Raw genomic sequence first — 144,179 nt, 5'->3', positions numbered from 1 at the left:
TATTCCTCTTGGCATGATGAATTCTAGGCTCTTCAAACATGATGCACACTAGAATTTCATTTCTCTTTCCTTGATTGTGTGAAACCTCATTTTTCTTTGATGATCTCTTGTCTTTAGCCTAATGAATTCTCCACTTGTCTTTCATGTCTTCTAGGAGAGATTTACCAATTAGCTTCAAAGCTACAAAGTTGACTCCTCCTCAACATGAGATTAAAGCATGTATACTTTGGTTTTTCCCCACCCTAGGTTTAGATTTTAGTGGGTTCATGCGAAAAAGAGGCTAAGTGTTTAAAGGCTCAAATGGGCTAGTAATGGATAATGATCGTTCTAGGTATTAGGGAATAATCTTGTTTAACCAAAGATGACCTCCTATCCCTAGTATTGCTTGCTTTTAAGCACAATGACTTAAGTTCTTTTAATAAATTCATCTTAAAAGAAAAAGAATGAATGCTCTAATGTTCTGAAACAAAAGATCCTTGAAAATTGGATCGAGTGCATGGCTTCTTGAGATTTTCTGATGGATGGATTTTTTTTTTTTTTTTTTGATTGCCTTTTAAGACCATTTCTTCTTATATTATAAGTCGAGTAGCAAAAGTCTTTACATGGATCAAATGAAATTAATGATTCCTTGGTACAAGTTGATTGCTCAAGCCTTTAAACATCAAGATTTTTAAAAAATGTTTTGTCCAAGGGATCCTCATGTACGATTTTGAAAAGGAGACTTCTTCTTCTTCTTCTTCTTCTTCTTCTTTTTTAATCTTGAAAGAAAAAAATTGGGTCTTTTTGAAAAAGTCACTAGGAAGTTCAATGGCCCTAGTTCAAAGATTGTTTTTTTTTTATTTAAATGACTCAAAGGCCCAATGCCCCTAGTCCAAACACTTTCTTATTTGAATTTTTTTTTTGAATTTAAAAATATATATATATACATGAAAAAAGTACATCAAATGCTACATGAATTTTTAGAATTCAAAGAAACATAGAAACATGGAATAAAAAATAGACTTTAAGCTTAACCATGATGTTGCAAACCAAATGTGGAGTGAGGCAAAGTTGGGCCGCTTGCTTCTTCTTGGTCCATTTAGGATGCTTGAGACTTGGTATGCTTGAACCTTGATTATGATCTTTTGGTATTTGCTTGAAATGCATTGGGCTTACACTTGGAAGGCATGCATCTTGTGAGCTTTTGGCCTTTGATATTGATCATGTGTATACACCTTTGATGGGTTCAAGTGTTGGGCTTTGACCCGTTCAAGAAACAAATTTGGGCTTTCATACCAAGTAGAGTTCAATCATAGGCTTTTGGGCTTGATTTCATTCACATCATATAAGGTTCAAACAATTATAATGGGTTCAAGCGTTGGACTTGGGCTCATCATGGTTTAAACAACGTCCAAACACATGCATAATGCAATGCAATTTACATGGACTAACCTAAAGGTAGGTTCTATGGGTCGTTACAAAATGAGTAGAAGGTAGGTTAAAGGTTCCCACAAGCTAGGACGTCGTACTTCCCAACTTGTGACTCTAGGAGCGCCGCGTTGGTCCGAACGGTACAGTTTGTCCCTAAGAACCACCGCATAACCATGATGTGCGGTGGGTGATAGGTTCACTGCTAGGTATGTGAGTCTCAGGAAGACCACAATCGACGGCTAATACTATCGGGCTAGCACACAAATAAAATAATTTCATTCAAGCAAATGATGCATGACAATTTAATGAGATATTAGACATATTATATACAAAAAGCAATAAACAAACAATGACATGGTTGGCCACCATAACCCAATTGAAGCTTACCCCTCAATATCCCGAATGGAGTCGCCACTGTGAGAGACCGCGCCCCCGGTCCATTTTTTATAGAGTGTTGGGCCAGACCCACGTGAATGGATGGAGTCGTGTTATTGCCTCTCAAAATGAAGATTCGACTAGTTATAATTTCCCCTTTAGATTAAGGGTTTTACAATGGAGTCGCCACTTATTTAATTATTAGAAAAATAAGAAAACCAAAATTGAAAAATTCCTCATTTTATTAATTTTCAATTAAATTTACATTGATCATAGGAAAATTACATAGCTTTGGTCCCAGATACAATCTAAGATAAAGTACATGGCTCTGTTTCCTAGTTATAATCTAAAAATTGAAAATTACATAGATAACCATTTGATCTACTAACCCTTGATCTAAGTTCGGAGGCTGTGTTACAAGGTGGGAAGGTGTTAGGCACCTATCTTGCTCGGTAAAACCGGTCTTTTAGATTATGGTGGCCAACATTCATATCACATCATCCAATATGTTATCAATCAATTTGCATGTTGAATTTAAAGTGTGTGCATGTGATAAACCCTAATTCAATTTATTAAGCATTTCATTTAGATTGAAAAATAAATTCTAGTGAATGTGTGTGGATGGTGATATCCTAAATTCAAGAATTTAAAAGAATTATTAAACAAACATATTTTCCATGTTTTTTATGTGGATTTAAGATTGAAACTAGTGCTATACATGAACATGTGATAAACAATCAAGAACATGTGAAGAACATATAAGAACAATTAAGAACATTCAAACATATTCAAAGGAATTTAAATGATTATTATTATGTTTTAATCTTAAACTCTCATCATGACAACACAAAAAAAAAAAAAAAACAATTAGGGAAAGAAATTATACCTTCATGCAAGATCCATATGGTGGATGAGGAAACTCTTAAGGGAGGTCCTAAAGGTAGAGGAAAAGAATAGTTAGAAGAGGAAGAGTGAGTCTTACTCAATACCTTGAGTCTCAAGAAGACCAAGATATGACAAGACTACTCAATTTTCTAGAACTCAAGAGAGGAGAAGAGAGAGGTTTTTTTGTTGTGTCCTTAAATGAAAGAGAGGGGGAGTTTATATACTAGTGGTGGAGGAAATAGAATGGAAGACCATTAATGAGGATTGACAAATAATCATGAACCTAGACCTCATTTTAGCCTTGGGAAAAATCTGGAGTATTAAATGTAAAGATTGGTGGGAGTGAGGAGCAAGTTAAAATTCGGTTTTCCCATAGCAGCTGTAACAGCCTGTAGAACCAACTTCAAAAAATCATATCTGACTCAATTCTGATAGGAATTATCTCGTTCTTGTGCTCAAATTAAAGCCCAGAATGTCTAGTTTCTGGAACAATTAGCATCATTCATAGTTTCAAAATAGTATGAGAGATATAGATGAAATAGTGAGCAGAGGGCATTTGATAGAAAATGGTTTCCACACAATTAACATTAATAGGTCCCAAATTAGCTCCCAATTAACATTAAATGGCTCCAATCACTCCCATTTAAAACTTAATTGATTCCAAATTTACCCTAATTAAAATATAATTGCACAAATTACTCATCGAATAATTAATATTTAAATATCTAATTAATTAGGTGTGTGCAACCTTACCATAAAATGTAGTCCTAACTAATCAAATTATGACACATCATTAATCTCAAATTGATTATAATTATAACCAATTGGAATCAATTGTTTATAATCACATATAGTTGGACTTAATTTGTGATAGTGCACCTCGGCCATTAAAACTTGATTTGATGATAACTTTCAAATCTGATGGTTGGATTAGGGCTTATGACCAGTCGATTTGATTGTTACAACATCAAGATCATTTTGGTGAAATGAGATTAAGGATCTAGTGACTAGAATCAAGATGCATATTTCCAAAGCAAAATTACCCTTTTACCCTCCATGTGAGGTCAAATACTGGTTGCAAAATGAAGTGTTAACAGCAGCAAAGGCCATAACGTGACTACATTTATCTACATACTCATCAGAAGAATCATTCTCAATGTCACTTCATGTAGCAACCAACCTTTTATCTTCTGATTTCTTGGCCTTTTCCCTCATAAGGTAGTCTGGGCACTCTATTCTCATATGACCAAAACCTTTGCACTCATGGCATTGGATGAGGGGCTTCTTAGATTTTCTAGGAGGTTTGCCCTTATCCTTTTTCCTAAATTGAAGAAGCTTGATAATCTCATCAGTTATGAAGGTTAGATCCTCATCCTCATCCTCATCATCATCTTCATCTTCCTCTTCAAAGTCCTAAATTTCTTCCTCTATACCTTTAAGAGCCAAATTTTTTCTCTTTCCACCTTTTCCCATTAAGCCTAATCCCATCTCATAGGTTTGAAGGTTCCCTACAAGCTCAGTCAAAGGTATTTGATCAATGTCCTTTGCTTCTTCAATGACAGTGATTTTAGCATGGAATCTTTCAAGTAAAGACCTAAGGATTTTCCTAACAATTTTGGATTCTGCTATAGACTCTCCAAGGTTGAAAGCAGAATTCACAATATCCTTGAGTTTAGCATAGAACTCATCAAAGGTCTCATCCTCTTCCATCCTTTTTTCTTCAAAGCTACTAGTGAGTCTTTGAAATTTCACAGTCTTCATTGCCTTGTTACCTTCATAGGTGGTCTCAAGAATGGTCCATGCTTCCTTGGCAACTTCCGTAGATGATATTTTCTTGAATTCTTCATTGGTCGACCCACAAAACAGAGCATTTAAGGCTTTACTGTTGAAATTTTCCACTGTGATTGTTGCATCATCCCAAACCACTGGCGCTTTCTTTGGCTTAATCCAGCCAACTTCAACAGCTTGCCATACCGATTCACCTAGAGCCTGCAAAAAAAACTATCATACGAACTTTCTAGTACACATAGTTAGTTCCATCAAATAAAGGAGGAATCAAAAGAGATTGTTCACGATCCATGACAACGGGGGTCAAGGATCACACTCAGGAAATTAATCCGATCAGAGTGTACCCACTCTGATACCACTTGTTGGAAAATTTAGACCCTGGTTGATAAAATTAACAAGTTTTAAACCCAAGTTGTTAATTAGATTTATTATGAATAAACTTGTTAAAACAAACAAACATCAATATCATGTCACAAATAATATGCAGAGAAAAATAAATAAGACAAGATATGATGACCCAGGAAAACCAATGAAACTAACCAGTTTCATAGTAAAAAACCTGGGGAGAAACCTTCCCGAAAAATAATTCACTATAACAAAGATAATTTTTAGATCTAGTACAAAACCTTTGTCCCTAGACTCTACAATCCCCGTAGATGAACTCACAGCAGAAACCTTCACCACTTCAGAACCTCTAAATTCTTCAATATATGAATACCACCCTTTGATGCACGGATCCCAGTACGTGACTAACTTCTTTGCACGAATCTCAGTACTTGACTCACTCACCAACTTAAGAAAGAAGAATGTTGGCTGCAAAGTTCTTCACTTCATCAACAATGAAGATCAAAAAGCACTTGGTTACAAAATCCTAAGGCGCAAGGACGCAGTAGCTTCTTTTTGAGAGAATAAGGCTTCAGTAACCTTTTGCATATGTTCTTCTCGTATTCTCTCATGTGACGGCCTCTAAAATAAGCCTTATATATGTCTAGGGTTGTGAGAAAAGAAACCCTACACAAATACAAAAGCCTGGCCCAAAAATTAGATCTGAAAATATGAATTCCCGTAACCTCGATAGATACCTCGATCGATCGAGAAGCTGTCGAGCTTCATTAAACCTCGATAGATAGAGGTGTCGAGTAGGTGTTCGCAGGTGTCCAACAGGTGTCCAGCTTTAGTGAACACTTTTTCTTCACTTGTTTCTTGGTCCAATCTTCATGGCTTTAATACTAGACTTGAACAACATGTTCTTTAAAGTATTAAGCATATCCTAGATTTACCCAAATACAAGTAAAGTGCATTTTGTCAAAAGATTAGCCAATTATATAAAAGAATGACATATGTTCTAAACAAGTGAAACACATATGTCCTAACAAGGCCGCATTCACTGCTGTGTACACCATTAATTGTATTCCTTCACCAACTACACACAACAAATCACCATTCAAGTTTTTCTATGGTCATACTCCTAACTACTCATCTCTTCCGGTTTTTGGTCGTGCTTGCTTTGTCTCTCTTCCTCCTCATGAACAAACAAAGCTCTAGCCTCGTGCTCGTCTCTGTTGTTTCCTTGGTTTTGGTATATCTCAAAAGGGGTTTCGCTGTTATGACCCTATTTCTCATCGCCTTCGTGTCTCCCGTCATGTTGAGTTTTAGGAACATCGTCCTTTCACGAGTCTTCAACAGTTTCCTACGTCCTCTTCCTCAGAATCTCCCATTTTTATTGATCTATTCCTTCCTCTCTATCCTGAACCTGTGGAGGATTCTTCAACATCGGCTACCTCTCCAGATGACTCATCTCCAGTTCTGTCCCTGGCATATGACCTGCCTGTCTTGGATCCTGTGACACCACCCTCTCCTAAGTCTCCTGTTGGTCTTGAACTTCTTCGTTCCACTCGGATAAGCATTCCTCCCCTTTATCTCACTAATTTTAACTGCTCTTTTGCTCTTGCCACCCTTTTTGAACCTCACACCTATCGTGAGGCCCATACTGACCCTCTTTGGTAGCAAGCTATGAACGAAGAACTAGATACCCTTCATAAGAATCACACTTGGGACATGGTTTATTTGCCTTCAGGTCAGTCTGCAGTGGGTTGTAGGTCGGTTCACAAGATTAAGACCAAGGTTGATGGGTCTGTTGAACGGTACAAGGCTCGCCTCGTTGCCAAGGGCTTTACTTAGGAGTATGGCATTGACTATGAGGAAATATTTGCTCCTGTTGCTCGCCTTACATTTGTCCGATGTCTCATTGGTGTGGCTGTTGTTCACCGCTGGCCTCTTTATCAAATGGATGTGAAGAATGTTTTCCTCAATGTAGACCTCCAAGAAGAAGTGTACATGCAGCCACCCCCTAGCTATCCATACCCAAGTCGTCAAGTTTGCCGCCTTCACCATGCTTTTTATGGCCTTAAGCAGGCTCCTCGAGCTTGGTTTGAAAAGTTTAGCTCAGTTGTTGCTCAGCAGGGTTTCACTTCGAGTCCTAATGACACTGCTCTCTTTGTTCGAAGATCCTCTGCTGGTATCACTCTTATTCTTCTTTATGTTGATGATATGATTATTACTAGAGATGATTCTACAGGTATCCGCTCTCTTTAGCACTTCGTTAGTTAGCATTTTGAGATGAAAGACCTGGGCACTTTCAGTTATTTTCTTGGGCTTGAGGTTACTTCCTCCTCTGATGGATACTATCTTTCCCAAGCTAAATATGTTTCTAATCTTCTCTCCAAAGCCGGTATCATCGACAACAAGACTGTTTCCACTCCCTTGGAATACAATGCAAAGCTCACACCCTTGGATGGTGAACCTATATCAGATGCTACTCGCTATTGTCAGTTAATTGGTAGTCTGATTTATCTCATTGTTACTCATCTAGATATTTCACATGCTGTGGGTATGGTTAGTGAGTTCATGGATGCCCCTCGGTCTGTCCACTATGCTGTCATTCTTCAAATTCTCTGATATGTCAAGGGCACACTTTATCATGGTCTCCATTACTCCTTTCGATCTTCTCTTGAGCTTCATGCTTATTCAGATGCAGACTGGGTAGGTGATTCAACTGATCGATGCTCTATCACAGGTTTTTGTTTCTTGTTGGGTACTTCTCTTGTCTCGTGGCATAGCAATAAGCAGGATGTGGTTTTTCGTTCCCGTATTGAGGCTGAGTGTCATGCCCTTGCCGACACCACTTGCAAGCTTGTCTGGCTTCGTTGGCTCTTGGCTGACATAGATGCTCCACAGCCCACTACCAGTCCTTTTTATTGTGACAATCATAGTGCTATCTACGTTACTCATAAAGTTGTCTTCCATGAACGCACCAAGCACATTGAGATCAACTGCCACATCACTCACCAGCATCTCAAGAAAGGAAATCTCAAGTTGTTCTCCATCTCCTCTGCTGACCAGCCAGCTGGTATCTTTACCAAGACTCACCCTCTGGGTCATCTTCGAGATCTTATATCCAAACTCCAGTTGACTTCTTCCTTGCCACCTCGAGTTTGAGGGGGGATGCTAGTGTATAGCGTAGACTAGTGTATAGCCCATTGGGCTTAGCCCAGTATACTATACTTGTAGTTCACTCATATTACTTGTACTGCACACATACCTAGCCTATATAAGGCTCTTTATTGTACATTGTTATACACACATCTATATACAGACTATTTAGTCTTTCTCTCTCACTTTATATTGTTAACAAAATGAAAAAAAAAAAAAAAAACAAGGAGAAGGTTTATGAAATTAAGCTTGGACAACCAACTTCAAGTTACTACAGAGATGAAGAGTTACTTACACTTTCAAGAATTTGGAGGAGGTCTACTTTGTCTTTGAGGTTTAGAGCTACTTGAAAGTATCCATGCTGGTCAAGGATGGACTCGGAGCAAGTACCATGTTTCTCCCATTCATGTGACCAACTTACTTGCATTCTGCTAATTAGGTCTAAAATCTATATTATGATATACAATGAACTTTATTAGTGATGGAATTTAAGTACTTATGAATTAAATCGATATACGGTAACAGAAGTCTTCAAATGGGCTAAAATGAATATATGTGCATGTGAAACATTGCTTGATTGAAGAAAAGTTAGATCCTCCATTCTTTTTGTTTGGACCTGTATCTCTCTACAATTCATGTTACAAAGCACATGCTAGGTTATTTTGCTTCATTTCTGGATACGTAATTTCTATGTTTGGTCTTAACCTCAAGTGCAATGTGGCTATAAATTCCGAATTGGCCATTTTCTTGTGGTTCTAAAAAGGATTAGGCTCTTGTGGGGAGAAAAGGGAGGGGAAAGATTGTGTAAACTGAAAAATATCACAATAATTTACACTTCCACACCCCAAAATAATAGACTTTGCATCTTTATCGATGAACATATGATCTAGTGGCACTTTAACTCCCTTCTCAAAAACATTAGAACTCCGTCAAATTTAACTTAAAAAAAATATGTATATAACAGTAAGTAGTATTTCGTTAAAATGATGTAGATAAGGAAAGAGGAAGTAATATAATTGATGTGGTTTGGCTTGGTATATAGCCTATATTCATAGCGCAAAGTTCACAACGATGGCTACAGTTTTACTATAAAATACTCTAAAATCATGGTAACTTAAGGTATTAATTATAGATTGCATATTTCTAATAATATCTTAATGGATTCTATTATCCATCTCAAAGTTAAAGTGGAAGCTTGAAGAGTGAAGACGTCTCAAATTTGAAGGATAAGCTCTTGAAAGAAACCATGATCATGATTGACTAGATTGATTGCGATATCAACATCTTCCAATAGTCCCAATTATGTGATCTACATACTACTTTCTATAGAATAACTTTTTTTTTTTTTAAATCTCAAAGTAGAAATGGTCTCCCAAACTTCATTTTTTTAAAAAAAAAATTTTAAAATTTGTTCTTAAAAGTGGGAGCCAAACACAAATAATGTAACAAATATTCCCTAAAAACTTGTTTCACATTCAATTTTTTGAAAATTATTTTTATACTGTTTTGAAAATAAAAACAAAAATCCTCCTACCAAACATGCCCTTATTTATTATATATATGAAACTCATTCATATATTATAAAAAAAAGTAGATTTTAATGATATGTTTAAATTAACATATTGTTTTTAAAATATGGAATATCTAGGGCTTTAGGTATTATCTTCTTCTTTTTTTCTTTTCTTTTTATGGGAACTTTAGGCATTATCTAAGAATTTTCTTTAAATTTTTTAACTTCATGACAAACTCCTTGTAAGGATACTAGTTAACTGAGTATGCAAATTTCTCATCATGTATTATTCCCTTTTGATGAGAAAAAGAAGGTAGAAGTAGCTTATTGAACTACTTCATTAACATTCTTAGTTTTTAGAAATTCTTTAAAAAAATATGTTGGGATAAGATCATAAGATTCCCTCCCATTAAATCTTTCAATTTCCTCCAATTTTTAGTAAAATGCAAGACATTTGACATTTATTTAATTTTTTGTGATCGTTGAAAATTGAATATTTAAATAGGAAGGGATCTTATTCTCGTCTAAATCAAAATTAGAATAAATTAGCTTAATTAATTAGAGGAATCGCATAGAAGATGGGGTTAGGGGTTTTGAACCCAACTCCTCATGGATTTCATGATGTTTTTAGAAGCCAAAACCATTATACCAACTCATTGAGATTTTAATTTTTTAGTTTAGATATGAGCTTGTTAATTTCAGTATAGAATCAACAAATGGAGAAGTATAAATTTGACTATTTGTTGGTAGGTAGATCATGAGAGCTGCTTGAAGTTTAAAAAATACTCAATTAGAATTTTAAAGATTTGCTTGGTTGATAACTATTGATGTAAAACAAAGCCATCACTCATCACAATTGATTTATTATGTAACGATGTAATCGTTGGCATAAAATATATCAATTTATGTTACATTAATAATTTAGTTTTTAGTTGCCACTTCAAGAGCTTTATAGTTTAACGTTTTCCATGAAAAACTTTAGGCATTATCTTAGAATTTGCTTTAAATTTTTTATAATTCATGAAAATCTGCTTGTAAGGATACTAGTTAAATGAGTATGCAAATTGCTCATCATCTATTATTCCCTTTTGATTAGGAAAGAAAGTAGAAGTCGCTTATGGAACTACTCCATTAATATGCTTAGTTTTTACTTCACAATTTAAATTTTGTTATTATCATACAATTGATTTTGGTAATATATATATATATATATATATATATATATATATATATATATATTAAAAAGTTACTAAAAGTGATTCCTTTATAAAAATCCATTGAAAAGTTGCAACAAAATATTGTATTATTATTAAGTTTTTTCAATGAAATTTGTATTTTGAATTAATCAATGATAATAAGTTTAGAAATTCTTTTTAAAAAATTATGTTGGGATAAGATTCTCTCCCAATAAATCCTTCAATTTCCTCAAATTTTTAGTCAAATGCAAGACATTTGATATTTATTTAATTTTGTATGATTGGTAAAAATTGAAAGAAAGTTGAATATTTAAATAAGAGGGGATCTTATTCTTTTCCCAATCTAAATTAGAATAAATTAGCTTAATTAATTGGAGGAATCCCTTAGAAGATGGGGTTAACCCAACACCTCATGGATTTCGTGACATTTTCAGAACCATTATACCAACTTATTGAGGTTTTAATTATTTAGTTTAGATATGAGCTCATTAATTTCAATATGAAATTGAAAAAAAAAAGTATAAATTTGACTATTTGTTGGTAAGTAGATCATAAGAGCTGCTTGAACTTAAAAAAAAAAATTTAGAATTTAAAGATTCACTTGGTTGATAACTATTGATGTAAAACAAACTCATCACTCATTGCAAGTGATTTATTATGTAGCAATGTAATCATTGGCATAAATTATATTGATTTATGTCACATTAATAATTTACCTTTTAGTTTCCACTTCAAGAGCTTTATAGTTTAGTGCTATTTGCTGATATCCTAATGAAAAGAATCGAAATTCAAATTCTCATTTTCCAATTTTGGTAAAAATTCAATCATTTAAGAAAGAAATTACTTTTTCAAAAGGGAAAAAAATAAAATATACTCTCAGGTCCCATGCTATGAACCACAGAAAAAAAGATAGAAAGTAAAAGTATTCCCTTTAAGAATTGTTACTAGTATTGTAAGCGAGACTGCAAGAATTGGCAGTGAAAAACATGGTTGTTTTGGTAATTTTGATATAAGAGATATTTTCTGTCCAACCATAAATATTACAGAAGGTGTGTATGCTGTAAATTAGGGGTGTGCGGCATATGCACCTTTTGTAAGCATCAAATAAATTAGGTTAGAAATAAGTTTTTTGGCTTAGTCATTGGATCATAGTTGGGCTTGGGCTTAGATTGCATTAGGCCACTTTTAGGTTAATCTGCTCATTAGGCTCCACACATAATGCTGATAATTTTGGTAACAATTTGATTTCTTGTCATTGGTACCAGGGGTTTGGGAATAGGTCAGAATGAAATGCGATGTCTACACCTATCGTTAATGATAATTTGGCCCTACGAAAACTCATAGACATGGAGGCATCTATAATAATAAAAAATTAATTGATAGCATCTCCAGCAGTTGTCGAGGGTGAAATTGATGCCTCTGAATAGAATATCAAGAAGCCAAGCCGAAACTCAACTATGGGCTCTTGAGATGGTGCCCAAAGGCTTTCGGTGTAGTGACAAGCCTATCCAAGCAAAACATAAAAGGCTGCACTTGACAAAAAATAACAACAAAAGCCTAATAGAAAACACTTTGCAACACTTAATTAATACGTTAGTGGTCCTGTCCTAATAGTACAAGGAAAATAAATTCTCTAGTGGTAAAGGTGAAATCACACTAGAGAGTCTAGAAAAGTAAGTTCTTCAGCAGTAAAGGTTAAATTACACTTAAAGAGTCCAACAGTCAACGATTAAATAAATTTAGGAAGGTGTTTGCTCCTGGGTCCTTGTGTGCCTCGGTCAGGGGAATTTATTGTACTTTCAGCCATCATTATATCAATGTGAGGGAAAAATTCCATTGTTAAAAGTACATTATATCTTTCAACAATAAAACAGAAAGTAAAAATTAAAGGTTCCATGGGAAGAATAAAAGGATTAATTGGCATGGTGTGAAGGGAGAGAGAGATCCCAACTCAGTGCAACAAGTATTAAACTAAGATTTTGGTGAGTATGTGTGCATAAGGCATGAATGAGGTAATGTGGGTTGTTTTGAGTGAGTGGGATGGAATTAATACTGAGGTTAAGGCTTTAGTGAGTAGTGGGCTGTTTGTGACTAATTGGGAGGCATTTATGGGTTGTGATTATGTAAAAGAGGAAAGGAATGTCTGAGGCTAGGTGAGTGTGGGTTAAAGGGAATGAGTTGTGGGCTTGAGGAGAGCTGAATTACAAGCAAAATGGCAAACAAATTAGAAAGTTTCAGAGGGAGTAGCTGTGTGTTTGTGAGCTAAAGTGCTTATGCTTTTATAATGGAGTTTAGAGAAGCATTAAATCAACAAGAATCTAAAAAATGTAGGTCTCATTCAGGGGAGCAAGACAGCTGAATTAATAACCTGGATTTGGCTTTAAAATGGGAGATTTGCTTTTAGGGCTGTTTTGCTTCTTTGGGAAATGTCACATATGGGTAGTATTTGGGATAATCTTGCATTAAATACTAAACTTGTTGAGATTGTGTTCAGCCAATGGGATTAAGGCAAGTATTAAGAAAGAATTCTAGTGCTACAACTGAGATTTGGACCCTAGGAAGTAGGATTCAGCACCCCAATCCAGGAGTCAAAGTTTAAGTCCACTTCAGAGGGTTCCGCTGGAGATCACTTTATGCCTTCCAAACCACATGTTCCCAAATTTTCCCCTTTAGGATTCATGGGCTTGGTTCATGAACCAATTACATGCATCTTTAGTAATAAAATAAATTATTTGGTTGAGCATTTCATGAGCTTGGAGGTCTTGGTTATGGCTTTTTTGAGTTGTGACCAAAACTTGGGGAAGAAGGGTATTTATTGCCCATTAACCCTTAGGTGTCAACCTCTACTACTGTTCACGTCAAAGTTGGCAGTGGGATAGGTGGCCAGCTCCAAATTTGGTTTGGGAGCTTAATTGCTTCTTGAGGTGACCTCCAGCGGAAGACAGAACTGAATGGAGTTCTCCAACGGGGTCAATTTGCATACATGGACTGTTTTGGCTGAGATTTCATGTTGGACTTGGCCATGGGAGACTGAGTATTTTGGTGGGCCTCTGACTTGGTGGGCCTCTGACTTGGTGGTTCTCTCCACTTTGGCCTATCCTTTTGCTTTCTCATTGTAAGCCCTACAAAATGGACAAAGCTATCATATATTGTCATGGATTTTTATTCCACATAGGCTTTAGTTGTTAGTAGAAATAAAATGAATCCATTAGCTTTAATAAATATTTATGATAGGTTTTGGGTATTAACTTCCATGGGCTTTAAATAACAACTTGTATAGTTTCTCATAATTTTTGCTATGGATTACTTTGTAAATGATATTTTCTTTGGGGCTTTTTAAATAATGACCTCCAATATTTTCTTGAGAATAATATTTACCATGGGTTTTAAATAGAGGCAATATCCACTATAATGGAATAATGTGATATTCTCATGAGTTTTTCTATAGATAATCATAATGGGCATGTAGGATGAATAATTACCATGAGTTTTGAAAATAAATATTATGAATGTTGTGATGTAAAATAGATAGTGAACATGAGTTTATAATATGATATAAAATAAATAAATGTCATGGGTCTAAAATAAATAATTATAACTTTCCATGGGCATTTATAAGATGATTGCCATGAGTTATAAAATAAATAAATGTTATGAATCTAAAATAAATAATCATAACTTTCCATGGGCTTTTATAAGATGATTGCCACGAGTTATAAAATAAATAAATGTCATGGGTCTAAAATAAATAATCATAACTTTCCATGGGCTTTTATAAGATGATTGCCATGAGTTTTGAGAATAAATAATTCATAAATTCCATGAGCTTGTAATATTATAGTAATAGGTTTAAGAATCTAAAGTATTGTTCATTATTGGACTTTTAAGTGAAATAATTATGATATAGTATTTTGTCAAGTATTAATAACCTTGGACTTTTGATAAAATAGTGTCAAGTAGTTAGCTTAGGCTTTTAATAGTGCCAATGTAAATTGGGCTTTTGATATTGCCAATGAAAATTGAGTTTTAAATATTACCAGTGAGAACTGGGTTGTGATATTGCCAATGAGAATTGGGCTTTGATGTTGCCAATGAAAATTGGGTTTTGATGTTGCTAATGAGAATTGGGCTTTGATACTGTTAATGTGAATTGGGTTTTGTATAAATAAATTTCCATGGGTTTAAACCATGAGCTTTAATTATGGATTTGAATTCCATTAATAAAATTGTTTTATCATGGACTTGAATTGTGGGCTTTTCAAATATTGCCAAGCATAAGTATTCTTGAGTTTTAAATAGAATAGGATGTGTATTGGGTTCATATGGCCGGTTTTGGGCTTAGCTAAATAATGATAATAAAATTGGATAAAATATGAGTTTTTGGGCTTTTGTGATAGTTTATATCATGACTCAATTTAGATAATGAGATATGAAACATTTGTGATTAACATAATAATAGAGCAAAAAATATTTGAGAAAACCCAATAACTTATTAGTGGTATTTGAAAATAAATAGGTGATACTCAAATAAAATTAGATGTAAAAAACAAAGTACCCTAACAGCAGTCACTTTAAATTTTTGTACTATTTGGAGAATAAACAATGACTCTTAGCATTTTTATACTTACTTTTTCAAAAAAAAACTTTCTAACAGACTCTATCTTTTTCTTTATCCCATTAATATATTATTTCTTCACTATTTCTTTATTTTTTTTAAATATTTCTTCATTCATTCATAATGGCTATATTTTTCAAATTCTCAAGAACTATATTTTTTAATCTTCCCATGGTAATATTTTAAATATTCCGATGATATATATATTAAATCTCATGGAGTACTCTTTACAATGATACAGTGAGTTGTAGGATCATCTAATCTTAACAAGGAGTGTTATGTTTACAATATTTTTTTGCAATACTTTCACAACAAAATCTTATATGGTAAGTTGTTACTAATTCTAATTTGAACTCACCGCTGATATTATTTTTTTACTTACCAATATCAGCTAATAACAATCTGTCGCTTAAGATTTATTGTGAAAGTATTGTGAAAATATTGTGGTAGCATTTCTCAAATTTTGATTTTTTATTCATTATATTACTTTGCCTTTCTTTCTTTAGTTTTTTTTTTTTCCATCCATACGTTTCTTCTTCTTTTTTTTCTCTTTTGTTTTTTCTCCTCCACACACATACACCCACTCCTATCTCTATGTTCACTTTTGTTTAACTTTCTGTTTTTCTAGTTCTTGATTTTCGGAACATATCTCCAACTCTCCCTCTTTCTCTTTTTCTCTCTCTCTCTCTCACACAAACAAATTCTCTCTCTCATACACACATAGATCACCGGTAGAGAACAAAGGCTAAAGAGGGTTAGGCTTTTAAATCGGCGTTCATGCATGCTGCTTGGTTTGTTCCATCACCATCCTTCCTCCTCCCCACATCTAAGAACATGCAGATTGACTTTCTAAATTTTAGATTTGTTGTTCTAATTAAATTTGCTTTGATTTTAGATTGTGTTAGATAGCAAAGAGAATGTAACATGATTTTAGATTGCATTTTGATTTTAGAATGTAACATGATTTCAACCCACTACCTATAATGCACTGATACGAATTCGAATATCGGTATGGTATTGTACTAGTAGAATATAAGTGCAGCAATCAGTGTGGCCGATATCGTACCGGTACCGGCCGTACCGGCCAGTGCACCGGTACCGGTACACTTCTATATTGTACCGGAAAAAATACCGGCCGTACCGGCCAATTTCGGGCAATACTGGCCGGTACCGGGCATACCGGCCGGTACAGAAAAAAGCTTTTTTTTTAAAAAAAAATTTTTAGTTTTGTAATTTTTGAATTTTTGTAAAGGCATAATGGTAACTTATTTATATTAACTTCTTAGTATTATTTGTTTTCTTAGTATGCAATGAACAACTAAGCTTTCTATTTTTTATATTGTATTTTTTTTTTCTTTTATTTGATACTAAAATCTAAAACTATGAATAATTTGTTCTGAATTGAGGTAATGTTTTATAATAAACTTTTATATTTACTATAATATAAGTGAAATATTATATGTTTATAAACATGGTTCTAGAGATTTTGGTGTGTATGTGTGTCTATATATATATATATATATATATATATATATATATATATATATATATATAAAATAGTGGTAAACCCGAAACGGTACACCGGTATTGACCGGTATCCGAAATATATCGTACTGGTGGCCAAACCGGTACAGCCTCCGGTACGGTATTGACTTTCTTGGCAGGAATACAATATTTTTTTAAAAACCTAAGATATGATATATCGAAGATACAACAATTAATTAATTAATATTTACTGTTAAGTTTAAAATTAAGTAAAAATAACAATAAAATGCTTGAAAACATATCTAAAATTAATTTAAAGGCAATACTAAACAACAAACAGGCTAGTACAATAACATTATAAAATGTTGTCTCAAATACAAACCAAGAGTTCAAATAAACAAACAATCTAATGATGTATCCAATGTTTGAGGTTTATCACAGACCCACATACCCATTCTCAGGGGAAAAAATATATATATATATATATATGTGGGTCCGGTTAATGTGTGCCCTCAGGGAACACATTAAACTATCTATTTATGGTAAAATTTTCTCGAAAATTGAAACAGCTGTTAATATTTTTTCAATTTTTGAATTTTTTTTTCCAAAAATGAATAATTATTGTGTGCCCTTAAAGCACACATTAGCAAAATCCTATATATATATATATATACACACACACACACTCTGAGTCACAGGCCCAGACCACGACAATGAGCCACACGGCCACACCACAACAAAACATACATACCCATTCAGCAAAAATAAAAAATTACTCCTAAAATATTTATTTTATATACTCTAGTGGTCTGAGACCCACAATGAGCCCCGAGCCAACAAAACTTTTTTTTCTTTTTTTGAGAGACGAGCCAACATAACATTGAAAGCAAAACAGAGAGAACTCAGAGAAGGGAAGGCAAAAAGACCAAGAAAAAAAAAATTCCTCTCAAGCGATTCCGATCTAGAACAAAGGCAAGCGAGAGGCAATCTAATTCCTATTTTTTTCTCTAATTCAATTCACTCCTTTCTTAATCTTCCGTTTATAGATCCCATGATGGCTTTCCTGAACAATAAAGGAATTTTCACTCGCCGATGGAACTACGATGTCTTCTTGAGCTTTAGAGGTGAAGATACCCACGAAGGTTTTGCCAGTCATCTATATAAGACTTTGTGTGACAAAGGCTTTTACACTTTCATTGATGATAAACTTCAGAGGGGAGAAGAAATTTCGGAAGAACTTATCCAAGCCATCAAAAATTCATTGATTTTGGTTATTGTCTTCTCTGAAAACTCTGCAGACTCCAAATGGTGCTTGGATGAACTTGCTGAGATTGTTGATTATAGAGAAAATGACTAGGAGGTTCAAATTTGTCCAGTTTTTTACAATGTTGATCCATCAGAAATACGAAATCAAAAGGGAAACTTCGGAATAGCAATGGCTAATCATGAAATGAAGTTCAAGAATAACAAGGATAAGGTGAAGAGATGGAGGGATGCTCTAAGAAAAGCAGCTAATGCATCTGGATGGCATTACAAGAAAGGGTATGTATCTAATTGTTGATATCATAATTCATGAGTTTACTCTGCTAATATGGTTTGTCATAGCCACTGCATGCAAAAGTATTCTATTTTGATCATATCATCTAGTACAAAGTTAGTCAGTCTACAAAAGGTCCAATTACGAGTTTCTCTTGTGTATTTTTATACTTCTAATATGATGTTAATATCAATGATAGTTATCAAAGATATGAATTATATTCCATTTACTTTATTTTAAAATGTGCCAGCTGTGTGTTATTACTCACAACTAGATATCTTGAATTCATAGTTCATCTTCTAGTTTAACTAATTATATGTTTTCTTATGCTATGTGATTGTTAGTTGCTCTACATATAAATCTATATCTCACTTCATTCAAAACATTGTTGAAGAGATATCAAATGCTAAATTAAATTGGACGCAGTTATATGTTGTTGAATACTTAGTTGGAATAAATTCTCGTGCAGAGGCCATAGTGTCACTTTTAGATATTGGATCAGATGAATTTTGCATGGTAGGGATTCATGGCCTTCCCGGCGTAGGAAAGACTACAATCGCAAAAGCTGTTTATAATAAAATTGCTAAACATTTTGATGGAAGCAGCTTTTTAGTGAATGTTAGAGAAAATTTGGGGACAAATGCTGGCATAATCACACTACAAGAGCAACTTCTTGATGACATCTTAGTGGATGAAAATTGTAGAGTGGGCAACATATTTAGAGGAATCAGCTTAATAGAGAAGAGACTTTGCTGTAAAAAGGTTTTTTTAATTCTTGATGATGTTGATGATTCGACAAAAATAGAGAATTTGCTTGGAAAATGTAATTGGTTTGCTCCTAGAAGTAGAGTCATTTTAACATTAAGAGATAGATGCTTGTAAGCTGCCCTTAAAGATAAACTTTGTACAACTTACAAGGTCAAGGAATTCGAGGTCGAGCAATTAAACAAAGATGAAGCTCTTCAACTCTTCGAAGGCCATGCCTTTCGGGGAAACAAACCGCACGACGAAGATTATTCTAATCTTGCAACTAAATTCATAGATTTTGCCAAAGGAATTCCACTAGCTCTAGAAATAATAGCTCATGATTTGTGTGGAAAAGCTAAAGATGAATGGGAAAGTGCGTTAGATATGTATAACAAAATACCCAATAAAGACATTCAAAAAATACTTACAGTAAGTTATGATGGATTGCATGACACTGAGAAAGATATTTTTCTCGATATTGCATGCTTCTTCAAAGGATGGAAAATAGACTATGTTGTAAAGATATTAGATGCTTGTGGATTATGTCCTAGCTTTGGTATTCCGAGACTTGTTAATAAGTGTCTCATAACTGTTGACAGATTTGGTATATTGTCAATGCATGACTTAATACAACAAATGGGCAAGGAAGTTGTTTGATAACAAGCTCCAGACATTCTTAGAAAACGTAGCATGTTATGTTGTTATAAGGATTCACTTAAAGTACTAACTACAGATAAGGTATAAGTTCTTTTTCTTCAATTGTTTTGCTCTTTAATTATTTTTCTTTTTCACTAGCTACAAGTATTGTATTTTTTTTCTCTAATTTTTTTAACATTTTATAAAATATTAATTCATCAGTATTTTTTTTTTTTTTTTGCTTAAAATTTCAAAATCATTATACATTTTGAAAATTCCATCATATTCTATGGTTGACTTGATGCTTCTCCAATTAGGGATCAAAAAACATTCAAGGCATAATGTTGCATTCACCTCAACTAGTAGAGGTGCAACTACACACTGAAGCTTTCAGAAGGATGGAAAATCTCAAATTTCTAAAAGTTGAGAATGTACATATTTGTAAACCACTTGAATGTCTTCCTAACAATTTAATACTTCTTAAGTGGCCCTATTATCCTTTTCACTGGCCATTAGAACATTTTCCTAAACAACTTGTTGCTATTGAGATGCCACATAGTCACATCAGATTGCCAAAGCTAATCAAGCAGGTATGATTATGTGTATTTTTAAATTGGGGTTTTTTTTAAAATTTTATTTCAAATTTTGTTTTAGTTAACTTTTTATTTTTTCTCCCCTACAGGAGTGCCGCTTAGAAAATTTGAAAGACGTCAATTTTGAAGATTGCGAATTTATTAGGATTTTACCTAAATTATGGGTCCCAAATTTAGGGAATTTGAACCTCGCTTATTGTAAAAATTTAGTTAAATTACCTAAATTATGGGCCCCAAAATTAGAGGATTTGAACCTCTCTTATTGTGTAAATTTAGTTGAGATTGATGAATGCTTTGGATATCTCGAAAAGCTTAGAATATGGCATCTCACTGGTTGTGTAAAACTTCAATTTCTTCCAAGCCAAATCAAGTTGAAATCTCTTTATATTTTAGTCTTGATGTCTACTCAAGGCTTGAGAAGCTCCCTGATTTTCATCAAGAAATGGAATGTTTAAAGGTTTTATATTTATATGGGAGTGGTATTAGAGAGGTGCCTTCATCAATCAAGCATCTCACTAAGCTAGAAATTTTATACATTTGTAATTGCAAAAGCCTTCGGGATCTTCTAGATAGCATTTATAAATTGCAACAGCTTCGGGAATTGTGGACTTCTACTACCAAATTGAGACCGACGTGCAATTCTTTTGATAGCTCTTCTGAGGGCTATGAAGCCATAGTTGAATTAGATCTTTTGATGAAGGCTGAATACTTTCCCGCATTAGAACGTATGGATCTATTTGAAGCCAATATTGTTACTATTCCTAAAAGCATTAGTAGATTTCCCAAATTAAGATCCCTTTCTATTATGAATTGCAAGCTTCTTCATGAAATTCAAGGACTTTCCCAATTGATAAAAATCACTGGTGCAGAGAATTGCATGTTGTTGGATTCTCAATCAGCAAGCGGGCTATTGAATCAGGTCTCTCTCTTTCTTTAAGATATATATAAAGAAACAACTTTTCTTACTTTCTCTAAATACTTTACGAGATTTGCTAAATGAAAAATATCTTGAAAATTCTAATTGCATGTAGGTAATAGAAATTATTGGGATTTTACCAAATAGAGTATGTGGTAGTGCAAGAAGCACCAAGTACTTCCCATCTGAATTTGAAGATGGGGACATATCAATGGATCGGCAGTTCTCCAATCATTTCCCATCTGAAACTAAGGGCCTTGAATATGAAGATCGGGACGTTCATCGTATTATTTATTTTTGGGGAACTGAGATGCCAAAATGGTTTAATCATCAAAGTGTTGAAAAACCCATATTTTTTTGGGTTGGTCGCAAATTTCCAAAATTGGCTGTCGGTATTGTTCTTGGACGACTGTGGTTTGATGGCTGTGTTTACATTTCCATCAATAGTTATAAAAAACATAGATATGAGTTTATTAGACAGCGTGGAATAATGTGTGAACTATATATTTTTTCTCCACCTCAACGGTCTCTGCAGGAGCATTTGAATAAATCAAATCCAACTGACTAGAATCATGTTCAGGTTACATATACAAACCATTACAGTGACAATGCAAATTGTATTATAAGGTGGGGGGTCCATGTAGAATGCACCTGTCCTCCTCAAGAATCTGCTATACCTAACTTGCCCCTTCTAACTGGTGGACATGATGATGATGATGATGATGATGATGTTGTTGATTACATGCGTGAGTTGCCATTTTATGTATCTGATGATAAAGAAGAATATCAGTCTCCTCTAGTCCATGATGACACATCTATGTCGTGCGTGAGTTGGTTAGTAGGGCCCACCACCAAGCTTTTAAGCTATTTTGCTTTGGTTGCACTAGAGATTTTTCTTGAAAGGGTTACCGAACTGAGGCCCTTAGACCTTAACCATTAGTGGTGGGTTTTGTTTGTTTTACACTTCAATGGCCCAAGACTTTGTAAACTTCAGTCTCTATTCATCGTCATTTTTGTCTGTTTTCTTCTTGCATTTGATGACAAGGTATGTTGCCCTTTTTGGTAGCACTGTTTCATTTGCATCTTTTACTCAACGGGAATGGATATCATATCAACTTACAAGTATTTATTGTGTTTCTGTAAAAACAATTGGGAACTGAATAAGTTTCTGAACTTAAAAATTATTATTTTATTTCTGTTAATTGATCTTTTTTTGGTTAATGCAGTTGACTGGGATGGTTGCAATTGAAGGCCCCAGATTTCCTTCTGCCTTGGATGTGAGCACAGTCTTGTTTTCTTTGGTATGATTTCATTTTTTATATTTGATTTGTCAAATTAAGATGCATAATTTCTGTTTAGCTTACTATGTGGCCTTATTGTGGTGAGGAAAAATCTTGCAATTGTTTCCTAGTTCTATTAATTTGTTTGGACTTAATTGGTTTCTTAATTTAAAAAAATTATGTATACCAATCGCATAGAGACTTTTGTAGAAAATGTGTATCATTTTGAATTTTAGAAGCTACATCAAATTTGTTTGGTTGTGTACAAGATTGTTTGAGATAAATTGTAAATGATTTGCGTTACAACATCACACTTAAGTGGTCTATAATAATTTGATAGGTTCGTTGATCATTTAAGACATGCTAACCAAAAATTAAAATGGCTGTGCATTTTAATGTCTTTGGTTGGATCTCTGGAAGAATATTAGTTCGTATTTGATTGGTTGAAGAGGTAATTTTCAAATATATAATCTAAAAGCATAGGTCTTTAATATTTTTTGTTCTTTCTTTGTTAATTAGGAATATTTGATATAGTGAGGATTGCAGAGCCATGATTCATTATTGTTGGCATAGCAACTGTAGCAGCTGTTATAACTCTGTTCTTCCTTAAGTTTTTGCGTTTAAAATGATCTTTCTATCCTTTAGGATCTCTGTCCATATTTTATAGCCAATTCTCTAAGGGTCAAACTAAATTTTCAAGGTAGTTCCAAGTCACAATATTGCCATTAGAATATAAGACAAGCATTAACTGGAAAGCTCCAATTTCAAGTCGAGTCTTATGCAAGTAGAAAGGATAATTGGAAAATGAATATTAGCATTTAATAGGTCAAACCACTTCTGAATTCTGCAGAAGGTTATGAGCTATAAGCATCTCAAACTTCATGGCATATTGTGAACTGAGACAAGGGCAGTTTAGCAAATCTCTTGTGAAACTTAAAAAAAAAAAAAAAAATCCTATGATGGGCCCTGTACACTGAGGGAAACTTGAAGCTCCTTCTCTGCACATTGATGAAGTCACTTAGACCCAGACTCGACTTAACCTGCATTACAAATAGCTCTTAAGTGGAGCAATACAAGTTGAGACACTGTGTCTCCTTCAAGCTGGAGGAAATGACAAACCTTTCAAGTACTCAACGAAGTGTCTCTTGGCATGTTTTTCCTTAGGTAAATAATATCCATAGACATTTTAAGAACTTGCCTCAATTCAACTTTCTGCAGAAACAGCATATTTGATGAGAAAAAGATGTACACCTTCTGTAATCCAATGCAAAAGTTCCAATTTACCTATAGCTAGGTTTTTGTAATGAATTTTAGCTATGATTCAGGTTGGCACTATATGTCACTTAACTTCTCAAGCCACAAAATACATGGCCATAAACACTCTTCACAACTTAGAGAAACAAAGATTGATTATAAGAAAACTGATATTACCCATCCCAATACTCTAATTAAGTGGGGGAAAAAAAAAGATTGATTGTCTCAGCAATAAAAATTCTGTTCAAGATTCATAAGATGTGTGATGTTCTAACATAAATACTCCAATGCCAACCTCCCTCCCCAAATCCCATGCTAGAGAAATGGGAAGTTTCACAGTCATGCAGATAAACAATGTGGGTTCAAGATGCTCTTGATATTGTATTCAGATCATGTTTAATCATGATATATTAAAAATTGATTTAGTAGATGAAAAGTAATTGTTGAAAGCTTTTTATTTCTCTTATTGTTTTGTGTGTGTGTGGCGGGGGGGGGGGGTGTTGAGGAGCTGATGGACTAAAGTCTAAGAGTGAGATAGGTCATTTTTATTCAAAGTTTGTATTTAGTTCCTTATATCTTGTCAAGTAAATCATGATAGGGAAGGAGAGCGTGCTATGACTAAATAGTATGATATCTAGCTGTTAGCCATACCAAATAGTTGAATTATTATGATTTGTTTTAACTAATACGATACAAAATTGATTGAAACTCTTGGATGTGGTTACCTATTTATTCTGTATGTAAATTTTCATAAAGAGATATAGTGTTGCAATTATTTTCATATCATGTCATGTTTATCACACTTCTACATGTGCTAAGCTGTCTTCCTTAAACCATTCTATTCTCCGAAGTCTTTAGGGTAGTTCGTTCCTTGATTAGGTTGCTCTAGATGTAGTCAATACTGGAGGGGGGGTTTTACTGGTTTGGGACAAGAGAGTTCTTGAAAAAGTTGATAGTGTTGTTGGTCTGTTTTCTGTTAATGTTTTACTAAAGGGGGTTGTGGATGATTTTGTGTGGGCTGGTTCAGGTGTGTATGGGCCCAATGATGATTATCAGCGGGATGCTCTGTGGGAGGAGCTTACAAGGATGCATTCCAGGTGGAATACGACTTGGTGTGTTTTTGGGGACTTCAATATAATTCGTTATTCGAGTGAGAGACTTGGTTGTGAGACCTTTAGTCCGGCTATATTTGCCTTTTTAGACTTCATTGAGGCTAATTACCTTGTAGACTTACCTCTTGAAGGGGCTTCGTTTACTTGGTTTAGAGATTTGGGGACAAATTGTATGTCAAGAATTGATAGAACCTTAGCATCGGTGGATTGGGTAGATTACTTTGGAAACGTGTCTCAAGGGGTACTCCCTCGTGTAGTTTCAGATCATTGCCCTCTTTTAGTAGTGGCTAGTAGCGTTAGTAAAGGTCGGAGTGTCTTTAAGTTTGAGAATATGTGGTTGAAAGAAGGGGGTTTTGTAGAGAGGGTTCGTCTATGGTGGAATGGGTATTGCTTTTTGGGTTCCCCTAGCTTTATTTTGGCTTGTAAATTAAAAGCTCTTAAAGAAGACTTGAAAAGGTGGAATAAGGAGGAATTTGGGAATCTGGCCTTTAAGAAGAAATTTCTTTTATCTAAATTGTTGGGTTTGGATGCTAGGGACGACTTGTCAAGTCTTTCTTAGGAGGACCAATCTCGTCGTATTCAGATTAAAGGTGAGATTGCACATCTTGCTTCTTTGGAGGAGATTTCTTGGAGACAAAAGTCCCAGATGTTATTTGTGAAGGAGGGGGACAATAATACTCGCTTTTTTCATCGGGTTGCAAACTCCCATAGAAGAACTAATCATATTAGGGGTATAGAGGTGGATGGTGTCCTCTATGAGGATGAGGAAGAGGTACGGTCGAAGGTGGTCCATTTTTATCAGAGTTTGTACACTGAGTCAGATACTTCGCCCTTCTATGGATGGATTAGAGTTTTGCTAATATTGAGGAGGACAAGCGACATGAATTAGAGAGGGATTTTTCTAAGGAGGAAGTGATGAAAGTTCTTCAAGAGATGGAGGGGGATAAAGCTCCAGGTCTTGATGGTTTCACTATGGAATTTTTTCAAAAATGCTGGAGTGTAGTGGAAATAGATGTCATGGCCTTTTTTGATCATTTCCATAGGATCTCATAGTTTGAATGGTCTTTGAATGCTTCTTTCCTATCCCTGATTCCTAAGAAAAATAATGCTTTGAATATCAAAGATTTTAGGCCTATCAGCTTAGTGGGCAGTGTGTATAAGCTTTTGTCTAAGGTTTTGGCTAACAGATTGAGGCAGGTGCTAGAGAAACTAATCTCGGAGTCACAGAATGCTTTCGTTGGTGGCAGACAGATTTTGGATTAAGTGCTTATTGCTAATGAATGTTTAGATAGTACACTAAAGTGTCGTACTCTGAGGGTGGTGTGTAAGTTAGATATTGAGAAAGCGTATGATCATGTGAATTGGGACACTTTGTTTTATTTGTTAGAGAGGATGGGCTTTGGGGATAGATGGAGGAGATGGATAAAGACTTGTGTCTCTACCATTCGCTTCTCAGTTCTATTTAATGGATCTCCTGTTGGTTTCTTTGGTAGCTCTAGAGGTCTCAGACAAGGTGATCCTTTGTCTCCCCTCCTCTTTCTTCTGATCATGGAGGTTTTAAGTCGTATCCTGAAGAAAACTGAGGAAGGTGGTTTCATTCAGGGTTTTTAAGCAAGTCCTATTAACTCTATTGGTATCCGTGTTTCTCACCTTTTATTTGTTGATGATACCATTATTTTTTGTGAGGCCTCTAGAGAGCAGATTCTTACTATTAGGCTGATTTTAACTTGTTTTCAAGCTTTTACTGGTTTGAAGGTGAATGTGGGGAAAAGTGAAATTGTCCCTATTAGGGAGGTCTGTAACATTCAATCTTTGGCCAATATTCTTCAATGTAGGGTGGGCAGTTTGCCTATGACTTACTTGGGTATGCCATTGGGAACTTCATATAAAACAACATCTATTTGGAATCTGATCTTTGAGAGGATGGAAAAGAAGCTCTCAGGCTGGAAGCGGCTTTATTTGTCAAAGGGCAGTAGACTCACTTTGCTGAAAAGTACCCTTTCAAGCCTTCGAACTTATTACCTTCCCCTTTTTACTATCCCTAAAACTATGGTGACTAGATTGGAATGTATTCAGAGGAACTTCTTGTGGGGTTCATCAATTGAGTGTTTCAAATATCCTTTAATGGCTTGGGAAAAGGTTTGCTTACCGCATGAGTTTGGTGGTTTGGGAATTCGGAATTTGACATCTTTTAATCTAGCCCTATTAGGGAAATGGCTTTGGAGGTATGGCCATGAAACCACTCATCTGTGGCGAAGGGTCATTGCCATGAAATATGGGGAGGGAAAAGGGGGCTGGTGCACTAGACGTTGTTGGAGGGCTCATGATTGTGGGTTATGGTAGAGTATTAGTGAAGGGTGGGAAACTTTCGCAAAGCATGTCTCTTTTATGGTGGGGGATGGTTCTCGTATCCTTTTATAGCATGATAAGTGGACTGGAGATGTTCCTCTTAAATTTCTTTATCCTCAGCTTTTTCTATGCTCAACCAATAAGGAGGCCTTTATTTCGAATGTGTTAAGCCCTCCCATGGGTGATAATGGCAGATTGTGGTGTTTAAGATTTTATAGAGAATTCAATGATTGGGAGTTAGCGGCTTCCTACTCCCTTCTTCATTTCATCCAAATGCGAACTTCTAGGGGTGGAGGGTGTGACAAGTTTAGTTGGGATCTTAATGGAAGTGAGAAATTTGATACTCGATCTTTTTATCATAAGATTCGAAATGCAACTCCTTCCACTTTTCCATGGAAGGGCATTTGGAAAGTTAAAGTTCCTAAAAATGTGGCTTTTTCATATGGACAGCAGCTCATGGTCATATTCTAACCTTGGATAACCTTATACTTTGTGGTCATCCTTTGATGAATCGTTGTTGTATGTGCTATTGTAATGCAGAATCTGTCAATCACTTGTTACTTTTTTGTCTAATAGCTCATTCTTTGTGGATGTATATGCTTCGGTTGTTTAGGATCGATTGGGTCATGCCAGGTTCAGTTGTGGACTTATTATTTAGTTGGTATCATTGGCTTGGGAAGCATAGTTCTGATATTTGGAATTTAGTCCCAGGCTGTTTAATGTGGACTATTTGGTCTGAACGGAATCGGCGGTCTTTTGAGGATGAGGGGAAAACTATGGTTCAGTTATTAAAGTCTTGCCAACGGACCCTCTTTGATTGGTCTTGATGTTGGGGTTTCTCGAATTGTTCTACCCTTATGGATTTTCTTTCGTCTATTAAAATAGATTAGGAGCTGCTTATGTCTTTTTGTTTCCTTTTTCCTCTGTTCACTACTGTGAACTCTTTGTATTTTTCTTTCTTTTCTCTTATTAAAGATATTATCTTCTTACTTATCAAAAAAAAAAAAAAAGGCTAGTTTGAAGAACTTACTGTTTTTCCAATCAATATGATATGCAGAAATAAGTCTACTATGGGGAGAAGTGACGTCACGAAGTGGTTAAGAAATTTTCCTGATGACTAATGAGGTATGTTTACATTCTTCTTGGGACAACTAGTAATTTATCATGATCAATCATTGAGTAAATATTTGAATTTAAGTAGTAGTTTGAAAATGTTATGAGACTTATAATTTCTAGCTTTTAATATCTTATTATTATTGGATTCTAGCTAATATGAATAAATCTATAATTATCACTTCTTGTTTTGTTTTGATGCAGGTCATTGGGTTTGCAGTCATGATTCCTCAAACAAGGATCATAACCATCACCTGCCATGTTTCTTACATATTATACATGTCCTGCCCATCTTAACTACATTCAACGCACATTTGTTCTTGTTTTCTTTCTTTTTCTAAAACATTGAAAACTCTACTATGTTCAGAGGATTTGAACTAAGAATACAATACTCTCTTGAGAAAGACTACTGCCCATCTCTCCGTAATTGCAAGCAAAAAAGCATTTTGGTCTTTGATGATGCCGAAAATATCACCAGTGAGTTGCAAGCACCCCTCCGCCTAAAGCTATACCTGCAAAAAGAAAATAATGGACCTAAAGAGAGCACCGGTGTGGTGCCGGCCAAAAACCCTCCGAAGGTCAAGTTAGAATCTTGTGTCTTTTACCCTAGAGTGCCAGAGTAAAGAATATTATGCGTACCTTCATATCTAGGATTTCTGGGGTATTTATATTGAGTGGAATTACCTTTCTTTTAGGATACAACTTCCTTCTTAAGTTCCTTTCCATATAGGAGTCTTCCCAAACGTGTGTCGCAAGAAGTCCAAGTATGCACGTTTGCGTGGGGATAAAGCAAAAGCCTATTTGAAACATATCAAATGACATGTAACCCGGAATTTGCAATTAATTCATACATGACGAATACTCAGCAAAATCTAACCGTCATAGTCGTGTCACCTACGGTATCGATCCGTCTTCATTCTTTCCGTCCCTTCAAGTTTTATGGGAATACTCGTCTCCTATTTTTATCCCCTTCAGTTGCCCCCTTCAGTCCTTGGATCCGTCTTTGAAACCTGACGGATTCATGGAATGACTAAAGCAATGTATTGAGAGGGGACGGTCTTAGTATACCATAACGAATGACACATGGCCTGCATTTCTGACGAAGAACACGTGGTCCTTGTGGATTGGCTATTTCCCCAAATTGAGGCGTCGCTTCGTATCCCGCGCCCTTTGTTCTATAAAAAGCCAGACATTTCTCCCTTCATTTTCTCTTCTTATCAAAAATTTGTGAGCAGAGCGCAACCGTCACAACTATCGTGCCTTCCTGTCGTTCAGCAGATCCGTCCGTCGTTCCTCGTCAGAAACCATCTCGATCCGGTAGGTATTCCAAACCTCCCTCCGTCTTTCTTTTAATTTCATTGTTTCAAATATATGCGCTTTCTTTAGATCCGTCGGTGTCTTAGGTTATACCGTCATAAATGTAGGTAATGTCTAGTGCGTCAAGTAACCAGTTGTTTGTCCGCAAGGGGGCGGGCTACAATGAAAAGTTTCCGTCAGGTCCAAGAGATCCTGACACTTCAAGCGAAGAGAGGAATCCATCCAGTACCTCTTCTTCCCTTGATGGTGGTCTGGAGACGGAGAGTTCTGAGTCGTCCAGTAGCTTGGACGGTGTGGATCCCCCCGTCCAGTCAGTAATCGGCCCAGATGGCCTAAGAGAGTTCGTCATGCTGCCTCTTTGGACGGTAAATGATTTTAGGTCATCCATGACTGAATCTCAACTCAACACACTTAGGACCAAATACCAAATACCAAACAACATCCGTCTACGTCTTCCCGAAAAATCCGAAAAATGCTACTATAAGGGGGTAGACAGTGTTGGAATCTACGAGCAAGCTTTAAAGGCGGGGCTCAGATTTCCATTAAGTTCTCTTCACCGTCAACTTCTTCAATACCTTGGCCTGTCCGTCACCTAAATCTCCCCAAATTCCTGGAGGGTGTTCATCAAGTTGAAGTTTTGTACGGAGCAATGTCTGACGGTGCCCGAAGGTTGACGGTGGAGGAATTTTTCCATTGCTATCGTCCAACAGAGATAGTCAAGTCTAAGGGGATGTATAGTTTTGCGGCTAGAAGCCCATTATTGAGGCTCGTCAGTGATACTCCAGACTCGAACAGAGACTGGAAGAGTCGTGATTTATTTTTTGTAGGGGACGAATGGATGTGTCGTCCAGGAGATATAACTAACATGCCCGTCGACACAACATGGGGCATAATGCCTCCGTCGGGTATGTATCCCATTTGTTTCCATCCAGTCATTCTTCAAAGTTGGTTTATTTTTAAGGTCGAACCGTCTTTTGCTGCAGCTCGGGACCGTCCACAAGTTGACTTGGAGCAGTGGAATTTTCTGGAGAAATTTTTTAACAAAACAAAACTGCAAGAGAGGACCTGGGCTCAACTCGTCACACTCGATACTCTACACTGGTATTGTGACAGACCCGAACCTGCATCCGCTGCCCGTCAATACGATAACAGAATTCGAAAACGTAAGTTCGTTGAAACTATACCCGTCTTTCATCTTTTTTTGTTTTACCTTACCTTTCCTTTCTCATCCGTCTTTGATTTGTAGAGATGGACGCCGCCAAGAGGAGAGCTTTCATTAAACAACAGGCAGCGAAGAAGAAGCAGGAGGGGGGTCAAACAAAGGGGATGGTCCCACCTGTACCGTCAAAACGAACTCAACATGAAAAAATGGACCATCCTCAAAAGAAGCAAAAGACCACCACTGAACCCGTCGTGGCCTTGGAGGCAGAGAAGACGCCCGTCAAGCATGGAAAGGGCAAAGGCTTGATGAAGGGTCCAGTACCCTCCGGGGAGAAACCACCCGTTCTCTTCCGGGAGGATTCAAGCTATGCCCTCGAGAAGATGTCGTCTATGCTAACAGCTGACGACTACACAGACCTTGGCAATCATTCGACGGAGGCGATGGGTGAGACGGGCCTTTTCACCCTTGCACAGGTAATTTTGAATCCGTTTAGTATTGTTGCTAAGTTCCTTCACACCCGTCACCATCATGACATTGTATTTTGCTTCCAGGCCATGGTGATGATGAAGGGGCTTTTTGGCCGTTGTCTCAATCACGAGAGATCCATGGACTGTCTGAAAAAGAAAAACAAGATGATGGAGGAGGAGCTTTACGAGTTGAAAACCTATAAGATTAATATGGACAGGAAGCTCAAATGCTCGGAGCAGGTCAGAGAGGAGGTGGAAAAGGAGAATGGGCATCTGCGCGAGATTTTGAAGGACAAGGAGAAGCAGTTGACGGAGACAATGTCCAAACTTTACAACGCAAAGGAGATAGCCATTCAAGAATATCGCGATTCTGAACTCCTTCTGACGGAGCTTGGGAGCTCCTTTGCTGACGGGTTCGATGACGCCATCCGTCAGGTGAAGTCATCGTACCCTGATCTGGACATATCCCAAATATCCATTGACGCTTAAGGGCAAACACTTGTACAGTCCGTCCATTCAGAAAGTACAGACGAAGTGTTTGCCGTCACTACTCCAGCTGATGAAGGCGAAGCTCTTCCTCCTAGTTAGCAAAACGACGGTCCATTGGTCGGGAACTCTTCTCCAAAGAATGAATAGGATACTTGTTTTTTGTAAAAAATTCTTACCGTTGTAAGAGAACTTTGTTGAACCGTCGTTTGTAATTACTAAATTTAGCTTATCAAATCTTTTATTGCCTGTTGTTTGCTTACTATCTGTCAAATATTGTATGCTTGTTTATTTTATTCAGATAACCTGACTTCAAAGAAAATTTTATGCGTCCGTCCTTTATTCGGACTGGACTTTCAAATGTATTTTTAAGACCCGTCCACTTAGTGAACTAGATTTTCCATCCCTTTGGGGCGATCCGTCCATTTTATGGACCTAACAGGTTTCTATCCCTTTGGGACAATCCGTCCACCTTGTAGACTAGTAAATTTTCAACCCTTGGGTGATCCGTCCACTTTGTGGACTTGTATATTTTTCACCCTTTTGGGTGATCCGTCCACTTTGTGGACTTGTAGGTTTTTCACCCTTTGGGTGATCCGTCCACTTTGTGGACTTGTAGGTTTTTCACCCTTTGGGTGATCCGTCCACTTTGTGGACTTGTAGGTTTTTCACCCTTTAGGTGATCTGTCCATTTTGTGGACTTGTAGGTTTTTCACCCTTTGGGTGATCCGTCCACTTTGTGGACTTGTAGATTTTCATCATTTTGGAATGATCCGTCCACTTTTGGACTTGTAGATTTTCATCATTTTGGAATGATCCGTCCACTTTTGGACTTGTAGATTTTCATCAGCATGCGTTTTGTATTTTCTAAATAAAAATTCCTCTCATAAGTTCAACAAACCAAATTTGTCAATGGAAAAGAAAACTTGAGCTCTAAAAAGTAAAAGCTATGACTGTCTAAAATTAAACTAAAAAATAAGGCAGTAGGTATCGTCTTGTGACTGCTGCACTACTGGTAGTACTTCTTCAGGTGCTCCGTGTTCCAAGGATGGCCCAACTTCTTTCCGTCTAACGTCTCCAAGTAGTACGTTCCTTTCCTGCGTCACGAGATGATTCTGTACGGGCCTTCCCAGTTAGGACCCAGCTTTCCTAGGGATGCATCCTTCGTAGCGCCAAGCACTTTTCGTAACACTATATCTCCAACCTTGAAGTCCCGGTGCCGAACCTTAGAGTTGTAATGTTTTGCCATCATGTCCTGGTACCGCGCCAGTCTCTGGGCTGCTATCGCCCTGACCTCATCTACAAGGTCAAGCTCTAGACGTAATGCTTCAATATTCTTGCTCTCGTCATAGCTTTCCACGAAGTAGCTGGTCAATCCTATTTCTGCCGGTATGAGGGCCTCAGCACCGAATGCCAATTGAAACGGAGTCTCCCCTGTTGGTGTTCTTGCCGTTGTTCTGTACGCCCATAGTACACTTGGTAATTCGTCTGGCCATATCCCTTTTGCCCCCTCGAGCCGGGTATTGATGATCTTTAACAAGGACCGGTTTGTGACTTCAACTTGTCCATTGGCCTGTGGATGAGCGGGCGACGAGTAGTGATTCTTGATTCCCAGCTGAGAACAAAAGTCTCGGAACGCATCGTTGTCGAATTGCTTCCCATTGTCTGAAACGAGCACTCTCGGGATCCCGTATCGGCAAATGATACTTCTCCATACAAAGTTGCGAATGTTTTTCTCCGTGATAGTAGCAAGAGCTTCCGCTTCCACCCACTTGGTGAAGTAGTCGATACCAACTACCAAGAACTTCAGTTGTCTTGCCACTATTGGAAATGGACCCATAATGTCTAACCCCCATTGCGCGAACGGCCACGGGGCCGTCATGGGTGTGAGTTCCTCCGTTGGCTGTCTAATGAGATTGCCGAACCGTTGAAACTTATCGCAGGCTCTAACATACATATGGGCATCCTTCTGCATCGTCGGCCAGTAATATCCTGCTCGGAGTAGCTTATGTACCAGAGACCTTGATCCTGAGTGGTTTCCACAAATTCCTTCATGAACTTCCCTCATTACGTAGTCTGCTTCGTCATGGCCCAGGTATCTTAGATATGGTCGGGAAAATCCTCTTTTGTAGAGGATGCCTTTAATCAGTATGAACCGGGCAGCCCTAACCTTTAATTTCCTTGCGTCTACCTTGCTGTCTGGCACCTTGCCATCCTTGAGGTACGCCACAATTGGAACCATCCAATCGTCCTTAGTGCTTAATTCCTGCATTCGAACGTTATTTAGTAGCGATGAATGTTGGACGAAGGACAATACCTGTTCTGGAACGATCATGGGTTCGCCCGAAGCAGCCTTTGCGAGTCGGTCTGCATCCTGATTCTCTTCTCTTGGGATCTGAACTATCGTGAACTGGAGGTCGCTCGTTAGACCCTTCACTTCTCCGAGGTACCTTCTCATTCGTTCATTCCTGCAATCATAGCTCCCATTAACTTGGCTGGCTACGATTTGAGAATCGGAGTACACCACTGCCTTCCTGGCCCCGGCCGCTATTGCAAGTTCCAATCCTGCCACCAGGGCCTCATACTCTACTTTATTATTTGTCGTGGGGAACTCCAGACGGATCATGCAGTCAACCTTATCTCCTTCCGGGGTGTGGAGTACAACCCTGACTCCTCCTGCCTGCTTATTTGAGGATCCGTCTATGTGGATACTCCATGTGGGCGGCTCTTCTACCCCCTTATCGTCAGGTGTAGTGAATTCTGTAATGAAGTCTGCCAGTATTTGTCCTTTCAAAGCTGTTCGTGGCTTGTATTGGATATCGTACTCATTCAGCTCAATAGCCCACAAAGCCATCCGTCCGGCAGTTTCCGGATTGTTCATTGCTTTCCGTAATGGTTGATCTGTCAGGACTATTATTGTATGCGCTTGAAAATATGGCTTCAGTTTTCGAGCTGCAGTTACGAGTGCGAAGGCGAATTTCTCCATCCGTGGATATCTCTCCTCTACGCCTCATAGCGCCCGGCTTACAAAGTATACGGGCTTCTGTATCTTCCCTTCCTCTCTGATGAGAGCCGCACTCACCGCTGCCGATGAGACAGCAAGGTACAAGGATAACTCCTCCCCAGGCATAGACGGGCTAAGCAATGGCGGGGCAGAAAGATATGCCTTCAACTCTTCAAATACCCTTTGGCATTCGTCTGTCCACTCGAAAGATCTCCTTAGCGTTCTGAAGAAAGGGAGACACTTGTCTGTTGCTCTCGATACGAACCTATTTAAGGCTGCTATCTTCCCTGTCAGGCTTTGCACCTCCTTTACCGTCCTCGGAGGGGACAACTCCATAATTGCTTTCACTTTCTCTGGGTTGACTTCAATGCCCTGCTAGGACACCATGAATCCTAAGAATTTTCCAGCAGTAACTCCGAATGTGCATTTGCTGGGATTCAGCTTCATTCTATACGACCGAAGTGTGCCGAATGTCTCCTGGAGGTCCCTCAGATGATCGGACACCTTCGTGCTTTTCACCAACATATCATCCACATAGACCTGGACATTTCTGCCAATTTGGTGCGCGAACATTTTGTTCATTAACCATTGATACGTTGCTCCTGCATTCTTGAGCCCGAACGGCATCACCTTGTAGCAAAAAAGTTCCTGGCTTGTCACAATTGACGTTTTCTCTTGATCACCTTTATCCAAGTTGATTTGATTATACCCCGAGAAGGCGTCCATGAAGCTCATCAATTCATGTCTTGCAGTGGAGTCCACTAAGGTGTCAATGCGCGGGAGTGGGTAGCTGTCTTTAGGGCATGCTCTGTTCAAATCCGTGAAGTCAACACACATTCTCCACTTCCCGTTTGATTTCTTGACCATTACCACGTTTGCCAGCCATTCTGGGTAGTACACCTCTCGTATGAAGTTTTCTTCCCGTAGCTTCTGCACTTCCTCCGCTGCGGCTCGATCCCTTTCGGGGGCGAACACGCGTTTCTTTTGTCGGACTGGAGAGAACAAAGGTGACACGTTCAATTTATGGACTATGACTGCTGGATCTATTCCCGGCATGTCATCATGGCTCCATGCAAACACGTCTTGGTTTTCTTTGAGGAACAATAGGAGGGCATGTCAAACCGTTTGGTCAACCGAGGTTCCTATCCTGGTGGTTCGATCGGGCCTCGAATCGTCTAGTTGTACTTCTTCCAATGTCTCCACGGGTTCTGCCACTGTTCTCTGTTCTTCGATGTTCATTGTCTGTACATGGTCATTTATCTCCATCATGGCCACGTAACATTCCCGTGCAGTCACCTGATTTCCGCGCAGTTCTCCAACTCCATGTTTAGTGGGAAACTTGATCATCAGATGGTAGGTTGAAGTGATGGCCTTCCATGCGTTGAGAGTAGGACATCTGAGTATGGCGTTATATGCTGAGGAACAATCAACCACTAGAAAGGAGACATTTTTAGTTATCTGTTGTGGGTAGTCTCTTACTGTTACCGCCAATATGACGGATCCTAAAGGATGGACTCGAGTTCCCCCAAAGCCAACGAGGGGCGTGCATGCCGGGATCAGGCGCTCCTTTGCAATCCCCATCTGCTGGAACGCAGGATAGTAAAGGATGTCTGCTGAGCTCCCGTTGTCGACTAGAACTCGGTGGACGTTGAAGTCTCCTACCTGTATGCTAACCACAAGCGCGTCGTCATGGGGGTGGTGAAGGCGCCGGGCCTCTTCTTCAAAAAACTCGATACTGGAGTCGTTTCATCGTATTCTTTCTAGTGAAGGGCCCGTCGACTGGACACTGTGTACCGTCCTTAAATAGGTCTTTCTGGCCTTTTTGGACTATCCTGCTGAAGCCCTGCCCCCCATTATCATCTGTATGTCTGTTACCGGTGGTCTGGGACGCTCGTTTTCCTGTCTAGGATTCTGCTCCTAGGGTTGATCAGTTCTTTCCTTCCTCACGAACCTCTGCAACCTTCCCTGCCTTATAAGGGCTTCGATCTGTTGTTTCAAGTCATAACAGTCCGTCGTATCATGGCCGTGGTCACAATGAAAACGGCAATATCTATCTCTTGGCCTCTTGTTCGGATCTCCCTTCAACTTGCCCGGGAATGTCAAGCTTCCTTCATCTTTGATTTGCATTAGCACTTGGTCAATTGGGGCTGTGAGGGGGGTGAAACTTGTAAACCTCCCCGAAGGTGGTTTGGGTCTCCGATCTTCTCGTCGATCTCTGGTTCTAGCCATTTTTCGTCCGTTATCTGGTTTCGTATCTTCCTGTCTTTCCCTTTTCTTTGGTTTATAGTCGTCTCTGGCCAGCAAGGCATCCTCCACGTTCATATACTTCGTCGCCCTGTAATATACATCGGACATAGTCTTTGGGTCATTCTTGCATAGAGAAAACAAGAACTTACCCTCTCTTAGTCCGTTCGTGAATGCTGCCACGAGTATCTTGTCATCTGCCTTATCTATCGAGAGTGATTCTTTATTAAAACGGGCTATATAAGACCTCAATGTCTCGTCTTCTCGTTGCTTAATACCTAGTATACATGTAATAGACCTCTTGTGTCGATGACTTCCAATAAAGTGCGATACAAACTGCGCGCCTAATTCCTTAAAAGTGCCGATGGAATTGGGCGTCAGCCTACTGTACCAATCCCTTGTAGGTCCTTTCAGGGTAGTGAGGAAAGCCCTGCACATGATTTCGTCCGGTACACCCTGAAGATGCATTAGGGTTTTGAAAGACTCCAGGTGATCCAACGGGTCTTTGGATCCGTCATAGTTTTCCACATGGGGCATGCGAAACTTTATAGGAACGGGGCATGAATTCACCAACGCTGTGAACGGTGAATCCGTTCTATGGACTAGGTCGTCCAAGTTGCTGGATACCAGTCCTTTAAGGGTGTTCATCATCGCATCCATATGTTCCCTCATCTCCTGCATTTCGGTGGCTATGTGAGTCGGTACAGCGTCTAAGGCAAGTGGTTGATTGGTTTCTTGTCGCTCGGGTCTAGTCGGAGCATTGCTGCCCTAAGGTCTTTTCGCGTTCCTTCCTTTAGGACTAGCGCCCTCCTGATCTTCCTGCGGTGCACTCTGGTGTGCGGTCCTTTGCTGCAACTGTTCTTCCAAATCATGATTCTTCTTAGTGAGGCGCTCAACCGCCGCCGCAAGCGTTTTGACCTGCCTCTCCAGAGCGATGGCGCGCAGTTCATCGCCTTGATTGTTGTTCATTGCCATCGATCGGGTGAATGCCATGCAACTCTTTGTCTCAGGAATAGAGCGAGGCTAAAATAATCAGAAGATTTTCTTCTTCTGTCGTTTCCCACAGACGGTGCCAACTGATGATGCTGAAAATATCACCAGTGAGTTGCAAGCACCCCTCCGCCTAAAGCTATACTTGCAAAAAGAAAATAATCGACCTAAAGAGAGCACCGGTGTGGTGCCGGCCAAAAACCCTCCGAAGGTCAAGTTAGAATCTTATGTTTTTTACCCTAGAATGCCAGAGTAAAGAATGTTATGCGTACCTTCATATCTAGGGTTTCTGGGGTATTTATATTGAGTGGAATTACCTTTCTTTTAGGATACAACTTCCTTCTCAAGTTCCTTTCCATATAGGAGTCTTCCCAAACGTGTGTCGCAAGAAGTCCAAGTATGCACGTTTGCGTGGGGATAAAGCAAAAGCCCATTTGAAACATATCAAATGACATGCAACCCGGAATCTGCAATTAATTCATACATGACGGATACTAAGCAAAATCTAACCGTCATAGTCGTGTCACCTACGGTGTCGATCCGTCTTCATTCTCTCCGTCCCTTCAAGTTTTATGGGAATACCCGTCTCCTATTTTTATCTCCTTTAGTCTTATTTGCACAAAGTGCTTGATCTTCAAGACAATAAAACTAACATTGCATCATGATCCTGCATTATTGCAATTCCCCAGACTGCTTGATCATCAACAGTGAGGCAGAAACCTATACAAAGCAATCAAATACACAATTTCAGACTAATAAATGAACACCTGTTAAGATACACAAGAGGCTGTGATTAAGGAGACATCTTGCATCTTCTAGACGACTTATGAATTTCATAGAATGGTATTATAGCAACCAAGAAAGAGAAAACTTAAAGGAAACACCATGGCTGCTCAGGATTAGTGCCTACTTATGAGATAAATGACAACCAGCGGCCTACATTAGCAAATTTTTTTTCCCAGTATTACCGTATGTGAAAGAAAATTTTCTAGTCAATATCAAACTAGTCAATCAATAAATTGACAAACATCCTCTAGACTTCAAAAGGTTAGTTTAGACTTTACGTTATTATTTTGGTTAGATACAAATTCCCCTTGAGTTATATAGCACTAATTATTTATGTATTTACATGTTAACTTTTTACCAATTGTGGAAAGACATAAACATGGCATTGTTTTGGAAACTTGTGAAGATTCCTAGTTGAGTGTTGCGATTTAAGATGTGAATGCCTTGAGAGAACTAGTAGTACTCATGGACCCAAAAGATTGAGATTGCCAAGTGAGCTGGAAATACTTGCAAAGTCAATGAGCCCATGAGCAAGCCCATGTGCTGGTCACACACACACACACACACACACACACACAAAAAACTGATCTCTTATATTTGCTCAGAATCTCGAACTAATTTCATCCACAGTCCACTATGGAAAAGTAATATATGACATGCTTAGTGCTAACTGACCAAATCCCCTTTTTAGGGGGTCATTTTCCCTTAAGAGAGCACAACAAAGCTGGTTTGGTCAACATATTAGCCAAAATAGTTACAAATCAAAATGGTTCTAATATTCAAATAAGAACAAAACTCAAAGGTTGCCATTTTTTGAAATAGACAATAACCAAAAGCTTTAATCCTTATTCAAGGATGGACATTAGGCATGCCCTAAACCTATACAAGGCATGGTTTTAAACCATGCATTAATCAGACTTCACTTACCTCACATAACTACACTAACCCTTGAGTCCAAACTTTTGATTTAAGAAACAACAAATCCAAAAGGAGCTCTTGTGGATGTGGTAGTGCAGATAGCTCTCTCTCTCTCTCTCTCTCTCTCTCCAATTCCTTCGTTTTCCTCATTTTGCTATATTATAAGCATAATGAGACAAGGATCATTTGTGTTAATATTTTCCTTTTGTGAGTTAGTGTCTTTAAGCGTCCGTTTGGTTGGTAGGATGAAAAAGTGAGAGAATAGATAGGGAAATGATAGAAAAGTGAAGGGATGGAAGAGATTTTAGTTTTATCTTGTGATATTTGTTTTGGGGTGAAAAGTGGAGGGATGTTAAACTTTTTGATTTGGTTAAAAAGAAAAATAAGAGGATAGAAAATGTTGTCATGCTTCTATTGAATATATATATATATATTACTAGGAAAACAAATTGGAGTTATGAACAGCTTCGTTGAACTTAGAAACATAAAAATGTGTCAATTGAGATTTGAGATGCAAACATTGCTTGAAAATATTCGCTGATCTGATAAAGAAGATTCAAAACAAAGTGATGTTAAAACTTAGCTTTGAAGCAACATGAACTGAAGATCAGCCCCCAAGAATAAAATGGTTGCGTTTTACAACAAAGACCCTGGCTTAAAATAAAACGACAGCGTTGCACTTAAGGCACTCTGACCTAAAGTGTGAATACGTTCAAATGAAGACATGCGTTTCTCACGTGCCATAAGTTTCAATTTGTTAACTTATGGCCTATTTGGATGTTTAAAAAAGGAGGGGGAGTAGAGTAGAGGGAAGGGGAGTAATTCAATTACCTTGTTTGGGAGTTTTTTAAGGAATGAGGGGGAGGGGTTTGAAGGGGTTTCAACTACCTCCAACCCCCTCATTTTTAATTCCCCCAAATTGGAGAGATTTGGAGGGAGAGTAGAACACATAAAATTATTGATAAAGTAAATTACCTAATTTACCCTTATTATATTTATAAAATTACAATGTTAAAAACAAGGGGAAGGGCTAATTACTCCCTTCTCCCTTACTAATTATAAAAACATCCAAACAAGGTGGAGGATAATCATTCTCCTCTACTCTCCTCCCCACTACTCCCCTCCCCTCTACTCTCCTCTACTCTCCTCCCTCTCTAAACTCCCAAACAGGCCATTAAGTCGATCTCTTTTCTCTATCCCATCCCTTACGGTTTGGGAAAACTACCCTCCAATCCAAACTTGAAGAAAACAAAAACACTTCCCCCTCTTGACATGTAATTGAGCAAACTTTGTTAAATTAGTATTAAAAATATTATGTACTAACCTAGGTGGATTTTTAAAATTATCTTATTTCATAATTTAAATTAATTATTTTAAATTTTTATTTAAAATGTATTTTAAAATATTAAGTGTGAATTTTTCTTATTATTCTTTTTTTTAACAGATTATGGAGAGATTTTCTGTTGTAAGCAAGGCGGCCCTAGGCCTAGGCCACTTAGGTCATCGCCTAGCCCCCCCTCCCCCCCCCCCCTAGAGAAAGGCCCCAAAAATTGGGGCAAAATTTGATATATATATTTTTTGAGATGTAGGAAAAAAAATTAGTTTTCCATCTTTTTTCTACATTTATGAAGTCTTAAAGAATTGAGTAATACTAGAGATAATACAACTTTAAATATATGAGTCTCTCACCATGCACCCTTGGTGCAGTGGTCACTCTACAAGTATAGATGTTTGTGGAGTGCGGTGGGTAAGAGCCAAGTTCAAGTCTCCAAAAGGGAGCTTTACACACATATACACTTAGATTAGACTAGAGTAAAAATTCTATCTTGTATCAACACACACACACACACACACACACATATATATATGGGTCTTACAAATATATGTGTTACTAATCATGAAAAATAATTTAGATTGAAAAATGCTAGAAATACTATAAATTTAAGTACATGGGTCTTATAAATTAATGGGACAATTAATATGATTTATGGACATTAACAATTTATTAAATACATTTTTGAATTACTTTTTGTGATTGTTGATATATCTTTGTAAGCCTCATGTTGTAAAATTTATAATATCTCTAACATCATATATTCAAATATTTGTTTATTATTTTCTTAAAGTGTCACTAATCACATTCATTGTTACATCATTTGTAAGTTTTTTTTTTTTTTTGTATTAAAATTTGTTATAGCTTTAGTATTTTTCCAACAAAAAAAAAACATAATACAAAATAAAAAGAATTGATTTTTATTATATAAAAATTATGATATTAAACACTAGTTAAATTTTATTTAGGTAGGTTCCTTAAAAAAAATATTTAAGTGATAATAAAAAGACCTCATTTAAATATATCGCCTTAGGCCTCCAATTTTGTTGGTCGGCCCCTAGTTGCAAGTGTTTTGATGCTTGATAAATTTTTCATTTTTTATTCTAAATTTATCATTTATTTATTTTTAGTAGCAATGGTTAAATTTTTGTAAAGAGATTCTAATGAAAATTTAGAACATTTCATTACTAATATAAACAGAAGGGGGCTGGAGTGTTAATTTCTTCGAATCTTAAGAGAGGGGAGTGCTTTTTCCCTTCAAATTTAGGGTGGAGTGTCATTTTTCCAAACTTGGAAAAGGAGTGTAATTACTCCCATTTTATTTTTATTTTTAAAAAAAAATAAATAAATAAATAAAATAAAAGAGGAGTTCGCTAGATTACGCTAGCCTCCAGGCCGGGCTCTCAGGTTAAACCTTTCCTTTTTAGATGCAACCAATCCTTATGGATGCCCACCTACGGACTCCTGTTGATAGCAGGACTGGAACCTAAGTGGGTTAGAATTTTTATTCCTTCTTCATCAAGGCTCTGTTCGGCTGTTCCTGTGTATATAAAACGGAGCTTTAGACTATTGTAGACTATCTCAAATGGTGAAGCGCATTGGCTGTCATTCTTTTCCTAATAAATTTAAAACTTAAAAAAAGCTTGTAATCTCAAAAGGCAGAATGTAGTTAAAGCAAAAGTCATAAAGTGAAGCAAAAATTATGAAGTGAAAATAATAAAGATTCTGTTTCTTCAGTCCATGACTAATCCATTTGGGAAATAAAATTACACTAAAGAAGCGGTCGACAAGGGCTGCTACTCATTCACTGTTTTTCTGAGGAAGAAACTAAGAAAAAGGCTACTCATTCTCACACTCATTATGAGTTGTTATTTGCTCATATTTAACTATTCTTGCTCCACATAAAAAAAATAAAAATAAAAAACCACTATACATGCTCAATAATTTGTGTCACGTACATATATGCTCACCAATATCCACAGTGTTCCTTGCTTGTGCAAACCAGGTACGTTGTAGTACTACACCATGCAACTTACTATGCTCGCATGTTCATACCAAGAGGAGCAAACCTTGCAACTGGTGCCTCGTTTTCCAACTGCTATGCGTTGTGTTCGAGGACTGTGTGCATTGTATTTGTATCTCTTTTTCTCCAATTATTTAATGTCTGTGAAAAATAACTCGTACCATATAAAACGTAAATGAATAGATCAGATTGAAGACCAAAAGGCATACGCGTAAGTCCATTGATATGATGATCCTTCTAGGCCTTTCATTTACTAGGACCTGTTCAGCTATCCATTGATCAATATGTTAACATACAGTATAAATATAAAAGTGATCAGAACCCAAACACAAAATGTCAAAACATGTGGATGATATCTAGAATGAGTAATATACATGTGTCATAGTTATTTTGGCCGATGATATATTGAGTATACTGAAGATAACAAGAATCTGAAATAATGATGCAGAAGAAGACTGAGGTGAAGAAGGAAGAAATTCCAGGTAGAGGCTTAGTAGATTTGGTATTCTCTTGGTCTCTCAAGGATGTTCTCAATGAAGATCTTTACAAATACCAGGTTTGTCCACCATGTAGCCCTCACTCTCCTCCTCATTGAAAATTTGGATAACAGAACCAATTATAATTATACAGAACGGTTTTACTTATTATTTATAAAAAATAAAAAAAAATAAAAAATAAAAAAACTTGTCCAAAATATCATTTTTTTTCCCTTTTAGTCTTACTTTCTTTTTCATGTATTGCTGAATCATTGCATTTTAGAATTGTACTAATTGGAATAGTATCCATTACATATTCACTTGGTAGCTGATTCCCAGACTTTTACGTACGTAAAATTATTGTTTTACACTCCTTAATGTATAGTTTGTTCACACTTTCACACAAAGTGTCCACTTTTTTTAAGAATGTCTATACTTAACACATGATGTGTTCAGATATGAGGCTATCAAATCCCTTTACGTATTGACTCGTTTATCTCTTAGAGAAAGAAATATTGCTTCCGGAGTATTGAATAATTACTCCAAAATCTGCACTGAGTTCATTTATTGTGATTTGATTTAACTAACCGATACAAAATTGATGGTAACTTGGAGTTGGATGTAGTCCTTATTTATTTCAATATTTTACCATTTTCGTGCAAAGATATAGCCTTGCTTTGCAATTATATTCATATCATGTTTATCACAATTCTAGCTACATGTGAAAAATAAAACTTCATGTACTTATCTGCTTTCTGATGATAATTATTGATTCTCTAACAGATGAGAATGATCCCACAGTCATTCTCCTCGACGAAAGAGTACATGGCCTCATTCTGTGATCCACTTGCTGAAGAAACACATGCTGACTTGTTGTCAGGCATGTCAACTCTATCTCAAGCACCTACACGTGAAATAATTTTTGTCAAACAATTTGTGAAATCGGAAACACCCAAAGACCTCTTTTACCATGTTACACTTGAAAGTGTGAGGAAATTCAAGGATCGTGGTGGGAGATATAAACCTGTGGCTCGGGACCTCATTGCCATAACAGATGTGAGACCGAAATGCATTGCGGATTTAGTAAGCCCCAACAGATCCTATCTTGTTGCTTTTGTTCTGAGTGTGAGACAAGAAAGTTGTATGACAATATTATCCTCAAAGCCTATCTTGATTAAAAAGGACAAGAACAAGAAGAGAGAGACTCTTTATGCTGTTCCCTTGATGAACATGAACACAAATATCCGTATATGGATGGCGTTGAACTCTAAGCTGGAAGGTGGGAACTTAAACATCATTCAGAATGTGCTGCAATATAGTTCAGTGGTAAGAATTATTGCTTATTTCGTCTGGCATATATATTAGGCTTAAATATGTTCTTGTTGGTTCTAATATTTAGTATATGAGCGATTTTTGCCCTGGAAATTTAAAGTGATCACTTTTTAGTCTCTTAAATGATGTGGCAAACTAAAACTGGCATGTCATCACTCTACATGGACTAAAAGTGATCATTTTAAGGGTAAAAAGGGTTCACTTTAAACTTTAGGGACTAAAATTGCTCGAGTTAGGGACAAAAAGTGTATTTTGGCTTGATATTATTCTTGGCAATAATTAATTTTGAGAACCTTTCTTTACATCATGTAGAATTCCACAAATTGTACTGCCTGCCTTTTGGAAAAAAATTGCAGTGCTGCCTTTGCAGACGTTAGGTACAGAATCTGCTCTTCTGATTTAAATGACTCCCAAAAAGATGCAGTTTTGAGCTGCTTGGTAACTAGGGAATGCCACCATCAGAGTACTGTCAAACTAATATGGGGCCCTCCGGGGACTGGGAAAACCAAGACAGTTGGTTTCATGTTATGCTCTCTTCTTAGAATGAAATGCAGAACACTTACATGTGCCCCAACCAATACTGCTCTTTTAGAAGTGACGCAGCGGCTTCTAAAGAATGTGACAGGGTCACTTGAATATGATACTTATGGGCTTGGAGATGTGGTTTTGTTTGGGAATAGTGAGCGAATGAAGATTTTCGATTGTCCTGACCTCCTTGATGTATTCCTTGATAACCGTGTTAAAATACTATATGAATGCCTTGTTTCATCATCTGGTTGGAAAGGTAGTTTACTATCAATGATGTGTTTGCTGGAGGACCCTAAACGCCAATATGAGTTGTACTTGAATGAAAGAAGCATGACAGACAATAAGGAGGGCAAAATTGAAGGGATGTCTAAAAATAAAGGGAGAAACAGGATCCAGGGAAAGGAGATTGATCAATCCTTTGAAGACAAGAAAGGCAAGAAAAATATAAAGAAAGTTATTGTTCAAGTCTTAAATGAAAACAAAAACAAGAAAACTCTGGAGATTTTTCCTTCTGAGAAGGAAAAGAAATTAGAGAATGAGGAAATACAAAACAAATGTGATGATCCTTTATCTTTTGAGGAGTTTATTCAGAGAAGATTTGATTGCATTTTAAAGCGTCTCAATTACTGTATTGTCAATTTGTATACACACTTACCTACTTCTTTTATTTCATTAGAAGTGGTAAAGAACATGAACTTGGCTCTTGATTTTCTCAGATCTCTTGAAACATTGTTGTGTACTGTTACCGTTGCTGATAAAGGATTAAAGCAAGTCTCTGGTGAAAATGAACAAAGCAGACTCGGTAACTTAATGAAATCTAGTTTTGTGAGAAAAGATTGCCTTCGGATACTTAGATCACTTCCCCAAAAATTCCCTGTTCCAGATTTTAGATGTGAGGATGAGATAAAAAAATTCTGCCTGGAGAATTCATGTCTATTTTTCTGCACTGTATCAAGTTCTGCTAAATTGCATGAAGTAATGGTTAAATGGGAAGTACTGGTTATAGATGAAGCTGCTCAGCTTAAAGAATGTGAATCAACCATTCCTTTACAACTTCCTGGCCTCCACCATGCTATTCTCATTGGAGATGAGCAGCAACTTCCTGCAATGGTTAAAAGCAAGGTTTAGAGTTTTATCTGTCTTTATGTCTTTATGAATTATTAATAGATTTTATGTATCCTTAAAATTTGCTATTATTAGGTTTCTGAGAAAGCTGAATTTGGAAGAAGTTTGTTCCAGAGGCTGGTATTGCTAGGAAAAAAGAAAGAACTTCTTAATGTCCAGCACAGGATGCATCCATCCATAAGCTTATTTCCAAATAGGGTGTTCTATGAAAATCAGATTTTGGATGGTCCCAATGTCAAAGAAGGAAGGCATGAGAAGCGTTTCCTTCAGGGAAATATGTTTGGCTCCTACTCTTTCATTAATGTGGCACATGGAAAAGAGGAATTCGACAACAGCCACAGTCTCAAAAATATGGTTGAGGTTGCTGTGGCGTCTGAGATAGTTGCAAGCCTTTTCAAAGGTATGTATAAATTTGGAACTAATCCTAGTCTCAATTTTGCTGAAATGTTATGCTAGGAATTTTAAATTATGGTTAGCTTGATGATAGATCATTTTATGAGTACAATGACTCTTTTGAATTTGTTTCTCTTGCCACTGCTAAAGAATCTGTTTGCACAAAGAAGAAAGTTAAAGTTGGTATCATCTCACCATACAAGGCACAAGTCTACGCAATTGGGGAGAAGGTGAAAAACTATAGTGTTGATTCTAATGATGACTTCTCAATTAGTATTCGCTCTGTTGATGGGTTCCAGGGTGGTGAGGAGGATGTGATAATTGTCTCTACTGTCAGATGTAATATGAATGGAGTAGTTGGTTTTCTTAAAAATCATCAAAGAGCAAATGTGGCACTAACCCGTGCAAGGTAATACATTGCATACTTGAGTTTTGACATATTTTGAGGCTTTGGTGGCTTTTGCAATTAATATAATAGGCACGCTTTCACTCTGCAGGCATTGCCTTTGGATATTGGGAAATGAAGCAACTTTAATTAAAAGGTGCACTATTTGGAAGGATTTAGTCATCGATGCCAAGAAGCGGGGGTGTTTCTACAATGCTGATGAAGACAAAAGCTTGGCTCAGGCTATTACAGTTGCCTTGGTTGAACATAACCAAATACACATTTTACTCAACATGGATTCCTTTCTGTTCAAAAAGGCTAGATGGAAGGTATGCTAATTAAATTATTTTTTTCCTTTTACTACTTTTAATGATACATCAACTATTGTTTCTAGTTTCTAGTTTCTATGCTTCTCTTATCAAAAAGTATAAGCTGAAAATTCTTTTATTTCATATATGGTAGTTTCTTTTTGACAATATGAAGAATTTATTGACCTGAGTTTCTATTTTGTCCATAAAGTTAGTCTGGTTTGTTCATAATATAATAAAACTGCTCAAAAAATGAAGGGGAAAAGATTTAATCATTGTCTCAGTTTTGTTCTTCCCCTTGAACAGATATTATCAGGGGAACAACATATTAAAATTGATTTTACATATCCCAGTGAGTTTATTTTAATTAATTTCCATTTACTTCTTAATTACAATTTTATGCTAGGAACCAAAGCATAGATAATACTCAATACAGGAGGCTAAGGCTTTTGGAATTTGAATTCCATATCCCTCTATTCATTAGGTTTAAACAATAATCAATTGACCCTCACTAATTTTTTATTTTTTATTTATTAATATAGGTCTCTTTCAGCAATGATTTTTTGAAATCCATGTTGAAAGTTGAAAATGCTGAGACTTGTAAAGAAGTGCTTACTTTATTGGAAAATCTTGCAAATGGTTGGCGTCACGAAATGAAAAAACTCTTTTACCATAATGGAACTTCTTCCCAGTTATTAGAGCAATACAAGGTCAATGGGTTTCTAAATCTTGTTTGGACAGTTGACATACTTGAGGAGAATTCATATTACATTCAGATTTTGAAGGTCTGGGACATTTTGCCATTATCTGAAATGCCAAGACTAGCAAATCGTCTTGATGTCTTATTTGAGAATTACACGGTGGATAAGATGAATCGCTGCAAACACAAAAGTCTCAATAGGTATGTATTTGTCTGTATTCATAATTGTCAATTAGCTTTTAATAATTTTTTTCCCATGATTGTGGAAGATGTGATTTCTGAAGTCAAAATGGTGATTGGTGAACTTCGTTTTTCTTTTTTCCCCCCTACTCTACAATCTTTGAACCTTTGACGTTGGGTATAGCCACAAATGCAGCTAACCACCTATTCTAGTTAGATATCCTGGTTGGAGGCAACATGTTATAATTAAGTTGGCCTTAACCAAAGAAATTTGTCAAATAGAGTTTTAGAAGGCAGTTCAAGATTCTTCATCTATTAATATAAGTATATATATTGTAGACACATAAATATAACTAGACAGGGAGAGAGACGACCTCAATATATTTCTATAATTACTACTTAAGCAAGGTTATTGTTCCAGAATATGTGCTTTAGGCCTGAAGGGTGTGGGAAAGAAGAAAATTTAAGCTTTTATGTTGGATTTCTCAAATTTGGGAAGAATGTGTGTTGTGGAAACCTAACTCAAAGTTTAATTTGCTACAGGTCTTTGGTGGTTCCAATGAGATGGCCAATAGGCTCAAATAGTTGTACTGAAGCTGATCTTGTGCAATCACTATCAGAACCATTGGCTTCACTCAGTCTGAGGGATGATTTAGAATCATCATCTACAACTTTTAGGTAAGTAACAAGTTCAAATTTTCAGCAATTATTTTATTAGTCAATTTTTCTTACTTTAGAATAGCTTAAACATTTTTAAATAGTGAGTGTAGAGCAATTTTTATTCATTTTAAGTATACATTACATTGTTGAATGGGAGTTACCATGTTGCTGGAGTAACATGTCAGTTGAAAACATCGACAGTAAGTTTTGTTATTCTTTAGGCCAACTAACACTGCTACTTGTTGAAATCCTGATACTAGACATAATGTGACCAGAAAATGCTCATGCTGGTATAGGAAGAAATCCTTATACAGGACTTTAAATTATGTCAAGATACAAGTGATTTTCTTTCCTTCAACTTTTTGTGGTCCTTGTCTAGATGGAAAATTCCTAGGTCATACAATATTAGATCACTAATTTCTTTTGATAATAGCTTTTGTCATTATCAATATAGTTCCTGATTTGTGACACATCTAATTATCATTATTGGTACATCATATATTATTATTATTTTGGTGTGCAACATTGTAAAATAATTCCTTTGTAACCTTATTTTGACTGGTATTTTGAAGGCTTCAATCTGTATAATCAGAACCTCATGTCATTTTTTTGTTAAATTAAAACAAAGAGTATGCATTAGATTATCAAATGGGAGTTACCATGCTGTTGGAGTAATGTGAACTAGCTCTGCTACTTGCCAAAATAATGACACTGAAAATATTGTGACCAACAATTGCTAGTGGATTTAATTATAGTCCCATAATCCCCCTTTACTATATATACCATGACACATCACATCCGTGTGTCATGCTTGTATTTGAAGATATCCCTATAGAGGACTTACATATGTTTAAATACTAGGGGTTTTCTTTCCTTTAACTAGTTTTGTGGAACTTAGCCAATTGGAAATTCCCTAGGTTGCACAGTATTAGATTCACTAAATACTTTTCATAATAGCTTTGTCATTATCAATATAATTCCAAATTTGTGACAAATCTAAATATCATCAGTGATTATTATTGTTATTATTACGACTACTACTTTGGTGTGCAACATTATAATTTTTTCTCTTTATATCCCTATTTTGCAAATGATATTTTGAGGTTTCAATATGCATAATCAGAACTTTGTGTCATTTTTTTGTTACTTTCCTTCCGATGAAGACAAGATATGCATATTTAATTGAAGGCTAGTTTGAAGGACTAACGGTTTCTCCTATGAATGATATTCAGAAATAACTCTACTATAGGGAGAGGTGTTCTCAGGAAATGGCAAAGAAAGTTGCCTAATGAGTAATGAGGTAGGTTTACATTCTTTATTTTTATCATATATTTACTAATTAATCATTCTGTCAATATTGGAATTAAAAAAGAAGTTTAAAAATGTTAAGAGCCTTTTATCTTTAACTTTAAACAAATATTTACTAATCAATCATTCCGTTAGTAATGGAATTTAAAATGAAGTTTGAAATTTTGAGAATGAGTGCCTTCAATCTTTAACTTTTAATATCTTGGATTCCTGCTTTCTTGGAGACATCTATAATTCTCACTTCTTGTTCTATTTGGATGCAGGCTTTTAGCGGCAGTAATGCCTCAGAGGAAGGTTATAACCATCACCAGCATGAAATGCTTCTTACAAGTTATATGTTTCATGCAGATCTTAACTACAGTCTATGCACATTTGTTCTTATTTCTTATTCTCATTTGTTTTTCTTAAGTAATGAAAAACTCTATGCTGCAATTCTGTATTTTAAATATCGTAAGCATTAGAAAGTAATTCAATTAGGTAGTATCACTGTCCTCTACAATATTTTCTTCAGGTTCAACCTGAATGACTTGAATTTTACACCCAGAAAAAAAAACTATCAAAGGCTCTTGAAAATATCTGTACGAACAATTGCTACAGGAAACTATCAAAGGTCTTTGTAAGTAAGAAAATAAAATTACTTTCAATGCTTAACTGGATAAATGAATTAAAGTTAAATTCTATTCAAGTTCATCCAACTCTTTTTATTCTTTAAGAAAAAGCCACATTGTAGAACCTAGAGAAGGAAAGACTACTCCATTTTAACAATATACCTTCTCCATATCCAACTTCAGTGCCATAAACTTATTCTTCCTCTTCAACTATGGCTTATGTAATGTTGAAATTTTATAACTAAATCATGTTCTCACAAGATAAGTGGGTTATCTCCTCTTACAAAGCTTACGTCAGAATTAAAATATCCACAACCCCTAGATGTAGGGAATCAAGCAAAACAAAGTCCATCTGGCGCTTAGCTCCCATCATAGCTAGAGCATCTGCGCAGTGCACACCTTTTTTTTTTATAAATAAAATTGTGACTTAGAAGATTGTATGTTTGGCATAATCACATGCTCGCAAGCCCCTTTTAGGGGAAAAAAAAAATTGTGGTCTTCATCTTGTACATAATAAAAATTATTTTAGGAAGCCTCAAATTCTGTTCATATATTTGAAAGGTAATAATCTATATTTATATCTATATATTACTAAAAGCCAAAGTGTGACATTAATTGTTGTTAAGCTCCTGTCATGCCACATCATCGCCACATCATTCGCCACACAATTATTATTTATTAATTATTTCTATTTTTAATATATATATATATAAATAGATTATTGACTTTACATATTCATCTTTGTCGGTTTTAACATTTATATATATTTCTTTTTTATTTCTGATTTTCTTATAATTTTTTTACATTCACTTATTTTTTATATATTTACACTTTCTTCAGCTTTTCTTCTTCCATTACCTTTTCATATTCCCACAACCCTCCACTTTAATAGTGTTATTCGTCTTTCTCTTCATCTTCTTTTATTTGTCTCTTCTTATCCCTTCGCTCTTACTATAAATTTGTCACTCTTTTTCATTCTTTGCATAGTTTTCTCTCACAAAAAGGTTTTCTCTCTCTCTCTCTCTCTCTCAATGTTTTGGTGGATTTTTATTTTTTATTGCATCTCCGCTTTAGGTTGATAAATTTTTGTGTTTTGAAGAACTCTAATTTAGGTTGATATGATATAATTTTGTGTTTTAAGTTATTATTATTATTATTTTGCTCTTCGATTGTTAAATTTTATCCGATTACATTATAAAAAATTAAAGATAGCAGATAAAAATAAAATAGTATTCCATTACATAGCATAATTTGGATATTTTAGTGTTTGTTGTTATCTCTTTTAATTTTTCTTATGTTTTTCTTCTCTTCTATTTTACTCAATATTGAAATTCAACCACATCTTTCTTATCATTAAATTATTTATATTTTCTCTCTTTTTGTCTTAAAAAATAAAACATGTAATATTTTACTTAAATTAAATAAAAGAAAATTGTGCTCATCAAATTGTACTCATTTTTTTTAACATATACACTTTCTCCAACATTTCTCCTTCTCTTTACCTTTTCATCTCCCCAAAAATTCTACTTTGATCTCACTCTTACTCTTTCATTTTATCTTCCTTTATTTAGTTTCAGCAATGATTTTTTGAAAGCAATGTCGAGAGTGAAAAATGCTGAGATTTGTATAGAAGTGCTTACTTTGTTGGAAAATCCTGCAAATGGTTGGCATCAACCTCTCGGAATGAAAAAATCTTTTACCATCATGGAACTTCTTCCCAATTATTAGAGCAGTACAAGGTCAATGGGTTGCTAAATCTTCTTTGGACGGTTGACATACTTGAGAATTCATATTACATTCAGATTTTGAAGGTTTGGGACATTTTTCCATTATTTGAAATTCCAATACTGGCAAATCGTCTTGATGTCTTATTTGAGAATTACACATTGAATAAGGTGAATCGCTGCAAACACAAAAGTCTCATTGGGTATGCATTTATCTGAATTCATTCCTGTCAATTAGCTTTTAGTCACATTTTTCCTTGATTGTGGAAGATGTGATTTAATTTTTATCTAGAACTTCCATATGACGTTGAGGTGTTAAATTAAGGATAAGGATGACGTAAAAGACTTGCGCATGTTGCTGGTACTAGTTAGTTGTGTTCATTAATTGTTGAATGAATCTTTGCTCTCAACTAGAAAACTGAGAACCCCAATTATACATTTCATGCAGATCTTAACTACAGTAATTGCACATTTGTTCCTATTTCTTATTCTCATTTTTTTTTTTCTGAAGTAATGAAAAACTCTAAGAAATGGGACACAAGAAATGCAAATTCTGGAACAACTTTCAAGATTATCTTGTGCATAATCCTAACAAGTTATGAGGCTGATAAAATACTGGCCAAAATTGTGTGCAATGGCATCTTCCCTATGCTGCAATTCTATATTTTAAATATTGTAAGCATTAGAAAGTATTTCAATTAGGTAGTATCACTGTCCTCTGCAAATTTTTTTTTTTTTCAAGTTCAACTTGAATGACTTGAATTTTACACCCAGAAAACAAAACTATCAATGGCCCTTGTATCAAAGGCCTTCGTAAATAAGAAAATAAATTTATATCTGTTGCTGGTACTAGTTAGTTGTGTTCATTAGTTGTTGAATGAATCTTTGTTGTCAACTAGAAAACTGAGAACCCCAATCATTCTTATTAAAAAAAAAAAACCAAGAACCCCAATCATGCATTTTTTTTTTTGAAACCATCAAATCCAGAATAAATTAAGATAATCAATACAATAGAAAATTATACTTACTAAAACTAGCACTAGTTTATGATACATTGCCAAATTTCCACCGATTTCACTGCCAAGCTGGCCCTCCTGAGAGTTACACAATGGCTAATATAAATAAAGAATTGGCTAATATATATACATGATGTAAGCAAAAAAAATTATGTAACTAACCCCCTGTTTTGGAGGGAAAATCTGTTATAAGAAACTAATCCTACTCAATTAACACACTTGGACTTAAAGCTATAACTAATCTCTAATTCTAATTTACCTGCCAACAAAACTCCAAGTCAGTGTATGAATTGTTCATGGAATTACTTCTAACAATTCTGCACTTGCCAAGGCTGTTTCTCTCATGTTTACTTGCTCAGAGCATTTCCTAGTTGCAGCATCAATGCTTGCCTCTTCATTGCACTTTCCAACAATAAAACCTTGCCGTGATCTTTGCTTCATATTTTCTTTCAACAGTTCCTGCTCTCCTTCTTCCACTTCTTGTAAAGCTTCTCAAGAACACGCTTAGCCTCACACAGGGGGAAGTTCGTCAGATCATAATAATGTGGTGCTATATCAATTATCCATTCACCACGAATATATGTCACTGTCCGAATGTAATTACTATTTGTTTGAACATCTTCATTATAAATGACCCACTCCGGCTTGTGATCCAAGCAATTCGATGGATGCAAGTGCACCACTTGGTTGTCCTTCACTGTCAAGTAGTGTCCAGTACGTTCCAGGTGAGCTACCTGCATGAAATATCCTGCTACCATAGCCTTCCTTATGTTGATGTAGTAATCACGGCTGTTGAAATCAGTGCTGCACAACCTGAGGTTAAACCTGGCCATGATACGCACGAGCTGTTGTCGAACATTATCAGCAGCCTTCAACACTCTTTGGTTGACGAAGTTCTCATAGCACCATAATGGGTCCTCGTTGTTTTGCTTGTATGCATGGTATACATTCAAGAGCGTGAGGTGATCTCCATCGATGTGCCCAAACCTAGCTTTTGCTTCATCAGCAGCTTTCTGAGCCTCCCTAGGCCTGACGAAGCAATTGGGTACTGAAAGCATGGCAGAAATTGATAGAATTTCATTTGAACAGTTGAACTCTGGGCTAACTACAAGCATCTTTGACATCTGAGGATCCAATGGAAATTCACTCATAATTTCACCAAGCTTTGTCAGATTTCCATCATCATCTATCGCTCCCAGGTAATTCAAAGCCTCTAAAGCCCGCATCAATGTCTCTGGAGCAGGGGCATCCATAAAATCAAAATGCACTAGATCATTTATCCCCATGTTCTTCAAAGTGAGAACCGTATTTGCAAGGTTTGATCTCAACATTTCTGGATAGGTCTGTGGTTGAAGATCATTCTGGAAACTTTTCTCGGTGTAAAGTCTAAAGCATTTTCCAGGCTGAGTTCTTCCCGCACGCCCTGATCTCTGGTGTGCACTAGCCTTAGAGATTGGAGATACCAACAACGATTCTACACGCACTCGTGGGTTATAAACTTTTTGTTTTGCAAACCCAGGGTCAACTACATACACTATACCATCAATGGTCAAAGAAGTTTCGGCAATGTTTGTTGACACCACAATCTTCCTTCCAGCAGGACCACCCTCTTTCACGGGAGGCGGAGCCGGTTCAAATATCTTCTGCTGCATAGCCGGAGAAAGAGAAGAATACAAAGGCACTACTTTGACGGGTCCCACCTTGTCACCCATCTTTGCTACTTTTTTCGTTATTTTTCGACATGCATCTTCTATCTCCTCCTCGCCAGTGAGGAACACAAGTACATCTCCAGGAGTTTCCCTCGTATGAATTTGCACAACTGTTCGGATTGCTGCATCCAGGTAGTCACTTTCAGGCTTTTCAGTGTAAAATATTTCCACTGGATGAAGCCTCCCAGGAACTTTCATAAGTGGTGCATCAAAGTAACTCTAAAATTTTACAGCCTCAAGAGTAGCACTCATTACAACTAGCTTCAGGTCAGGTCTATTGGTCAACACTTGCTTCAAAAGTCCAAACAGAACATCAGTTGCCAACGTTCTTTCGTGAGCCTCATCAAGAATTATGACCTTGTAGCGTTCCAAAAGCGGATCTGTCATTGCTTCTCTCAAAAGCATACCATCTGTTAAATACTTCAAAACTGTTCTTGCACTGCTGCAGTCTTCGAAACGGATGCTATAACCAACCTCTTCTTCGATAGTTACGTCCATCTCTTCGGCAACACGGCGAGAAACAGACATAGCGGCCACCCTACGAGGCTGGGTGCACGCAACCATCATCTTCCTGCGCTTATCTGGAGTTGTTTTTATGTCGATCGCTTCCAAAACGAACTGGGGAATCTGAGTGGTTTTGCCACTACCAGTCTCGCCGACTAGGATGACAGTCTGGTTAGACTTGAAAACTTGCAAGAACTCTTCTTTTTGGTGCCAAACAGGCAAGTCTCTCTGCTTCACCAAAATCTCATAGTATCTCTGCGAGTACGGCCTCCCCGTCCAGCTATTGATCCCAGGGGACGAGAAGCCGCCGCTGTTTATTTTGGTGACCTTCGACTTGTCCACCACGTCCAACAAGCTCACCTTCCTCTTCCTCTCCATTCCCATCAATAAACACTAATCCTAACAGTACGAACCGCACAGAACTCTATTGCTCCGATTCGAGTTCGAAGCCAAAAAAAAAAACCCTAGCTATGAGATTTTAGAGCGAGAGAACTTAGGGTGAGAGTGAGAGAGAGTTATCCTATAGGAATGAAAGTATGTATCTGCTTCTATTTCACAACTTCGCCTTGTGGTATATATAAGAACATGACCGACTTAGGGTGAGAGATAGAGTAACCGACTTAATCGTTCTTTGCTCAAAAAATAAAAACATGACCGTACGGTTCAATCTACTAATTAACTTCCAATCCAAATCATATTGGGATTCCTTTTTCTACGTGGATAAACAGGATTTTAATAATAACAATAATTTATTATTTTCCATAAAAAAATACCTTTTGATTTAATAAATTAAAATTTATAAATCAAACATCAAGGGTTTCAAGAGGCTGAGTTTGGATAGCTGAACGCATCCAGTGTTTTGCATTTTTTGCTTTTTTTTTTTTTTTTTTTTTTTTTTTTCTACTGCTGCACGGGTCAGGGGGATAAATGCTACTGTTCATGAATAGTAGCTACATTTTGTTGACTTTTCAGCCCTTTTCAACATATATGTGGGTCTCGTGTATTGTTCACGGGACCCACAAACTTCACTTTTCAGAATTTTTTTTATTAAAAATGGGTTATACGGCACTATTCACACATTTAAAAATTATTTTGCTATAGTGTTTTCAGTTTTCAGTAATAAGCTCTATCTAAATGGATCCTAAATTCCAGAATCCTAATAATGCTAGAAACCCTTGAAAACAAAATCCTAATTTCATTAAGAATAAATTTCATTAAAGGATTTCAATCTTGGTATATCTCCATATAGACAACAACATATAAAACACTTCAATTATAACATACGGATTAACAAAAAATAAATAAAGATTATTACATACGGATTCAATGAAAACAACATGTCTATAAAATGGTCAACAAACATAATTGATGATACATTGTCTTATCTATATCTAAATCTAAATCTATATCTATATATCATATCATATCATATACTATATAATAAAAATTAGAATTAGAAGTCGTGGTTGCGCCGTGGCTTAACCAAATTGTAAAAAAAAATTTAGATTTAAAAAAAATAGATATATTTTTTTGTTCTTATTTTTTTTCTTTTATAATTTCTAAGTTGATAAAAATCTTAATTGGATTACAATTCAAATTCTAATCCTTTTATTATTAACTAGTTAATGTCGCGCGATGCACGAACACTTTGACCTTTGACCTCTAACCAAAAGCTCCAATACCAAAAATCTCAAACAACAAAAGACCCATGTCCAATCACAACCCTCACAAAACCCACAATGACCTCTGACCTCCTCATCAAAACTGCAAGCCGTTTACATCTTTTCTAGTTTGGAGAATCTCATATGTGCATTTGAGTTAGAATAATGTAAAAGACTATGAGTAGGAGTAAATAAAGGAGTAGCAGTACAAGAGGTGAAAACCTAAAGATAAAAAAAAAAAATAGTCTTGAAACGATGTACCTAAGAAATTAAATAAAGAGTCATTATCTCTTAATTGGTGTTTATATAGTAAACAAAGAGTAATTATCTTGGTGTGAGATAGATGAATAGTTTTGAAATAATGAACAAAAGAAAATAAAAAGTCCATATCTTTTATTGCAAGAAAATCCTCAAGGAGAGCGCCACTTGGCTAAACCTCATATTCTCTCAAATGAGGTCTCTCATTATATATATATATATATATATATATATATATATATATATATATATATATATATATAAAATATTGATTTATTTTTTACTTAATTTATTAATATATTTTTTACTATTTTTTTTAACGCATACTTCTTATGACATTAGACTTCTATAGCTCTATGAACCTAAACGCTATATATAAGGTTCCTAATAAATGTATACTTATTTTACCAATTAAAATGATGGCAATCTTATTAAGCTACAGACAAAACAAGTCAAATGTTACAAAGTTGATGATATTATAGAAATGAAAATTTAAAACTATCATACGAATATAGAATTCTAATCCTTTTATTATTAATATATTTTTTACTATATTTTTTTACTTAAATTATATTACTACATGTAAAAATAAACAGCAAAGTCACTTTTTATTTATTTATCTCGGATTCCCTCTTCAAAAAAGCTTGTTTTTTTCCTTTTTTTTTTTTTTTTTTGGATTTCCTCTTCACATGCTACTTATTTTTTAGATTTAGATTTTAGCTTCACACTTACACACATTTATAGATAAAAACAACTTCTTATTTGTTCTTATCAACTATTGATTTATCACTAATTTTTTAAATAAAAATAACAACAATTTTTTAGATACTTGCTAATGCTATCTCACGAAAATTCAAAGAAAAAAAAAAAAAAAAAACCAATGTGCATAGTTAGGAAGAGTTAGGCATGTGCATGAGTTGGAGAGTTATATATTTATATCTATTTGATTATTGAGATAAAACCGATCTTCATTGTGAATGAGTTATAGTATAATAGTAATTCCTAATTAGCATAAATGGGTAATCTATAATGTATATTTATCTACTATATATATATATATATATATATATATGAGATAATAAAAAATAAATAACTTCACAGGATGCAATCAAGCAACTTTACAAGATGTGCAATCATGCAATAAACACAACAAGAGCTTATGTGTTTATGATGCTATTTTGTTTAACATTAGCTAGGAGGAGATTTAGAGTACAAGGAATAAATCTCAGGCCAAAGCCACCATTGACTTTCAGGAGTTAGTTTCAATCGTGCTTATTTTCCTTTTCTTTTTCTAAATGTTATGTATGTTGCTAGACTCTTTTTTTTTTTTTTTTGTTATTATTTTTATTCTAAACTTCCAATTACCCTCTTGGAAAAATAAGGTAAATTTAGATATAATTCTCACTCTTAAGGACAACCATTCAATTCCCATTTAAATAATTCTTTTTTTCTCTATTAACTCTCCTTATAATTTTTTAAATAATTTTTTCTTTAATTAAAATTGTCATATATTCACTATATGATTAGTTATTCCATTCTAACCTTTTGTCTCTCTTAAAGTAATCATTTTTATTCTCATATAATCATCATCTCGATGTATTAAATTTGTCCTTAATTTTGTGTAGTATAACTATCAGGGAGTTAAAATATCATTTATAAGTTCAAAATTTTTAATTTAATTTTTAAAGATAAGTAATTTAATTATATTATTGAAATAAATTGTTCAATTTACATATACTTTTTTATTAAACCGTGCATCGCATTGTTATAACACTAGCAATAACTTAAAGTCAAAATATTTGACTTTTTGTTGATCATGCCTTATTATGCCATATGGCTACATAAACTACTGTCACATTAACATTTAAAAACTCCCCCAAAAAAGGTGCATTTTCATTTGAGAAATTAGCAAATAAGTCAAATTAGTTATTTTAGAGTCCCGCACACACATGTTCACAAAAAGTCGTTATATAAAAAATAAAAAAAACACTTCTTTAAAAATAATAATTAAAAAAAACAAGAACACGTTGCAAACTTCATTTGGTAAATCTAAAGAGAAATGTTACGTCCACAACATTTTTACAACATTTTCATAACAAATTATAGGTGGTTAGGTGTTATTGGTTCAAATTTGAACCTAACACTAAGATTTCTTTTTTTCCCTAACAATAACAACAACCAGTAACAATCTATCACTTAGGATTTGTTGTAAAAATATTGTAAAAATAATGTGGACATATCATTTCTCAAATCTAAAACACAAAAACCCTAAACTTGTGCCTCTTCACTTCCCTTTAAAAGACAGTTAGTGTCTGATCCGAAAAAAGAAAAAGAAAAAAGACAGTTAGTGCTATATGATATTCACATCCGATACATGTGTAGCAAGCAAAATTGTCATAGGGACTACTGTATCAAACACGTTTTGGAAAATTTACTTGAACTTCTGATGCAATCATGAAAAAACCTTCCATATAGATTCATTAATATATTCCTATATGATTTCATTAGAGCATAGTATAGAATATTGAAAGCTTACGGTGTTTACATGTATGACCCTTTAGTTTTGTTCATGAATTCAAGTTTAACGTTTTGTATTAGATTCGCTTTGTAAACTTCAGATCACTAATTTATATTCTAATTAATCATCTAGTGATTGTGCTTCAAAACCTTTCATGCCTTGGTTGATGAATTAAATAATACAAGTTGTAACTTAACACCCAAATAAATGTTCTTATTGCCCAGCAAAATTGGTAGGAGGCACAGTACAAGCATCTGAAATTCCACTTAAACACAATACCAAAGGTTGTGTTTTACAACCATTGATATTTGTTAATGGTTTTATAATTAATTGCTTTATAAATATACAATGATGAACTGCAGATCCTGTACCTATTTTTGTTTATGATTATTTTTGTTAATTGTTTAAATTTTAGACCCATTAAAAATGTTTGTGGTTTTCTTTTTTTTTTTTCCTTTCCTTTTGTTTTTGTAGGGTTGCTAAGAACACAACCTAACAAGTGAGAAAAAAAAATTATTTTATGGTTTTTTTATATACTTTTAAAAAATTGATCATGATACAGCCTTTTATAAAACTATGAACCACCAAACCCTATGTCTATAATTGTTTATGATTCTTTTTTTTTTATTATTTAAAGTTTAGACCCATTAAAACTTTTTGCTTTTTATGGGATCATGTATTTCTCTTTTGAATAGTTATATATATATTTTTGAATTGTTTCATTAACTTTTAAGCTCTAGATATTCTAATTCTTTAATTAATTTTATATATATATATGGCATTTTAGATTTTTTTTTCTTTTTTTTGCAATATTTGAACATGTTTGATAGATTTCAATGATCATACCATAAATTATTCTTTTGAAAGTAATCAATTTTTCTCTTATAGTTGTATATATATTTTGTTTTATTTCAATAATCTACAAGGAAGTGAATTTTATAATTTTTTAGCCCTTCAAAAGTTTTAATATCTAAATTTATTTAATTAATTTTTTACTATATGTAAAATTATTTGACAAATTTTAATAACTACAGCCATAAATTATTGTTTGAGGGATGGTTTTAATTATTACTGTTTTTCTAGGAGGGCTGGCTTTGGCTCTTTGCATTAGCGTCGCAACATTCATTTATATATATATTTTTGATAAAAGCCTCTCTCATGTTATTTGACTCTCTCTCAATAACATTTTTTTTCTCCTTTTCTCAACCTTGGATCCCCAATATTTATCTAGTCTCCATCGTTTCCACCAACCCTCCCCTGTTACTCCCTTCAGTCATCACTTTGACCCACAAACGTCTCTCACCAATTCTCACTTCCTTCCTCTCCTCTCCTTATATTGCGACTGTGTCCTCACCGCCAATGAAGAGAAATTTGTTTATAGCTATTGATGTGCAATATGATGCATGTAAGTGTGTGCGCTCACTTAGGGAATCATATATGAAACATGCATAACTTAGGACATAATCATGAAGTGGGCGCTGATTCACTTGTGATTAGAATATGGGAAGAGATGAGCTGAGCTAACGCTGTTTCTAGGAAAATTTCAGAGTTGGGTATTGTTAAAGAGTTTGGAGAACTTAGTCTATCAAGGGATTTAGTTGCTGGGTTTTGAGTTGAATGTATTTGTGGGTAGTTCTTTCATAAGATTATAGGCAGCAATGGTTGCAACAATAATGCATGATGTGTGTTTGATAAAATGCCTTGAAAAATTATATTATGTGGAATATCTTGCTAAATGGTTTACTTATTGTAGTAATTCTCTAGAACTTTTTTTGAAATCAAATTAGTATGTGCATGAAATGCTTACTTATTGGGTTAATAATAGATTGTTAGTGTTTAATTGGAAGAAAAGCTAAGCTTGATAAGTTGTTGATAGCATGGTCCTTAGAAATCAACTATTTTTAAATTTGTGATTGCCCCTTCCTACTGCTTGCAGTTCATTTTTACGGCGATGTTGTAGTTTTTGAATGTTTTTGAGCACCATGCTTAGTAGCAAAAAAAAAAAAAACAAAATCAATGTTATGCAGAAGGTAGAAGTGTTTAAGGGGTATGAAACTGCCATGAGTACTGTTTCTTTTTTGGGAATTTTGGTTGAGAAGGCCAATGATAGGAGGATTTAAACCTTGGTTTTCCTCTTTATGTGTTTATTTTCTTGCCCAAACAAGTATTAGAAGTGTAATGAAATTTTTGATTGGTCAGTATGGTTTTTTACAAAAGTTTTGTAATCATGTTAACTTGCCCAATATTTTGTTGGTAATGGCTAATGAAAGTGATCAAGTCTGCTAATCATAGCACTATCTTAGCTCATTTTTGTTGAACTGGTGTATCTATGTCTTCTTAGGTCCCTTAAAATCAGGCCGACTTCTCACAAAGAGCTTTCCTCTTTGCTCTTTGGATTGTAGTTCACCATTAGGCCTACTTCCTCCCATTGTATAGCGTCCTACTACCGTCTTTTCGAAGTCACTGCCTTACATTTTGACGTCAAGAACATGTTTGCCGTGATCAGACCGGTCTTTCTCCAAAAGCTTTGCTGGTAAAGTTTCCGATTTTGTTTTTGTTTTGTTTTGTTTTTCTTTTGTTTTACTTGCCTGTTAAATATGATTTAGGCTTTCAGCATTTCAATTGGCTTGATTTTGATTTAGGGTCACGTTTGGGGGTGCTTTTATTTTGAATAATTAGCAGGGTTAAATGAGGTAGAGTGGTTTTTGATAATTCAATTATTCAGTGCATTTCCCTCTGTTTGGAAAAAAAAATAATGGCAATTGCAAGGCTAGAACAACACGACAGGTTCAACGCATTAGATATTTGTAAATTGTTTTAACTTTTATTCAGTTTAGTTTTAGTTTCAATTTTTTAATTTATTAACTGTTGTCAATTGACTTTTAGTTTGAGTATTATTGGTTTCTAGAGTGCGATATGCACCCAAAAAATTTGTAAATTAGATTGCGTTTGTTTGTTAATATAATTCATAGTTGATAAAACACTTCCTCCCCACTCTTTCTTTTGTCTAATTTAGATTTGTCTCTCTTCATTGCTATAGCACTTCTCACGGTCCCTAAAAATCAAACTTTTGGGTATTGGATTTGGGTTGTGAGTTTTGTATTATAGTTGTTTTTACAGGTTGGTTGAATTGTGAGTTAGTTTGCAAAGCCAGAATTTGATCCATTACAAAGTGGACAATTTGCCATTCAAGAAGCTTCGCTACTGGAGCGTCATGCTAGAGATCGGTATGTGACATGTTATTTCTGTTATCTACTTTTTTATTGTTAGCCCACTAAAAACGTAAATATACTTTCAAACCATTAATATTGAACCATCACTTGCTTTTATATTTTGTTGAGAAAGATTAAAATGCAGAATAGTTGTAAATATACTACAAGTTGAACATTTATATATCTGCAAATCGCATTTACAAATATGCAGAGATGGTAGTATGTGTGGATGTGTGCAATTGAACCGTCTATCTCAATCGATTCCCTTGCTCCTGCAGAAATATCTTCTTAGGGTGGGCAACACCTTTACTTGCAATGTTGAGGCTGAATTGCATGAAATAGAGATTGAGTCTATTGATTTAACTAGAAAAGCAGAGGGATGCAGAAGAATGCTCTATTATAATGGTAAGTTTTTTCAAATGGTCAGATTTGCACGAATTGCATGAAATAGCGATCTTCCTATGCCTTAGATATACCTCAGGTCAGATTTGTTTGAACCTGAATCTTCATTGCCTTCTCCCTTTTTAAGTTTTTATTGTTTCTGAATATGCCTTAGTAAGAGGAAAACGTCACAAAATACGATAAGATTATGGTTTTTGTAAGAAGAAACAATAGTCATGTGGATTTTGTTAGGTTTTACGAATTACATACATTATAGTAATAGTCGTAAAAAAAAAGTTCTACTAATATTTAGAGTTAACATTATGAGACAATGGTTTATGTTTTTAGGTTTTTTCTTATTTTTTGGTCTAAATTTTGTGATTTTTTATTTGGCTTCATGTGCCTTTTTTGTTTTGTTAATTAAAGCTGTGATTTTTGGTTGACTAAAATTGTTATTATGTGGGCTAATTCTTAAAAACTTGATTTTTTTACACCAGTGCAAATCAACCATTTAGTAGGTTTGCTCTATCATTCTTATATTTGGAGTCTACCCCATATATTCTGATCAATACCTACAAATAAAATTAATTAAGAATATTAAGAATGCATTGGATGCTATGAAAGCAAACTTAGTTGTTGATATGACTCTTAGTTGAGAAAGAAAAGAAAAATTATGATGAGTTGATTAAAATTTGGTGTGTTTGATGCTTTCTAATTGTTTAGTATGTTTAAGATAATTCTTCAGTTGACTCTTACTCAAATAACAGCTCATATTGAGGGAACAATTTTGCTGGTAGTCTGCAGAATTTCCAGGGAATCAATTAAGAAAAATATAGAGGAAAAGAGACAAACATGGTTGCCATTGTTCTTGATCTCTGACCTGTCCTTGACATCTCTCTAGGTTATTCTCAATTAATCTAGTTCTCTACATTCATAATGTAATTAATTTTAGGTTCAGGTTTTGTAATTTTGCTTCCTCCCAATAAACCCTTCTTCTTTACCTCTTGCAAGTCTCTGTTCTCTTTCATCTTTTCCTCAAACCTATTGTAGTCTGCCTTCTCTGTAACTTCTCTTCCTGCCAACAAAATCCCAACAAAATTAGCAGTATTTTGCACGTAAGTTGTCCACCTATTTCAGACCTATGCACCACTCCTTTCAATTCTGACTACAAAATCTCTCTCCTTCTCTATGTATATGTGTATGTATGTGTGCGAAGTTTGTCTTTTACAAGTTTTCAATGGGTAATATTTTGGTTTTGATTGGGATTGCTTCGGTGTTTTAAGTTAGAGCGTGATTTGAGAAGGATGTGCAAAGCAAGAGGCAGCTGAGAAGACCTATGCTAGGTACACGAAACTTTCTCTTCTAATTTTAATTGAGTCTTTGTTTTTGTGAATTATGGTGGGGTAATGGTTTAGTTAAAATTTTAACCAATTTTCCTTGGAAGCGGTAATTTGGAGGAATATTTTTAGGGTGATTCAAGTGTGGTTATTAATACTCAGCAGATTGGTTCAAAAAGTTCATCAACAAAAACACCAGCTGTTGAAGAAGCTAAGGCCATATTTGCCCACTTGTGAGAATGGGAATTTCTGCATACCAAGAAGGATGCAGATGAAGCTGACTATCCTGAATAATGTATTAGGCACACAAAATGTTTTAATGCTGTTGTGGTTTTGCTCTGTTATTATTTTGTTTCATCATTGATAGCTATAAAGATTCTTTTTTATTTTTTATTTTTTTTATGTGGCATATTGAGTTCCTGTTAGGTTTTCATTGTTGGTGGGAAAGTAACTTCTTCCTCATTATTTTATGAGGAGTTTTTGAGTAATTCATAGTTTATTGATCATTGAGTTTTTGATATCTATGTCTCTCATTGTTCCCTTTTATTTGATATTTGTGGTTCAATTGATCCTTTTTAATCTTTGGCTTATAAAAAACTTCTTTAAAGATAACATTCTTAATCTCTCTCAAAGATTCAAACAAATATTTAGCCAAATTTTTTCAAAACTCTAGTGTGAATGTTCAGTTATTTATTTGTAGTTTTTGATTGTATTTTGATTAGAGCAATGGTTATTAGTTTATCTCACACACACAATCGTGCAATAGTATTTTCCCTTTTTTTTTTTTTATTTTTATTTTTTTTTATTTTTTTTTTACATTTTCATTTTAAAACCAACCTTTCATGATTTGCATTTATTCATACGCTGCGCATAACCTATCCCCTCTCTTATCCGTCTTTCTTCCCACTGTCACTCTCATACGCAGACCCAACACAAATACCTTGCAAGGGCTTGACCATTTCTGCCATCTCTGACCCAACCTCAGTATCAAACCATTCTCTATTGGTAATTTTTAATTAATCTATGACTAATTCCTTTTCCTATTGTCCATAATTAGGTTTGCTGTCAATTTCGGGATTTTGATTCCTAACCCTTTTTCCTCTCCGTTTTTTTGGTTGAAGTAAAGGAAGTACCCTAGAAGTTGAAATACTACCACCTGAGTTGTTATTAGGGTTGGGTTTTGTAAAGCGTGGAGAGACAGAACAAAGGGCTGTCTCCACCAGCCTACAGCCACCGTTAGAGAGTGGAATTACTATGGGTAAGACCCTACAATTCAATCAAACCTAGATATATCTCCTTACTGTATTCATCTGTTTGTAAAATTGACTTTTTTTATTTGTTCTTTCAGTTTTACTGATTCTTTTCTGCAATAAGAGTTCATAACCATGTAAGTATGCTATTCATAAATTACCATTGTTTCTTTCCTTTCTTTTAAAACATATATATATATATATATATATATATAAATATATATATATTTATTAAAGTTTAGGCAGTTTCTCTTTACCTATGTGCTTGAGATTTTCTTTCTTAATCTTCTTCTTCTATTCTGTTTAGAATTGGTTTTTGTGGAATTGCATAATCTGGTGTATTCAATATTCTTTTCCATTGCCAACATTAATGTTGAAGCAGTTTAAGAAACCAAAAGGCAAAGAAAAATTTATGGAGGTATTCCCTAGAATTTTGATATTTTTCCTATGGGTTTTAATTTTGTATTCTTTGAGGATTTTCAGTTTAGTTGGATATAAAGTTTCTTATTTTCATTTTCTTATTATGGGTTTTAATTTCATGTATTCTTCAAGAGATGAATGGCCCTTGGCATAAATTATACTAAATTTGCTTAAAAATTTAGACGACATTTAAAGTAGAATTATAAGTTCAGTTGTTTGATGCAAGGTGTTTTACTTTGTCATCTGTTATCTATTGCTGTGTGAAATTATTATAGTGAGCAAAACATAATCTCTCTTCGTTGATTTTCCTACGCACATACCTCATTTTAAATGAATTAGAAAAAAAAAAAAAAATTTGCCCCTTTCTCAGTACTTTTTCCCTTAGAACTTAGTTGACAATGATAAACCATGCCTTTTATTCTTTATATTTATGCAAGTTCATTCATTATTTTTTATGTTTGTAGTATTAGGTGAAGCATATCAAGTTTTAAATGATCCGCTGTATCTTCTTAAAAAAAGAAAGAAAATGATCCATTGATCGAGATGGAAAAATTTTGCATATCTAGGTATGATTTTATGCTTGCACATATGGAAAAATCTTGGGGATTTAGAAAAATCTTGGGTCAGTGATTTAGAAAAATCTTGGGGTAATTCCAAAGAGTGGATGCTCCAATTGCGGGATGGTCGACAAGTAGTGCTCCCGTTATCTATATATCGTTCTCCAGAAAGTGTGTCGGAGGGCTCATCCACTGATATAGAGACAGTAACAGGTAATGATTCTTTTTTCAATGACGGTCAGATGGTTAGTTGGGCAGAGGACTGTGATGGGTTAGTTGATTCTTGGTCTATTGTAAAGGAGGCGGAGGAGGAGGCAGGGGATTTTAAGAGAGGTCGATGAATTGGGAGTGTAGTGGCAAGCCTTTAGTTGTGGTACCAGCGGCCACGAAGTTCCCTTGGGCCCGGAGTGTAGTGTGGCCGGGGTTGGGTGTATGGAGTCGATTGATGGTGATAATTTATCACAATGGGTAACAAATCGGATTAAGGCTTTTAGAAAATCAGTGGGCACTTCGTTGGAAGGTTTTGAGGAGCAGATTACGGGTTTGTTGCGGCTATAGAGGCCAAGAAAAAGGATAAAAAGCTTAAGGCGGTAAATGATCAAATGAAACATGGCGAGAGTCGGGCGAAGGGCGGCGGGAGTTGAAGAATTTATTGACTTCTATGAATGCGAGGTTGGTTCCACGAAACGGAGGAATGTCGATGGGAGAGGGTTTGTGGTGGTTTATCAATGAATTTGAAGATTATTTCTTGGAATGTTAGAGGGTTGAATGATCGGGATAAAAGGCTTCGGGTTAGAAATTTGGTCGGAGATGGAAGCCGGATGTTATTTGCCTTCAAGAAACTAAAATGGAGTGATAACTAGGCGTGATTCATAGCTTGTGGAGGGGGCCACATGTCGATTGGTCTTATCTAGGCTCTTGTGGAGCTTCGGGGGTGTTGCGATGTGGGATACACGGGTTGTAGCTAAAGAGGAGGAAAGGCGTGGGGCGATTTTCGATCTCTTGTAGATTTACATGTGTGACGGATCAATTTGTTTGGGCATTTTACGGCATTTATGGTCCTAACTACGTGAGTGAAAGAAGGTTCTTGTGGGAAGAATTATGTGGTTTGAAGCAGTTGGTGGAATGTCCCATGGTGTGTGGGGGGGACTTTAATGTGGTAAGGTTTCCTTCTGAGCGTTCTGGTGTAACCTCTTTTACTGCTGCTATGCGGGAATTTTCCTATTTTATTTCTGAGCAAGGCCTCATGGATATTCCGCTTCAAGGGGGATCTTTCACTTGGTCTAATGCTTGTGAAGTTGCTTCGAAGGCTAGGCTGGACGGGTTTTGTTTTTTACGCGGATTGGGATGATAAATTTCCATGCAGGTATCTCAACAACGCTTGCCTAGGTTGTTATCCGATCACTTCACGATTGTTCTTGAGGGTGGTTCTTTTCGGAGAGGTAGGAGCCGTTTCGATTTGAGAATATGTGGCTTAAAGAGGAGGGATTCGTGGAGAGGGTGCGCGGTTGGTGGGAATCTTATAATGTCAGGAGCTCGAGTTTTGTGTTGGCCACTAATGGCGAAGGTTGTTGAAAATTGATTTGAAGAAATGGAATGTGGAGGATTTTGGAAATGTTGAGGATCGGGTGAGAAAATTGTGGCAAGAGCTTAATGATTTAGAGATGATTGAGGATAGTCGAGCTTTAGTTGTGGAGGAAAGGCTGGAGTTGGAGAGAGTTCGGGGTGAATTAGAAAAGGTTACTTTGATGGAGGAAATATGTTGGAGGCAGAAGTCTAAAGTCCTTTGTATTAGAGAAGGTGACAGGAATACCAAATTCTTTCATCGTATAGCTAATTCTCACAGAAGAGTTAATTCCATTGATAGGCTCATGGTGGATGGAGAATTGTCTTCAGATCGTGAGGCTATAGCACGTGGTATTTCTCATTTTTATAGGCAGCTATATCTTTGACGTAGCTCGAGAGACCTTTATTAGATGATGTGGAGTTCTCTTGTATCTCGGAGGAGGATGCACTTTGGCTAGATAGGCCATTTGATGAGGAAGAGGTGTTTGGGGTGATTAGTGATTTTAAGGGTGATAAGGCTCCTGGACCGGATGGTTTTTCCATGGCATTCTTTCAGTCTTGCTGGTGTATTTTGAAAGCTGAAATTATGGCAGTGTTCCATAATTTTCATACTCAGGCTGTGTTTGAGAAGAGCCTGAACGCTTCTTTCCTTGTTCTTATTCCCAAAAAGGTGGATGCTGTGGAGATTAAGGATTTTCGCCCTATTAGCTTAGTTGGTGGGATTTACAAGATTATTTCTAAAGTGTTGGCCAATCGGCTTAGAAGGGTGGCACATGGGCTTATCTCTAATTCCCAGAATGCATTTGTGCAAGGTAGACAGATATTGGACTCCTTTTTGATTGCTTCAGAATGTATTGATAGTAGATTGAAGTCAGGTGTTCCAGGAGTGTTGTGTAAGTTGGATGTGGAGAAGGCATATGACCACGTGAGTTGGGGTTTCTTCTTGTATATGCTTCGGCGATGTGGGTTTTCGGAGAAATGGAGGAAATGGATAAAGTGTTGCATCGCTCTTGTTAAATTCTCCGTTACGATCAATGGTAGTCCTTGATTTTTGGTAGTACTAGGGGGATTCGGCAAGGGGACCCACTTGTCTCGGTTGCTATTTGATATTGTTATGGAGGGTTTGAGTCGTATGTTGGAAGTGGGTACACTACGGTAGTCCAATTTCAGGGCTTCTACGTAGGTAATACGGTTGGTAACTCGGTGATGGTGTCTCATCTTTTGTTTGCTGATGACACTCTTATTTTTTGTGATGCTGATCCTACGCATATAGCGTGTTTGAGAGCAATCCTAGCTAGATTTGAGGAGGTCTCAGGTTTAAGGATTAATTTGGGGAAATGCGAGTTGGTCCACATAGGGGTGGTCGACAATTTGGATGTTTTGGTGGGGATGTTGGGTTGTAGGCAATCCTCTCTTCCTTTGAGATACTTGGGGCTCCCATTAGGAGCTAAGTTTAAGGAATTGTCAATTTGGAACCCTATTTTGGAGAAGATGGAAAGGAGATTAGCGGGGGTGGAAGAGGTTGTATCTATCTAAGGGGGAAAAGGTAACTCTTATTAAAAGTACCCTCTCCTCCTTACCTACATATTTTCTTTCCCTTCGCCTATACAGGAAGGTGGCAAATCGTACGGAGAAGATACAACGAGATTTTTTGTGGAGTGGTATTAATGGTGACCCTAAATTACACTTGGTCGGTTGGGCTCGAGTTTGTAAACCGATGCGAGGTTGGAGGGTTGGGTATTAGAAGTTTGAGGAGTTTTTAATGCTGCCTTGTTAGGGAAATGGTTGTGGAGGTATGGATTGGAGACCGAGGTGCTCTTTGGAGGAGGGTCATAGAAGTGAAATATGGGAATGATTGGGGTGGTTGGTGCACAAAAAAGGTGACCGGTGCTTATGGCGTTAGTTTGTGGAGACATATTAGGAGTGGTTGGATGAGTTTTCTAAACTAATTCGGTATGAGGTAGGGGATGGTACTAGAGTGAAGTTTTGGAAGCATGTATGGTGCGGAGATCGTACTCTCCAAGAGGCTTTCCGGAGCTCTATTGTATTTGTAGAACAAAGGATTCTTCGGTAAGCGGAGATTATGTGTTGGTACGAGTGGGAGGATTCATTGGGATGCTAAATTTCGTCGTCCTCCACAAGATTGGGAACAAGAATCCTTTGATTGTTTCATGGATATGGTTTACTCTTCGTCGGTAAGGGGATTGGGTACGGATCGGTTGTGTTGGAAGCCGGCAAGGAATAGAGGTTTGAGGTTAGAGGATTCTATCTTTCCTTCTTCCCTCGCGCATCTTATCCTTCCCTTGGAAGTTGATTTGGAAATCGAAGGTTCCTCCAAGGGTAGCTTTCTTTTCGTGGTACGCTTCTTTGGGTAAGATTTTAACAACGGACAATCTTCGTAAACGACGTGTGATTGTTCTTAATTGGTGCTATATGTGTAAGAATTTTGGTGAGTCTGTGTATCATATGATTCTTCATTGCCCAATTGATTTTGAGCTTTTGTCTTTGGTGTTTTGCTTGTTTGGAATTCAGTGGGTTATGCCACAAAAGGTTATTGAGTTGTTTGAGTCGTGGCAAGGTAAGTTTGAAAGACATAGAAATATAGAGCTGTGGAGAATGGTGCCTCATTGCGTGTTATGGTGTGTTTGGCGCGAAAGGAATGCGAGATGCTTTGAGGGCTGTGAAAGCTCTATTCTAGAGATTAAGTCTTCTTTCTTACACACTCTCCTAGATTGGAGTGTGGTTCTTTGTCATTTTTCTTGTTCTTCCATTCCTGTTTTACTTGATCGTTGTAATCTTGGTTTTTGACTTATGCCCCCATAGTACATTCCCAATGTACTCGGGTTGGCTATTTCTTCATTTTTTAATAAAATTTTGTCGTTACTTATCAAAAAAAAAAAATATTACCATTAAAGTAGAGTGAGGATTCTGCAAGTAGAACAATATTTGATGTTCAAATCCATTTCCTCTACTTTAAGTTTATGGGAAATTGGAATGACTTTTTTTACACAAATTTTGGCTTCAGTTCTACGGAGTTTGTTTCATGATGAATTGTTAGACCAAAAAATCCCACTCCTCTTGATAGACCTAATAGTCAAACACAATATGGAATTGTCATAAACTTAATTATGATTGCATATTATTAAAGAAATGTGACTAGAAAAACTTTTTTTTATAAGACGATTGGAAACACTTATAATATAACAAGATGTTAGTTTTATGAATGTCTTTAGCTACTTGAATTTTGTCAAATGCAAACTTACATTTAAAACATGCTTGGTATGCTGTAAACATAATTAAGGTTGAAGTTTGATTTTGGGTTTGAGACACTATCTATGCAGATAATCTTTGACTCTAATTTTTCCCCCCTAATAATAAAGCAACATTTTTGCATGTGTAAATTTTAGGCTTTTTTTTTTTTTTTTTTTTGATAGCCATCCATAGCAGGGCGCCCCAATTCAGTTTCCTCATACAGCCCCTGATAGAAGAGAACTAACTGAGAGCGCACATCCGACTCATCCTTATAAAGAACACCATCCACCTTGATCCTCTTAATATGATTAGAATTTCTATGTGAGTTTGCTAATCTATGAAAGAAACGAGTATTATTATCTCCCTCCTTCACATACAAAGCCCGAGATTTTTGTCTCTAGGAAATTTCCTCAAGGAGAGCCAACTGTTCTATGTCTCCTTTGAGTTGAATACAACGAATCTGTTCCTCATTCGATAGACCCAGCAACACCTCTCTTGCATCTAAACCCATAAGTTCAGCAACTCCTCTCTTGCATCTAAACCCATAAAGTCAACCAATTTTTCTTTTTAAAAGCCAAGTCACCAAACTCCTCCCTGTTCCATTTTTTTAAATCTACTTTCAAAGCCATTTTTGAGCCAAAATAAAACCTGGTAAACCCACAAAACTGTACCCATTCCACCATTGCTGAACTCTATCAACGAAATCCTCAATTTTCAACCATATATTTTCAAATTTAAAGGCACTACGACCATGTCGAACAGCACCAGCTTCCAACAAAAGTGGACAGTGGTCTGAAATAACACAAGGAAGCACCCTTCGGGAAACATTCTCAAAATGTTCCTCCCAATCTAGAGAAACCAAAGCCCTGTCAATTCTTGACATAGAGAGATGACCAGAATCTCTAAACCAAGTGAAGGAAGCCCCCTCTAAAGGTAAATCAACTAAAGAATTACTCTATAGAAAGTCTGAGAATGCAAACATAGCAGGGCTAAATGACTCACAGCCAAGCCTTTCACTTAGGTACCTAATGATATTGAAATCACCTACTAAGCACGATGCCATGGGCCATCTGGCACGCACCTGTGACAACTCCTCCCATAAAGTAGCCCGCTGTTCATCAACATTGGGGCCATACACACCTGTACAAGCCCAAACAAAATCATCCACCACTCCTCTCAATAAGACACTAACAGAAAACTGTCCAGCAATTACATCCAATTTTTCAAAAACCCTCTTATCCCAAATCAGCAAGACCGCTCTCGAAGTCTGTACAACATCCAAAACAGCCCAATCAATGAAAGGACTACCCCATAAACTCTGAACAAAAGCAACATTAGTAGAAGATACTTTCGTTTCTTGAAAACATACAATATCACACTTCCATTCTTTTGAAAGATTCTTACAAACCTCTCTTTTCTGGGGATTGTTAAGCTCCCTTACATTCCAAGAAAGTAGTCGCAGAGTCATTTATAACTACCAACAACCCCCACAGCAGTCGAAGAAACTCTGCTCCTACTCCTAGAAGAGACACCATCATAATTACCATTAGAGATAAGCCCCTTAAGCTCCCTAAGACCTCGTGACCCTGAATTTGCAGGTCGCTTGGGCACCCCATCATCAATCACCTTGAGACACTCTTGCTCCAAAAGGCGAAACAGAGCCAAACATTGAGCTTCGTGTTTCACGATAGGGAAACCCACCATGTTACAAAAAATTTTCATCATTTGGGACACCCAGTTCGAAGTGGCCCGAACTCCGTCACCTGAAATCCCCCAACAGAATCCACTGACCTTTGTAGCGTCGTATCATCATGGTGATTACTCTTCTGTTCTTTTTCATGATCTTCCCCTTCCACAAACTCATCTTCTACCCCATTACCCAGGTCTGAGAGAGGAGAAAATCGATTTTGAACCACCCATGGATACCGACCAAGGATCAGCGACACAACTTTCAGAATCGAAGCCTCAATCGCTACCGTCACCGAGCTAACCACCATATCACCGGTGAACCTAGAGTCTCGATTGTCTAGTCCACGAGTTACCTTGGCATTGAAGACTGTGCCCATAGAAGAAACAGCCTTAACGGAGTAGAGAACAACCGCGGTGGAGCTACTCCTTGACGCTGAGACTTTTCCAGTCTTTGGATCTCCTAACACTCTCGTCGGGTTGGAGGCGAGAAGCTCCGAAGCTTGATTGGGGCTGGATATCGGCGATATACCTGCCGTCGAAGCCTCAGGCATCACCGATATCACCGTTAACTCCATTTGTGGCTTAGAGCTCTCGCCCACCACAATCTCACTCTGATTACAAAGCAAACTAGTGCCCAAACCAAGAGGATAAGAAACCTCCCTTTGGCCCTTACCTCTTGGATAAGCTAAATGGGCTTTGTCATGCCCAGATATGATTTTTAACATAACAGGCCCACTTTTAATGGACTTGTGAGGAGTATTGGGGTTCATCCAAGTTACCACTCGTTTACCCCCATCTAATTTAGACACCCTCAGTGCCAAATTGGTAGAAGTCAACTGAAACGTAAACTTACGCGTGGGTCTGCCATTTATAGAAGAAATTGTAATGACAGTATCACCCTTCAGCATATTATGTCTCGAAATAGCTCTAGAAATTTCAAAATTCCTTAACTTCCGCTGGTTCCTGATTTTGAAAGATTTCTTCCCATTTTGTCCACCACCGTCTGTTGGACCGCCACCAACATCTTCATCAGATTTCCCCCCTTCCACCCAAACAAAGTTTGAACCTGATTGGAATCTATCCAATTCTTTTGTAAACAAGCACCATCCAGACCGGTTTGAGCTCGCAGGTACCATAACCCAACCATGACGAGCTCCAGCAATCATAATACACAGCTATCTCCACAAATATACCAGCCTTATTCGATCTTCCCCGAAATTTGAAAAACTTATTATTTTCTCTATGTCGTTTGCACAAATAATCCTTTCCTGGAACCCAATCACAAATATTGGCAAAACATGAGAGAATCCATTCCAATCCCTTATGACCCATCCAAATGGAACTTTTAATATTCCGACGACTTTCGTGAATAGCATAAGAATCAGCCCGCCCGTAGTCAAATGAGAAAGAAAAGGTTTTGGAATTTATGCGAAAATATCCTTTACTGCCCCCTTTGCCTTGAGGAGAAGGTTTAAGATCTGTGTTAGGGGGCAGCAATTTGTTAGGAAGAGGTGTGGGTGATATTGTAGTGGTTGGTCTAGGCCATAACGATGGTTGTAAAGGCAGGTCAGATGGAGGTGGGGTGTTCAGAGAAGAAGAATGTGGTGGACAAATAGAGTGAAATGAAAAAAACCGAAAGATGATGGGAACAGTGATGGAAAGAATCCAGGGAAAGGAGGAGGTGGCTGGTTGAAAGGCAGTGGTAGAGAGGGGAGCAGAGGAGGTATACTCTTTGTTGGCGGCTCAAAGGTGATGGTAAGTTTGACACCCGATTTTATTACCAAGCAATTCAGGGTACTCCGAATTTTTTGTTTTCTTGGAAGAGTGTTTGGAAACCAAAGATTCCTAAGCGAGTGGCTTTCTTCTTGTGGATAACTACTCACGATCGGATTCTCACGTTGGATAATCTCATGCTTAGGGGTCGCCCCTTGGTAAATCGGTGTTGTATGTGTTGTTGTGATAGGGAGTCGGTAGACCATCTTCTTCTTCATTGTCCTGTTACACATACCTTATGGACTTTTATGCTTCAAGTTTTTGGTATTCATTGGGTTATGCTAGGATCAGTGGCAGGATTGTTATCTTGTTGGCATCAGTGGCTTGGGAAGCATAACTCGAATATTTGGAATTTGATTCCAGGGTGCTTAATGTGGATTGTTTGGTTGAAATGAAATCGTCGCTCCTTTGAGGACATGGAGAAGATGTTGGATGAGTTAAAGGTTTTATGCCAGCATAGTTTTTTTGAGTGGTCTTGTTGTTGGGGTTTTATTGACTTTTCGTCTCTTTCAGAGTTTATGTTTTCCCTTAGATTAACTTTCTGATTTCCCTCTCTTTTGTTTTGTTGTTTGTTTCATCTGTTTCTTATTGTTCATCTTCATGAACAACTTGTACTATTCATTTTTTACTCATTAATAACAGTTCTCTGATTACCTATTAAAAAAAAAAAAGGAAAATTTTAGGTTATTTATAATGGGTAAGATTCAAAATTGTAGTGGTCATTGATCTGAGCATCCGTTTGATATGAGTGGGAGGTTTAAAATTTTAGAACTTCTACCCTGGTCTTTTCATAATTTTTCTTGGAGTCAAAGTGGTTCATTGAAGAAAATAAGTCTCTACAGCCAAGTAATATGTGATGAAACTCCATACTGAACCACATGCTTCACTTTTTTTAACTCATCTTCCTTAGCACTTGAAACAAAAACATGAAAACTAAATGAATACCTTGTAGTAGGTCTATCAAATCACATATACATTAATTTGCAAACTTTCTACATTTATTGTTAAGGTTTGTGGTAGAAATTAATTTGTTCTATTAAGTCTCAGAATAGGCAAAGGAAAATGCAATCTTCTAATCTTAATCTTTTCAGATTTCTATTTGTATTCAAATTAAAGATGTGGATTTCAACATTTTTATCAGGGACGTGCCTAGGAACCCAAAGATGGATGATTTTGTTGATGATAATTCAATAATCTTATTTGGTCACCAGTTGATACTTATATTAGATGAACTCTATGAGGTATGCCACGTCTCATCTTGCTTCATTTGTTCTGTTCATTCTACTGCACATCCCTAAGCTAGCATATAGATCATCTTTTAATTTGAATGAAATCATTCTAAATCAAAGTAATGTTTCATGCCTTTGTAGTCAGCCAAAGAAAGCTACAATGGTGATTGTGTGAATTTAAATGAGAGCAGCATATAATGTATATTGGATATTCAAGTGATCAATGAGGTCAGAGGGTCTACCACTTTCTGATATGCTTAGATATATCCCTATCATTATTAAGCCATGTGCTTGTGTGGTAACCTTTTCAGAATACTTTTTCTTTAGGAACAACCTTTTCAAATAACCCCATTTTCCAAAAGCTGAAAAATAAGCTATGCCAATCTGGCATGTAAGCATTTAAACATATTGTTATCCTTATTAAGTTATATAAGCATTTAGACATTTTTGAAATTTTGCTATTGCAGTTGCTGCTTCAAATAAACCTCATGCAAGTTCTGCATCTCGAAGATCAAGTACAAGAATACTGCATCTCGAAGATCAAGTAAAAGAATACCTTAAGAGAAGATTTCTCGAAGAGAACTCCAATGAGAGTCTTCTTTCTGTAACAAATCCTGCATATTGGTGTTAGGTAAGCCTTTCCCCCTTTGTTTATATGAGTTTTTATTTTTATTTTTTTAATAACATATATAAATGGCCTTAGCATTTTTCACATTACTTTTACTGTTTTCTAAAATAAATTTGTTGTTTGGTGTTAATTTCCCTATTTGATGAAGAGAGCTTTGTTGTTTTCTAAAATAAATTTGATGTTTGGTGTTTATTTCCCTATTTGATGCAGAAAACAAAATATTATAAACAATTATTCTTTTTTCCTTCTATAGTGATATTAATCAGATAAGAATGATCTTATTTTGCAGATAATATTTTCAATTGTAGATTAGGAGCTGCATACTAAAGAATTATGTTCTTCCATCCTTTATAAAGACAAACCATGTCATCATTTATGACATTATTAATAACAACGATTGATTGATATTGACATTAATTCAAATGTTATAAATACTGCCTTACCTTATGACAATAGTAAGCTAGAAGTTCAGTTTTTATTTTATATGTAAATTCTTACAATCATGGACCAACAAAATCAGTGATCTGCAGTTTGCATCAGAGCTAACAGTGATAGTTTAATCGTAATGATTGGTGTGTGGGTGTAGAGAAAAGTTCTAGACACCTAAAAATGGATTTGGTAGACAAGATCTCCATCATGAAATTTCTGCTGAAAAGCTGCCAGACTTGAATTGCACAAGTGTAGAATCAGCAATGAGAGTTATAGCATGGACAACAACAACAACAACAACAAAACAGGATTTTGGGTCCTTCTGTAAGTGTTTGCTTCCTTATTTGCTTCTTCTATTTGATTTGTAAAAATGAGTTGGGATTGTCAAATGAGCTTCATCATCCCATTTTTGTTATATCTGTAGCCTTGTAATTTCCTATGACTGAATTAGTTTTAAACAAAGTTCTGAATGTGTTTATATCAATAATTATTTATAGCTATGAATTTATTTTCTCATGCTCAACCTTTACCATTCCTATGTAAAGAATTATTGTAGTTCTTAGTCTGTATGGATCATATTGTTTGAGTTTTGTGTTTTGGTTTATAATCATTTACTGCTTTCGTAATTTTCTGCACACTTTGTGTTGGCATCATTAGAGATGCTTTGGTGAGAAAGCAGTTTGCATTGATACATTTATTTTATTGGTTGCTTAAGCAGTAATTATTTTACTATAGATTGGTAGTTTGAACAGTCTAGAAAGAAACCTGAGAAATCATAAAAGAATTTTTTTTTTTTGATAAGTAAGATGTTTATTAATATCAAAAATGTAACACCCTAGTACACAGGGAGTGTACAAGGGTTAAACAGTCAAGAACAAAAATTACAAGAATCTAAGAAATCAAGAAATGATAAAAATGATTGGTTCTGGAAAGCAGTCAACCAATCTCTAAGGGTTCTAAAGAAAAATAGCTTCAAGTCTGAAATTGATCTCTCCTTATCTTCAAAGCACCTGCTATTTCTCTCTCTCCAAAGACACCACAATAAGCAATGTGGAATAGTCATCCATATATGCCCATTTCGATGACTACCAAACCTGCTTTGCCAACACGCTAATAGCCCCACTACAGATTGTGGCATCACCCAGCTAACTCCAAACAATCCAAACACCATTGCCCACATATCCATTGCAACCGGACAATGGAGAAAAAGATGATCAACTGATTCACCATTGCACTTGCACATGTAACACCAATCCAAAATCCAAATCTTCCTTTTTCGTAAATTGTCAATCGTTAAGCACTTCCCCAAAGCCGCAGTCCAAACAAAGAAAGCAACACGAGAAGGAATTTTCTGTTTCCATATACTCTTCCAAGGAAAGCAACAATCATTGGAGCCCACTAAGAGACAATAATAATTTTTAACCATAAAACCCTTCTTTCTATCAAGTTTCCAGCACATCTTATCCTCACCAAATCCTTTCACCGAAGCACCATAAATAGTATCCATAAAACCAGCCAATGCCTCTGATTCCCGAGCATGCACACCCCTAAAGAAACTTACATCCCAAAAGAGAACTCCATTATCAAGCTTCATAAGCTCAGCCACACTAGCCTCCTTGTCTCTGCAAAATCTATACAATTCCGGATAACAGACTGCAAGGGAAGTCTCACCACACCAATGGTCTTGCCAGAATTTCACTCTTGACCCATCCCCAACATCAAATAGAATATAGCGAGAAAAAGAACGCCATCCCTGACGAATATTTTTCCATAAACCCACACCATATGGACCATTAACAGGTTTAGTACACCAGCTACTAAATGTTATGGTTTGTGCCTTTGAAAAACTATTTGAACAATTTGGTGGGTTATTCTTATGAAAAGCATGACAACTATGAAGTTTTGAACTACTTATTGCTTATCCGGAAAACATAATTAGATATATACAGATAAGGAAGAGTTTCTTAGAAAAAAAAAAAAAAAGAGTTTAAATGAGAACCCATATCCAAAAAATTTGCCACTACCAGTAAAGGTTTATATCATATTTTATTTTATTATTATATATGATTTAGGCTTGGGTATTTTGGTTGGGTTGGTTTTGATTAAGGTATTTGGGTTTTAATTGTCTTGGATGTTTGTAGTTCTTTTGGGCTCTAATATATATTTTACTGTGAAGGATACTTTGATGAATGTTTTCTTTCATTTTTTTTAATTCTTTTTTTATATAAAGGTTTGGGAAGAGTTTGAGACTTGCATTTTCTTTTCTTTTTTTCAGCTAAAAGTACTTGCCTCTTTGTAGTAAAAAAATTTCAGCTGAAGTTTTGGACTTTCTTTCATAAAGCCAGTGAGTTAGACTGCTTAGATTTGTTGCAAATGTGACTTTTACTTGAAACCATCAACTGACAATCAGGTGGAATGTGCTCTCATGGCATTGGGCAATCTTGATGACTCTTGCAACTACTATATATTGGCTTGCAAGAAGGAATGGGAGGACATGCATTTATTATAGCAGTGATTTTTCCAGAGAGTTTAGTTTGATTTGCATTCTGCATATTGAAATGCTCCCTCAAACATAACTATGTTAGCTTTAGTAGTTACAGAATGATTAGTATACATTTGAATCCTATACTGATATCCTAGTATTTATCTTTATGGGATATTTGTTTCTGGAATTCTTCCAACATTTTCTTCTTGTGACTTTACATGAAATTCTATCCCTTCAGGTCCTTCATTTGATTCTAGAATTCTTCCAACTTTTTCTTCTTGTCTCTCCTACATTCTCAGGTCTACTAGGCTCAGACACAGGTTGGTTGACAGTAACAATTTGGTCGTTTTCAGTCTTTACAGATTCATTGTGTATCACCCAAGAAAACTTCTTTTGCGTTTGTTTCAGTTGTGCCACCGCGACTGATAACATCTTCTTGTGCATCATCTATGAATTCCACTGATGCATTATTTTCAAGTGTGATAGTTTCTACCTCTTTCAGTCCAAAAAAAAAAAAAGTGTGATAGTTTCACTCTTCAGTTGTGATAGAGTGGCTGATTTCATCCAAAATTAAGTTGTCTGGTGGTTTTCACCATTAAAGTTTTCCGTATCATCTAAGACATCTATCTTGTTAGTTTCTATTGTGATAGCGTGGTCATAGCCACCCTTAACAGGGACCTCTTCTGTATCATCATCGAAATAATCCTCTTTTGCATTCAGTGCAAGCATAATTGACACTAGCCAAAAGAGAGATGCATCCAAGGACGCTAAAGCAGCACCACCAATGAGACCTTTTTTAGCTGTGGAACAATCTGGGTTGCGACGTATGTTGCATGACAGGTGAAGTTGCTCGATTATGGTCAGTCACAATAAAAAAGTGGCCCCAATTGCAGATGTAGATCTGCATGCACAATTTTTTAACATAGTTCATTGGATAAATTGATTAAGACACAATAGTTCGTATGACATACGTACGCGTTTCTATAAAATTACTGTGGGACTCGATGTATATTTGCCACCTGCAGGCTAAATCAAAGCCCAGAAGAACAAAAATCATATATTCATATATTTATCAAAAAGGAAAAGAAAAGAAAAATTATTGCAGCACTAATTATGAAGGAAATTACACATTAGGGCAGCAGAAAAATAGTAACAACTAATTCGAAAAATAATAAATTACCTAAAATGGTAAAGTGAAGAACAAGTTGATATCTTATAAATGTGTACAACATTTTTGTCTCCAATATAGTTTGTTGTGATTCAATGTTTTTATGTAGAGAAATAATATGTCCACAACATTTTCACAATATTTTTACAACAAATCTTATGTGGTATGTTGTCACTGGTTATTATTATTAGGGTAAAAAAGTAATCTTAGTGTTAAGTTCAAATTTGAACCAATAACAATTAACCACCTATGATTTATTATGAAAATGTTGTAAAAATAATGTGGATGTAGCATCTCTTTTTTATTTAATATTTTGATTTGGGTTACATCACTGACATGTTGCTTCACAATGTGCACCACTTGTGACTGTCGCCAAAGAGGATCAGGGTGAAAATCAATGAAAAGTATAGCAACTTGAAGAATTAAGAAAGGAAAGGCAAGAAAATGAATATGAGGCATGCATAAGGAGTAATATACGATGAAGAAACTTCAAAAAAATATTTATATGTATTCACAAAAGGAGGAAAAAAAAAAAAAAAAAGCTACGCCTATTCTTCAAGAGATTAAAAAAAAAGAAGAGAAAATCGAAAAGAAATTAACCATTGCCTTCATCCTACGGGCCTCTGGAAAACTAAGATTTTTTTTTTTTTTTTTTGAGAAACGAAAACTGAGATTTGTTTGATTATAAATAAGGAAAATAATAGAATGTATACACACATGATGATAAAAATTCATTACTTCGTACTTTGATGTCTTGACATTACGGATTCAGAATCTTGTTGGAAATTTACGTTAAATAAGTGCATTTATCTGTCTCCTCCCAGTTGATTACTGTTTATTTAGATTTTTAATGATTTGCGCGTTCCAGTTAGTGCAACCGATTAAAGCTTTTGCTATCATTGCACACTCTTAGTGTGAATGTCACTCCACAAGTATAAATGTTTGTGGGGTGTGGATGGAAAGAGCCGAGGTTCAAATCTCCAAGAGGAAGCTTCACACATATATACACTTAGATTATACTATAGTAGAAAAAATTTCTATCTTGTATAAAAAAAATTAAGACTTTTGTTAGAAATTTGGAATTCTAACTCCATCTACACTAAAAACAAATTTATGGCTTAGTTTGATGATAAAAGGTAATTACTATGAAACATCATATCTTAAAATTCTATCGTATCTATAGCAAAAAAAAAAAAAATTAATGACTAATATTTTTTTTATAGAATTAATCACTAATAATTTAGAGTAGTCTAATTTATCCAGCTAGTAAGCTGGCATCTTTAAGGCAACTCCTATTTAGTTTTGGCTTCTCTATTTAGAGTCCAAATTTGGTAAGGACGGGATGTAAAACTCCTGTTTTACACATCTAATAATAAATTGTCACATCAATTTTTTACTTAAGGAGAAATATACTCTACCTCAGCTAATAACATCTCAATTAACTTCCATTTTCATCAACGACTTTGATTTTAGAACAAGCTGAAGCCCAAATCTCATCATTTCCTATACAAAATAAAATACAAATCTGAAATCTCATTGTTTCCAGCATTGTTGTTGAAGTTTTAATTTTTCAAATAAGAAATCTCATCGTTTTTGCAAGTTTGCTCAAGTTTTAATTCTTCTTGATTTCTTCTTTTTCCCAAAATGGATTTCGAGATTTCTCAATCGTTTCCATCGTTCACTCAAGTGAATACTGCTGAGATTTCTTAATCGTTTCAGCAGCATCGTTCCAATCGCAGTTGTTGTCAAATCCTACGTTTCATGTCATGATCTCTAAATTTTTTTTCTCTTTTTTCCCAAAATAGATTTCAAGATACTGACTCTTCATGTAAATTTGAAAATTTGCTTTTAACCTTGTCATTCAGATTTATGTATCTACTCTATTGCGTGACGAGAGAAGTAGATAGATTTTCATAAAGTTGTACTGGTTTATTTGAGTTCTTCCAATTTTTTCATTTGTTGGGTGTATATTGCTTTTGATTTAATGCAATTTGAGTTTTGTGAAGCATATATTAGTATGGATGGTAAAATCTTACTTTTTGGATTTAAAGATATACTGAACATTGGCCTGGATGAATTAGTGTTCTTTGAAATAATGAACCCATTCACCCGTATATATGTCACACCCATAGTGCAGGAATTTTAATATCAGTCAAAAGATATGTTGGTTAGTGCATGAATTTTTTAATATCAGTCAATAATGCTTCTTAATGCTTTTGGATTTTTTTTTAGAGAGTTGAAACTTATGACATTCGTTCTTAATGATAGCTCTTTATCATTAAACCAAGATACTAATTAGTTTTTGGTATAGACAATGATTGAACCTTGAATATCTTATTTAACAATTAAAAACTTTACCAAGTTAAACTAACTTTACCAATCAAATAAATAGTTTTTTTTTTCTTTTTTGATGCGAGGTCAAAGAAATAGTTAAATGGATCCAATCTTCTTTTTTCTGTTTTTGAGAAGATAAAATGCATCCAATCTAAGTGAATAATTTCTAAAAATACAATAAGTAGAGAATTTATTCCTGATTTTTTTCACTTATTTATTTGGGTAAGAAATTATTTTGTCAAAATAATTTTCGTAAAGCTTTCTAAATGACGTAATGATCACCGATCACTTATCACAGATTGGATTTTAGGTGAGTAATCAAAATTCAAAAGCAACGACTAGGTTGAGCGCAGCATAACATTTTGGTGTGGAGGCACATGCACCATACTGGATACCTTTGCTGTTAATTCTTACGTTCAGCTTCATAAGATAAGATTTGAAAATGGTACTAGAGTTGTGAACATCAACAAACATTCAATTGTGTCGATTCATTGTAATCATTCGTGGTACTAACTAATTACAACAAAATAAAGGGACTAAATCACAAAATTGCATAAGAAAAGGGAGGGGTAAATAGCAAAAATGTGATTGAAAGGAAAGCCAGAAACTTCGTAGAATTCATCACCTCCCAAGACTCCCAAAAAGTAAAAGTCAAGAAAGGAATTTAAAATTAAAAGTGGCCTTGCAGGTAGTGGCAAGTTGAGGAGCTAGAGTCAGTGGGCCCCAGACGTAGAAAAATACACACCATACCCCCAAACCACGTTTTAAAAGTCAATATTATTATTATTAATTAAAATACCTAATAATACCACGCACTAGTGCCGTATAGAAGAAAAAAAAGAACAAAGACCACCGAAATTATAGTTATAACTTATATAGATAGTGGTAGAAAATATAGAGATAGAAGCAACCACGCAAAAGGCCACAAAGCACATACCCTAGGCTTTAGGTTTTGGATTAGATTCTCTCTTCCTTTTTACAGTGAAATAAAAAGGAAAAGCAATGAGCAAAATGTTGATGACACCTAATGAATTGCCTATTCTTTTACTTATAATTTTTCATGCTCATTGTTGATTGTGAAGTTTGGCAAAGTCATTGTTTTGAACAACTTTGGTCTTGTAACCACTGATGATATGCAAAGTTCAAGGATTGGCCATATAATCTTACTTTGTGTCAAAGCCCTTTACAAACTTATTGAAAGGCTGCACTGGCATTTTTAGCATGTGCAATGATCTCTCTTTAAATTATAACATCATGTTTAATTGTTTATTGTGGGTAAAGAAAATGCAATATAGATATATGTTAATAACTGACAGAGTTTGAAAATTCACTAAAAATTTTCCATTTCATCTCTTTTCCTTGGAAACCCAAATTCTATGTATTATTAACATAAAGACATTATTTGTTATTTTCCCACTCAGCATTATGTGGCTCATTCTTTTTTCATTTTTTTGGTATTCAGGTATTTTTATGAAAAACACACGGAGTTTAAAGATTCATGTTAGGACATTAAACTCTTTGCTACAACTCACCAGCCAAGACATTATACCATTTGCTAAAACTCACCAGCCAATCTAATGAACAAGATTCAAAGGAGACAAAACCAAACAAGGGAGCGACTACAAGCAGAGAAGCATGATCACTAAGACAAAACAGTAAAGTATATTTTAGTGGTTGAGTAGGGTGTTCAAATGGACCTTGCTCTTGTTGTATGTTCATGGAATGAATTTGAACTTCCAAGAGGAAGAATGCAATTAAGGACACCAGATTGAATGAGAATCTTGATACTATTATAGGTGGAGTCAATAGTGATTTCTCTATGTGTTAAACTTCTGGATCCATGTCAATAGTGATTTCTCTGTGTGATAAATTAGCAATGAATAAAACAAATGAAAACTTTTTCATTGTATTAGCACTGAAAAATTATGTTGCTAAAGAATGAATGAAAAATTATAAACCTGTCACATTTTTTTCTTCAGAAAGTTTCTAATCTAAAATAAAACCTGTGACATTCATGTGAAATAAAACCAATCACAATTCGAAATATAGGACGGAGGTCCAGCAAGGTATGCAGTCGTAAACAAAGGTCTGGCGAGGTTTGTGGCAGGAGACAGAGGAGCTGAAAAGGAGGGAGATGAGATTTTAAGGACTCTTTTTCACATCTAGTATGATAATGTGAGATAGAGTTTTTTTTTTTTTTTTAAGATGTTATTAGGTGTATTAAGATGTATTGGTTTTACTGTAAGTCTTAAGTAAAAAAGCTAATGTGGCATGTCCTTATTGGCAAGGGTTTACACCCCATCCTTATTAAATTTATTCTCTTAGTTTAGATATGAGCTTGTTAATTTCAATATAAAATCAACAAATGGATAAATATAAATTTGACTATTTGTTGGCAGGTTGATCATGAGAGCTACTTGAACTTTAAAAAATACTCAATTAGAATTTTAAAAATTCACTTGGTTGATAACTATTGATGTAAAACAAGGCTATCACTCATCACAATTGATTTATTATGTAGCGATGTAATCATTGGCATAAAATATATCAATTTATGTTACATTAATAATTTACTTTTTAGTTGCCACTTCAAGAGCTTTATAGTCTAACGTTTTCCATGAAAAGCTTTGGGAATTATCTTAGAACTAGTAAGTTTCCTGTGCGATGCACGGATAATGTTATAATGTTTTATGTAAATTTGTTTTTGGAAAATATTATATATATATTATAGCATATTTATTATAAAACTTTGTTAGTAATGAGTTCATCATAAAAAGTAACAATTATAAATTACACACATATATCTATTATAATTATTTTGTTCAAGTAATGAGCAATAAGGAAAACAACTTGGAGTAATATTGTATAATAAAAGTTGATAAAAACATATTAATTATTCTATATTATTGATTTTTATTATGTGATGTAATAAAAAACTTCATTACGATTTTTTCTTCTTCAATGCTTTGTTATTGTGGTTTGGTGACGTTTGTTGTCATCATCAGCTTCTCAATCTTCAACATTTGAAATTTAGTCCATCCATAGTTGCATCATTTGTGTTAATTACTAATGAATTGGCACTGAGAGATTCTTGATTAGATATTACAAAGTTTGGACTTTGTCGCTAAGATTTTTCATAGGTATTTGCATTTATATTAAATTTCAATGATGTGACAGTTTTTTGTAAATTTTTATTTTTGTTAATTTTGGAATAGTGCAGCAAAAAGAATTAACATAGCATGTTGAATTGTGTTTTTTTTTTCCTTCCATACATTTTTATCATTTGAATGCGCATCAAAAATCTTAGTAATTATGTAATTTTCAAAACCTTCTTTTAGATTGAATTCATTCAAATGAAGTAGAGAAATCTATTTTTTCTTAATTTTTTTTTCAAATCACGTGGGATTTCTTCTCCAATATCAATATTTTTACAATAATTTAAATAAGTCATACCTTAGTTTATTTTTCAGCAAGATCTCGATCTTGTAGATTTATTTAGGATTTTCTCGGCATCTCAATCAAATATCACAAACTCTGTTTTGTCAGTTGCATTAAAAACTTCAATTTGAATCTTGTATCTAAAGTAGTTTGCAATTGTATATATATAGTAGTTATAGTGAGATAAATATATTATAAATATTTGGAGAGTATGTAATTAATGTGAATGCCTCTAACTTTGGGATAGAAAGATTTATTTTTGTTTTACATTTTGCACACCAAAATGATCCTGTTTGTAATTTGACATTCCTTTCACAAAGTACGCACAAAATGTAATACGAACCCATTGTTGTATCAATGTTACTTATTATTGCAATATCCTAGCAATTCACATCTTGCAATGAACTTTGAAATTAATATGTATTAGTTTTTTAATGTAAATAATATGATCTATTATTATATTTTTATATAAATTAGTATGTATTAATAAACCTTTTTTGTAAGATCTCATTCAATGCATTTTATCTTTACTGTCTTCATATTATTTAAAGATAAATCCTCCTATGAAAATTGTTTTGCATATATTTTTGGTATTTCTTGTATAGGATCATGTTTTTGACCATTCCTATCATTTGAATTTTTTTAAAAGAAAATATTAAGTTAATGGCATTTTGTGAGATAGTATATGCATTTATTAGACTTTTTTGTTTTTATAAATTTTAGAAATATGTACTTGTCAATTATTTCAGCAACTTGAGAGATCTCAAGATTTATATATATTTTTGTTGCACTGGTTGATGATAGAGAATTTGTTTGCATAAATTGCATAGAATATTATTAATAGACAAAAGCATATTGAATTGAAATTGGGGGAAAATGAAGAGATATTTCATGAGAATAAGATTTTCTAGAAGTATTATCTATACGTGGGGGAGGAAGAAGAGAGTTTGTAAGAGGGTAAGAGTTTTTGTTTTGATTTACACGTGAGAATGGTCAAACTTGGGTCATAAAATGTAAGGTAAGAACTGGGCCTGAGTTTTTTATAAGGTTTGGTCTACTTTTAATAGGTAATCAATTTTATAGTGAATAACTTTTGGTCTAATTGGTCTAATTGTCAAGAATAGTTCATATCAATATAATAGTAAAAATAAGTTACTATGATCTATTGGGTAACAGTAAAAAAAACTTAATAAAAAGATGTAAAAAAATGATAAATTTATATAATAGTAAAAATAAGTTACTATAATTTATTGGGTGACAGTAAAAAGAACTTAATGAAAAAAGGTAAAAAAGGTTAAATGCAATAAGTTACTATGATCTATTGGGTAACAGTAAAAAATTAAAAAAAAACTTAATAAAAAGAGGTAAAAAATGCTAAATTTATATAACAGTAAAAATAAGTTACTATGATTTATTAGGTAACAGTAAAAAGAACTTAATGAAAAAAGGTAAAAAATGTTAAATGCAATATTAGAATGCCACGTGACAGGACTTCATGCACTCTCACATAAGGTCTTTGCTTTTATATATATATATATATATATATATATATATATATATATATATATATATATATATATATATATTGATTTGCTTTAAATTTTTTATAATTCATGAAAAACTGCTTTTAAGGATACCAATTAAATGAGTACACAAATTGCTCATCATCAGTCTATTATTCCCTTTTAATTAGGAAAGAAAGTAGAAGTAGCTTATTGAACTACTCCATTAATATGCTTAGTTTTTACTTCACAATTTAAATTTTGTTATTATGATATAATTGATTTTGATAAATAAATAAATAAATAAATATATATATATATTAAAAAGTTACTAAAATTGATTCCTTTATAAAAATCCATTGAAAAGGTACAACAGAATATTGTGTTATTACTAAGTTTTTCAATGAAATTTGTATTTGAATAAATGATAATAAGTTTATAAATTCTTTAAAAAAAATTATGTTGGGATAAGATTTTCACCCATTAAATCCTTCAATTTCCTCAAATTTTTAGTCAAATGCCAGACACTTGATATATATTTAATTTTGTATGATTGATAAAAATTGAAAGAAAGTTGAATATTTAAATAGGAGGGGATCTTATTCTTATCCCAACCTAAATTAGAATAAATTAGCTTTTTTAATAGGAGGAATTCCTTAGAAGATGGGGTTAGGGGTTTTGAACCCAACACCTCATGGATTTCGTGACATTTTTAGAACCATTATACCAACTTATTGAGGTTTTAAGTATTTAGTTTAGATATGAGCTTATTAATTTCAATATAATATAAAAAAGTATAAATTTGAGTACTATTTGTTGGCAGGTAGATCATAAGAGCCGCTTGAACTTTAAAAAAAAAAAAAAAAAAAAACTCAATTAGAATTTAAAGATTCACTTGGTTGATAACTATTGATATAAAACAAAGTCATCACTCATTGCAAGTGATTTATTATGTAACAATGTAATCATTGGCATAAATTATATTGATTTATGTCACATTAATAATTTATTTTTTAGTTGCCACAAGAGCTTTATAGTTTAGTGCTATTTACTGATTTCTTTATAAAAAGAATCAAAATTCAAATTCTCATTTTCCAGTTTTGGAAATAATTCAATTATTTAAGAAGGAAATTACTTTATTAAAGGGGAAAAAAAATAAAATTTACTTTCAGGTCCCATGCTATGAACAACATAAAGAAAAGACCGAAAGTAAAAGTATTCCCTTTAAGAATTGTTACTAGCTCGCTCTACAAGAGTTGGCAGTGAAATTAAAACATAGTTGTTTTGGTAATTCTATTATAAGAGATATTTTCTGTTAGATCATAAATATTTCAGAAGGTGCTTACGTTGTAGATTGGGGGTGGACGACATATGCACCTTTTGTAAGCCTCAACCAAATTAGGCTACTTTCAGGTTAATCATCTCATCAGGCTCTATGCATGATGCTGATAATTTTGGTAACAAATTGATTTCTTGTCATTGGTACCGAGGGTTTGGGAATCAGCCAGAATGAAATGCAATGTCCACACCTATCGTCAATGATAATTTGGCCCTACAAAAACTCATAGACATAAAGGCATATATAATAATCAAGATTTAATTGAGGATGGCAAAGAGAATGTACCATGCATATGAACCCAGGGAATTAAGAGAGACAGAAGTAGCTATAAAATATGAAGCTCCAAAATTTGGTATTTTTGTATGGATGCGGTGAAAGTGTTATCTTATAAGCTCTATTATGTAATACCTATCAAAACTTTTATTTTCAAAAAGTAAAAGCAAGTTACTTTCTTTTCAATTTGGTATTTTGTGGATTTTCAAGGGGTTGGTCAACATATGATGACTTATAAGTACCATATAGGACTCTTGGAAAATTTCATGACTATTGACTTATAAGCACCAATTGGACTCTTTGGAAACTTCACAGCTACCATTCAACATAATAAGGCCATGATGAGAAGGGAGGAGAATTTCATTCAAATGAGAAAAGGAGAAAAGGATAGCAGAATATATGGTACAAGACCAGAAAAACACAAAAATCCATAAGCAAATAGGTATAGAAAGAAAAGAAATGGACCCTTAGAAAGGTAAAGATGAGTTCGGGGAAAGACAAACATAATTGAAGGGGAGCCACAATGTGCGGTTGGCTGGTAAAGTGGAAGAGTAAGCTATGAATTATAACTCCTCACATAAAAAGAGCCAAACCATTTGTCAGTGACTTCAAATTCTTGGCTTTGTTAATCTAAAGGATGACATAATTGGCCGACGACCATGGACTCCTGGGAAATTTCTTGACAATTAACTTGAAGGTTCTTGGAGTTTTTTTTTTTTTTTTAATATGTGGACAAACTTCTTCATCAATTATTTAATTTTTAGTTTTTGTTTTGTTTGTTTATAGTTAGATAGCTCCAACAAATAGAAATCTAATATCAAAATATTTACTTGACTTGACTTGACTTACTTTTTCTTTTTTTTTAATTGCATGCAATTGTTTGCAATTTTTTCTTGTTGTGCTTTTACTTTTGGAAAACACAAAAAAGTATTTCTTGCTTTCGGCCATGTCCATGGGGCAACCCCACGCCAAACCCACATAAGATTTGCCCAACTTTTATATATATGGGAGGGTATCAGACACAAACTTTTTCTTTTGAGGTGGGTCACAGACACAAACTTTACAACCCACTACTCTTCTTTTTTAATGCGTTCAGTTCTTAATTGTTTCATTTGCTTTGTTTGGACGGTCCTAATTCTCAGTCCAAAAGAGAAGGCATACTTTGTGGAAAGAGTGGTAAAGTTTCTTTCGTACGTGGAATGAATAGTGTGGAAAACGCGTGTTAAAGTGTTACTGTACTTAAAACTAGTGTTTACAGTGCTGGTAGTCTTTTACCAGGTACCTTCTTGGAAGAAAAATTGTAGACGCGTGTTTACAGTGTTCTTTTTACAAAAAGATATGCATTTTTCGTTTTCCTACACCCCACTCTCATACTTACTTCTCTTCGATTGCATTCAAACGCATTACCTGATGCACTGATCTGATTCCTTTTTCTTTCTTTGATTCAATTCACTCCTTTCTTAATCTTCTGTTTGTAGATCCCATGATGTCTTTCTTGAACAATAAAGGAGCCTCTTCTTCTTTTTCTTTCACTCGCCGATGGAACTATGATGTCTTCTTGAGCTTTAGAGGTGAAGATACCCGCGAAAGTTTTACCAGTCATTTATATAAGGCTTTGTGCCACAAAGGCTTTAATACCTTCATCGATGATAAACTTTGGAGGGGAGAAGAGATTTCAGAAGAACTTATCCAAACCATTAAAAAATCATCGATTTTGGTTGTTGTCTTCTCTAAAAAGTATGCAGAGTCCAAATGGTGCTTGGATGAACTTGTTGAGATTGTTGACTGTAGTGAAAAGCACCAGGAGGTTCAAATTCATCCAGTTTTTTACAATATTGAACCATCAGAAATACGAAATCAAAAGGGAAACTTTGGAAGGGCATTGGCTAATCATGAAATGAAGTTCAAGAGTAACAAGGATAAGGTGCAGAGGTGGAGGGATGCTCTAAGAAAAGTAGCTAATGCATTTGGATGGCATTACAAAAAAGGGTATGTATCTAATTGTTGATATCATGATTCATGAGTTTACTAATTTTATACGGCTATTCTGGTTTGTCATAACCACTGCATGCAAAAGTATTCAATTTCGATCATATCATCTAGTACAAAGTTAGTTAGTCTACAAAGGTCCAATTACGAGTTTCTCTCATGTATTTTTATACTTCTAATATGATGTTAATATCAATGACAGTTATCAAAGATATGAATTATATTCCATTTACTTTAAAAAAAAATGTGACAGCTGTGTTGTAAAAGGCTCAAAGATACAAGAGGTAATTATTTCTCTATAGTGAAAATATGAGATACAACCAGAATATATATACTACAAAGCATATACAAGGAATATACATATATTAGGGAATATATTAGCACAGGAAAGGCAGTGACAAATTAGTGGAATTCGTCTGCACGTGGGTCACGCTACTTTGATTGATTTCCTCTGTTTAAACTCCTCTGTTTAAGCTTTCCAAAACAGAGGTGCTTGTTGACTTTGTTTTTGCAATGGCTGTTGGGATTATATTAGGAAATGAGTTTGCTGTCTTGCCTACAAGATCAGCACTATCATGAATGGAGATACTTTCCTTAACATGTGTGTTATAACTTACAGCTAGATATCTTGAATTCGTAGTTTATCTTCTACTTTAACTAATTATATGCTTTCTTATGCTATGTGATTGTCAGGTGCTCTAAATATAAATCTGAATCTCACTTCATTCAAAACATTGTTGAAAAGATATCAAGTACTAAATTAAATTGGACGCCGTTATATGTTGCTGAATACCTAGTTGGAATAAATTCTCGTGCAGAGGTCATAGTGTCACTTTTAGATATTGGGTCAGATGAATTTTGCATGGTGGGGATTCATGGCCTTCCTAGAGTAGGAAAGACTACAATTGCAAAAGCTGTTTATAATGAAATTGCTAAACATTTTGATAGAAGAAGCTTTTTAGAAAATGTTAGAGAAAGTTTGGGGACAGATGCTGGCATAATCACACTACAAGAGCAACTTCTTAAGGACATCTTAGGGGATGGAAATTGGAGAGTGGGCAACAAATCTAGAGGAATCAGCTTTATAGAGGAGAGACTTCACTGCAAAAAGGTTTTACTAATTCTTGATGATGTCGATGATTCGACAAGAATAGAGAATTTGCTTGGAAAATGTAATTGGTTTGCTCCCGGAAGTAGAGTCATTTTAACATTAAGAGATAGATGCTTGTTAGATGCCTTTAAAGAAAAACTTTGTACAACTTACAAGGTCAAGGAATTCAAGGTCGAGCAATTAAACAAACATGAAGCTCTTCAACTCTTCAAAGACCATGCCTTTTCGGGAAACAAACTTCATGATGAAGATTATTCTAATTATGCAACTAAATTCGTAGATTTTGCCAAAGGCCTTCCACTAGCTCTAGAAATAATAGCTCGTGATTTATGTGGAAAAGCTAAAAATGAATGGCAAAGTGCATTAGATATGTATAACGAATTCCCCAATAAAGACATTCAAAAAATTCTTAGAGTAAGTTACGATGGATTGCATGACACCGAGAAAGATATTTTTCTCGATATTGCATGTTTCTTCAAAGGATGGTACAAAGATTATGTTCTAAATATATTAAATGCTTGTGGATTATGTCCTAACTTTGGTATTCCAAGACTTGTTAAGAAGTGTCTCATAACTGTTGACAAATTTGGTAGATTGTCAATGCATGATTTGATACAACAAATGGGCAAAGAAGTTGTTCGACAACAAGCACCAGACATCCTTAGAGAACGTAGCCGGTTATGTTGTTATAAGGATTCACTTAAAGTACTAACTACAAATAAGGTATAAGTTTTTTTTCTTCAATTGTTTTGCTCTTTATTTTTTTTTTCCTTTTTCACTAGCTACAAATATTGTATTTTTTTCTTTAAATTTTTTTAACATTTTATAAAATATTAGTTCATCAGTATTTTTTTTTTTTGCTTAAAATTTCAAAATCATTATTCATTTTGAAAATTCTATCATTTTCTATGGTTGACTTGATGTTTCTCCAATTAGGGATCAAAAAAAATTCGAGGCATAATGCTGCATTCGCCTCAACCAATAGAGGTGCAATTACATATTGAAGCTTTAAGAAAGATGGAAAATCTCAAATTTCTAATAGTTGAGAATGTACATATTTGTAGACCACTTGAATTTCTTCCCAACAATTTAATACTTCTTAAGTGGCCTCATTATCCTTTTCACTGGCCATCAGAATATTTTCCTGAACAACTTGTTGCTATTGAGATGCCACATAGTTGCATTAGATTGCCAAAGCTAATCATGCAGGTATGATTATGTGTATTTTTAAATTGTGATTTTTGTTAAATTTTTATTTCAAATTTTGTTTTAGTTAACTTTTGATTTTTTCCCCTTACAGCAGTGCCGGTTAGAAAATTTGAAAGAGGTCAATTTTGAAGGTTGTGAATTTATTAGGATTTTACCTAAATTATGGGCCCCAAATTTAGAGGTTTTGAACCTCGGTTGTTGTAAAAATTTAGTTAAATTACAAAAATTATGGGCCCCAAATTTAGAGGTTTTGAACCTCGGTTGTTGTAAAAATTTAGTTAAATTACAAAAATTATGGGCCCCAAATTTAGAGGTTTTGAAGCTCGGTCATTGTAAAAATTTAGATAAATTACCAAAATTATGGGCCCCAAATTTAGAGGTTTTGGAGCTCAATTGTTGTGAAAATTTAGTTAAATTACCAAAATTATGGGCCCCAAATTTAGTGTTTTTGGACCTCAGATTTTGTAAAAATTTAGTTGAGATAGATGAATGCTTTGCATCTCTTGAAAAGCTTAGAATATGGTGTCTCAGTTATTGCATAAAACTTCAGTTTCTTCCAAGCCAACTCAGGTTGAAATCCCTTTATTCTTTTCAACTTTTTGGCTGCTCAAGACTTGAGAAGCTCCCCGATTTTCATCAAGAAATGGAATGTTTAGAGCATTTATATATAAGTTGCAGTGGTATTAGAGAGGTGCCTTCATCAATCGAGCATCTCACTAAGCTTAAGACATTAACCGTTGAAAATTGCAAAAACCTTCGGGATCTTCCAGATAGCATTTGTAAATTGCAACGGCTTCGGCAGTTGGGGACTTCTACTACCAAATTGAGACAGACGTGCAATTCTTTTGATAGCTCTTCTGAGGGCTATGAAGCCATAATTGAATTAGATCTTTTGACGAAGCCTGATTACTTCCCCTTATTGGAAACTTTAGGTTTATCTGAAACCAATATTGTTACCATCCCTGAAAGCATTAGCAGATTTCCCAAATTAAGACACCTTGAAATTTGGAATTGCAAGCTTCTTCGTGAAATTCAAGGACTTCCCCAATCGATAACAACCGTTAATGCAGAGAATTGCATGTCGTTGGATTATGAATCAACAAGCGGGCTATTGAATCAGGTCTCTCTCTTTCTTTAAGATATATATAAATAAAGAAACAATTTTTGTTACTTTCTCTAAATACTTTATGAGATTTGCTAAATGGAAAATATCTTGAATTTTCTAATTGCATGCAGGTAGTAGAAAATATTGGGGTTTTACCAAATAGAGTATGTGGTAGTGCAAGAAGCACCAATTACTTCCCATCTGAATCTGAAGATGGGGACATATCAATGGATCGGCAGTTCTCCAATCATTTCCCATCTGAAACTAAGGGTGTTGAATATGAAGATCAGGACGTTCATCGTTATATTTATTTTTGCGAAACTGAGATGCCAAAATGGTTTAATCATCAAAGTGTTGAAAATTCCATATTTTTCTGGGTTGGTCGCAAATTTCCAAAATTGGCTGTCTGCTTTATTGTTCCTAGACGACAGCACCTTATTGGCCATGTTTGCATTTCCATCAATAGTTATAAAAAACGTGAATTTAAGGATTTTCTATGGAGTGGAGAAAAATGGCGTCTACGGTTATTTTCTCCATCTCAACGGTCTCTGCAGGAACATTTGAATAAATCAAATCCAACTGACCAGAATCATGTTGAGGTTACATATAGTACCGATATTGATGAGTGGGATTGTATAAAAAGGTTGGGTTGGGGGGTCCACGTAGAATGCACCTGTCCTCCTCAAGAATCTGCTATACCTAACTTGCCCCTTCTAACTTCTGGACATGATGATGATCATGTTGTTGATTACTGGCGTGAGTTGCCATTTTATGTATCTGATGATAAAGAAGAATATCAGTCTCCTCTGGTCCATGATGATGATGATGTTGATTACTGGCGTGAGTTGCCATTTTATGGATCTGATGATAAAGAAGAATATCAGTCTCCTTTGGTCCATGATGACACATCTATGTCATGCATGAGTTGGCTAGTTGGGCCCACCACCAAGCTTTTTAAGCTATTTTGCTTTTGCTGCACCAGAGATTTTTCTTGAAAGGGTTACTGAACTGAGGCCCTTAGACCTTAACCATTAGTGGTGGGTTTTGTTTGTTTTACACTTCAATGGCCCAAGACTTTGTAAACTTCAGTCTCTATTCATTGTAGTTTCTGTCTGTTATCTTCTTGCATTTGATGACAAGGTATGTTTCCCTTTTGGTAGCACTGTTTCATTTGAGTCTTTTACCCAACGGCAATGGCTATCATATCAACTTATAAGTATTTATTGTGTTTCTGTAAAAACAATTGGGAGCTGAATAAGTTTCTGAACTTAAAAATTATTATTTTATTTCTGCTAATTGATCTTTTTTTTGGTTAATGCAGTAGACTGGGATGGTGCAGTTGAAGTCACTGGTAGACCCCGGATTTCCTTCTGCCTTAGATGTGAGCTCAGTCTTGTTTTCTTTTGAATGATTTTGTTTTTTTATATCTGATTTGTCAAATTGAGATGCATAATTTCTGCTCAGCTAACCATGTGGCCTTATCGTGGTGAGGAAAAATCTTGCAATTATTTCCTAGTTTTATTTATTCGTTTGGACTTAATTGGTTTCTTAATTTAAAAAAATTATGTATACCAATCGCATAGAATCCTGACTTTTGTAGAAAATGTGTATCATTTTGAATTTTAGAAGCCGCACCAAATTTGTTTGGCTGTGTACAAGATTGTTTGAGATAAATCATAAATGATTTGCGTTACAACAGCGCACTTAAATGGTCTATAATAATTTGCTAGGTTTGCTAATCATTTAAGACATGCTAACCAAAAATTGAAATGGCTGTGCACTTAGTCTTTGGTTGGATCTCTGGAAGAATATAGTTCGTATTTGATTGGTTGAAGAGATAATTTTCACAGATATAATCTAAAAGCACAAGTCTTTAATATTTTTTGTTCTTTCTCTATTAATTAGGAATATTTGATATAGTGAGGATTGCAGAGCCATGATTTCATTATTGTTGGCATAGCAACTGTAACGGCTGTTATAACTTTGTTCTTCCTTAAGTTTTTGCATTTAAAATGATCTTTCTATCATTTAGAATCCTCTGTCCATATTTTATAGCCAATTCTCTAAGGGTCAAACTAAATTTTTAAAGTAGTTCCGAGTCACAATATTGCCATTAGAATATAAGACAAGCATTAACTGGAAAGCTCCAATTTCAAGTCAAGTCTTATGCAAGTAGAAGGATAGTTGGAAAATGAAAATCAGCATTTAATAGGTCAACCCACTTCTGAATTCTGCAGAGGGTTATGAGCTATAAGCATCTCAAACTTCATGGCATACTATGACCTGAAGACAAGGGCAGTCTAGCAAATCTCTTGTGAAACCTTTAAAAAAAATCCTATGATGGGCCCTCTACACTGAGGGAAACTTGAAGCTCCTTCTCTGCACATTGATGAAGTCACTTAGACCCAGACTCGGCTTAACCTGCATTACAAATAGCTCTTAAGTAGAGCAATATAGGATGAGGCACCGTGTCTCATTCAAGTTGGAGGAAATGACAAACCTTTCAAGTACTCAATGAACTGTCTCTTGGCATGCTTGTCCTCAAGTAAATAATATCCATAAACATTTTAAGAACTTGCCTCAGTTCAACTTTCTGCATAAACAGCATATTTGATGAGAAAAAGATGCACGCCTTCTGTAATCCAATGCAAAAGTTCCAATTTACCTATAGCTAGGTTTTTGTTATGAATTTTAGCTGTGATTCAGGTTGGCACTATATATCACTTAACTTCTCAAGCCACAAAATACATGACCATAAACACTCTTCACAACTTAGAGAAACAAACATTGATTATAGGAAAATTGCTATTACCCATCCCAATACTCTAATTAAGTTGGGGAAAAAAAAGATTGATTGTCTACTCAATAAAAATTATGTTCAAGATTCATAAAATGTGTGGTATTCTAACATAAATACTCCAATACCAACCCCCCTCCCCAACTCCCATGCTAGAGAAATGGGAAGTTTCACAGTCATGCAGATAAACAATGTGGGTTCAGGACGCACTTGATATTGTATTCAGATCATGTTTAGTCATGATATATTAAGAATTGATTTAGTAGATGAAAAGTAACTGTTGAAAGCTTTTTATTTCTCTTTTTGTTTTGTGTGTGTGTGGGGGGGGGGGGGTGTGGGCGGGGGTGTTGAGGAGTTGAAGGACTAATAAAGTCTAAGAGTTAGATAAGTCATTTTTATTTAAAGTTTGTATTTAGTTCCATATATCTTGTCAAGTAAATCATGATAGGGAAGGAGAGCGTGCTATGACTAAATAGTATGACATCTAGCTGTTAGGCATACCAAATAGTTGAATTATTATGATTTGGTTTAACTAATGTGATACAAAATTGATTGAAACTATTGAATGTGGTTACCTATTTATTCTGTATGTAGATTTTCATAAGGAAATATAGGGCTGCAATTATTTTCATATCATGTAATGTTTATCACACTTCTACATGTGCTTATCTTTCCTTTGATTAAATTATTCACTTAGGTGAGAAAGATCCGAGAGAAATTCTCCTCAACCACAGAGTACTTGACCTCATTTTTGTGATCCACTTGTTGAAGAAACTCATGCTGACTTGATGTCAAGCATGTCAACAGTATCCCAAGCACCAACGCGTGCAATATTTTCTGTCAGGCAAACTGTGAAATGTAAACCACCCAAAGACCTCTTTTTCCATGTTACACTTGAAAGCGTGAAAAAATTTGAGAATCATGGTGTGATATATGAACCTGAAGTTAGAGACATCATTGCCATAACAGGTGTTAGACCAAAATGCATTGATGATTTAGAAAGACCAAACAGGTCCGATCTTCTTGCTTTTGTTCTGAGCGTGAGATACGAAAGATTTCTGACAATATTATCCCCAAAACCTATCTTATTTGAACATGGCAAGAACAAGAAGAGACAGAATCTTTATGCAGCTCCCTTGATAAACATGACCACAAATATTCGTATATGGAGGGCCTTGAACTCTAAGTTGGAAGGTGGGAACTTAAACATCATTCAGAATGTGCTGCATTCTAGTTCTATGGTAAAATTTTTGGTAATTTCTTATTTCAACTATCAGATGTAATATGAATGGAGTAGTTGGTTTTCTTGAAAATTGTCAAAGAGCAAATGTGGCACTAACCCGTGCAAGGTAACACATTATAAACTTGACTATGGGCAGCTTAACCATATTTTGGGGCTTTGATAGATTTTGCAATTAACAGGCATGGTTTACTGTCAGGCATTGCCTTTGGATATTGGGAAATGAAGCAACTTTAACCAAAAGTGACAAGAGCTTGGCTCAGGCTATTACAGTTGCCTTGGTTGAGCATAACACATTTTACTTTACATGGATTCCTTTCTGTTCAGAGAGGCCAAATGGAAGGTATGCTGATCCAAAGTTTTCTCCTCATATTTCTAATGATACATCAACCGTTGTCTTTGTTATTATTTTCTTCTTTAATATTAGGATTTGAATCCATATTCCTAGATTATTAATGTTAGTGTTATGATTAGGTTCAAACATTAATCAATTGACACATACTTCGTTTTTGTTTTTGTTTTTTGTAGGTCTCTTTCAACAATGATTTTTTGAAATCCATGTCAAGAGTGAAAAATGCTGAGACTTGTAAATAAGTGCTTACTTTATTGGAAAATCTAGCAAATGGTTGGCATCAATCACACATTAAGGAAAACCTCTTTTTTTATCGGGGCACTTCTTCCCAATTATTAGAACAGTACAAGGTCAATGGGTTGCTGAATCTTGTTTGGACTGTAGACATCCTCAAGGAAAATTCATGTTACATTCAAATTTTGAAGGTCTGGAATATTTTGCCATTATCTGATATACCAAGGGTAACTAATCATCTTGATGTCTTATTTGAGAATTATACAGTGGATAAGATGAATCAATGCAAATACAAATCTCTCAATGGGTATGAATTTATCTGAATTCATGATTTGTCAATTAGCTTTTAGTCAACTTTATTTTATTTTATATTAAATGTTGTTTCTGAATCTAAATGGTGAACTTCTTCCCCCTTATCTATAATCCATTGGATTTTTTACCTTTGGGAAAGCAACACATCCAACTCACCACCAAGGCGACATAGAAGACTTGTAAAAAGTGGAAGCATTCACTTATATGCTATTCTAGTTAGATTTTCTAGTTGGAAGCAACTGGTATAATCAAGTTTGCCAAACTAAAGGAATCTATCAATTATACTTTTAAAAGGAGAGTCTTCATCTATTTATATATGTATAGGCACATACAAATATAATGAGTGAGAGAGAGAGAGAGAGAGAGAGAGAGAGAGAGATTTATAATTACTATCTAAGCAAAGGCATTGTTACAAAATATGTGTCTTGGGCCTATAGGGTGTGGGAAAGAAGAAAATGAAAACTTTTATGTGGACTTCGTCAAACAAGGGAAAAAATAAGTATCTAAATATTAAAATGTTCATCGTGAACCCTAACTCAACATTTTTTTTGCTATAGGAGTTTAGTTGTTCCAATGAGATGGTCAATTTACTTGCGCAGTTGTCCTGAAGCTGATCCTCTGCTGTCACTATCAAAACCATTGGCTTCACTCAGTCTGAGGGATGATTCAAAATCATCATCTACAACTTATATGTAAGTAACAATTTCAAATTATCAACTATTATTTATTAGTCATTTTTTCTTAAGAATAACTTAAACAAATTTAAACAAAGAGTATGCATTAGATTATCAAATGGGAGTCACCATGCTGTTGGAGTAAGGTGTCAATTAGAAACATAGTCAGAAAGTTCTGTTTTACTTTATGTGAACTAGCTCTGCTACTTGCCAAAATCTTGATACTGAAAATATTGAGACCAACAATTGCTTGTAAATTTATTTTTTGTCCCATAATCTCCCAATCCTGTATATATGCTGGTGTTTGTAGATATCCCTATAGAGGACTTACATATGTTTAAATACTAGGGGTTTTCTTTCCTTCAACTTGTTTTGTGGAACTCGGGCAAGTGGAAAGTCCCTAGGTTGTACCGTATTAGATTCACTAAATACTTTTCATAATAGCTTTGTCATTATCAATATAATTCCAAATTTGTGACAAATCTAAATATCATCAGTGACTATTATTATTAGTAGTATTATTACTACTACTACCTACTTTGGTGTGCAGCATTATAATTTTTTCCCTTTATAACCTTATTTTGCAAATGATATTTTGAGGTTTCAATGTGCATAATCAGAACTTTATGTGTCATTTTTTTGTTACTTTCCTTTTCTATGAAGACAAGACATGCATGTTTAATTGAATGATAGTTTGAAGGACTAACGGTTTCTCCTATCAATGATATTCAGAAATAACTCCACTATGGGGAGAGGCGTTGTTAGGAAATGGCTAAGAAAGTTGCCTAATGAGTAATGAGGTAGGTTTACATTCTTCATGGGAATAGAATATCGATTCTTTATTTTTAACATATATTTACTAATCAATCATTTTGTCAATATTGGAATTTAAAATGAAGTTTGAAAATGGTGAGAGCCTTTGATCTTTAACTTTTAATATCTTAGATTCTAGCTTTCTTGGAGACATCTATAATTCTCATGTCTTGTTCTATTTGGATGCTGGCTTTTTGTGGCAGTGATGCCTCAGAGGAAGGTTATGACCATCACCAGCCCAAAATGCTTCTTACAAGTTATACATGTCATGCACATCTTAACTACAGTCTTTGCACATTTTTTCTTATTTCTTATTGTCATTATTTTTCCTAAGTAATGAAAAACTCTAAGAAATGGGACACAAGAAATGCAAATTCTGGAACAGCTTTCAAGATTATCTTCTGCATAATTCTAAAAAGTTATGAGGCTGATATAATACTGGCCAAAATTGGGTGCAATGACATCTTCCTTATGTGTAATTCTATATTTTAAATTAGATAGTATCACTGTCCTCTGCCATTTTTTCTTCAGGTTCAACCTGAATTACTTGAATTTTACAACTAGAGAACAAAACTATCAAAGGCCCATGTAAATATGAAAATAAAATTACTTTCAATGCTTAATTGGACAAATGAATTAAAGTTAGATTTTTTTCAAGTTCATTAAAATCCGACTCTTTTATTCTTTAAGAACAAGCCACATTGTTTGGCCACAGTCTGTTTGTAATATTGATGCAAAAGGGACATCTCCTGAGATAGTTCTAACTCCTATAGATAGTTCTAACTCCTATAAATAATTCATACACCATTATCATATTGATGCACAAGGGACAAATTCTGAAATAGCTGCAACTCCCTTCATAATCCTGAACTATCATAAATGAGAAAAATGTATAACCAATTCCATCAAATAATGGGAAAGCAAATTAAATAATCCCATGCAGGGTGAATAGATGTTCCCATTTATGCAGCAACAACAAAGGCATTCTCTCACTCTCTGAACATTGAAATCGAACAAATGTCATCCTTCATCATAGAGGAAATGAAATTTAACTTTGAAACAAGTAAATACTCAAAATTCTGATAGCAAATATAACAAGTTTTTCATAATTTTTACTTGAAACATTGGGGAGTCACTGTTAACATCTTAGAAGAAACCACCCAATGGAAGATCATAATTCTCGGGGAAAAACAGAAACAAAAATTATATTGACTAGTAGTAGGTAATCCAACCGTGCATATAGGTACCAGAAAACTAAGATATGATTTGTTCCAACCGTGCATATAGGTACCAGAAAACTAAGATATGATTCGTTCCAACCATGCATATGACAAAGAGAATTCCCTTGGCACTCCTTTATGCTAAATTCTGTGTGAAAAATTTCAGTTGTAATATCAAAATTTCACTGTAGTTTTATTTATTTATTCTTTTAAAAAAATTCTACCTACAAAATTCATTTCTATATTTCTGCATTGTCACAAGCTCTGCTAAATTGCATGAAGTAAAGACTCAATGGGAAGTACTAGTTATAGATGAAGCTGCTCAGCTAGAGGAATGTGAATCCACCATTCCTTTACAACTTCCTGGCCACCGCCTTGCTATTCTCATTGGGGATGAGCAGCAACTTCTTGCGATGGTTAAAAGCAAGGTTTAAAGTTTTATCTGTCTTTCTGTATTTATGAATTATTAATAGATTTTATGTATCCTTAAAATCTGCTATTATTTGGTTTCTGAGAAAGCTGAATTTGGAAGAAGTTTGTTCCAGAGGCTGGTATTGCTAGGACAAAAGAAAGAACTTCTTAATGTCCAGCACTGGAAGCATCCTACCATAAGCTTATTTCTAAATAGGGTGTTCTATGAAAATCAGATTTTGGATGGCCCCAATGTCAAAGAAAGAAGGCATGAAAGGAGTTTCCTTCAGGAAAATATGTTCAGCTCCTACATTTTCATTAATGTAGCACATGGAAAAGAGGAATTTGATAACAGCCACAGTCTCAAAAATATGGTTGAGGTTGCTGTGGTGTCTGAGATAGTTGCAAGCCTTTCCGAAGGTATGTCTAAATTTGGAACTAATCCTAATCTCAATTTTGCTGAAATGTTAGACTAGGAATTTTAAATTATGGTCAGCTTGATGATAGATCATTTTATGAATACAATGACTCTTTTTTATTTGTTTCTCTTGCCACTGCTAAAGAATCTGTTTGCACAAAGAAGAAAGTTAAAGTTGGTATCATCTCACCATACAAGGCACTAGTCTATGCAATTGGAGAGAAGGTGAAAAACTACAGTGCTGATTCTAATGATGACTTCTCAATTAGTGTTCGCTCTGTTGATGGGTTCTAGGGTAGTGAGGAGGATGTGATAATTGTCTCTACTGTCAGATGTAATATGAATGGAGTAGTTGGTTTTCTTAAAAATCATCAAAGAGCAAATGTGGCACTAACCCGTGCAAGGTAATACATTCTTGATTCTAGACATATTTTGAGGCTTTGTGGCTTTTGCAATTAATAGGCACGCTTTCACTCTGCAGGCATTGCCTTCGGATATTGGGAAATGAAGCGACTTTAATTAAAAGGTGCACTATTTGGAAGGATTTAGTCATCGACGCCAAGAAGCGGGGGTGTTTCTACAATGCTGATGAAGACAAAAGCTTTGCTTAGGCTATTACAGTTGCCTTGGTTGAACATAACCAAATACACATTTTACTCAACATGGATTCCTTTCTGTTCAAAAAGGCCAGATGGAAGGTATGTTGATTAAATTATTTTTTTCCTTTTACTATTTTTAATGATACATCAACTATTGTTTCTAGTTTCTATGCTTCTTTTATCAAAAAGTATGAGCTGAAAAATTCTTATATTTCATATATGGTAGTTTTCTTTTTGACAATATGAAGAATTTATTGACCTCAGTTTCTATTTTGTCCATAAAGTTAGTATGGTTTGTTCATAATATAATAAAACTGCTCAAAAAATGAAGGGGAAAAGATTTAATCATTGTGTCTCAGTTTTGTTCTTCCTCTTGAACAGATATTATCAGGGGAACAACATATTAAAATTGATTTTACATATCCAAGTGAGTTCATTTTAATCAATTTCCATTTACTTCTTAATTACAATTTTATGCTAGGAACCAAAGCATAGATAATATTCAATATAGGAGGCTGAGGCTTTTGGAGTTTGAATTCCATATTCCTCAATTCATTAGCTTTAAACAATAATCAATTGACCCTCACAAATTTTTTATTTTTTATTTATTAATATAGGTCTCTTTCAGCAATGACTTTTTGAAATCCATGTAGAAAGTTGAAAATGCTGAGACTTGTAAAGAAGTGCTTACTTTATTGGAAAATCTTGCAAATGATTGGCGTCAACGTCTTGAAATGAAAAAACTCTTTTACCATCATGGAACTTCTTCCCAATTATTAGAGCAGTACAAGGTCAATGGGTTGCTAAATCTTGTTTGGACGGTTGACATACTTGAGGAGAATTCATATTACATTCACATTTTGAAGGTCTGGGACATTTTGCCTTTATTTGAAATGCCAAGACTAGCAAATGGTCTTGATGTCTTATTTGAGAATTACACAGTGGATAAGCTGAATAGCTGCAAACACACAGTCTCACCAGGTATGCATTTGTCTGTATTCATGCTTGTCAATTAGCTTTTAATTTTTTCCACGATTGTGGAAGATGTGATTTCTGAAGTCAAAATGGTGAACTTTTTTTTTTTTTCCTACTCTACAATCTTTGAACCTTTGACGTTGGAGATAGCCAAAAATTCAGCTAACCACCTATTCTAGTTAGCTTTCCTGGTTGGAGGCAACATGGAATAATCAAGTTGGCCTTAACCAAAGAAATCTGTCAGAGTTTTAGAAGGCAGTTCAAGATTCTTCATCTATTAATAGAAGTGTGTGTGTATATATATATATTGTACACACATAAGTATAACTAGACAGGGAGAGAGAAGACCTTGATATATTTTAATAATTACTACTTAAGCAAGGGCATTGTTCCAGAATATGTGCTTTAGGCCTGAAGGGTGTGGGAAAGAAGAAAATTTAAACTTTTATGTTGGATTTCTCAAATTTGGGAAAAATTTGTGTTGTGGAAACCTAACTCGAAGTTTTATTTGCTATAGGTCTTTGGTTGTTCCAATGAGATGGCTGATCAGCTCACATAGTTGTACTGAAGCTGATCCTATGCAATCACTATCAGAACCATTGGCTTCACTCAGTATGAGGGATGATTCAGAATCATCATCTACAACTTTTAAGTAAGTAACAAGTTCAAATTTTCAGCAATTATTTTATTAGTCAGTTTGTCTTACTTTAGAATAGCTTAAAGAAATTTAAATAGAGAGTGTAGGGAAGTTTTTATTCAATTTTAAGTATGCATTGCATTGTTAAATGGGAGTTACCATGATGTTGGAGTAATGTCAGTTAAAAACATCAACAACAAGTTTTATTATGCTTTAGGCCAACTAGCACTGCTACTTGTTGAAATCCTGATACTGCACATAATGTGACCGAAAATTTTCATGTTGTTATTGGAAGAAATCCCTATAGAGGACTTAAAATTATGTCTAGATACAAGTGATTTTCTTTCCTTTGACTTTTGGTGGTCCTTGTCTAAATGGAAAATTCCTAGGTCATACAATATTAGATCACAAATTACTTTTGATAGTACCTTTTGTCATTATCAGTGTAGTTCCTGATTTGTGACACATCTAATTATCATTAGTGATATATCATATATTATTATTATTTTGGTGTGCAACATTGTAAAATAATTCCTTTGTAACCTTATTTAACTGGTATTTTGAAGGCTTCAATCTGCATAATCAGAACCTCATGTCATTTTTTTTCCTACTTTCTCTCATGTGAGAAATCATGCATGTTAAATTGAAGGCTAGTTTGAAGAACTTACTGTTTTTCCAATCAATATGATATGCAGAAATAAGTCTACTATGGGGAGAAGTGATGTCACGAAGTGGTTAAGAAATTTTCCTGATGACTAATGAGGTATGTTTACATTCTTCTTGGGACAACTAGTAATTTATCATGATCAATCATTGAGTAAATATTTGAATTTAAGTAGTAGTTTGAAAATGTTGTGAGACTTATATTTTTAACTTTAATATCTTATTATTATTGGATTCTAGCTAATATGGATAAACCTAAAATTATCACTTCTTGTTCTGTTTGGATGCAGGTAATTGGGTTGGCAGTCATGATTCCTTAAACAAAGATCATAACCATCACCAGCCATGTTTCTTACATATTATACATGTCCTACCCATCTTAACTACATTCAATGCACATTTGTTCTTATTTCTTATTTTCTTTTCATTTTCTAAAGTATTGAAAAACTCTACTATGTTTAGAGGATTTAAACTAAGAATATAATACTCTCTTGAGAAAGACTACTGCCCATCACTCTGTATTTGCATGCAATTTCATGCAAAAAAGCATTTTGATCTTATTTGCAGAAAGTGCTATTGCATCATGATCCTGTATTATTGCAATTTCAAATGCACAATTTCAGTCTAATTAATGAACACTTGCTATCCTCTGCTAGAAAGTTTCTGATTGTGAACTATATAGAGAAGGAGACATATTCCATCTTCTAGACGACTTATGAATTTCATAGAATAGTATTATAGCAACCAAGAAAGAGGAGTCAAAGGTAACAACATGGTTGCTCATGATTAGTGCCTACTTATGAGATAAAATGACACTTAATCAGCGGCCTATACTAGCAAATTTTTTTTCCTAGTATTACCTTATGTGAAAGAAAATTTTCTAGTCAAAATCAAACTAATCAATCAATAAATTGACAAACATCCCCTAGACTTCCAAATACAAATTCCCCTTGAGTTCTATAGTACTAATTATTTATGTACTTGCATGTTGACTTTTTACCAATTGTGGAAAGACATAAACATGGAATTGTTTTAGAAACTTGTGAAGATTCCTGGTTGAGTGTAGCAATTTAAGATGTGAATGTCTTGAGAGAACTAGTAGTACTCATGGACCCAAAAGATTGAGATTTTTTTTTTTGATAAACAGATAGAGATTGCCAAGTAAGCTGGAAGTACTTGCATAGTCTACGTGTCCATGAGCAAGCCCATGTGCTGGCCACAAAAACAGAAAAACAAACCTTGACTGATCTCTTATATATTTGCTCAAAATCTTGAACTAATTTCCTCCACTATGAAAAAGTAATATGACCTCGCTTAATGCTAACTGACCAAATCCCCTTTTTAGGGGTCATTTTTTCTTAAGAGAGCACAACAAAGCTAGTTTGGTCAGCATATTAGCCAAAATAGTTACAAAACAAAATGGTTCTAATATTCAAATAAGAACAAAACTCAAGGTTGCCATTTTTTGAAATATACAACAACCAAAAGCTTGAATCCTTGTTCAAGGATGGACATTAGGCATGTCCTAAACCTATATAAAGCATGGTTTTAAGCCATGCATTAATCAGACCACTTACCTCAGATAACTATACTTATCCTTGGGCGAAGATGGGCTTTTGCCCTTTTCGCGAAAAAAAAATCAGCATGTTGCCCCCTTTCCCAAATTAATTAGGGAAATACTCCTCTTTTGAAACTCAATTTTCTCAAAATTGAGTTAAGCCCTATAGCGATGTTTTAAAGAGCCTATAATGACGTTTTAAGGAGCATATAGTATCGTTTTGGAACTCGATCTCCATAAAATCGAGCTATAGGTATTTAAAAAAAAAAAAAAAAAAACTTGCATGGAACTCAAGCTTATGGAGCTCGAGTTCCAAAACGCCACTATAGGTCCTTAAAATATCACTATAGGCTCCTTAAAACGCCGCTATAGGGCTTTAGAATTTTTTTTTGAAACTCGATTTTGAGAAAATTGAATTTCAAAAGAGAGGTAATTCCCTAATTAGTTTGGGAAAGGGGGCAACATGCTGATTTTTTTTTTTTTTGCGAAAAGGGCAAAAGCCCATTTTCCCCCTTATCCTTGAGTCCAAACTTTTGATTTAAGAAACAAAAGATCCAAAAAGAGCTCTTGTGGATGTGGTAGTGCAGACAACTCTCTCTCTCTCCAATTCCTTCTTTTTCCTCATTCTGCTATATTATAAGCATAATGAGACAAGAATCATGTGTGTTAACATTTTCCTTTTGTGAGTTTGTGTCTTTAAGAGTTCGTTTGGTTGGGGAGTAGGGATGACAATTTAGATCCGCCCCGCAGATACCTGGCCGGGCCCAACCCTAATGGGCCGGATTTTACCCAGCCTGATAAAGAATAGGGTCGGGTATGGGTTTTTTTTAAAAAAAAAACCCGAAGCGGGTTCGGGTCGAGTCCGGGTTTCATAAAAAATCCAAAACCCAACCCGAAACCCGCCCCGGATAAAAACCCGATTATGTTAAATTACTAAACCCCCCCCTTATATATATATATATATAAATCATTGAGCATTTGAGATTTGTAACCCTAACTCCCTAAATGGCTTGAATGGGCTTGAATCTAGGAAAAAAATTTAATGGGTTTCAAAATTTTTTTTTTGTTAGGCTAGATTTGGGCCCAAGAAGATAAACGGGGTCCGCGGGGCCCAGCGGGGTGGGTATGGGCCCTGGGAAAAAAACCCGATTAATAATCGAGTCGGGTCCGGGTTTTGGGTCTTGGCCCGCGGGTCGGGCCCAGGTATGCAAAAACTCGGCCCGAACCCGACCCGTTGTTATTCCTATTGGGGAGATGGAAAAGTAAGAGAATTGAAAATAGAGAGATGATAGAAAAGTAAAGAGATAGAAGAGATTTTAGTTTTATCTTGTGATATTTAATTTGGGGTAGAAAAGTGAAGGGATGTTAAAATTTTTTATTTGGTTGAAAAGAAAAATAAGATAATAGAAAATATTGTCATGCCTCTATTGAATATATATATATATATATATTACTAGGAAAAAAAATGGATTTTATGTATAAAAAAATGCATGCCAAATATTAACTTAAAAGTGGGGGAAAAAAAGACAAAAAATGTGAAAAACAGTGGGGAAAGGAGTGTAAGGCAGAATGGTGTTTAGTATTTATCATTTGCCCTCTTTTTTCTCTCCTATTTTTTTGGAGGTTGAAATTAGGTAGGCCTAAAGAGAAAATCACTTGGCGTCACCATTTTCTCCCCCTTTTTCTCTTCTCATCTAAACACTCCTCTCGTATTTTTTCCCTCTCTTTAGTTTTCAACTCAACCAAATGGACTGTAAGCATTTGTTGACATGGGTTGATCAAGATTGGTCAAATCACCATCTTTTGGTTGTAATATTGTGGGCCTTAATGGGTATGTGACCCAAGCCCACATGGCAAAGTAACTATCCTACCCATATGGAATGATGAAAAAGGCCTAGTAGTTTGGCCTCCCTTTTCTCCATTTTCTTACTGAACTAGAGATTCTTTTAAATAGGGCCGGTTCATTCAAGACCATGGTTTAAGACCCCCTTTCTGATTTCTCAAATCTCGATCTCATACTTCTCTCTCTCTCTCTCTCTCTCTCTCTCTCACGCACACGCACACGCACGCGCACACGCACATCCAATCTCGAACCTCAACACCACCACTCCCATGGGTTCCAGGAGGAACGACAACCCACACTACGGCGATGGTGCCAGTCCTGGGTTCGTTCTCTCTCTCTCTCTCTCTCTCTCTCTCTCTCTGTGCTATAAATGTCTATGAGCTAGGCCTATGGTTAATGGGTTTTTCTGGGTTTTGATTTTTTTTTTTCTCTTTTATGTTTGTTTTTTGGTGCAGTAAAATCTTCATTGGAGGCTTAGCCAAGGACACCACCTACGGTAAGAGAGAGCATTCTATTCTTTTCTATGATTTTCTTGATGGGTTCTGTGTTTCTCTTGGTGGGTGTTTTTGAATCTGCAATGGAGGGGGGGGGGGGGTTTGCTATTGTTGTTGTGTGTGAAAAGTTACTGTCTTTGCGTGTTTGGGTGTTATTTGAATGTGTGATATATTATATATATGATGTAGTTCTTGTTGGTATATGACTGAGTTCAGAAACCTTTGTGAGTTACTTTGAGAAGTATGGAAAGATAACAGATTCTGTTATCATGAAAGACCGGCACACACATCGACCAAGGGGATTCGGTTTCATAACCTATGAGGATCCTTCTGTTGTTGACCAGATGATCCAAGAGACCCATGTCATCAATGGCAAGCAGGTTATTCTATGTTCTCTTAAATAGTTGATTCTACTTGTTTTCTTGTCTATAACAAATAATTAATTTTATAGGTATGTGTGTGTTTGAGATCCTCTTAAAAGTTTGCTGCATTGTAGTTTCTCTATTGCAGTGATAATTATTATTATTTTTTTTTGGGTGGATAATTGTCGAGGTGTTTGATTGTGATATGTGTAATGAATTTGAATTTTGGACCAGGTTGAGATCAAAAGAACCATTCCTAAAGGTTCTGCTTCTGCACAAGCTAATGATATCAAAACAAAGAAAATTTTTGTTGGTGGGATTCCAACTACAGTCAGTGAAGGTCTGATGATTGAACTTTTAGCATTTGATTAAAATTTTTTGTTGTTGTAACTAGACTGATGGGTTTGTTCTTCTCTCTCATTCCTTTTATTTCATATTTTTTTGACATTAGATGAGTTCAAGAGTTTCTTCTCAAAGTATGGAAAGGTGGTGGAACATGAGATTATATGTGATCATGTGACTAAACGCTCTCGTGGATTTGGATTTATTATTTTTGACAGTGAAAAAGTTGTTGATAATATTCTGTCAAACGGCAATATGATTGATATGGAAGGTACACAGGTGAGTTTTGTGCAATGGTTCTATGTGTTAAGGGATTCATACAGTCATATTTCGGCTATCTATAAAGCAGCCACAAAATGTTGTAATTCAAAAAGTTTTCTTAGTGGAAATTACTATGATTGTTGTTTACCAATTTCTGATATAATGCATTTTTTTAGAGATCCTGTGGGGTTATATGGTTTTTTTTTGTTGTTGTTGGATTTTCAATTTAAATGCAGTTCAATACAGCTTTCTTCTTTTCTCAAGCCAGGCTCTCAAAATTCATTTAATGTTGGCAAAAGATAGGTTAACTCACTTCTTTGTTGTAGGTTGAGATCAAGAAGGCTGAACCAAAGAAAGCCTCAAACCCAGCACATGTTCCTCCTGCATTTGGTAGAGACTCTAGGGCACGTTCATACAATGAAGATTTTGGTGGATTTGGTGACTCTTATAGTAGCTTTGGAAGTGGTGGTTATGGCCCTACTTCTTATAGATCACTTGGCGGTTTTGGTGGTAGGCTTGGCAATTATGGAGGGTATGGTGGTGGTAATGATTTTGGTGGAGGTTATGGAGATTTTGGTGGTGCTGGTTTCGGTGGTTATCAGGGAGAGTCATCATTTGGCTATTCTAGTCGCTATGATTCCTATATGGGAGGCCTTGGTGGGGGATATGGTGGGAGTGGATTAAGTGGATATGGACGTGGAAGTGGGGGCTATGGAAGTTATGGTGGTTCAGGCTCCCCTGGTGCTAGTTATGGAGGGCCAGGAGGATTGTATGGTAGTAGGGTGGGTTATGGTGGCAGTAGTCGTTACCATCCCTATGCACGGTAGATTGTGCTTAAGCTTTCCAATAGAAGTTGCTGGCAGGTTGCCTTATTGTCAGTGTATGCAATTTGTGATTCCATAGACACAAGGCACTTACTGCAGGACCCACTGTCTAGAAGATCAGATCAACAGTTAGTTTGTTTGTGTTCAGGCTTTGGCTTAGACAACGAAAGTTAGATCAGCATATATATAGAACCTTTTGTCACTGATTGGCACTGTGATTTTAGTTAGGCATCTCTCTTAATACTTTATATTTATGGTTGTCTATTTGTTAAGTTAGACTTTCATCTTGTTATGAGATATTATTTGGTTAGAATCAATTTGGAGTTTTCCATTCAATATAGGTAATATACTAAATGCTTATGTGACAGACTGCTCACTATTCTTAACTTACTATTTACTAAGTTTGGCACTGTAATTACTAAGGTGTAGTTACCCTTTACAAGTTATATTTAGTTCTATCCTTTTAGTAACACTGTTAACCTCCACCCTCTCTCCCCCCCCAAAAAAAAATGCTACCCATGTAACAAGAATCATGGATAATTATGGAAGGCCTTTAGGTGGGGTTGGTGGGATCAAACTTCTATTGGAGGGCCTAAAACTCTTTTAGGAAATGTATAGAATCATCTTTCTAGTTTCTACAGTACATCTGGGAGGGCAAAGTTGTCCATTAGTAGATATTAGGGACACTATATGACCAAAAAACATTGAATAGCCGTGTGACTTGTTACTATTAACTGTTAATTTTCATAGTGGTTAATTGACAACCACTCTTTGAAACTTTTGGGTGTTCTTTTAGCCTGAATATTTCAAGGGGCTACAGTGAAAATGACAAACTTCGATGGGTTGTAAGTCTCTAAAATCACTCAGCTTCTTGAAGGATGGTGCCAATGGGCCCCTCTGCTAAGAAAATGTACTAATTGAATGTAGGCTTTGATGCCTAGTTGAGCACTTTAGACTCAGGGATTTTCTTCTTTGTTGCCTTTGATTTCAACGAGTCACTTTCTCTCAAAGATCTTTTATCAAGTTCACTAGGGTGCCTAATAATAAATACCTTTCTTTGGCTTGTTACCCTCTGAACAGAGGGATTTAATGACATAAACTGCATGATGTCAACGAAAATGTTCTTGTGTATGTTGTACTTATGATAAAATGCTATGCTAATATCTTCCCTGTGGCTTGTTTGATATATGTCAAGAAAACTATGAATTGGAGTGGGATAATTTGTTTAATGTGAAGAAGTGACTTGAAATAAGTGGATTTGAGTTGGTACTTGTGTTGCACGATTACTAGAGTTAATGTTTATATTTCTTGTTCAATGCCTGTGAAGTCATGATTGTAAGTGAGTAATTGGATTTGATTGTATCCTGCAAAGATGAGGCCGTGGAGTTAGATATGTGAAAATTTGTTTTGTTTCATAATTTCAAAATCTATGAAGAAAGCATTTGGGCAGAATGTTTGCTTTAATATCATTTTCGTGATATATAATGTATTTTGAGTTTTGTTCAAAAGAATTAAAAAAAAAAGTTGCTTTTGAATTAGTCTGGGCTATGTCAAGTTGATATTCTTTTTAATTTCGTTTTCTTTTCTATTGCATATTGATGGAAATAATATCAACCCATTCCCTGACGTGATTGGTTATATATTCCTTATTTTCGACGTGATTGGTTATATATATATTCCTTATTTTCTTTGTTGATAACTTGGGTCTATTCCACATCAAAACAAGCTAACTTAAAATAATAGTCCCAAGGCATGTTGCTGAAGGAAAAAAGATTTTAACTTAACATATCCATTGGCCTCATAATTTCAAGAGATCCTTGAATCATGATAAATAATGAATGAATTCTCATAAGGATGGCATTGTTGTAATCTTGTAGGATCCAAAATATTTCACATATGTTAAGAGAGAGGTATTTTTCTTTTTGATTGGGGAACAAACAAGGAAAATGACATTTCCTTTCTAAAACATTATATTACAATATTTTCCCTCATTTTGTAGGAACTTATTTTCTCCTTGCCCTTTGTCTCCTAAAGACTCATGATAACATAAAAATGCATTGTATTACATGTGTTACATACCCATCATCAACAATTCCTCTACCATCGTTGCATGAAAAATGAACTATTTTTCTTCTACAGAAGATAGAGCAATTTATTTTTATCACATCCGAACAGTGGGGCATGAGGCTAAATTGAACCCTTAATCACTAATCAACAATAACAACTCAATAAATCAGTTCACTGAAGAGTGATTTGCATTTCTTTTTTAATTGTCACTATCTTACATCATTTGAACCAAACCAACTCAATGAGAATATAGCAACATTCTCAGGTTGCAATTTCTGTTTGATTGTCTGAATTTGTGCCCTTAAAGTGGTAACCCGTAACCGTTGCAAATCTGTTTGAAGCCCAGCCAAATCTTGCGTCTTTGCTTAACTTGATGAAACATAGGCTCCATCCCACGATTTGTTGGGAATATATATATATTTTTTTGAGAACTTGTTGGGAATAATTAAATTAAATATAACCCCAAGCAATAGATAAAATATGATTTACGCAAGCACCAGGAAATTCAACCACATGCATTCAATAAAAAATAATAATAAAATCTTTCTAAAAAAAAAAAAAAAAATCAACCACAAGCATGGTCCTTGTCTCCCTCACAATAGGTCATTCATGTATTGCAATCTCCCAAACAAACAATAGTTTTTTTTTTTTTGGTATGTCTAATTCGCCCCAATATAACTATTAAATGCCTCATTAGAGGGGGAAAAAGCATAATAAATGCTCTATCACCCATATTTCATTCACAAAAAGAATTGTATACAATATATCTTGATCGAAGTTATGGATCATTCCCTTAAAATGATTTGATACATATAATCAAAATGAAGTTTGAAATTTTAACTAATGACTCAAAATATTATGATTCCAAAATCATTATGATTCAATGTTTTACCAAAACTTGTTGAGATATTAGAGAAAATTATTCTTTAAAAAAATTATAAATTTGTAGGATTATAAAGGAGTGGACTAGATTTCTTTTTATAATGATAATCTAAAGCTGGTATTCAAGGGGGTTGAATTAAACAGAATAATTAAGTTTTAGTTCAATGAAAGTTTTTTCAATATTTTATTATTTTTTTGAATATCTCTAAACATTTCTAAACTGAAAGTGCAGTGCTACATACAAGCTTAGGATTTCAAATGCTGGCTAGAAAACATCATTGAACTTTTAGAATTCAGAACCATTTGATACGACTGGTCAACTGGTTGAGACAGAGGGATCTTATACCACTCAAGAAGATTAGAATATGATAGTTTTGACATCCATGTTAGCCAATCTCACTCGGTATAAAATTGCATCTTTTTACTTTACTAAAAAAATAATTATCGGTCTTGGTGTCATTCACTATCCTGGCTCAATAGGAGATCTTTTGGATCCTATTTTACTTGGACCAACTCTATGTTACTAGTACAATCCATTAGGTACATATTATCACGGTATATATGCCACATAAATTAAACCAGGGAGGTTTAGGGTTTAAGGTTATAAATGATTGAAATCATAATATTTAATTTTCTAGATTGATTAAAAAAATTCTCTTTTAAAACTATGAAGTTTAATTTGTTCATTTTCAGGATTTGAGGTTTATTTATCACTTTTGAACTTATAGGATTTAATTTGTTATTTTTTAAAACTTCCAGGATTAGTTTATTATTTTTGAAATTATGATTTTAATGGATAAAATAATTTTCCACACTTTAGCATTTTATTTTATGCTCAATTTATTTTTTTAGAGATAATTACAACATACTGCTAATCTTGCAGCTCGAATCATTTCCCCCCTAAACCCCCAAGCACTTTGTACATGGGGACGTGCCAATTTAACTACAATTAGTTGCACTATGTCATGTGTCTAATTTTTTTTTTCCCATTTTAAACTTTGATTGTTTTTATAAGAAAAGAAAAAAATTTCACTACTATTAAAGTGAAATTCAGTTTATCTAAATTGCAACATGGAATTTGGGACATGGGATGATGGTAAGATGGCAAAATATAACTTGGTCGATGCTGCTTCTCGCTCCACAATCTAGGTTTGCTGACTAACATGATGTAATTATGTGACTTATGCATAACAATTTTGAATAATGTTCTTACGTATTAGTTGATTTGATTGTGATAATTTCGCAGGTATATCCATTTGAATAGACAACAATATTGGTAAAATTGAATAGTTAAGGAATGTAGAATCTCAGATCACAGAATGCAGAGTATTGGTATCTATGGCTAGAGTTGTACATAGGAGTCAAAGGTATTGGACAAGAAGACTTATCAACCATTTCTGAACAAGATTAAGTTTCAAATTCAATTGCCGAAAATTTCATCAAATATGGAAAACCAGTTCTCTATAATTTGTTCTTAGACATAATTTATGGCAGACGTAATTCTAGACATAATTTGTTCATTTTCAAAGGAAGATGGAGATTTTGGAGGAAGAATATATTATTTTTGATGGAACATTCATGAGTAGGTAATGTGGTTATTCAAGAGTAATTAAAAATATCTAATTAGGCTTAAATTTATTGGGCTAAACGTTGGGTTAAGTGTTGTCCTGATGCTTTACATATAGCCCTCAAGACTTAAGATGTTAATTATATTTAAATTAGCAATTTTCGATAACATTCATTTCTTTATATCTTATTAACGCAAGTTTTATTTTTCATGTATTAAATTAGTATGAAATTTTGGTATATTTCTTATTCTTAAATGAAAAAAATAACTTGTTCATACTTTAATCCAAATATAAAATTTTGGTTTTATCCATAAAGAATAGTTTCTAAATACTTGTTGGACATAATTCTTTTATTTATTTATTATTATTATTATTATTATTATTATTATTATTTTATAAATACCATAAGATTTGAACCTATGACGTTTGCTCTATAATAATTACTTTTAATCATCATACCAAATTACCAATAGATCAATTGTCTTTAGTTCCTTCATAAGACAACTGTGTTCAATAAATTTCAATTTTGAAGTAATTGAGCGATAGTTGAGAATTTTCATTTAATCACCACATAGACACAAAACATTGTCTCAGAGGTTTTTTTTTTTTTTTTTTTGCACCAAATAAAAAGAAAGACATGGTTGCACTAAACGGATAAACCTTGAACTAAGTAGTGCTTCAATTTCCTCAAACATGTGCATTTATTTTTGGGGGAGGGGGGGATTGTTGGTAACAGGAGTAAGAGAATTCAAATAATGAATTGCAAGAACTCGACTCCTAAATAAAGTGGTTCTCTCTCTTTTTTAGTCTATACAATACATTTTTTAGGCACTACCAGTAATGGTTCATTCTTTCTCATTGTTATGCCCAACCGGTCCTTCATGTCCATCGTCTCTCGAGTCACATTGCCATCAAGCTCCCAATCAAATTTGTGAAGCAATGAGCCCAAAATAAGGTGGAGGACTCTATGAGCCAAAGGCACACCTGCACACATTCTCCTCCCAGCTCCAAATGGGATTAGCTCATAATGTTGACCCTTGTAATCTATTTTTGTGCCTATAAACCTCTCGGGCATGAAAGACAAAGGGTCATCCCACACATCTGGGTCTCTTCCAATAGCCCAAGCATTTACAAGAACTTGTGTATTTTTGGGTATGTCAAACCCCATAAAGTTGGTGTCTCGAATTGCTTTTCGAGGAACTAGGAATGGAATTGGAGGATGTAATCGGAGTGTTTCCTTTATTATAGCCTGTAGGTATGGAAGGTTGTCAATGTCACTTTCTTCAACCTTTTGGTTTGCTCCTACTACTTGCATAAGCTCAGCTTTAGCCTTAATCATGGAATTAGGATTGCGTAGGAGCTCAGTCAGTGCCCACTCAGTAGTGCTGCTTGTTGTTTCTGAACCAGCCATAAATATTTCCTGCATCATATTTGCAACTATTGTTGATTAGTTAAATAAAATTTGCTTAAGAACGTTAGCCTTTGGTGGCTAAAGAAACCCTCTAAAGTCTAAACCCACTGCCTATGATTTTACAAAATCCAGGGCCTCCACTAAACTAAGACATTACGCCACTAATTGTTTTTTAAAATGATATGTCCACAACATTTTCACAACATTTTTATAACAAATTCTAAGTGGCAAATTGTTACTGGTTGTTATTGTTAGGAAAAAAAAGTAATCTTAGTGTTAGGTTCAAATTTGAACCAATAACCACTAACTACTTATGATTTATTGTGAAAATGTTGTAAAAATGTTATAAACATAACATCTCTCATTATTTTTTCCATCCAAAGGCGTGCGACCAAAATCTTAAAGAAGTACAAAAAAAAAATGGTAATAATTCAGCTCAACAACACAATTTAACTAAAGGAAACTTTAATCTAAATTAAATTGGGGTTGACTTGAAAAGGAAATAGGAATAAGACAAAAAATTAGGAAGCTAATAAGTAAATTCTAAGCTATTTTTTTCTTGCAACGATGGTTCCAATGACCTACTCTTGGAGATAGAGCTCAACAAATAAGTATTGCTAAACTTTTATTACACTTTGCAATTGCTTGAATTTTTTAATTCAAATGTATCAACTTCTCAAATATTGACAGTATCCCAAGGTAAAGATAATTAGATAAATCAAACGCATTAACTCGTAAAATTCCTCAATCGGTTATGGCGGAAAGAAGGTACTACATTATTAATATATAAATTATTCCAATATTAAATTCTCAAATCTTGTCAGTATCCTCAGGTAAAAGATAAATCAACAAATCCTTATTACTATATTAGAAAAAATTTAACTTAAAAAATTCCTCTTTTATATATATAATAGTACTATATTTTTTGTTTATAATGTATTCTAATGCAAGCAATTAGATTCATGATTCAACATGTGCTCATCCCACCGAATAAGAGAAGCATCTCACACATTCAGTGTATATCTTCTCTCTCTCATTAGTCATGTGAGTTTGACATATTGAGAGAGAGAGAGAGAGACACATCAAATTCGTCATGGGATGGGAGTCTGACACATTGAAAAAGAGAAGCATATCAAATGTATGAAATAATGACGAAGAGTTGATAAAAGTTTTACCAAAATGAAAATATTTAGGTCCCTATCAGAAATTTTGGCAGGCTCCTCAATTCCATTGCCTTCAAATTCTAGCAAGAAATCCAAGAAATCCTTCTTCTCTGCCCCTACTTGCCTATCCATCAAGCGCTCCTTCACAAACTTGGATGCAATCGCCAAAGCTTTCCCAAGATCCCTCTCCATGTTCCTCCTAAGGCCCTGCATGTCCAACCACCTTAGCCATGGAAAATAGTCTGACATGTTAGCGTACCCGGACCACTCCATTAGACCCATCATCGCCGTGAAAAACTCCGACCCATCCTTCGACTGAGGATCAAGCAAGTCTTGTGATAACATAAGGTTTCCAAGTAAATTGAAGGTCATGAGGAACACAAACCTTGCCACATGAAGACCACATTTAGCTTCAAGTTTACATGCCTCTTCCTCAATCCATAACAACATGGTGTCCACACATTTTCTACGTATAATTGCGGTGTCGTTGATGCGCTTGTGTACTAACATGTCGACCGTGACCAAGCGCCTAAGCACACGCCAATAGGAACCATAAGGGGCTAAGGCTAAAGAGCCCTTGTGGTAGTCATGGACACGCATGGTTTCAGTGATGGTGCGTTCAGCAAAAGAGAGGTCATGGTTCTTGAAGAACTCTGTGGCTGCTTTGGCTGAGAGGATTGCCATAGTGTTCATTGAGCCTAGTCTTAACCATATAACACCACCATACTTGGGTCTTAGACCAAATAGGGTACGGTGTGGCATTGTTCCAAGATCGAGCATGTTGCCAAGTATTGGCCATCCTAGCGGTCCTGGAGGAAGGCGGCGGTTAAGGCTGGGCTTAATTCTACGGTGGAGAAAGAGGATTAGAGCCGATGAGAAGAGGAATATTAAGGAAAGAAGGAAGAAATTTGAAGAAAACTCCATGACTTCAAGAATAAGATTTTTCCCAAGTCCTTGTTGGGTCTCTTCTAAAGCTCATGTGGTTAATTTATAGACTAATTATTACTACTAAAACATTAGACTGTTTAATTAATATTATTGTTTAATACTAGTTGTTAGCCCGTGCTTCACAATTTTTTTTTATGTTATTTATAAATTTGTAATTATTAGTATTTAAATAAATATTACATTTTTAATGTGAATTTCTTAAAAACTATGATGAGTGTTATCATTTTTTTATTGATAATAATTATAAAATCTTATGGTGTCTATTTCAAGAAATGTATTGCTTAATAGAAGTTTATATTAAATTTTTATGTATGAATCAAGTTAAATAAAAACTATAAAAAAGATTTCAACTGTTAATCTACATAAAGATATAATATTCTATCTTTTACTAAAAAAAGAAGAAGGTAATATTCTATAATTATATATCCACCATCTCCCATTTAGCAAATTAAAAACAAATAAATATAAAGAGAAAAAAAAAGTTTTTCAATGTCGAAATCTTTTCTTATTTCTCTCGTGAACTTTAGGCCATTATACTTAGTGGTGGGTCAATCATTAGGCATGAAGATCAAGAAAATTACGGCTCTTGCTCCCCGTTGCATGTAGTTTTGGTGATTTCACACTTGCATGTAGCAATCTATGAAACACATGTATTAAAACAAATCAAAGATTAAGATTATAGAGAAATCGAAATCAGATAGAAAGAGAGAGGTACCTTTGATAGTAGATCTCAAAAACAAACATTTAGTGATAAAAAAAATTTCCATAAAAAATACTAAGCTTGTTAATTTTAAGATAAATACATAGAGAACATATATAAATATGAAAATATGTAGGGATAGAGAAATAGTATTTATGATTCAGATGTATTGAGGGAGGGGAAGATTGGGGAAGAGGAAGATACCTTGACTGTTTTGGCAGTTGAAAAATATATTTGTAACTCATCCAATTCAATGTGGTAGCATAATAACAAGCTTGAAATTGAATAGAGAACTTTTGGTATATCATATAGAATTATGGATAATTTGAGACTTTCCATATGCATTATTTATTTTTTAACCAAAAATGTTTACAGAGAGAAAATTATTACCTTTATAAATGATAATTATATTTTCTATTCCAAAATTTATAAATGATAATTGGTTGTACATTTTTTTTTTTTTTGAGAATGAATTGGTTGTACACTTAATAGTTAATACTGTCATATTACTATTCATTTCTCCTGACTTTTTTTTTTCCATCGTTCACCAAATAATATTTATGTCTCCTATGACATAAAATATATATTAGTTCTAAAGTATTAAACAGATTAATTTTTAAAAATTTTGAGGTATTTTTCTCCCTCTTGGTCCTTCCTAAAGCTCCCATCAATTCATAAACTGTTTGCTTATTTCAAATCTCATAAACTATTTATTAACACCAAACCCTCATAGAGTGTTTCTTTTTTTAATATTGATTATACCCTGGCATAGGGAAACAACAGTACTGTTCTATTGAAGGTATGCTATATACTATCGAGAAAACGATCCTCTTTAATTGAAAGGAATCCAGGATTCAGATTAAAATATTATAAATTTAAAGATGTGCATATTTTCATGTCATTTAAAATTTTATATGATGTATCAGTTTGTACACAGTTAGATTTAGGAAATAAAATCTTAACCATGAAATGAACACTCTCAATCTTAAAACCCTTGCCTTGTATGTTTTTCGAGGGATTACTATGTATCGCATATGGGAACAGAAATGTTAGGATTTTTTTCGTGATCAAGGCTGATAGGAGCATTATCAAGATCATTAAATGGTGGGTCAAGGCTCAAGTGGGGAATTAGGGCAGCTTCATAAATTTGTTCTTGAATAAAGTTTTGTGCAGTAATTGGGGCTTTAAACATTATGTCATAAATAAAAAGATTAGGTATATCAATATGTAGTAATATAATTGTCGTTGTTAGTTGCCGGATGCACTACAAAACACGCGGGTCTTAGGCCGCGTTTGCAAAAACGCGGCCTAAGACCCTATTTGGGCTGCGTGGGTTGAACGCAGCCCAAGCGCAATTCTATAGCTGCGTTTTTCGGGTCTTCAGCCGCGTTTTTCTAGAATGGGCTGAAGCCGCGTTTTAAAAACGCGGCTTCAGACCCATCTGAAATTTTTTTTTTTTTTTAATACATGTCTTAAAGCTGCGTTTTAAAAACACGGCTCTAGTTCTGTCCTAAAGCCGCGTTTATTAAAAAACGCAGCCACAGTTACGCCTGAAGCTGTGTTTAAAAAACGGGGCTAAAAACCTAAGTATAAATAAGAAAGAACAAATCTATTTACCAAAAAAAATCCCTTCACCTCTGAGCTCTTCGAACCCAAATCCCTCAAAGCCCTTCGAACCCAAATCCCTCAAAACCCAAACCAAACCAATCCCAGTCCTCTCATTCACCGGCGGCAAAATCGGCGAGACCCAAACTCAAGTCCACCCCGCCCGCATCGTCACTGACCTCTAGACCAAGCGCCGCGACACCGCCTCCACCCTCACTGCCTTGGGTCTCTCCCTCTCTCTCTCCAACTCTCAATCTCACTTAAGACACTGACAGGGCCGACTAACAGTAAGTTTTTAAAATTGATTGTTTTGATTTTTGTTTTAGGGTTCCCATTTTTGTTTTAGGGTTCCGATTTTTGGTTTAGGGTTTTGATTTTAGGTTTAGGGTTTCTATTTTGTGATTGTAGGGTTTCGATTTTGTGATTGTAGGGTTTCGATTTTAGGTTTAGGGTTTTGATTTTAGGTTTAGGGTTTCGATTTTGGGTTTAGTGTTTCGATTTTGGTTTAGGGCGATCTGGTTGTGTGAGTGTCTTTTCCTGTGACACTTGACCTGTCTAAGAGGGGCTTGGTTTTTTGCGGTCCTGTTTTACTTCTTGTTGGAGAATTCCTCTCAATGTTTTATGAGTATATATATTGGAGTTTCTTAAGAACTTATTGTCTAGCAAATTGTTGGCTTTGCAAAATATGGCTAGATTTTATGTGAATTTTTTCTCAATTCATTGATCTGAAAATTTTAACGTAAAAAAAAAAGTAAAAAACTATCATTTAAATATAGAGAAATTTTCTTCATTATAGACAAATATAGACAAACTATCATTTAAAACAATCACAATATATGCCTCAATTTTCTTCATTATATCTATATCTTATTTTCTAAAATCAATTTTACATTACATAAAACTGAATCATGCATTGTGATTGTTATTCAGTTTGGGATGAGGTTGGGTGACGTATATAATGACAATTTAATGAGACAAGTCTGAATCAAACCAATGGGTCTAAAAATGGCTTACTGAGAGTATTAAGCAAACATGTGGAACCAGTAGTACTACTTAGCTTTTCGCTTGTAGAGGACAATTTGGCAACCGTCATTTATCATATACATCAGCTGTCAAAATTAAACCACACTCAATTACACACCTATTATCTCCCTAGTGAGTTAAGTGAAAGAAATTTAGTTGAGCTACTGAGTAGTTCATGAGTTAAGACATATATATTAAGTAAAGAAGGTGATGGTGGTTGTGAGAGTAATAATGGTGATGTTGATGAACATAAAGGTTAGTGATGGTTAAAAGTATGTGGTTTGAGTTGTCCATCAATGGAACAGGAAATTGAAAAACATTAATTTGTTTTTGTTATATCATTAGTTAAGTTTTCAACCACTTCTCTCTTTGGTTTTTTAATTAAAAAGAAAAGATTCAATTTGTACAAATTTGGATAATTTGATAGTTGGGGTGGAGTGGAAGAATTTAAATCTTAAATATTTTTATTAAAAATACCAGAAGTGTCAACAAATTGAATTCATCGTTTTAGCAATGGGTTTTGGCATGATGGCAATTTGTATTGAGGCTAACAGGTCAGTATATACAAGACCAGTGCAGAAAAGACGTCTAAATGTTAATTGTTTTTTTTTTTTTTTTACCCTACAAAGCAACTTTGAGGTCCATACTAATAATTGTTAGTGCATACATGATACATGCACAGACTCGAGGACACAGCTGCCCCACATATGTCCAGCTCCTGCATGTTCTTAGGTATTAGGATTGGATATCCTCAAATTGAGCCGTACCCTTCAACAAGTAATATCTGAATCTACCAGTAAAGAAGAGGAGAAAATATTATTGAATTCGGGAGAAAATATATATATATATATGCCAAGGTTTGTCTCCTTCCTTTGTTGCAGTGTAGCATTTTCCCTTAATTATTAATTTTATTGATGATATGCTCTCCAGTACGGTTGAAAATGGAAGGAACATATATCTTAATTAAAAGAGATTGTGGAAATTAGAAAGTAGGATAGTATTAAATTCTAGGTTGATTCATTTATGCTTTAGCATTTCATGTATGAATTAGTAGTTACTGAGATCTCTAAACTAGTGCAACCACAATTGATCTTAGTAGAATTCTTTGTTATATTGTTTTGGTTGGACCTTATTATTTCTCACTTGAGCATGCTATTTTATAGCTTTTACTATGAAATGGAATGTTTATTTATTTTTATTGATTATTTGATTGCGAGATTGAAAAATTGAATGAGTCAAACCATGCTGAGTGTTGTGTGAAATCCTTTAACTAACTAGGCTTTGTTGTATTACATGGCCTCTGTAACAGCCGAATTTTTTGTAGCTTGTTGAAGTGTACCCAAGTTCTTTTCCATGAATTTTATGCAATCCTTTATTCGTATTTAATCATATCATTTATTTAAGTTTACAGCATCTCATAAAAATTGATTAAGTGCTTGAGGAAAAAAAAAGACCCAACTGATGAAGTATTGATTACTAACTAGATACACCAGGGCATATGACTATAAGTTTTTGACTGTATAAAGAAGGGCAAAATTTGCTTAACAATACTTTTTTAGGAAAAAAAATTGGGTGAATAGCATATGTTTGAAGTTTTTTAGTTAGTTAGACTATTTTTGGAAGTCGAGTTCGGGCTGGAAGTCGAGTTTGATGCATCCTGCTTGAAAGTCGAGTTTGTCAAACTCAACTTCCAACCCAAACTTGAGTTTGCCAAACTCGACTTTCAAAAAGAGTCTAACTAACTAAGTAACTTCTTTCGTGTGCTGCTTTCCTAAAATTTTTCTAAAAACATATTATTTGGCAAATTTTGCCATGAAGAAGTAAAGAGTTTAATCAAGCATATAATGGAGATGGAGTTACTATGTTTGTTATGAGGGGTTTGATATGGGTTCATCTTCAATGGGACTTACTTTGTCGGCAATGATTCCGACTCTAATCTGACTTCACCATTGAAGAAGAGCAAAACATATTGATTGAATTTGAAAGAAATATGCCTCCATTTGAGCACAGCCTTGAAACTATTCTCTCCTTTGTCGTTTCCATTTGAGTGTTCAACTTCTTTTGCATTTTATGGCAAGGTTTGTCTCCTTCTTTAGTTCCGTTGTTTCATTTGCCCTTGTTATTTTCTTTTCTCCTCTATTTTTATTGATGATACCTCTCTAGTACAGTTGGAATTGATGGATAATAAATCTTAATCATAGATAATGAAAATACAGCATACAGCATGCTATTGCTGTATGAGAGCAATGGGTACATTTGAAGGATAGAAATCTACGCGGGTCATAGATGATAAGTTGAGTAATTGTTCACCTGAACAAACTATTTTTAGAGGAGAGTAAAAGGGCCTACAGGCTGTAGTTTTCAATAGAATTAGTAGCCGTAGCAAATGAATGACACATTTTCATACCCCTTTTTCCACTTCAGAACTGGTTCACTTGAACCAGGCTTTTAAGTAGCTAATATAGTCTAAAGCCTAGGTGAAAATTTTAATCGGGACTACTACTAGAGGTTCTTCCTCAATCACATTTCTTGTTTTTGTGTTTGTTTTTTTTTTTTTTTTTTTTTTTTCCAATTTTGTCTCGTTAGTGGAGTCAAGTGTACTTGAAAAACATAGCTGCTACACACAACAGCTAGACATCGTGTTTGATTTTAGAGTTTTTACAGATAGAGTTAATACTAAAAGAAAGGTAAAGGTAATGCATACCACCAATTTTTTTTTTTTTTTTAATCCTCATGTTTGACATCTTAATTTTGTTGGATAAAGACTTAGTGTCATAGAATTTGCAAAATTAAAACATTGCATTGATATCTCTCTCTCTTGTTGGGGAGATAAATGCCTTAGCTAGCACTACAAAAAACGCGGGTCTTAGGCCGCATTTTTTTCAGCCGCGTTTGCAATAAGATTTTTTTGCATATTTTGAAGAAAAAAAAACAATTTCCTTGTTTAAACAATAGATGCCCATGGTAAATGATGTTGCACTCATGTTTAAAAAGTTTTAACTGTATGTTTTTGTTGGCGCAGGTCGTCCAGTTACTTAATCCACAATTCCGGAGAGATGGTCCCAGGCCTCTTTGACTTCACCAAATGCAAATGGTATTTCATTGACCCTCCACATGTCTATTTCTTGGATATTCTAATTTCTGTTTTTATTTGTTGGGGGTGAACTAGTTTAACATGTATAACACTCACACACACACACACACACACATTATATATGGTACATTATTAAGCCAATTAAAGTTTTAAATCAATGACATGACATTATAATAATTAGTCTCAATTATGAACTAGAGAGACACAAAAATGAAGAAACTGTAGTGATGCACAAGGCCAGCAACGATCAAATTGAACATCCATACATATGTAGGTACTCTTGCATTTGCATGGTGGCAGTAGCAATTGAGAGTAGCTTACAAATTGAAGGGATTAGGATTTAGGGGAGGGGGTTGGGAAGTTGCTGTATGCATCACAGCATGCCTGCATTTGAAGCCCAGACTTATCTTTTCTTGTCTCTGCCTATTGTTGGTAATTTGAAATTGTTTAGGTCAAGATAATCTCTGTTTGGTTGATGAGAAAAATGTAGTGATGGGTTTATATAATTGGGTTTTTTATTTATTTAAATAGTTATCTTCAATGAATAAAAATATTTAAATAGTTAAATAGGTAAGTTGTTGCTTAATTTCCTCAATTAAATTAGACTGTTTTTACTGTTATTTACAAATGTCATTGGGTTTTTAACCTTGCAAACAAACATTTTATTTGCTTATAATTTTATTAAGCATTTTAATTTCTTGCTTTTTTGGGTTTATGGTAGGATATTGAAATCTTAATTGTTGTCTTTGATTTCTGTACTAGTTTATTGTTTTCAATACACCTTAAAATGAGAATCAGGGTGGAAGATTAAGTGTTTTTTGCATAATCAGAAGATTCAGAACATTTGTCCACTATATTAATTTTTTATCGATGTACTTTGCCATAAGTTCAGTAAATTTGTTCTGCTGTAATTGTAATCAAAATGTCTTTTTTTCTTTACTAAAAAAAAGCATCTTATGCTTTTTGTTTTGGCATAACTGTACTGGAATGGGAAACAAAGAATAGTTTAAGGTCTTGGTGAGAAATCTGGGTTTGCTTCACCTTCAATGTTCTTTTGCTTTTGCTTTTGTTTTTTTTTTTTTTCGTTCCTACTATGTAAGTTGTTTACTTTATTTCTTTATCATTCTTTTTTAGTTTTCCAAAGATTTTTTTTTGAATACTAGTTTGATTAAAAAAAAATTGATGTCTTCGTGTTATAGATCGAACCAGATCCTGCCATCGTCTGAGCCAAGCCGAGTTAGCTGCTGATTTTGAAGGAAAAAAGGGCAAGAAGGTGAATTTTCTCTTCAAGATTACTTAGCTACAAGAACTTAGTTAAAAGATTGGAGGTTTTGGTGTTTGTATCTAATTTTGGAAGTTGTTAGTGGGTTCTGTTTGAAGTGTCCTTGTCGTTTTTGTTTGGTTTTATCTGGGTGTTTTCGTTTGAGTAAAAGGGTGTCAAATCATGGAGATAAGTTTGCCAAATTGTTGAATTTTGGGGATAGTTTGATAAAAATCAAAATAAGTGTTTCTCATTTGATGCTTTTTGACTAATGCATTGGGGTTTGTGCTGTTGTTTCTTTGACTGGATCCAGTGCTGCTCTGGGGTTTGGGTGTGGGATTTTGCTCTTTTTGCTTCTGAAATTAAGGCAAAATGTGGACTGTTGTGGTAAATATCTCCATGCCTATGATTTTATCAACTGTTGAAAACATTAATATTGTAAAATGTCATTAAAAAATCTAACCCTCTCATTTCAAAATCTAATTTTTAAACCTTGCTACTGGTATCAAGTTTGTTTTCTTATTATTGCAACGTAGTGAACTATGATTGACTTTGAAATACTACTTCTTGTTCGCCTTATCATGTAAAGTGAGCATTTGTATGTATGGAATTACTGCCTTTTGAATTGTATAGGTCTTTATCAGTATCCAGTACAGCAGTGGGGAAGTTGATGATTTTACTTAATGACTTTTTTATGTTACAACTGCAGAAACACATTGCCAATTAGATAGGCCTTCATAACTAGTAACTAGCATCTGCAATGCATAATTTCTACTATCATCTACAAGATTACTTGCCATTGGAATTAATTAATATCAAGTATCTTTGCTCTTTAGTGCTTAATCATCTAAACAAAACAAAGAAGGATTGTAAAAGTGGTCTACACTCCATTATCCACCATAAATAGATAGTAAACTTTTCCTAAGGTCCATATTTTGATGTATATTTAAGATGTGTAACCCCTTTTCACCTTCAATTATTCACCTTTCTCTATTGTCCAGTATAGACATAGCTCATTCATGACACCATTTAAGTGAATCTTGTCACCTTTCTACTTGTGAAGAGCCACACAAATCATTGCCACACATCACAAGTGCAACAACTATTTATTTCTAATGTCTGGGACACACAATAGTAGTCTATTCCTCATTGATGGTGTGAGGAAAATTCAATTTCATGTGCATAATACAATACCAAATGACCTTAACACTAGTTTAAAGGGTAGCCTTGTTAACTGTTTTGCACCTCAAAAACTAAAAATAAAAATTCAATTAGACGTTTTATGGCCGCGTTTTTAAGAAGTCTAAAACGCGGCTAATTAAGCTTCAGGGCAACTTACCAATTGCCCTATAGCCACGTTGTAAACGTGGCTATAGAACGTGGCTATGGCCGCGGTTCTGAAACCGTGGCTACAGTAGGTCCTGTAGCCACGTTTCTAAAAGCGTGGCCATTGGTCTGCCTATAGCCACAGCTACAAAAAACGTGGCCATAGGCCTATAGTTACGCATTTTAGGCCATGGTTAAAAACGTGGCCTAAAAAAACGCGGCTATAGACCAAATGGTCCTATAGCCACATTTTTTAGAGCTATAGCCACGTTTTAAAAACGCGGCTATAGGACCTTTTTTTTGTAGTGATGTCTTAATTAGTTTGGTTTACAGTTTGTAAATTTTTTTTTTAAGGCTAGGACTTTCCCTGAGCCTATCCTTGCAGTTTGTAGTGTTGGTTTTAGTGTTGTTTGTTTCACACTAGATGTTGTGCCTTTGTTTTGGCGTTTGTAGCATGCATGCTGCTTCATATTTTTTGTTCTCGTTGAATTGATTGTAAATTCCTTTTTCTTTGTGAATAAATTTTACTAATTTATTAAAATAATTTTTCAGGAATGAAATTGTAACAATTAAATTAATAATAAATTTAGGAATTGGGATTTTATTATGTAACAAAAATAATGCTCTAAAACAATGGCGGTTGAATTGCATTTATTTGTATGCAATATGATGGAATCTTTTGAAGTATTGGGTAGGTCAGCTGCTGGCATGATTCCACCCAGGCCACCTTATTCTTATTTTAATAGCTAGCAATACTTCATTATATATGAAAAATTTGGAGTCCTCTGCTTGTTGTGACTGGAACACAAAGTCCAGAGTGTAGAGTTAATTACATAAAAGTTTTTTTTTTTTTTGGAGAGAATTCCAACCTATGGTGTCCATTCCTAATGATCGCTCTTTATCATCAAACCAAGACACCAATCAATTTTTGGTGTAGGCGGGGAGTGAACTCCAGATCTCTTATACAACCATTAGAGATTTTACCAGTTGAGCTAACTGAAACCCACAAGTATTTCTCTTTAAGTTCAATAAGCTTGAGTCAAGGTGGAAAAAATTATTCAATATATTTAACTCATATTTAATCAACTATCCTTTTTTGAGGGGGTAGAAAAAATGGACAAAAAAAAAGAGAGAAGAAACCTTTTTTTCCTTCTACTTTTAACATCAACATAATTGTTAGGATAACTATGTATTCACTACAAATTTTATGAATACTCAATTATTTTAAGTAATTAGTATATATAACTTATAATTAGTAGAATTGTGACTTCTAAAAATTAAATTTAACAAAATAATTTTATTTATAAATATATTACAATATTAATTGGCATTTGTAATTTTGTAGGCCATAAATATTATATATATATTTTTTTTTTTTTAATTTGGACTACCCATTTATTTAATCAATATCTATTTAGAAATTTTTAAGGCCCTTGGCCCTAAAGTGGCTCCATAGCTACTCCTTATATTTTTGTAGTATGGACTTAAGTAGTGATTTAAAAGGATCATATGGCTCACATTATCAGTTAAAAATAAATAATAATTAAAGCACTGCTTTTAGAGTGTAAATATACAATTCTTGGTTAGGTTGTGATAAGGATAATTTTGTGATTAGCCCATGATGAAACAAAAGGCGACGGACGTAACAAGGTTGTCAGCTTCACTCATAAGAAACAACCTTGTGGTAAGTCTACAACTCCACCTCATACTTGTCGGCTACATCTCGGGCACAATAAACTGAAGGTAGTAAGTTGAAAATAGTAAGTTGACGATAGTGAGCTGAAGGGAGTAAGCTAAAGACAATAAGCTGAAGGTAGTAAGCTGATGATAGTAAGCTGAAGGTAGTAAGCTAAAGACAGTAAGCTAATGATAGTAAGCTGAAGGTAGTAAGCTGAAAACAGTAAACTAAAGATAGTAAGCTGAAGGGGATATATGAATCTCCGATGAGTCTAACGTGGCCATGCTTGATCTCCACGCATACGTGTATAAGGAAAGTTCTTGCGCCACACGCTTAACCCTAATTAAGAAGACTCCTACAAGGAAAAGAACTCTAGGAGATATGCAAAATTCAAGAGGTTCTATCCTAGAAGAAAAGGACTTCATGGCCAAGGCACGAATATCAACCCTATACTACTTCACAAATCAAGGTACGCATTATTCACCCTCAGCTTTAGCATTCTAGAGTTGCGAACAAGAGATTTCTCTAACTTGACCATCGGAGGGTATTTGGCAGGTACGGAGCCAGAACTTGCTGTTAGGGGGGGCGGTTTTATTGTTAGTTATATGCAGTGGCTTCAGCTTTTGGCTCTATTGCTTAGCCAGCAAAGGTTTTTTTTTTCTATTATTTTTTTTATGTGTGTGTAGAGTGAGTCTTTTGTTGGTAAGGACAAAATTATTTAGTTTAAAGTTTTTTAAAGGGCTAAGTTGTTTGTTTTTGGTAAAATTGGTTGATTAGTCTCAATTTTTTTTTTACTTTGCTACTGCCTATTGGTAATTTTTGTTGTTGGGCTAATATTTTGGGCTTGTATATATATTGGATGTTAGATCTATAATGTTTTTTATGGACTTTAAAAGGAGGAAAATACTAAGTAAAAAAGTGATGTAAGTGGTAGACCCAGATGCAAACCAATAAGAATTTTCTACCTCAATAGTTTGTAAAAATGTTGTAAAAAAATTTGTAACAATAGCATTTTTCCTATAATGATCAATAAGGAGGACAAAATGTAATTTTATTGAACAAAATTGCTAAAATTAGTACCTAAATATATAGTTATATAATTATATTATTAAAAAAAAAATTAGGGGGGGCAAGTCCATGAATGGCTCTGTCCATGGTATTTGGCCAATACTACACTGGTACTCCTCTTAAGGTTTTCAGCTTTTGTGTTGTGTAGGTTCTCTTCGGGAGCACGTAAGGACTTACTGACGATTTTCGGCATCATCAGGTTGCAATTTTTTGTTTTCATTCTTATACAAACTCTTGTTTTCCTTCCATAGCTATTCTTTTTTATATAAGAGTTCTGATAATAAGATGCACCGAAGACATTTGTTAATGGACCGGTATAGGAAAGTGGTAATATAAGAATGTAGGAAATATAAGTGGACGTAAAAAAAGTCAGCCACTTTTTTCTTTTTTCATAATTAAAAATTTTTTTAAAATTATTTCTTAACTATTAATTTTTTTTCTTTTATATAAAACAATAGAGAAATATTTACATAATCTCATAGCACTGCTCCAAACTCACACATAAGAGCAATCACACCAGATCATGTAAAAATTTCCTCTATTTTACACAAAAAACCTTCTTTTAAAATTTTACACATTCATTTTTACAAATTACCCACATCAGTTCATCTATCCTACACCATCTATTAATTAAATAATAATTTTCTCACTTTTTTATTAATTCTCTCAACTAACCTACGCGCCTATTCACTTCAGTTCTGATTAATTTCTCTCTCTCTCTCTCCTTCTCTTCATTTCTTCTCTTCATTTCTCTTTCTCTCTCACTCTCTCTCTACCCAGATCATCTCTCTTCTCTACCCAGATCATCTCTCTCACTCTCTCTCTACCTAGAGCTCCGATCATCTCTACCCAGATCATCTCTCTTCTTGATCCGAGCTCCGATCCAGCGCTCGGAGCGCGATCCGAGCTCCGATCGAGCGATCCGAGCTCCGATCTAGCGCTCGGAGCGCGATCCGAGCTCCGATCGAGCGATCCGAGCTCCGATCTAGCGCTCGGAGCGCGATCCGAGCTCCGATCCAGCGCTCCGAGCGCAATCCGAGCTTCGATCCAGCGTGACCCGAGCTCCGATCCAGCGCTCCGAGCGCGACCCGAGCTCCGATCCAGTCGCTCCGACCACAATCCACTCCGATCCAAGCTCCGACCGCTCCGATCAAGCGCCGATCTGTATTTGTGTATCTATGTTTTTTTTTTTTTTTTGAGCAAGTGTCTGTGTTGAGTTTTAGTTGGGTTGGTTGAGAACGGAAATGAGAGAGAAAAAAAAAAGGAGGGAACGGAAATGATAAAATAATGCTATAAACGAGCTACAGTAACCGTGTATATTTACACGGTACTGTAGCTCGGGGATGAGTTTCCACGTTTTTACCCAGTTTTAGATACACTGATGTAGCTCAAAATGTGTAAAATTGAAAAAAATTTGCATTATACATGATTTTAGATACACTGATGTGGATGCTCTAAGAGGTGAATCTTATGGTAGATCCCACATGTGGGCCCGCTCTCTATGTGAGATGCTCTGGCCCTCGGGATTATCTAAGTTGTTTTTCCAAAGCATAAGCATTTGGAATAGGTTATTAGAGTTTATACGTGAACAACAAGGAGGTAATGACATTGATGTAATATATAGTTTAAAATCACGTAATGTACCTGTAGTTTTGTCCAATAAAATTGTGTCATGGTTCAAATCCTAACTTTGGCGATTTGAATCCTACGTCTTTACATTAAATTAAGAATTAATGACATATAACATTGTCAGTAGGGGAAATTAGATTCATGTCCCATTAGTCTTTATTTTATTGAATTGAAACCTGTCATCTTTCATTAAAAACTGAAATTGAAATACAACAGAGAGATAGAGACAACATACAAGAAACGCAGCTAACATTTTGATCTATCTATCAAGAGCTGCTATTGTAGCATTGGAGGCTCAGTTCCTAACCAAAATTGGGTAATCCCAGTGTCTCTAGCAATCTGAGCTAATCCATGAGCCACTCTGTTGTAGTCCCCTTTCGGATGCTTTAGCTTCCAAGTCAAACACACTTAAGAGCAAGATGACACCTTGGACAATAGGGCCTATATCACCATGGAGAGATTTCGAGTTTATTGCTTGGACAACAACAAGAGAGTTAGGACTCCACTATTACCCGTGTTAGCAGCATTTCACGTGCCAAGAGTATCCCATCTTCAATAGCAAGGGCTTCAGTAACCTCAACAGAATAAGTGGCAAACAGCAATTTGCTCCTTGCTGCCACAACCATGCCTTTGCAGTCCTGAATCACTACACCTACACTAGAATATCTTCCATCCTCTGATGTTGCTGAAGGAAAAATTCTGGTTTTGTATCTCATACAAAACACATAGCGGAAGCAACAAACAAGGATCTATTTCATTCATGATTGATAACGTACACTATGTAAATTTTAGAATTTAAGAATAAGATAGCGTACCTTGGTGTGGAGAAATTCAAAACAAAGATTAGAAGCACTTAGGAACACTTTTAATCTTCACTCTAATTCCACTTTACGCCCAAGATATGAGGTCTCTCAATCAGTTTTCAAAGGGAGAATAAAAGTGTGTCTCACACTCTCTCACACACTGTTTCTTATTTTCTTTCTTTTTTTGACCTTTTAAAAATTCTGTATGTTTCTCCCTTTTATAACTAACTGATTATCTAATTGGGCTGGCCTATTGGGCCTTTCCAATTGGGTTTTAGTGTGTGGCTTGGAGTGGGACCAAAAGGGACCAATAAGACACTAGCTTCAATGGGTCTTGGGCTTTTTCGTCAACTCTTGACAAGTCCAAAGTTACCATTAATTATATTTAATACCACTATATAAATATAATTGCACTCTAGGCCTTATTAATAAATTATATCCCAAGACTTTATTATACACGTAACTCCTTCATAAAATATTCGTAGTAATACAAAGTCATGAACGTAGACTGCCACTTTGTAAATTACTACATCTTATCCTTGAGTACCCGGTTTAATTCTTTATAGTTATTAATTATATATTTATGAAATCCAATTTCATAAATATATACTTTAGTAATTTCTTACTAAAGTGGTTAGGCCTAACTCTCTGAATAACTGAACCCATTAAATTTATTTCAAATGAATATTTTATATCTCCATCAAGAGACTATGAATTCCATCTTGAGAATATATATTCCATCAACACTAAATGTGGCTGCCCAACATACTGAGGTTTTGACCGTCACTTTAGATCTCACTCCTAATATATCAAAGCAACCAACACCTCATGATCAGGTCCATTATTCTCTCAGGATTAAGAGTTCATGCAAATAGAAGTTGTGAGATTTATTATTCATTTAACAGTCGTTAGGAGAATAATAAATCTCACAGTGGTCCTGTTCAATATGTCTTAACTCTTAAAACATATCAACATATCAACTAAAAGTCTCCACTTCCATGATCAAGACAAATCATCTTAGTTGATATGTTATAGTCTTCGCAGATGAAATGCCCAATTTCATCACCGACTACGAACTATAAATTCTGAGTTTACAAAGAACTTGTGATTTACATCTTCTGTGATTTTTCACATAAATTACATACAATGCATTTCATGGACTATATGATAATGTCTCATATTCATGTTACCATTATTTTAGATAATAATAAAATAACTTTATCAATCACAATATTAAGTCATACATCATGTCATACATAATATCATACATAGTATCATACAATAGGATTTAAGGGCACTAATCCTAACAGTTGCCCCATCAAAATTAATTTTATAGGTACCTGGAGGTGGTGCTGTCCAGCCAATTTCAGGGAACTGCTGCTTAAGGAAGTTAGCAGTTATGGCACCTTTATAGTCTCCTTGAAGCCTTTGGGCAAACCCCCATATCTGAGATGGTGGGAGACAGTGGGATTCATGTATCACTTGGTTTCGGTTATACCAAATGGACCAAGCTGTGACAAAGCAAATTTCTAAGTCATAGGGGGTGCCAACATCCAGTATTTGCATTGCAACATTTGAGAAGTCATGGTTTCCAGCCAGCAAATTTATTGGACATGTCTGCCAATTCCACCATACTTCACATGCTTTAGCACATCGAATCAAGGCATGAGTAGTGCTCTTTACAGCTTTTCCACATAGTGGGCATATGGCATCTGTACAATACACTAGCCAAGGCACGGGAGAATGCTGATATGACTGGATCTGGACCCTACACGTGGAATGGCTGTGAGCATGGAAAAGGAAAGTCGGCGGGGATAAGGGATCTCTGGTCCGTGCCAATGGTATGATCACCTTGAGGAAAATGAGATTTGTACCTAACATGGACACCCAATACTCACAAAAGGGAGATAGTGACTCCCTTTGGTCAGAGGTGTGAAATCCTTCCCTCCCATTAGCTGTGCTTGTGTTGGACCACTGTTAAGGACACGCATTATCCTCAAGACCCTTGATGTCCCTTTCCTTGTCCAAAGATTGCTCCCCACATAGTGGCAGGGTCACATTTCACACCGCTATACTAACCTCCACATGCCTTTTCTCTCTCCTCCAACCATTACATAGTACAACAGTTGTATTAGGGTTCAGATGGGGGAATCACAATGTGACATATGTCCTATACCCAACAACATTCCTTAGACTATAAGAGGAACATGTTGCTGGAATTTTAGGATAAGAACCAGGATAGAATAATAGAGAAAATGGTAGAAAGTTTGTAAGAAAGGGAGGCAGAGAAAAGGTCCTTCCTTTAGTGATAACATTACCATTGTACAAGGGAAACCTCCATTTATATGTAATACAAAGCTTGATAGAGCAAGGGATATTGATCCTTGCTCATCCATGATTTTTTTTCTCCCTTTCAAAAGGGTTTTTCCACGTTCATCCCATTGTCATCTTTACTTTCCTTGCTTTACTTTGTTTTTCTCTTGACATCATGATGTTAAAGCTTCCATTTTTATTGTTTTAAGCTTTTTCATCAAAATATACTGTTAGATAGTTCACACACTTTCTACACGAGTTTCACAAATCTAACTTGCATGTATAGCATTAGTACTAACCCTCTTTGTCCCAAGTTTAATAGAGTTGGCAGCTTGTTCATACATACTCTCCATGCAAAAATTATGGCCTTTGAAGGGAGCTTTAGTTTCCATGTTTTCCTCCATAATGGGGTTCTGTAATCCCCAGTTGAACATTCACCCATCTCAAACTTCTTAATCAAGGAAAGAGCAACATAATATGCAATCTTGATAGAGAAAACACCACATTTATTTCCCAACCAAACTATACTATCATCTGGCAAATTGTAAATTAGAGGGATGTTGAGAATAATTTCTGCTTCAAAAGGGAGAAACAGGGATTTGATTCTGTCAACTTTCCACCTTCTTGTGTCTTCATCAATGAGGGAAGAGATCATAGGGAAATCATCAAAAAGCTGTGGGAAGGAACAAATTTTGTATGTGGTAGGAGTGGGGAGCCATTTGTCTTCCCAAATGTGAATTTATTTTCCATTCCAATCCTCCGTCTAGTGCCATTCCATTGAAAGCATTTTTTCCTTCCACCCCCAAGAGCTTTTACCAACTTTTTCTTTGATCTCAGCAAAAACTTGGTTCTTTGACTTTCCAATCACAGATGGGAGGCCTAGATACTTACTATTCCTTGAGTCCCACATGGGTCCTAGGATGTTCATGACTTCCCTTCTTATTTCTGGGGTTGTGTTATGACTGGAGAACACTAATGACTTATTAGTATTTATTTTCTGCCCTGAAGCTACTTCACAATGCTCTAAGATTTCTACCAGCTTATTACACTCTTGGCTACCTGCCCTACAAAACAACAAGCTGTCATCTACAAAGAACAAGTGTGTAATTTTAGGACAACCCCTGCATATAGAAATACCATGAAGGTCATGATTGTTGTTTGCATCTATAATAAGAGCTGAAAAGGCCTTTGTACATAATAGGAAGAGATAAGATGATAAAGGGTCTCCCTAGCGAAGCCCTCTAGAGTGGACAAAGCTACTATAGGCTTCACCATTAATTAAAATAGAGTAGGAGACTGTGGTAATGCATATCAAAATCCATCCAATCCATCTTTCATGAAATCCCAACCTCCTCATCACTTTCTCAATAAAAGACCATTCCACCCTATCATAGGCCTTGCTCATATCTAACTTGACTGCCATAAAGCTGTCTTTTCCATCCTTCTTATGATCAAGATATTGCATTAATTCAAAAGCAACAAGAAAAGTATCTGTTATCAGTCTTTCAAACAAGAAGACACTTTGATTTTTTGATATTATCTAAGGTAAAATAGCTTTTAGATGGTTGGCTAATACTTTTGATATTAGCTTGTAATCAACATTGTTAAGGCTAATAGAACGGTAGTCCTGCATTCTTGTGGGATTCTTCACTTTTGGCACAAGGGTTTTGTTGGTTTAATTTATTTCATTCATAGGTATATTAGAATTAAGAACATTGAATACCATATTAATAACATCAAAACCAACAATATTCCAATATTTTTGGTAAAATAGAGCTAACATATCATCAGGGCCGGGGGCTTTTGTTGGAAGTGTCTATTAGAGTGCAACTTTGACTTTTTCCTCAGTAAAGTCTTTAATAAGGGCATCATTCATCTCATTGGAGACTCTTGTAGGAGGTTTGTCAATTCGTCCACTCGAGCTGGATTTGTAGTTGTGTAAATGTTCTTAAAATAAGAGATGGCTATGGCAGCAATACTTTCTCTATCATCACACCAATTCCATCCTCATTCCATAGTCTAGTAATTGTGTTCTTCTTTCTGCTCTCTAATGCGCGATAGTGAAAGAATTTTGTATTACAGTCTCCATCCCCCAACTATTGGACTTGTGAGAGACCGCCAAAGTATCTCTCAAAAAAGAGAGATTTTTGGAGTGCTTTTTAGGGCACCTCTCTTTTTGGGTAAGTGGTGTGGAGTTGCCACTTTTTTTTTTTGTACAAAAATTAAGAAAAACTAATATAGAAATACATGACTGAATTGCTTCATTTCATTGATTGAATAAAAAAAAAATACAACTTTGAAAATTTGAACTTTACATAGCTTTGGGTCCTAGTTACAATCTACAAAAAATACATGACTTTTTGTCCTAGTTACAATCTACCCAAAATAAATAAAGACAAGACTAGATTTACTTAGCCAAAGACCTAAATCCAGAGGCTAGATTGCAGAATGGGAAGGTGTTAGACACTCATTCCACCCAAACAGAGTTTGGTCTTCTAGACTCTTGTGACCAATGTACCATTTTATGCATGACATGAATAATATGTTATGTACATGTGAAATAAAAGTTAAATATCACAAATTTATTATGAATGAAGTCTCTTCTTTTGAAAAGAATCAAATTTTTTTTAGTTAGTAAAAAAATGGATTTTAATTTGAAAAGTATCAGATCTGTTTTGTAGTATATAGGAAAAAAAAGGTTTTTGAAGATGAAAATTTCGATTTGTTTTGTGATGATAAAAAAATGATATTTTTTTTATAAAAAAATCAGATCTGTTTTTATGTTGTAAAAGAATGAAAAAGATTTTTTAAGAAGAGAGTTTCACTCATAATTTAAATTTATGCAACATGAAACAAATAAAACAAGGTTTTATCTTTTCCTTCATTTCAAAGATCTGCATGTATTACAAATTCAGATTTGCATCTCGAGAGAGATACAAATCAGTTTTGATTTGAAGAAAATTAAATCTGCATCTAAGGAAGATGCGGACTCCTTTTTATTTTGAAGAAAAATTTAGATCTACATCTAAGAAAGATGCAGATTCGTTTTATTTTAAGAAAAATTCATATTTGCATCTAAGAAAGATGCAGATCCGTTCTATTTTAATAAAAATAAAAAAAAGCAGATCTGTTTTATTTTAATAAAAAAAAATTGACTACATGCAGATCTTTAAAATTAAGAAACAGATTATATCAATAATAAAGAAATCAAGAACATATTTTCATGAACTAAATTAATCATCATAAAATATGAATATCTAAAAACAATTAAGCATGCATCATCATGATAAAGAAAATCATAAAAGCAAAAGGGTTAGAGAATAACCTCTTGCATGAGCACACTTCGTTCTTGAAAGGATGTTTGAGGGTTCAAAGAAATTTGTTTAATTCTCTTTGAAACCTAAAAACCCTAATTTAAGCAACAACACTCAGAGAAGGGATCAGAAAATATGGGTGATTTAAGAGCCTAAAATGTATGCCTCTCAGTGCATAGCCAAAAGGTGCTGAATTATGAGGTTTAGTCCCTATTTACAGAGTTCAGAGGATTCTAAAAAATAGATACAGACGATTAAGGTTTGAATCCGGACACATCCTTTTGTGAAAAGGTCGAAAAGGGTATGCCCTATCATCACCCAAAGGCCATTGGGCCAAAGCCCAAAAAGTGGCAATTCGGCACTCCAAAAGTGCTGAATTGGCTCTTGGATGCCGAACGCACTTTCGTGTTCAGGTGCCATTTGGACTCTTCTTCTAAGGTTTTTTGACTGGTCCTTGTATCTAGATGTGTTTTCATCCTCTGTCTATGATTTTTTTTTTTTTATCTCTTTTCTGGATAATTCAGGCTTTTTAAGAACAATTATCTTGAACAATTATCTTGTGGATAAATCCCTTAAAATTAATCTTGATAAAGTTCAGATTATCCATAATTTTATTGTTATCCAATCACCCATTTAATTCCTATACATGCATCCCTATTTTAAACATTAATTATCAACCAATCACAAAATTATTTAATTAATTTTAATTGTTTGACCAATTAGAATTAACTTAAATTAATCGTGTGTGGTTAACTCTACCTAGACACAATGCATATGGACCGTGCGATATCTTTCGATCCGATGGTCTGATTTGAAAACTGGAAACACCATTGCGACCGTTACAATCTCAAGATCATTTTCATGTTATGTAACAAATGACATGGTGTGTGTAATGCAAAGACAAAAATGATGTATGTAATGCAAGAACAAATTGATACATGTGATGCAATTATGATTTTTTGGGGTACATGGATGATCATTCGAGTCATTCTCCTTGATTAAATCATAGGTGCAAAATTGAGTGTCTACAGGAGTCTCGATCTCTACTACTACCACAATTCCTCCACATCTAGTAAATCATTGATCTCCCTTCTTAATCTATTGATTTCCACCCCATTCTGTCCTTCTTTGTCTTGCATAATTAATTCATTGAGAGCCTTTTTTTTTTATTGGATTTTCTTAGGAATTCACCCAAACACAAAACTACTCCATTTTGTTAGAGTAGTGGCACAATTCTTAAGCCTTATAGCAAGACCAGCTAGAGTATTTAGATTTAGACATCCATCCCAGGCTTCCTCAATCAATTCCATACAATCTGCTCTTCTTGTTCGCATAGCTTCAAAATGGAACCTACGTTTACTATGTTGGTTGATAATATTAGCATCTGTTAACGAAATGGGGGCAATGGTCAAATGTGATATCAACTAGATGATGGACTTTGATATTCTGAAAGTGCTCTATCCACTCTGTTGTTGCAAGGGCTCGATCCAGCCTTATGTATACTTTATCCTCCCCTTCCTATTGATTACACCATATAAAATCTTCATTGCAGTAGCCCATATCTCTAAAACACATTTGTTCACCACAGTACAAAAACCATCCATTTGGTGTTGAGGCCTTGAAGCACCTCCCATTTTCTCATTGCTTGATAGTATCTCATTAAAATCTCCAAAGCACAACCACGGTAGCTAGAATTGGCGATTTAACATATCTAGCAACTTCGAAAATTCCTTCCTTTGGTGTGTTTTTGGATGCCCGTAAAAACCAATTATTCTCCATGTAAACCTAGTGGATTCCTCCATTATCACAGCATCTATATAATGCATCAAGTAGCTTTTGCTTTCCAAATCCACCTCTCTCCTCCAAAACAATGCTAAACCTCCACCCTTTCCTTTACTTTGAACATATAAAGCATTTGTAAAATCAATTTTTCCCTTAACCCTCTTCATACCTAAGATTTTCATTTTTGTCTCCGATAAGAAGAGGATTTTAGGATCCCAACGTCGCAAATATTCGCATAACGCTTCAACTGACCGACAATTCTAGCATAGGGCTATCATGGCTCTCGGCGGTGCTATCTAGCAGGCACCACCGTTTCTTTTATCAGGAGATCATCGTTTCAGTTCTTCTTAAGATTTATATCCTCTTCTGCCTCTAGAGCCTATATTTTACCCATACGATTTGTTCCAATTTCACTTTCTTGGGCTACCATAACTGTATCATCCACTGGGCTATGTTCTTTAGCTAGCTTCTTCCATGTTCCTTTTCCTTTTTGCTTTCTTCCTTTACTTTGACCCATGTCAAGAAAGCCCACCACTTCATCTGCTTTAGGACCCAACTTGGGCTTTATTGGGCTTGTTACTTTAGCCTCTTCCTTGCCTTTTAACTTCTGGTGGCCCACCACTGAGTTCTCGTCTCCACATACTTTTTCTCTGCCCCTTGCTATTTCAAATTCTAGAGCTTTCCATGGGATATGTACATTTCCCCTTTCTTCGAAGTAGGTAAGCTCTTTTCAGAGTTGTCTCATCTGATTGATTGACTAATCGCATGACATCCTGACCCATCACATCACCTTGAACAACCCAACTTCTAGCTTTTTCAGTTCCTGGATTCCCACTAGATTTTTGTGTTCCACCACTGCTACCACCTACTGGATCTCCAACACCCATCAGTGGTGGCTGTGGTTCTGCTCTTTCACCTCCATCATTTGACAGATTGATATCATCCTTCTTGGGTTCTGTTCTTTCTTGACTTCCTTTGAAATTTCCATTAGCCCTAATCCAATCTCCATATTGATACTCTACTGCTTGCCCATTATTGGATATTGGACAATGTCGATCATCATGGCCAATTCTTCCATAGATAAAGCATATTGTTGGGAGTCTCATACTTGAAATTGACCCATATTCTCTCCCCCTCCAAATTTGATATATATCCACTCCTTTGGAGTGGCTTATCAACTTATAATTCCATTCGAACCCTCATGAACTTGGCTTGATACGCTTGCCATGATCTTTTATCAGTTTCAACATAGTTGCCAACTTTACTTCCAATGTCTTTTTCGGTTTCTTCTATCATTAACTCAAAGAGTAGTCCTCACACGTGGACCTAAAAAGGGGATTGTGAGAAGGAAATATTGGCTACTGATAAACCTTTTCTCCATCGACAAAGAAGGAGTAAGTTGTTATCAAAGTTCCAAGGATCA

At 35.0% G+C, this 144,179-nt stretch overlaps 4 protein-coding genes, 1 long non-coding RNA gene and 3 pseudogenes across 16 annotated transcripts; 6 read left to right on the top strand and 2 right to left on the bottom strand.

Moving 5' to 3' along the window:
- Nucleotides 1–17,667: 17,667 nt before the first annotated feature.
- LOC142614905 (TMV resistance protein N-like) lies at nt 17,668–28,305 on the top strand (annotated as a pseudogene).
- Nucleotides 28,306–43,465: 15,160 nt separating this feature from the next.
- On the top strand, nt 43,466–49,132 carry LOC142616219 (helicase SEN1-like). Its single transcript, XM_075789104.1, has 9 exons — nt 43,466–43,579; nt 44,283–44,825; nt 45,144–45,711; nt 45,925–46,481; nt 46,560–46,884; nt 47,028–47,286; nt 47,375–47,591; nt 48,113–48,471; nt 48,994–49,132. The coding sequence occupies exons 1-9, from the start codon at nt 43,466–43,468 to the stop codon at nt 49,130–49,132; spliced, it is 3,081 nt and encodes a 1,026-aa protein (XP_075645219.1).
- Nucleotides 49,133–53,935: 4,803 nt separating this feature from the next.
- Nucleotides 53,936–56,430, bottom strand: LOC142617711 (putative pre-mRNA-splicing factor ATP-dependent RNA helicase DEAH2; annotated as a pseudogene).
- A 5,159-nt stretch (nt 56,431–61,589) lies between these two features.
- LOC142614700 (uncharacterized) lies at nt 61,590–79,020 on the top strand. 11 transcript variants are annotated; one of them, XR_012840507.1, is made up of 12 exons: nt 61,590–61,821; nt 62,758–62,949; nt 63,537–63,643; nt 63,907–64,033; nt 65,293–65,352; nt 66,272–66,351; nt 66,468–66,604; nt 66,695–66,733; nt 66,904–67,014; nt 76,995–77,094; nt 77,550–77,713; nt 78,297–79,020. It is a non-coding gene; the product is annotated as an uncharacterized LOC142614700 (long non-coding RNA). The 11 variants fall into 11 exon arrangements; XR_012840506.1 differs by having other exon boundaries at nt 78,000–79,020; XR_012840511.1 differs by lacking the exon at nt 66,904–67,014 and having other exon boundaries at nt 62,819–62,949; nt 78,000–79,020.
- Nucleotides 79,021–92,043: 13,023 nt separating this feature from the next.
- LOC142617702 (disease resistance protein RML1A-like) lies at nt 92,044–97,226 on the top strand. The gene is made up of 5 exons (XM_075790654.1): nt 92,044–92,667; nt 93,361–94,501; nt 94,715–94,987; nt 95,079–96,107; nt 96,224–97,226. The coding sequence occupies exons 1-5, from the start codon at nt 92,162–92,164 to the stop codon at nt 97,085–97,087; spliced, it is 3,813 nt and encodes a 1,270-aa protein (XP_075646769.1). The 5' UTR covers nt 92,044–92,161; the 3' UTR covers nt 97,088–97,226.
- Nucleotides 97,227–101,029: 3,803 nt separating this feature from the next.
- Nucleotides 101,030–108,073, top strand: LOC142615063 (ATP-dependent helicase NAM7-like; annotated as a pseudogene).
- A 2,901-nt stretch (nt 108,074–110,974) lies between these two features.
- LOC142614538 (uncharacterized) lies at nt 110,975–113,457 on the top strand. Of its 2 annotated transcripts, none has more exons than XM_075787073.1 (6): nt 110,975–111,160; nt 111,294–111,334; nt 111,549–111,712; nt 111,929–112,034; nt 112,146–112,315; nt 112,624–113,457. In XM_075787073.1, exons 1-6 carry the CDS (start codon nt 111,108–111,110, stop codon nt 113,122–113,124), a joined length of 1,035 nt encoding a protein of 344 aa, XP_075643188.1. In that variant the 5' UTR covers nt 110,975–111,107; the 3' UTR covers nt 113,125–113,457. The 2 variants fall into 2 exon arrangements, with proteins under 2 accessions (XP_075643188.1, XP_075643189.1); XM_075787074.1 differs by having other exon boundaries at nt 111,065–111,160; nt 111,522–111,712.
- A 4,947-nt stretch (nt 113,458–118,404) lies between these two features.
- Nucleotides 118,405–121,136, bottom strand: LOC142614552 (cytochrome P450 76A2-like). The gene is made up of 2 exons (XM_075787086.1): nt 120,225–121,136; nt 118,405–119,058 (listed from the first exon to the last, which is right to left on the bottom strand). The coding sequence occupies exons 1-2, from the start codon at nt 121,134–121,136 to the stop codon at nt 118,447–118,449; spliced, it is 1,524 nt and encodes a 507-aa protein (XP_075643201.1). The 3' UTR covers nt 118,405–118,446.
- Between the last annotated feature and the right edge of the window lie 23,043 nt (nt 121,137–144,179).

The sequence above is a fragment of the Castanea sativa genome, chromosome 11 (assembly GCF_040712315.1).
Source record: "Castanea sativa cultivar Marrone di Chiusa Pesio chromosome 11, ASM4071231v1".
NCBI classification, from domain to species: Eukaryota; Viridiplantae; Streptophyta; class Magnoliopsida; order Fagales; family Fagaceae; genus Castanea; species Castanea sativa.
Note: the sequence above shows the minus strand (reverse complement) of the source record. Positions and strands in the feature narration are given on the sequence as shown.

Excerpts from the sequence above, each read along its gene's own strand:
- LOC142616219 (XM_075789104.1), top strand. The coding sequence starts at position 43,466 with ATGCAGAAGAAGACTGAGGTGAAGAAGGAAGAAATTCCAGGTAGAGGC. Across the intron at positions 46,885-47,027 it reads AGTTGCAAGCCTTTTCAAAG|AATCTGTTTGCACAAAGAAG; the intron begins GTATGTATAAAT and ends CCACTGCTAAAG. Across the intron at positions 48,472-48,993 it reads AAACACAAAAGTCTCAATAG|GTCTTTGGTGGTTCCAATGA; the intron begins GTATGTATTTGT and ends AATTTGCTACAG.
- LOC142617702 (XM_075790654.1), top strand. The coding sequence starts at position 92,162 with ATGATGTCTTTCTTGAACAATAAAGGAGCCTCTTCTTCTTTTTCTTTC. Across the intron at positions 94,502-94,714 it reads AAGTACTAACTACAAATAAG|GGATCAAAAAAAATTCGAGG; the intron begins GTATAAGTTTTT and ends TTCTCCAATTAG. Across the intron at positions 96,108-96,223 it reads CAAGCGGGCTATTGAATCAG|GTAGTAGAAAATATTGGGGT; the intron begins GTCTCTCTCTTT and ends AATTGCATGCAG.
- LOC142614538 (XM_075787073.1), top strand. The coding sequence starts at position 111,108 with ATGGGTTCCAGGAGGAACGACAACCCACACTACGGCGATGGTGCCAGT. Across the intron at positions 112,035-112,145 it reads TCCAACTACAGTCAGTGAAG|ATGAGTTCAAGAGTTTCTTC; the intron begins GTCTGATGATTG and ends TTTTGACATTAG. Across the intron at positions 112,316-112,623 it reads TTGATATGGAAGGTACACAG|GTTGAGATCAAGAAGGCTGA; the intron begins GTGAGTTTTGTG and ends TCTTTGTTGTAG.
- LOC142614552 (XM_075787086.1), bottom strand. The coding sequence starts at position 121,136 with ATGGAGTTTTCTTCAAATTTCTTCCTTCTTTCCTTAATATTCCTCTTC. Across the intron at positions 119,059-120,224 it reads ACCTAAATATTTTCATTTTG|GAAATATTTATGGCTGGTTC; the intron begins GTAAAACTTTTA and ends AATATGATGCAG.